At 51.1% G+C, this 118017-nt stretch overlaps 5 protein-coding genes, 1 long non-coding RNA gene and 2 pseudogenes across 11 annotated transcripts; 1 reads left to right on the top strand and 7 right to left on the bottom strand.

Annotated features, from left to right (window-relative positions):
- Positions 1-446: 446 nt before the first annotated feature.
- On the bottom strand, positions 447-64873 carry LOC112208996 (putative uncharacterized protein FLJ46235; annotated as a pseudogene).
- LOC134808329 (putative uncharacterized protein FLJ44672) lies at positions 11567-12982 on the bottom strand. The gene has a single exon (XM_063793181.1). The coding sequence runs from the start codon at positions 12552-12554 to the stop codon at positions 11703-11705; it is 852 nt and encodes a 283-aa protein (XP_063649251.1). The 5' UTR covers positions 12555-12982; the 3' UTR covers positions 11567-11702.
- LOC112207742 (putative uncharacterized protein FLJ44672) lies at positions 23081-24501 on the bottom strand. The gene has a single exon (XM_063793179.1). It carries the CDS (start codon positions 24066-24068, stop codon positions 23217-23219), a length of 852 nt encoding a protein of 283 aa, XP_063649249.1. The 5' UTR covers positions 24069-24501; the 3' UTR covers positions 23081-23216.
- LOC134808327 (putative uncharacterized protein FLJ44672) lies at positions 32123-33537 on the bottom strand. The gene has a single exon (XM_063793178.1). It carries the CDS (start codon positions 33108-33110, stop codon positions 32259-32261), a length of 852 nt encoding a protein of 283 aa, XP_063649248.1. The 5' UTR covers positions 33111-33537; the 3' UTR covers positions 32123-32258.
- LOC134808341 (protein capicua homolog) lies at positions 35673-55028 on the top strand (annotated as a pseudogene).
- Positions 43589-45002, bottom strand: LOC134808326 (putative uncharacterized protein FLJ44672). Its single transcript, XM_063793177.1, has one exon. It carries the CDS (start codon positions 44574-44576, stop codon positions 43725-43727), a length of 852 nt encoding a protein of 283 aa, XP_063649247.1. The 5' UTR covers positions 44577-45002; the 3' UTR covers positions 43589-43724.
- LOC134808325 (putative uncharacterized protein FLJ44672) lies at positions 55103-56356 on the bottom strand. Its single transcript, XM_063793176.1, has one exon. It carries the CDS (start codon positions 56088-56090, stop codon positions 55239-55241), a length of 852 nt encoding a protein of 283 aa, XP_063649246.1. The 5' UTR covers positions 56091-56356; the 3' UTR covers positions 55103-55238.
- Positions 64874-72866: 7993 nt separating the features above from the next.
- LOC129137018 (uncharacterized) lies at positions 72867-98928 on the bottom strand. 6 transcript variants are annotated; one of them, XR_010151058.1, is made up of 6 exons: positions 98708-98928; positions 97482-98184; positions 93197-93743; positions 83532-83727; positions 74946-75033; positions 72867-74286 (listed from the first exon to the last, which is right to left on the bottom strand). It is a non-coding gene; the product is annotated as an uncharacterized LOC129137018 (long non-coding RNA). The 6 variants fall into 6 exon arrangements; XR_010151059.1 differs by having other exon boundaries at positions 97482-97670; positions 98708-98832; XR_010151060.1 differs by having other exon boundaries at positions 97482-97567; positions 98708-98830.
- Between the last annotated feature and the right edge of the window lie 19089 nt (positions 98929-118017).

The following is a 118017-nucleotide window of genomic DNA, read 5'->3' as shown; positions in this document are numbered from 1 at the left end:
TCTCAGCGTGGGAGGGGCCGGTGTGAGGCAAGGGCTCACGCTGACCTCTCTCAGCGTGGGAGGGGCCGGTGTGAGGCAAGGGCTCACGCTGACCTCTCTCAGCGTGGGAGGGGCCGGTGTGAGGCAAGGGCTCACGCTGACCTCTCTCAGCGTGGGAGGGGCCGGTGTGAGGCAAGGGCTCACGCTGACCTCTCTCAGCGTGGGAGGGGCCGGTGTGAGGCATGGGGCTCACTCTGACTTCTCTCAGCGTGGGAGGGGCCGGTGTGAGGCAAGGGCTCACGCTGACCTCTCTCAGCGTGGGAGGGGCCGGTGTGAGGCAAGGGGCTAACGCTGACCTCTCTCAGCGTGGGAGGGGCCGGTGTGAGGCAAGGGCTCACTCTGACCTCTCTCAGCGTGGGAGGGGCCGGTGTGAGGCAAGGGCTCACTCTGACCTCTCTCAGCATGGGAGGGGCCGGTGTGAGGCAAGGGCTCACTCTGACCTCTCTCAGCGTGGGAGGGGCCGGTGTGAGGCAAGGGGCTCACGCTGACCTCTCTCAGCGTGGGAGGGGCCGGTGTGAGGCATGGGGCTCACTCTGACCTCTCTCAGCGTGGGAGGGGCCGGTGTGAGGCAAGGGCTCACGCTGACCTCTCTCAGCGTGGGAGGGGCCGGTGTGAGGCAGGGGCTCATGCCTCTGGGCAGGGTGCCAGAGGCATGGGCATCAACAGGCCACCGTGAGGGAGGAGCTGGGCCGCACGCGGGCTGCTGGGAGGCAGGCAGGGACTTGGCCCTGAGAGGCTGCCGTGGGGTCAAGAGCTGGGCCTGGAGAGGCCCCTGGGAGGCAAGAGCGGGGACCTGCATAGGCTGTTCTCCAACCATTGCTGGGCCCGTACAGGCCACCGGGCGGCAGGAATTAGGCCCAAAGAACTTGGCTGGAGAAAGTTCGGGGCCCACAAAGGCGGTTGGGAGCTGGGCAGGAGTTGAGCCAAAAGAGCTTGCTTACTTGCTGGGAGGCACGGCCGGGAGATGCCAACTTCAGGACAACTTGGGCCTGCAGAGGTCGCCGGGAGGCCCAAGCTTGGCGTGGAGGAGCCCACCGACCGGAGACCATTTGGGGCCTGCAGGTGCCATCGGAGGGCAGGAGCTCATCCTGGAGAGGCCACCGTGAGGCCTGACCTGGGCCTGGGGAGCTTGGCTTGAGGAAGCTGTGGGCTGTGGATATTGGATATATCCAATATCCGATGGAGCTGTGCCTGTGGAGGCTGTTGTGAGGCAGTAGCCTCATCTGCGGAGACTGCCGTGACGTAGGGTATGGGCCTAAATAGGCCATTGTGAGTCATGAGCTTGGTCTGTAGAGACTGACTGGAGAAAGTTCTGGGCCTGGAGAGGCTGCCGGGAGGTAGGAGCTGGGCCAAAAGATGTAAGCACACTTACATTTATTAGGGACTTTATTTCCATTATTACAATATATAATAATATATTTAACATTAATATATTTAACATATTAATATATATAATAAATATATATATATTTATTATATATCCAATATATAATAAAATAATTATAGAACTCACCATAATGTCGAATCAGTGGGCGTGTTAAGCTTGTTTTCCTGAAACTGGATGGTCCCACCTGAGCGTGATGGGAGAAAGTGACAGATCAATAGGTATTAGATTCTCATAAGGACAGCGCAACCTAGATCCCTCACATGCACGGTTCACAACAGGGTGCGTTCTCCTATGAGAATCTAATGCTGCTGCTCATCTGAGAAGGCGGAGCTCAGGCGGGAATGTGAGCAAAGGGGAGTGGCTGTAAATACAGACGAAGCTTCCCTCACTCCCTCACTCGACACCACTCACCTCCTGCTGTGTGGCTCCCTACGGCTCCATGGCTCAGGGGTTGGGGACCCCTGCTCAAGTGCATCCAAAGCGACCCTTCCCAAAACAGTCTTCACAGTGGTCAAGGGCAGCAACCACTTAGCTCCCAAGGCATGTGCCTCAGCTGGCATTTCATCACAATCAACAGTAAGAGGTAGCTTGAGTCACTGTGAGGTCACCTACTGGAAATCACCAGCATCCCATTTCCCACTGGCAAAGAGCTCAGCACTGCCCCCTGGGAAACCAAACCTATGCCCAAATCCCATCTGTGTGGGTTTACCTCCTGGGACCCTTCCTAACATATTAGTCAGAGTCCAATCAGGAAGCATAAACCACTCAAAAGTTTAAAGTGGTAAAATTTAATATGGAGAATTATTCATTATAACAGGTGAACAGCACAATGAGAGATTGGCTAGCACAAAGTAAAGAGAACTCTAGAGAATATGGGACTAGCCCAGGCCAGGCATGGTGGCTCATGCCTGAAATTCCAGCCATTTGAGAAGCTAATGCAGGAGGATTGCTTAAGGCCAGGAGCTAGAGACCGGTCTGGACAACACAGTGAGACCCTGTCCCTATCCAAAAGAAGAAAAAAGTTAGCTGGGAGTGGTGGTGCACACTTGTAGTCCCAGCTACTCGGAATGCTGAAGTTTGAGCCTGGGAGGTCAAGGCTGCAGCGAGGCATGATTATGCCGCTACAGTCCAGCCTGGTGACAGAGCAAGACCCTGTCTCAAAGAACAAAACAACAACAACCATTTACAGACAGAAAAGAAATAGAGCTAATAAGCTGAGGAAAGATGTTGAAATGTGACAAGTAGAGTAACATGAGGTCTTTTGTCTATTTAAAATAATCAAACAAAAAATGACTTACTAAATTATAATACCCTGTGCTGGCAAAGGTGCAGTGAAATGGGCACTTTCTTATACTATGAGGGGTGTTTAAATTGTGTATAAGCCTTCCCGGGTAAAGCCTGTCAATTTTTTAAAATAATGGAGACAGGGTCTCACCATACTGCCATACTGCCTCCTCCAACTCTTGGCCTCAAGCAATCCTCCTCTCTTAGCCTCCCAAAGTGCTAAGATTATAGCTGGGAGGCACCCAAAACCCTGTCGATTTACATCAAGGGTAATGAGAATGTCCATTCACCATGACTCACAGTAATCTTACTTCTGGGGAGACAATTCAATCCAAACAAAAGGTCATCTGTACACACACAGTAAAAATCTGGGAGTAACTGAAGACAGAGTTGCTAAGTGAAATAAGAAACAGTTCTAAGAAATTAAACTATGGTATCAGTAGGCACCTGGTAAAAGGTCAGTTGATGTTAGCTGCTACTTTTTTGTTGTTTTGAGACGGGGTCTCACTCTGTCACCCAGGCTGGAGTGCAGAGGCCTGATCATGACTCACTGCAGTCTCAGCCTCCCTGGGCTCAAGTGATCCTCCCACCTCAGCCTCCCAAGTAGCTGGGACTACAGGAACATGCCACCACACTAGGCTAATTCATGTGTTTTTCTGTAGGGATGGTGACTCCCCCTGCGTTTCCAAGGCCTATCGCAAACTCTTGGCCTCAAGCCATCCTCCTGCCTCAGCCTCCCAAAGTGTTGCGATTACCAGTGTGAGCCACCACACCTGGCCAGCTGCTACTTTTAGCAATATTATTATTATTCCACTCAATTAAAAATTATTATTTTCAAGGCTCTGCAACAGTATGTATCCTACAGCGTAATTGTAAAAACATATACAGTCGTCGTCCCTCAGTATACAGAATCAGTTCCAGCCCCCCATCTCTGCATATACCAAAATCCATGCTTACTCACGTTTCGCTGTCACCCCTCTGGAATCCACGTATACGAAAATTCCAAATATTAGTTGGGCATAGTGGCAAGCACCTGTAGTCTCAGCCACGTGGGAGGTTGAGGTAGGAGGATCGCTTCAGCCTGGAAGGTTGAGGCTGCAGTCAGCTGCGATAGCGCTGCTACACTCCAGCCTTGGACAACAGAGGGAGACCCTGTCTCAGAAAAAAAAAATAAATAAATAAAACAGGTTAGAAACTGTAATGAGGTCTGCTGGGCAAAATTCCATATAAGCAAAGTATAAATTAATAAAGCAAATCGTGATAAATTAGTACGATTGACTTTCTGGAGTTTCTGACAATAAAAGTAAGGAAAATGCAGAACACAAAGACAGAGAGTAAAAAGAGAAATTAGGAAAGCATTCTACATGTTGAATAGGAAGACACTGGCCATGTTCGTGCAGCGGCAGTATGTCGTGACATGACATACCTTGGAGAGAAGTTAACAGATGAGGAAGTTGATAAAAATCATCAGAGAAGCAAAATACTGGTAGCGACACTCAAGTAAACTACGAAATTTCCATAACTTATGTCAGCAAAGTGGGAATACTGTACAGTGCGTGTTGAAGTTCCTATACAACATTGTTTACCTGCCTTTTGTTTGTTTGTAAGGAATGTATATACTAAAAGTTCTTCTTGCTGTCAAAAGAATATGTGTGAATAAGTCATTTTAACTTATTCTTCTGTTTTTCTTTTATCTTCCTGCCATCATCCCACAGCCTTACTTTAGAAATTTCTTTTTTAGAAAATTGAACAAGTGCTCCTTGTGGTGGCAAATACCTCGAGGATGCGAGGCAGGGGTGGAAGGGTCACTTGAGGCCATTAGTTTGAAACCAGCCTGGCCAACAAAGTGAGACCCCATGTCTACAAAACAATTTAAAAATTACCCAAGTATCATCATGTATACCTACAGTCCCAGCTACCTCAACTTACGGAGAAAGTTCAGGGCCTGGAGAGAAGGCTGGGAGGCAGGAGCTGGGTCTAAAGAGGCCATTGTAACGATGGAGCTGTGCCTGTGGAGGCTGTTGTGAGGCAGTAGCCTCATCTGAGGAGACTGCCGTGATGTAGGGTATGGGCCTAAATAGGCCATTGTGAGTCATGAGCTTGGTCTGTAGAGACTGACTGGAGAAAGTTCTGGGCCTGGAGAGGCTGCCGGGAGGTAGGAGCTGGGCCAAAAGATGTAAGCACATTTACATTTATTAGGCACTTTATTTCCATTATTACACTGTAATATATAATAAAATAATTATAGAACTCACCATAATGTCAAATCAGTGGGCGTGTTAAGCTTGTTTTCCTGAAACTGGATGGTCCCACCTGAGCGTGATGGGAGAAAGTGACAGATCAATAGGTATTAGACTCTCATAAGGACAGCGCAACCTAGATCCCTCACATGCACGGTTCACAACAGGGTGCGTTCTCCTATGAGAATCTAATGCTGCTGCTCATCTGAGAAGGCGGAGCTCAGGCGGGAATGTGAGCAAAGGGGAGTGCCTGTAAATACAGACGAAGCTTCCCTCACTCCCTCACTCGACACCACTCACCTCCTGCTGTGTGGCTCCTTACGACTCCATGGCTCAGGGGTTGGGGACCCCTGCTCAAGTGCATCCAAAGCGACCCTTCCCAAAACAGTCTTCACAGTGGTCAAGGGCAGAAACCACTTAGCTCCCAAGGCATGTGCCTCAGCTGGCATTTTGTCACAATCAACAGTAAGTGGTAGCTTGAGTCACTGTGAGGTCACCTACTGGAAATCACCAGCATCCCATTTCCCACTGGCAAAGAGCTCAGCACTGCCCCCTGGGAAACCAAACCTATGCCCAAATCCCATCTGTGTGGGTTTACCTCCTGGGACCCTTCCTAACATATTAGTCAGAGTCCAATCAGGAAGCATAAACCACTCAAAAGTTTAAAGTGGTAAAATTTAATACAGAGAATTATTCATTATAACAGGTGAACAGCACAATGAGAGATTGGCTAGCACAAAGTAAAGAGAACTCTAGAGAATATGGGACTAGCCCAGGCCAGGCATGGTGGCTCATGCCTGAAATTCCAGCCATTTGAGAAGCTAATGCAGGAAGATTGCTTAAGGCCAGGAGCTAGAGACCGGTCTGGACAACACAGCGAGACCCTGTCTCTATCCAAAAAAAAAGAAAAAAGTTAGCTGGGAGTGGTGGTGCACACTTGTAGTCCCAGCTACTCGGAATGCTGAAGTTTGAGCCTGGGAGGTCAAGGCTGCAGCGAGGCATGATTATGCCGCTACAGTCCAGCCTGGTGACAGAGCAAGACCCTGTCTCAAAGAACAAAACAACAACAACAACCATTTACAGACAGAAAAGAGATAGAGCTAATAAGCTAAGGAAAGATGTTGAAATGTGACAAGTAAAGTAACATGAGGTCTTTTATCTATTTAAAATAATCAAACAAAAAATGACTTACTAAATTATAATACCCTGTGCTGGCAAAGGTGCAGTGAAATGGGCACTTTCTTATACTATGAGGGGTGTTTAAATTGTGTATAAGCCTTCCCGGGTAAAGCCTGTCAATTTTTTAAAATAGTGGAGACAGGGTCTCACCATACTGCCATACTGCCTCCTCCAACTCTTGGCCTCAAGCAATCCTCCTCTCTTGGCCTCCCAAAGTGCTAAGATTATAGCTGGGAGGCACTCAAAACCCTGTCAACTTACATCAAGGGTAATGAGAATGTCCATTCACCATGACTCACAGTAATCTTACTTCTGGGGAGACAATTCAATCTAAACAAAAGGTCATCTGGACACACACAGTAAAAATCTGGGAGTAACTGAAGACAGAGTTGCTAAGTGAAATAAGAAACAGTTCTAAGAAATTAAACTATGGTATCAATAGGCACCTGGTATAAAAGTTCAGTTGATGTTAGTGGCTACTTTTTTGTTGTTTTGAGACAGGGTCTCACTCTGTCACCCAGGCTGGAGTGCAGAGGCCTGATCATGACTCACTGCAGTCTCAGCCTCCCTGGGCTCAAGTGATCCTCCCACCTCAGCCTCCCAAGTAGCTGGGTCTACAGGAACATGCCACCACACTAGGCTAATTCATGTGTTTTTCTGTAGGGATGGTGACTCCCCCTGCGTTTCCAAGGCCTATCGCAAACTCTTGGCCTCAAGCCATCCTCCTGCCTCAGCCTCCCAAAGTGTTGCGATGACCAGTGTGAGCCACCACACCTGGCCAGCTGCTACTTTTAGCAATATTATTATTATTATTCCACTCAGTTAAAAATTATTATTTTCAAGGCTATGCAACAGAATGTATCCTACAGCGTAATTGTAAAAACATATACAGTCGTCGTCCCTCAGTATACAGAATTAGTTCCAGCACCCCATCTCTGCATATACCAAAATCCATGCTTACTCACGGTTCGCTGTCACCCCTCTGGAATCCACGTATATGAAAATTCCAAATATTAGTTGGGCATAGTGGCAAGCACCTGTAGTCTCAGCCACGTGGGAGGTTGAGGTAGGAGGATCGCTTCAGCCTGGAAGGTTGAGGCTGCAGTCAGCTGCAATAGCATTACTACACTCCAGCCTTGGACAACAGAGGGAGACCCTGTCTCAGAAAAAAAACAAAATAAAACAGGTTAGAAATGGTAATCTAACCCTAACCCTAACGTCTTAACCCTAACCTTAACCCTAACCCTAACCGTTCACTAACCCTAAACCTAACACAAAACCCTAACCCTAACCCCTAACTCCTAATCCCTACACTAACCCTAACCCCTAACCCCTAACACTAACACCAAACCCTAACCCTAACCCTACCCCTAACCCTACCCCTAACCCTACCCCTAACCCCTAACCCTAACCCTAACCCTAAACACTAACCCTAACCCTAACCAAAAACCCTAACCCTAACCCTAAACCGTAACCCCTAACCCTAACCCCTAACCCGAACCCAAACCACAACCCCAAGCAGAACCCAAACCCGAAGCCTAACCCTAAGCAATAACCCTAACCTTAACCCTAAACGCTAACACCTAACCCCTAACCCGAACCCTAACACTAACCCTAACTCTAACCAAAAACCCTAACCCTAACCCTAACCCTAACACCCTAACCCTAACACCCTAACCCTAACCCTAACCCTAACCCTAAAACCCTAACCCTAACCCTAACCCTAACCCTAACACTAACCCTAACCCTAACCCTAACCCTAACCCTAACCCTAACTCCTAACCCCTACACTAACCCTAACCCCTAACCCCTAACACAAACACCAAACCCTAACACCCTAACCCTACCCCTAACCCTACCCCTAACCCTACCCCTAACCCCTAACCCTAACCCTAACCCTAACACTAACCCTAACCCTAACCCTAACTCCTAACCCCTACACTAACCCTAACCCCTAACCCCTAACACTAACACCAAACCCTAACCCTAACACTACCCCTAACCCTACCCCTAACCCTACCCCTAACCCTAACCCTAAACCCTAACCCTAACCCTAACCAAAAACCCTAACCCTAACCCTAAACCGTAACCCCTAACCCTAACCCCTAACCCGAACCCAAACCACAACCCCAACCAGAACCCAAACCCGAAGCCTAACCCTAAGCAATAACCCTAACCTTAACCCTAAACGCTAACACCTAACCCCTAACCCGAACCCTAACCCTAACCCTAACTCTAACCAATAACCCTAACCCGAACCCTAACCCTAACACCCTAACCCTAACACCCTAACCCTAACCCTAACCCTAACCCTAAAACCCTAACCCTAACCCTAACCTTAAAACCCTAACCCTAACCCTAACCCTAACCCCTAACCCTAACCCTAACCCTAACCCTAACCCTAGTGAGCCGAGACCACACATTGCACTCCAGCCTGGGTGACAGAGCATGACTCTGTCTCAAAAAAAAAGAAAAGAAAAGGAAAAAAAGACAGAGAAAAGAAAGCCAACAAGACACCATTAGGCAAACCATTGTCAGTTTATGGGAGTTTGGGAAGGAAAGTAGAGAAAGGAGAAGAAAGTTTATTTAAAGAATGGCTGAAAACTGCCTAAATCATGGGAAAGATTTAGACATCTAAATCCATGAAGCTTAAAGATTCCTAAAGAGGTTCAAACCAAATAGATACTCACCAAGTCACAATATAATCAAATAGTCAAAAGTTAAAGAAACTTTGCAGGTCAGGACAGAATCGAATACTACATTCAAAGTGCTGAAAGAAAAAAACTGCCAGCAACTAATACTATGTCTGACAAAGCTGTCCTTCAGAAAGAAAAAACAAATAACGTGCTTCCTCGACAAACAAAGCTGAGGGCATTCAGGACCACTAGGTCTACCTTAAAAAAATACTTAACGGAGTTTTTCAAGTAAAAATGAATGAAGTTGGGAGCAGTGGCTCATGCCTGTAATCCCATTTTGGGAGGCTGAGGTGGGTGGATCACCTGAGGTCGGGAGGTCAAGACCAGCCTGGCCAACATGGCAAAACCCCACCTCCAGTAAAAATACAAAAAATTAGCCAGGTATGAAGGCCACTGAGATCGTGCCACTGCACTCCAGCCTGGGTGACAAGAGTCAAACTACATTTCAAAAACAAAAACCAAAACAAACAAAACAAAACTTGAGGGCTGGCCTTCTGCTCCTCTCCAACCCCCCCTTCTCTGGGCCCAAGCCACCTTGGCTAAGGAGGGGGCGAGTTGTGAGCCCCTGCCAGGAACCCCCTGCCCGGACCAAGTACTCGGCCCCCAGGCCTGCGTTCAGTGAGGCCTCCCGTGGCGTCAGCATGTTCGTGTGGAGGAATGTGGAAGGTCACTCTGTGGCCATGTTCCCCTGGTACTCCATCCCCTTCCTCACCCCTCCCTGCAGCCACACGAGGCCCAGCAACCTGCCAGTCACTCAGTGGCCTCCAACCAGAGAAAACAACCTGCCAAGTTGGCAGCTGTTGCTCATGAGCATCCACCAGGTGGGACAGGGAGTGTTGACCCTGGGCGGCCCCCTGGAGCCACCTGCCCTGAAAGCCCAGGGCCCGCAACCCCACACACTTTGGGGGTGGTGGAACCTGGTGAAAGCTCACCTCCCACCACGGAGGAGCCCTGGGCCCCTCAGGGGAGTCCCTGCTGGACAGTGAGACAGAGAATGACCATGATGATGCTTTCCTCTCCATCATGTCTCCTGACACCCAGTTGCCTCTACCACTCAGATGATGTCAGGCCCAGTCCCTCAGTGCCCTGCGCAAGGAACAGGACTCATCTTCTGAGAAGGATGGACGCAGCCCCAACAAATGGGACAAGGACCACATCCGGTGGCCCATGAGTGGCGGTCATGATCTTCAGCAAGCGGCACCAGGCCCTGGCAGGGCGCACCAGGGTCACTCCAACCAGGATATCCGGACCGTCAGCCAGATGCTGAGCGAGCGGTGGTACACCCTGGGGCCCAATGGGACGCAGAAATACCACGACCTGGCCTTCCAGGTGAAGGTGGCCCACTTGCAACAAGGACCGAAAGAAGTCCAGCTCAGAGGCCAAGCCCACAAGCCAGGGGCTAGCAGGAGTGTAACAAGGGCTCGTGGGAGCGGAGCATATCAGAGACGGGCACTGCCACTGCCCCTGGGGTGTCCTCTGAACTCCTGTCAGTTGCAACCTAAACACTCCAGAGCTCGGATACCAAGGAGCAGCTTCTGTGGGGCAGAACGGCTGCACACAGTCAGGGAACCTGGCTCAGCCTGGCCCAAGCCTTCTCCCACAGGGGGGTACACAGCCTGGACGGCAGGGAAATAGACCGTCAGGCACTACAGGAACTGACACAGGTGGTGTCTGGCACTGCATCATACTCTGGCCCAAAGCCTTCTACTCAGTATGGAGCTCCAGGCCACTTTGCAGCCCCTGGTGAGGGAGGTGACCAGTGGGCAGCCCTGCTGCTGCCCACTTGAGATGCTCATTCCCAGCAGATGGCCAGTGAGGACATGGCGAGTGACGAGGAGCACACGGTCATCCATGAGGAGGAGGGGGTGATGATGTCATGGCTGATGATGGCTTTAGCACCACTGACACTGATCTCAAGTTCAAGGAGTGGGTGACTGACTTGAGAGTGGGGACAACTCTGGGGAGGAGCCAGAGGGCAACAAGGGCTTTGGTGGGAAGGTACTTGCACCTGTCATTCCTTCCTCCTTTACTCCTGCCGCCCCTTGCTGGATCCTGAGCCCCCAGGGTCCCCCGATCCACCTGCAGCTTTTGGCAAAGTCTATGCTCCCACCCTGTCCTCCCCCTACACATACTCGGATGCTTCCTCCTCAACCTTGGCACCCACCTCCTTCTTACTGGGCCCAGGATCCTTCAAAGCCCAGGAGTATGGTCAAGGCAGCAGAGCGGGCCCCCTATGGCCCCTACCCCTGGGGATGGGGACCCACGGACGCCTTCCAAGGCGACCTGTTTCCTCCCAATGGATCCTGCCACCTTCTGGGGCAAGAGACCTGAAAGTGTGGGCAACCTGGAGCTACCAGGCTCCTCAGTCATCAGGGTCCCTCCCAACACTAAGGCTCTCCTAGGCAGGAGCTGGGCTGAGCCACCCGGGGGGCAGAGGGGGGCTGGACTCAGGTGAGTATGGGGGTGGGGGCTCCTGCACTTCGACACAGGCAGCGGGAGGGTTTTCTCCCCATTCCCTCTGCACTCCCACCTTGAGCTATACTTTTTAAGAAAGTGATTCACCCTGCCTTTGCCCCCTTCCCCAGAACAGAACACGTTGATCATGGGCGATATTTTTCATTGTGCCAAAAAGTTGCCATGACCGTCATTAAACCTGTTTAACACCAAATAATCAGTAAAATAAAATAAAAAATTCGGGCTTGGTGCAGAAACTCACCCCAAATAAATCACCTACCAAAATATTTACATAATGGTGGAAATATTCCAAAATTCAATATTTTGGGATTTATACACAAAAGATAAACAAATTAGAGGCCAAGAGGCTGCCGGAAGGGAAAAACGGGGCCTGGGAAGGCCGTTGTGAGGAATGAGCTGGGCCTAAAGAGGCCGCTGGCAGGCGGGAGCTGGGCCTGCCGAAGCGGCCGAGAGGCAGGAGCTTTGGACTCGGGAGGCCGCAATGAGGCAAGGGCTAGCTGGGCATGGAGAGTCCGCTGTGAGTCCGCTGTGAGTCCAGGCCCATGCAGGCCTTCGAGAGGCAGGAGGCCGGGCCTGCAAAGGCCCACTGGAGGTCAAGTTCTGGGCCTGAAGAGGCCACCAAAAGTCAAAAGCGGGGCCTGGGAAGGCCGCCAAGAGCCATGAGCTGGTCTGGGCTGAAAGAGGCCACTGGGAGGCAGGAGGAGCTGGGCCTGGAGAGGCTGACTCGAGGAAGTTTTGCACCTGGAGAGGCCGCCGAGAGGACGGAGCTGGGCCCGGGAAGGCCGACTTGCTGCTCTTCCAGGCCCAATTCCAGGCCGACTTGACGACGACTTGGGCCTGCAGAGGCCGCCGGGAGGCCGGAGCTGGGCCTGGAGAGGCCGACTTCAGGACGATTTGGGCCTGCAGAGGCCGCCGGGAGGCCCAAGCTGGGCCTAGAGGAGCCCACCGACCTTGCCATCGGAGGGCAGGAGCTGAGCCTGGAGAGGCCACCGTGAGGCCTGAGCTGGGCCTGGGGAGCTTGGCTTCGGGAAGTGGTGGGCCTACCAGGGCCGCTGGGAGCTGGGCAGGAGCTGAGTCCAAAGACGTTGTTGGGAGGCCAGAGTCAGGCCTGGAGACACAGCCGGGAGGAAGAGCTGGGCCCGGAGAGGACGCCGGGAGGCTGCAAGTGGCTCTGGAGAGGCCGATTTGAGGAGGCCCGGCCTCAGCCTCCCACATGGCGGCCTCTGCAGGCACAGCTGTTTCTCTTGGCTGCATCTCCCACCTCCCAGGAAACAAGCTTTTTTGGCTCAGTTCCCACCTGCGTTTGTAGACACCGAAGTTTCGGCAACCAAGCTCTTCAGACCCACATCCCGCCTCCCAGTACCTGAACAGTCCCAGCTCCGGCTGGAGAACAGAGTCTGTAGGCCCCGCTGTTGCCTCAGAGGGGTGTCTCCAGGCCCAGCTCTCGCCCCACCGCGACCTCCCAGGCCCAAGTCCCTGCCTGCCTCCCAGCAGCCCACGTGCGACCCTGCTCCTCCCTCACGGTGGCCTGTTGAGGCAGGGGCTCACGCTGACCTCTCTCAGCGTGGGAGGGGCCGGTGTGAGGCAAGGGCTCACACTGACCTCTCTCAGCGTGGGAGGGGCCGGTGTGAGGCAAGGGGCTCACGCTGACCTCTCTCAGCGTGGGAGGGGCCGGTGTGAGGCAAGGGCTCACGCTGACCTCTCTCAGCGTGGGAGGGGCCGGTGTGAGGCAAGGGGCTCACGCTGACCTCTCTCAGCGTGGGAGGGGCCGGTGTGAGGCAAGGGCTCACGCTGACCTCTCTCAGCGTGGGAGGGGCCGGTGTGAGGCAAGGGGCTCACGCTGACCTCTCTCAGCGTGGGAGGGGCCGGTGTGAGGCAAGGGCTCACGCTGACCTCTCTCAGCGTGGGAGGGGCCGGTGTGACACAAGGGGCTCAGGCTGACATCTGTCAGCGAGGGAGGGGCCGGTGTGAGGCAAGGGGCTCAGGCTGACCTCTGTCAGCGAGGGAGGGGACGGTGCGAGGCAAGGGGCTCACGCTGACCTCTCTCAGCGTGGGAGGGGCCGGTGTGAGGCAAGGGCTCACGCTGACCTCTCTCAGCGTGGGAGGGGCCGGTGTGAGGCATGGGGCTCACTCTGACCTCTCTCAGTGTGGGAGGGGCCGGTGTGAGGCAAGGGCTCACGCTGACCTCTCTCAGCGTGGGAGGGGGCGGTGTGAGGCATGGGGCTCACTCTGACCTCTCTCAGCGTGGGAGGGGCCGGTGTGAGGCAAGGGCTCACGCTGACCTCTCTCAGCGTGGGAGGGGCCGGTGTGAGGCAAGGGCTCACGCTGACCTCTCTCAGCGTGGGAGGGGCCGGTGTGACACAAGGGGCTCAGGCTGACCTCTGTCAGCGAGGGAGGGGCCGGTGTGAGGCAAGGGGCTCAGGCTGACCTCTGTCAGCGAGGGAGGGGACGGTGCGAGGCAAGGGGCTCACGCTGACCTCTCTCAGCGTGGGAGGGGCCGGTGTGAGGCAAGGGCTCACGCTGACCTCTCTCAGCGTGGGAGGGGCCGGTGTGAGGCATGGGGCTCACTCTGACCTCTCTCAGCGTGGGAGGGGCCGGTGTGAGGCAAGGGCTCACGCTGACCTCTCTCACTGTGGGAGGGGGCGGTGTGAGGCATGGGGCTCACTCTGACCTCTCTCAGCGTGGGAGGGGCCGGTGTGAGGCATGGGGCTCACTCTGAACTCTCTCACTGTGGGAGGGGCCGGTGTGAGGCAAGGGCTCACGCTGACCTCTCTCAGCGTGGGAGGGGCTGGTGTGAGGCATGGGGCTCACGCTGACCTCTCTCAGCGTGGGAGGGGCCGGTGTGAGGCAAGGGCTCACGCTGACCTCTCTCACCGTGGGAGGGGGCGGTGTGAGGCATGGGGCTCACTCTGACCTCTCTCAGCATGGGAGGGGCCGGTGTGAGGCATGGGGCTCACTCTGACCTCTCTCAGCGTGGGAGGGGCCGGTGTGAGGCAAGGGCTCACGCTGACCTCTCTCAGCGTGGGAGGGGCCGGTGTGAGGCAAGGGCTCACGCTGACCTCTCTCAGCGTGGGAGGGGCCGGTGTGAGGCAAGGGGCTCACGCTGACCTCTCTCAGCGTGGGAGGGGCCGGTGTGAGGCAAGGGCTCACGCTGACCTCTCTCAGCGTGGGAGGGGCCGGTGTGAGGCAAGGGCTCACGCTGACCTCTCTCAGCGTGGGAGGGGCCGGTGTGAGGCATGGGGCTCACTCTGACTTCTCTCAGCGTGGGAGGGGCCGGTGTGAGGCAAGGGCTCACGCTGACCTCTCTCAGCGTGGGAGGGGCCGGTGTGAGGCAAGGGGCTCACGCTGACCTCTCTCAGCGTGGGAGGGGCCGGTGTGAGGCAAGGGCTCAGGCTGACGTCTCTCAGCGTGGGAGGGGCCGGTGTGAGGCAAGGGGCTCACTCTGACCTCTCTCAGCATGGGAGGGGCCGGTGTGAGGCAAGGGCTCACGACCTCTCTCAGCGTGGGAGGGGCCGGTGTGAGGCAAGGGGCTAACGCTGACCTCTCTCAGCGTGGGAGGGGCCGGTGTGAGGCAAGGGCTCACGCTGACCTCTCTCAGCGTGGGAGGGGCTGGTGTGAGGCATGGGGCTCACTCTGACCTCTCTCAGCGTGGGAGGGGCCGGTGTGAGGCAAGGGCTCACGCTGACCTCTCTCACTGTGGGAGGGGGCGGTGTGAGGCATGGGGCTCACTCTGACCTCTCTCAGCGTGGGAGGGGCCGGTGTGAGGCATGGGGCTCACTCTGACCTCTCTCACTGTGGGAGGGGCCGGTGTGAGGCAAGGGCTCACGCTGACCTCTCTCAGCGTGGGAGGGGCTGGTGTGAGGCATGGGGCTCACGCTGACCTCTCTCAGCGTGGGAGGGGCCGGTGTGAGGCAAGGGCTCACGCTGACCTCTCTCACCGTGGGAGGGGGCGGTGTGAGGCATGGGGCTCACTCTGACCTCTCTCAGCATGGGAGGGGCCGGTGTGAGGCATGGGGCTCACTCTGACCTCTCTCAGCGTGGGAGGGGCCGGTGTGAGGCAAGGGCTCACGCTGACCTCTCTCAGCGTGGGAGGGGCCGGTGTGAGGCAAGGGCTCACGCTGACCTCTCTCAGCGTGGGAGGGGCCGGTGTGAGGCAAGGGGCTCACGCTGACCTCTCTCAGCGTGGGAGGGGCCGGTGTGAGGCAAGGGCTCACGCTGACCTCTCTCAGCGTGGGAGGGGCCGGTGTGAGGCAAGGGCTCACGCTGACCTCTCTCAGCGTGGGAGGGGCCGGTGTGAGGCATGGGGCTCACTCTGACCTCTCTCAGCGTGGGAGGGGCCGGTGTGAGGCAAGGGCTCACGCTGACCTCTCTCAGCGTGGGAGGGGCCGGTGTGAGGCAAGGGGCTCACGCTGACCTCTCTCAGCGTGGGAGGGGCCGGTGTGAGGCAAGGGCTCAGGCTGACGTCTCTCAGCGTGGGAGGGGCCGGTGTGAGGCAAGGGGCTCACTCTGACCTCTCTCAGCATGGGAGGGGCCGGTGTGAGGCAAGGGCTCACGACCTCTCTCAGCGTGGGAGGGGCCGGTGTGAGGCAAGGGGCTAACGCTGACCTCTCTCAGCGTGGGAGGGGCCGGTGTGAGGCAAGGGCTCACTCTGACCTCTCTCAGCGTGGGAGGGGCCGGTGTGAGGCAAGGGCTCACTCTGACCTCTCTCAGCGTGGGAGGGGCCGGTGTGAGGCAAGGGCTCACTCTGACCTCTCTCAGCATGGGAGGGGCCGGTGTGAGGCAAGGGCTCACTCTGACCTCTCTCAGCGTGGGAGGGGCCGGTGTGAGGCAAGGGGCTCACGCTGACCTCTCTCAGCGTGGGAGGGGCCGGTGTGAGGCATGGGGCTCACTCTGACCTCTCTCAGCGTGGGAGGGGCCGGTGTGAGGCAAGGGCTCACGCTGACCTCTCTCAGCGTGGGAGGGGCCGGTGTGAGGCAGGGGCTCATGCCTCTGGGCAGGGTGCCAGAGGCATGGGCATCAACAGGCCACCGTGAGGGAGGAGCTGGGCCGCACGCGGGCTGCTGGGAGGCAGGCAGGGACTTGGCCCTGAGAGGCTGCCGTGGGGTCAAGAGCTGGGCCTGGAGAGGCCCCTGGGAGGCAAGAGCGGGGACCTGCATAGGCTGTTCTCCAACCATTGCTGGGCCCGTACAGGCCACCGGGCGGCAGGAATTAGGCCCAAAGAACTTGGCTGGAGAAAGTTCGGGGCCCACAAAGGCGGTTGGGAGCTGGGCAGGAGTTGAGCCAAAAGAGCTTGCTTACTTGCTGGGAGGCACGGCCGGGAGATGCCAACTTCAGGACAACTTGGGCCTGCAGAGGTCGCCGGGAGGCCCAAGCTTGGCGTGGAGGAGCCCACCGACCGGAGACCATTTGGGGCCTGCAGGTGCCATCGGAGGGCAGGAGCTCATCCTGGAGAGGCCACCGTGAGGCCTGACCTGGGCCTGGGGAGCTTGGCTTGAGGAAGCTGTGGGCTGTGGATATTGGATATATCCAATATCCGATGGAGCTGTGCCTGTGGAGGCTGTTGTGAGGCAGTAGCCTCATCTGCGGAGACTGCCGTGACGTAGGGTATGGGCCTAAATAGGCCATTGTGAGTCATGAGCTTGGTCTGTAGAGACTGACTGGAGAAAGTTCTGGGCCTGGAGAGGCTGCCGGGAGGTAGGAGCTGGGCCAAAAGATGTAAGCACATTTACATTTATTAGGCACTTTATTTCCATTATTACACTGTAATATATAATAAAATAATTATAGAACTCACCATAATGTCAAATCAGTGGGCGTGTTAAGCTTGTTTTCCTGAAACTGGATGGTCCCACCTGAGCGTGATGGGAGAAAGTGACAGATCAATAGGTATTAGACTCTCATAAGGACAGCGCAACCTAGATCCCTCACATGCACGGTTCACAACAGGGTGCGTTCTCCTATGAGAATCTAATGCTGCTGCTCATCTGAGAAGGCGGAGCTCAGGCGGGAATGTGAGCAAAGGGGAGTGCCTGTAAATACAGACGAAGCTTCCCTCACTCCCTCACTCGACACCACTCACCTCCTGCTGTGTGGCTCCTTACGACTCCATGGCTCAGGGGTTGGGGACCCCTGCTCAAGTGCATCCAAAGCGACCCTTCCCAAAACAGTCTTCACAGTGGTCAAGGGCAGAAACCACTTAGCTCCCAAGGCATGTGCCTCAGCTGGCATTTTGTCACAATCAACAGTAAGTGGTAGCTTGAGTCACTGTGAGGTCACCTACTGGAAATCACCAGCATCCCATTTCCCACTGGCAAAGAGCTCAGCACTGCCCCCTGGGAAACCAAACCTATGCCCAAATCCCATCTGTGTGGGTTTACCTCCTGGGACCCTTCCTAACATATTAGTCAGAGTCCAATCAGGAAGCATAAACCACTCAAAAGTTTAAAGTGGTAAAATTTAATACAGAGAATTATTCATTATAACAGGTGAACAGCACAATGAGAGATTGGCTAGCACAAAGTAAAGAGAACTCTAGAGAATATGGGACTAGCCCAGGCCAGGCATGGTGGCTCATGCCTGAAATTCCAGCCATTTGAGAAGCTAATGCAGGAAGATTGCTTAAGGCCAGGAGCTAGAGACCGGTCTGGACAACACAGCGAGACCCTGTCTCTATCCAAAAAAAAAGAAAAAAGTTAGCTGGGAGTGGTGGTGCACACTTGTAGTCCCAGCTACTCGGAATGCTGAAGTTTGAGCCTGGGAGGTCAAGGCTGCAGCGAGGCATGATTATGCCGCTACAGTCCAGCCTGGTGACAGAGCAAGACCCTGTCTCAAAGAACAAAACAACAACAACAACCATTTACAGACAGAAAAGAGATAGAGCTAATAAGCTAAGGAAAGATGTTGAAATGTGACAAGTAAAGTAACATGAGGTCTTTTATCTATTTAAAATAATCAAACAAAAAATGACTTACTAAATTATAATACCCTGTGCTGGCAAAGGTGCAGTGAAATGGGCACTTTCTTATACTATGAGGGGTGTTTAAATTGTGTATAAGCCTTCCCGGGTAAAGCCTGTCAATTTTTTAAAATAGTGGAGACAGGGTCTCACCATACTGCCATACTGCCTCCTCCAACTCTTGGCCTCAAGCAATCCTCCTCTCTTGGCCTCCCAAAGTGCTAAGATTATAGCTGGGAGGCACTCAAAACCCTGTCAACTTACATCAAGGGTAATGAGAATGTCCATTCACCATGACTCACAGTAATCTTACTTCTGGGGAGACAATTCAATCTAAACAAAAGGTCATCTGGACACACACAGTAAAAATCTGGGAGTAACTGAAGACAGAGTTGCTAAGTGAAATAAGAAACAGTTCTAAGAAATTAAACTATGGTATCAATAGGCACCTGGTATAAAAGTTCAGTTGATGTTAGTGGCTACTTTTTTGTTGTTTTGAGACAGGGTCTCACTCTGTCACCCAGGCTGGAGTGCAGAGGCCTGATCATGACTCACTGCAGTCTCAGCCTCCCTGGGCTCAAGTGATCCTCCCACCTCAGCCTCCCAAGTAGCTGGGTCTACAGGAACATGCCACCACACTAGGCTAATTCATGTGTTTTTCTGTAGGGATGGTGACTCCCCCTGCGTTTCCAAGGCCTATCGCAAACTCTTGGCCTCAAGCCATCCTCCTGCCTCAGCCTCCCAAAGTGTTGCGATGACCAGTGTGAGCCACCACACCTGGCCAGCTGCTACTTTTAGCAATATTATTATTATTATTCCACTCAGTTAAAAATTATTATTTTCAAGGCTATGCAACAGAATGTATCCTACAGCGTAATTGTAAAAACATATACAGTCGTCGTCCCTCAGTATACAGAATTAGTTCCAGCACCCCATCTCTGCATATACCAAAATCCATGCTTACTCACGGTTCGCTGTCACCCCTCTGGAATCCACGTATATGAAAATTCCAAATATTAGTTGGGCATAGTGGCAAGCACCTGTAGTCTCAGCCACGTGGGAGGTTGAGGTAGGAGGATCGCTTCAGCCTGGAAGGTTGAGGCTGCAGTCAGCTGCAATAGCATTACTACACTCCAGCCTTGGACAACAGAGGGAGACCCTGTCTCAGAAAAAAAACAAAATAAAACAGGTTAGAAATGGTAATCTAACCCTAACCCTAACGTCTTAACCCTAACCTTAACCCTAACCCTAACCGTTCACTAACCCTAAACCTAACACAAAACCCTAACCCTAACCCCTAACTCCTAACCCCTACACTAACCCTAACCCCTAACCCCTAACACTAACACCAAACCCTAACCCTAACCCTACCCCTAACCCTACCCCTAACCCTACCCCTAACCCCTAACCCTAACCCTAACCCTAAACCCTAACCCTAACCCTAACCAAAAACCCTAACCCTAACCCTAAACCGTAACCCCTAACCCTAACCCCTAACCCGAACCCAAACCACAACCCCAACCAGAACCCAAACCCGAAGCCTAACCCTAAGCAATAACCCTAACCTTAACCCTAAACGCTAACACCTAACCCCTAACCCGAACCCTAACCCTAACCCTAACTCTAACCAATAACCCTAACCCGAACCCTAACCCTAACACCCTAACCCTAACACCCTAACCCTAACCCTAACCCTAACCCTAAAACCCTAACCCTAACCCTAACCTTAAAACCCTAACCCTAACCCTAACCCTAACCCCTCACCCTAACCCTAACCCTAACCCTAACCCTAGTGAGCCGAGACCACACATTGCACTCCAGCCTGGGTGACAGAGCATGACTCTGTCTCAAAAAAAAAGAAAAGAAAAGGAAAAAAAGACAGAGAAAAGAAAGCCAACAAGACACCATTAGGCAAACCATTGTCAGTTTATGGGAGTTTGGGAAGGAAAGTAGAGAAAGGAGAAGAAAGTTTATTTAAAGAATGGCTGAAAACTGCCTAAATCATGGGAAAGATTTAGACATCTAAATCCATGAAGCTTAAAGATTCCTAAAGAGGTTCAAACCAAATAGATACTCACCAAGTCACAATATAATCAAATAGTCAAAAGTTAAAGAAACTTTGCAGGTCAGGACAGAATCGAATACTACATTCAAAGTGCTGAAAGAAAAAAACTGCCAGCAACTAATACTATGTCTGACAAAGCTGTCCTTCAGAAAGAAAAAACAAATAACGTGCTTCCTCGACAAACAAAGCTGAGGGCATTCAGGACCACTAGGTCTACCTTAAAAAAATACTTAACGGAGTTTTTCAAGTAAAAATGAATGAAGTTGGGAGCAGTGGCTCATGCCTGTAATCCCATTTTGGGAGGCTGAGGTGGGTGGATCACCTGAGGTCGGGAGGTCAAGACCAGCCTGGCCAACATGGCAAAACCCCACCTCCAGTAAAAATACAAAAAATTAGCCAGGTATGAAGGCCACTGAGATCGTGCCACTGCACTCCAGCCTGGGTGACAAGAGTCAAACTACATTTCAAAAACAAAAACCAAAACAAACAAAACAAAACTTGAGGGCTGGCCTTCTGCTCCTCTCCAACCCCCCCTTCTCTGGGCCCAAGCCACCTTGGCTAAGGAGGGGGCGAGTTGTGAGCCCCTGCCAGGAACCCCCTGCCCGGACCAAGTACTCGGCCCCCAGGCCTGCGTTCAGTGAGGCCTCCCGTGGCGTCAGCATGTTCGTGTGGAGGAATGTGGAAGGTCACTCTGTGGCCATGTTCCCCTGGTACTCCATCCCCTTCCTCACCCCTCCCTGCAGCCACACGAGGCCCAGCAACCTGCCAGTCACTCAGTGGCCTCCAACCAGAGAAAACAACCTGCCAAGTTGGCAGCTGTTGCTCATGAGCATCCACCAGGTGGGACAGGGAGTGTTGACCCTGGGCGGCCCCCTGGAGCCACCTGCCCTGAAAGCCCAGGGCCCGCAACCCCACACACTTTGGGGGTGGTGGAACCTGGTGAAAGCTCACCTCCCACCACGGAGGAGCCCTGGGCCCCTCAGGGGAGTCCCTGCTGGACAGTGAGACAGAGAATGACCATGATGATGCTTTCCTCTCCATCATGTCTCCTGACACCCAGTTGCCTCTACCACTCAGATGATGTCAGGCCCAGTCCCTCAGTGCCCTGCGCAAGGAACAGGACTCATCTTCTGAGAAGGATGGACGCAGCCCCAACAAATGGGACAAGGACCACATCCGGTGGCCCATGAGTGGCGGTCATGATCTTCAGCAAGCGGCACCAGGCCCTGGCAGGGCGCACCAGGGTCACTCCAACCAGGATATCCGGACCGTCAGCCAGATGCTGAGCGAGCGGTGGTACACCCTGGGGCCCAATGAGACGCAGAAATACCACGACCTGGCCTTCCAGGTGAAGGTGGCCCACTTGCAACAAGGACCGAAAGAAGTCCAGCTCAGAGGCCAAGCCCACAAGCCAGGGGCTAGCAGGAGTGTAACAAGGGCTCGTGGGAGCGGAGCATATCAGAGACGGGCACTGCCACTGCCCCTGGGGTGTCCTCTGAACTCCTGTCAGTTGCAACCTAAACACTCCAGAGCTCGGATACCAAGGAGCAGCTTCTGTGGGGCAGAACGGCTGCACACAGTCAGGGAACCTGGCTCAGCCTGGCCCAAGCCTTCTCCCACAGGGGGGTACACAGCCTGGACGGCAGGGAAATAGACCGTCAGGCACTACAGGAACTGACACAGGTGGTGTCTGGCACTGCATCATACTCTGGCCCAAAGCCTTCTACTCAGTATGGAGCTCCAGGCCACTTTGCAGCCCCTGGTGAGGGAGGTGACCAGTGGGCAGCCCTGCTGCTGCCCACTTGAGATGCTCATTCCCAGCAGATGGCCAGTGAGGACATGGCGAGTGACGAGGAGCACACGGTCATCCATGAGGAGGAGGGGGTGATGATGTCATGGCTGATGATGGCTTTAGCACCACTGACACTGATCTCAAGTTCAAGGAGTGGGTGACTGACTTGAGAGTGGGGACAACTCTGGGGAGGAGCCAGAGGGCAACAAGGGCTTTGGTGGGAAGGTACTTGCACCTGTCATTCCTTCCTCCTTTACTCCTGCCGCCCCTTGCTGGATCCTGAGCCCCCAGGGTCCCCCGATCCACCTGCAGCTTTTGGCAAAGTCTATGCTCCCACCCTGTCCTCCCCCTACACATACTCGGATGCTTCCTCCTCAACCTTGGCACCCACCTCCTTCTTACTGGGCCCAGGATCCTTCAAAGCCCAGGAGTATGGTCAAGGCAGCAGAGCGGGCCCCCTATGGCCCCTACCCCTGGGGATGGGGACCCACGGACGCCTTCCAAGGCGACCTGTTTCCTCCCAATGGATCCTGCCACCTTCTGGGGCAAGAGACCTGAAAGTGTGGGCGACCTGGAGCTACCAGGCTCCTCAGTCATCAGGGTCCCTCCCAACACTAAGGCTCTCCTAGGCAGGAGCTGGGCTGAGCCACCCGGGGGGCAGAGGGGGGCTGGACTCAGGTGAGTATGGGGGTGGGGGCTCCTGCACTTCGACACAGGCAGCGGGAGGGTTTTCTCCCCATTCCCTCTGCACTCCCACCTTGAGCTATACTTTTTAAGAAAGTGATTCACCCTGCCTTTGCCCCCTTCCCCAGAACAGAACACGTTGATCATGGGCGATATTTTTCATTGTGCCAAAAAGTTGCCATGACCGTCATTAAACCTGTTTAACACCAAATAATCAGTAAAATAAAATAAAAAATTCGGGCTTGGTGCAGAAACTCACCCCAAATAAATCACCTACCAAAATATTTACATAATGGTGGAAATATTCCAAAATTCAATATTTTGGGATTTATACACAAAAGATAAACAAATTAGAGGCCAAGAGGCTGCCGGAAGGGAAAAACGGGGCCTGGGAAGGCCGTTGTGAGGAATGAGCTGGGCCTAAAGAGGCCGCTGGCAGGCGGGAGCTGGGCCTGCCGAAGCGGCCGAGAGGCAGGAGCTTTGGACTCGGGAGGCCGCAATGAGGCAAGGGCTAGCTGGGCATGGAGAGTCCGCTGTGAGTCCGCTGTGAGTCCAGGCCCATGCAGGCCTTCGAGAGGCAGGAGGCCGGGCCTGCAAAGGCCCACTGGAGGTCAAGTTCTGGGCCTGAAGAGGCCACCAAAAGTCAAAAGCGGGGCCTGGGAAGGCCGCCAAGAGCCATGAGCTGGTCTGGGCTGAAAGAGGCCACTGGGAGGCAGGAGGAGCTGGGCCTGGAGAGGCTGACTCGAGGAAGTTTTGCACCTGGAGAGGCCGCCGAGAGGACGGAGCTGGGCCCGGGAAGGCCGACTTGCTGCTCTTCCAGGCCCAATTCCAGGCCGACTTGACGACGACTTGGGCCTGCAGAGGCCGCCGGGAGGCCGGAGCTGGGCCTGGAGAGGCCGACTTCAGGACGATTTGGGCCTGCAGAGGCCGCCGGGAGGCCCAAGCTGGGCCTAGAGGAGCCCACCGACCTTGCCATCGGAGGGCAGGAGCTGAGCCTGGAGAGGCCACCGTGAGGCCTGAGCTGGGCCTGGGGAGCTTGGCTTCGGGAAGTGGTGGGCCTACCAGGGCCGCTGGGAGCTGGGCAGGAGCTGAGTCCAAAGACGTTGTTGGGAGGCCAGAGTCAGGCCTGGAGACACAGCCGGGAGGAAGAGCTGGGCCCGGAGAGGACGCCGGGAGGCTGCAAGTGGCTCTGGAGAGGCCGATTTGAGGAGGCCCGGCCTCAGCCTCCCACATGGCGGCCTCTGCAGGCACAGCTGTTTCTCTTGGCTGCATCTCCCACCTCCCAGGAAACAAGCTTTTTTGGCTCAGTTCCCACCTGCGTTTGTAGACACCGAAGTTTCGGCAACCAAGCTCTTCAGACCCACATCCCGCCTCCCAGTACCTGAACAGTCCCAGCTCCGGCTGGAGAACAGAGTCTGTAGGCCCCGCTGTTGCCTCAGAGGGGTGTCTCCAGGCCCAGCTCTCGCCCCACCGCGACCTCCCAGGCCCAAGTCCCTGCCTGCCTCCCAGCAGCCCACGTGCGACCCTGCTCCTCCCTCACGGTGGCCTGTTGAGGCAGGGGCTCACGCTGACCTCTCTCAGCGTGGGAGGGGCCGGTGTGAGGCAAGGGCTCACACTGACCTCTCTCAGCGTGGGAGGGGCCGGTGTGAGGCAAGGGGCTCACGCTGACCTCTCTCAGCGTGGGAGGGGCCGGTGTGAGGCAAGGGCTCACGCTGACCTCTCTCAGCGTGGGAGGGGCCGGTGTGAGGCAAGGGGCTCACGCTGACCTCTCTCAGCGTGGGAGGGGCCGGTGTGAGGCAAGGGCTCACGCTGACCTCTCTCAGCGTGGGAGGGGCCGGTGTGAGGCAAGGGGCTCACGCTGACCTCTCTCAGCGTGGGAGGGGCCGGTGTGAGGCAAGGGCTCACGCTGACCTCTCTCAGCGTGGGAGGGGCCGGTGTGAGGCAAGGGGCTCACGCTGACCTCTCTCAGCGTGGGAGGGGCCGGTGTGAGGCAAGGGCTCAGGCTGACGTCTCTCAGCGTGGGAGGGGCCGGTGTGAGGCAAGGGGCTCACTCTGACCTCTCTCAGCATGGGAGGGGCCGGTGTGAGGCAAGGGCTCACGACCTCTCTCAGCGTGGGAGGGGCCGGTGTGAGGCAAGGGGCTAACGCTGACCTCTCTCAGCGTGGGAGGGGCCGGTGTGAGGCAAGGGCTCACTCTGACCTCTCTCAGCGTGGGAGGGGCCGGTGTGAGGCAAGGGCTCACTCTGACCTCTCTCAGCGTGGGAGGGGCCGGTGTGAGGCAAGGGCTCACTCTGACCTCTCTCAGCGTGGGAGGGGCCGGTGTGAGGCAAGGGCTCACTCTGACCTCTCTCAGCGTGGGAGGGGCCGGTGTGAGGCAAGGGGCTCACGCTGACCTCTCTCAGCGTGGGAGGGGCCGGTGTGAGGCATGGGGCTCACTCTGACCTCTCTCAGCGTGGGAGGGGCCGGTGTGAGGCAAGGGCTCACGCTGACCTCTCTCAGCGTGGGAGGGGCCGGTGTGAGGCAGGGGCTCATGCCTCTGGGCAGGGTGCCAGAGGCATGGGCATCAACAGGCCACCGTGAGGGAGGAGCTGGGCCGCACGCGGGCTGCTGGGAGGCAGGCAGGGACTTGGCCCTGAGAGGCTGCCGTGGGGTCAAGAGCTGGGCCTGGAGAGGCCCCTGGGAGGCAAGAGCGGGGACCTGCATAGGCTGTTCTCCAACCATTGCTGGGCCCGTACAGGCCACCGGGCGGCAGGAATTAGGCCCAAAGAACTTGGCTGGAGAAAGTTCGGGGCCCACAAAGGCGGTTGGGAGCTGGGCAGGAGTTGAGCCAAAAGAGCTTGCTTACTTGCTGGGAGGCACGGCCGGGAGATGCCAACTTCAGGACAACTTGGGCCTGCAGAGGTCGCCGGGAGGCCCAAGCTTGGCGTGGAGGAGCCCACCGACCGGAGACCATTTGGGGCCTGCAGGTGCCATCGGAGGGCAGGAGCTCATCCTGGAGAGGCCACCGTGAGGCCTGACCTGGGCCTGGGGAGCTTGGCTTGAGGAAGCTGTGGGCTGTGGATATTGGATATATCCAATATCCGATGGAGCTGTGCCTGTGGAGGCTGTTGTGAGGCAGTAGCCTCATCTGCGGAGACTGCCGTGACGTAGGGTATGGGCCTAAATAGGCCATTGTGAGTCATGAGCTTGGTCTGTAGAGACTGACTGGAGAAAGTTCTGGGCCTGGAGAGGCTGCCGGGAGGTAGGAGCTGGGCCAAAAGATGTAAGCACATTTACATTTATTAGGCACTTTATTTCCATTATTACACTGTAATATATAATAAAATAATTATAGAACTCACCATAATGTCAAATCAGTGGGCGTGTTAAGCTTGTTTTCCTGAAACTGGATGGTCCCACCTGAGCGTGATGGGAGAAAGTGACAGATCAATAGGTATTAGACTCTCATAAGGACAGCGCAACCTAGATCCCTCACATGCACGGTTCACAACAGGGTGCGTTCTCCTATGAGAATCTAATGCTGCTGCTCATCTGAGAAGGCGGAGCTCAGGCGGGAATGTGAGCAAAGGGGAGTGCCTGTAAATACAGACGAAGCTTCCCTCACTCCCTCACTCGACACCACTCACCTCCTGCTGTGTGGCTCCTTACGACTCCATGGCTCAGGGGTTGGGGACCCCTGCTCAAGTGCATCCAAAGCGACCCTTCCCAAAACAGTCTTCACAGTGGTCAAGGGCAGAAACCACTTAGCTCCCAAGGCATGTGCCTCAGCTGGCATTTTGTCACAATCAACAGTAAGTGGTAGCTTGAGTCACTGTGAGGTCACCTACTGGAAATCACCAGCATCCCATTTCCCACTGGCAAAGAGCTCAGCACTGCCCCCTGGGAAACCAAACCTATGCCCAAATCCCATCTGTGTGGGTTTACCTCCTGGGACCCTTCCTAACATATTAGTCAGAGTCCAATCAGGAAGCATAAACCACTCAAAAGTTTAAAGTGGTAAAATTTAATACAGAGAATTATTCATTATAACAGGTGAACAGCACAATGAGAGATTGGCTAGCACAAAGTAAAGAGAACTCTAGAGAATATGGGACTAGCCCAGGCCAGGCATGGTGGCTCATGCCTGAAATTCCAGCCATTTGAGAAGCTAATGCAGGAAGATTGCTTAAGGCCAGGAGCTAGAGACCGGTCTGGACAACACAGCGAGACCCTGTCTCTATCCAAAAAAAAAGAAAAAAGTTAGCTGGGAGTGGTGGTGCACACTTGTAGTCCCAGCTACTCGGAATGCTGAAGTTTGAGCCTGGGAGGTCAAGGCTGCAGCGAGGCATGATTATGCCGCTACAGTCCAGCCTGGTGACAGAGCAAGACCCTGTCTCAAAGAACAAAACAACAACAACAACCATTTACAGACAGAAAAGAGATAGAGCTAATAAGCTAAGGAAAGATGTTGAAATGTGACAAGTAAAGTAACATGAGGTCTTTTATCTATTTAAAATAATCAAACAAAAAATGACTTACTAAATTATAATACCCTGTGCTGGCAAAGGTGCAGTGAAATGGGCACTTTCTTATACTATGAGGGGTGTTTAAATTGTGTATAAGCCTTCCCGGGTAAAGCCTGTCAATTTTTTAAAATAGTGGAGACAGGGTCTCACCATACTGCCATACTGCCTCCTCCAACTCTTGGCCTCAAGCAATCCTCCTCTCTTGGCCTCCCAAAGTGCTAAGATTATAGCTGGGAGGCACTCAAAACCCTGTCAACTTACATCAAGGGTAATGAGAATGTCCATTCACCATGACTCACAGTAATCTTACTTCTGGGGAGACAATTCAATCTAAACAAAAGGTCATCTGGACACACACAGTAAAAATCTGGGAGTAACTGAAGACAGAGTTGCTAAGTGAAATAAGAAACAGTTCTAAGAAATTAAACTATGGTATCAATAGGCACCTGGTATAAAAGTTCAGTTGATGTTAGTGGCTACTTTTTTGTTGTTTTGAGACAGGGTCTCACTCTGTCACCCAGGCTGGAGTGCAGAGGCCTGATCATGACTCACTGCAGTCTCAGCCTCCCTGGGCTCAAGTGATCCTCCCACCTCAGCCTCCCAAGTAGCTGGGTCTACAGGAACATGCCACCACACTAGGCTAATTCATGTGTTTTTCTGTAGGGATGGTGACTCCCCCTGCGTTTCCAAGGCCTATCGCAAACTCTTGGCCTCAAGCCATCCTCCTGCCTCAGCCTCCCAAAGTGTTGCGATGACCAGTGTGAGCCACCACACCTGGCCAGCTGCTACTTTTAGCAATATTATTATTATTATTCCACTCAGTTAAAAATTATTATTTTCAAGGCTATGCAACAGAATGTATCCTACAGCGTAATTGTAAAAACATATACAGTCGTCGTCCCTCAGTATACAGAATTAGTTCCAGCACCCCATCTCTGCATATACCAAAATCCATGCTTACTCACGGTTCGCTGTCACCCCTCTGGAATCCACGTATATGAAAATTCCAAATATTAGTTGGGCATAGTGGCAAGCACCTGTAGTCTCAGCCACGTGGGAGGTTGAGGTAGGAGGATCGCTTCAGCCTGGAAGGTTGAGGCTGCAGTCAGCTGCAATAGCATTACTACACTCCAGCCTTGGACAACAGAGGGAGACCCTGTCTCAGAAAAAAAACAAAATAAAACAGGTTAGAAATGGTAATCTAACCCTAACCCTAACGTCTTAACCCTAACCTTAACCCTAACCCTAACCGTTCACTAACCCTAAACCTAACACAAAACCCTAACCCTAACCCCTAACTCCTAACCCCTACACTAACCCTAACCCCTAACCCCTAACACTAACACCAAACCCTAACCCTAACCCTACCCCTAACCCTACCCCTAACCCTACCCCTAACCCCTAACCCTAACCCTAACCCTAAACCCTAACCCTAACCCTAACCAAAAACCCTAACCCTAACCCTAAACCGTAACCCCTAACCCTAACCCCTAACCCGAACCCAAACCACAACCCCAACCAGAACCCAAACCCGAAGCCTAACCCTAAGCAATAACCCTAACCTTAACCCTAAACGCTAACACCTAACCCCTAACCCGAACCCTAACCCTAACCCTAACTCTAACCAATAACCCTAACCCGAACCCTAACCCTAACACCCTAACCCTAACACCCTAACCCTAACCCTAACCCTAACCCTAAAACCCTAACCCTAACCCTAACCTTAAAACCCTAACCCTAACCCTAACCCTAACCCCTCACCCTAACCCTAACCCTAACCCTAACCCTAGTGAGCCGAGACCACACATTGCACTCCAGCCTGGGTGACAGAGCATGACTCTGTCTCAAAAAAAAAGAAAAGAAAAGGAAAAAAAGACAGAGAAAAGAAAGCCAACAAGACACCATTAGGCAAACCATTGTCAGTTTATGGGAGTTTGGGAAGGAAAGTAGAGAAAGGAGAAGAAAGTTTATTTAAAGAATGGCTGAAAACTGCCTAAATCATGGGAAAGATTTAGACATCTAAATCCATGAAGCTTAAAGATTCCTAAAGAGGTTCAAACCAAATAGATACTCACCAAGTCACAATATAATCAAATAGTCAAAAGTTAAAGAAACTTTGCAGGTCAGGACAGAATCGAATACTACATTCAAAGTGCTGAAAGAAAAAAACTGCCAGCAACTAATACTATGTCTGACAAAGCTGTCCTTCAGAAAGAAAAAACAAATAACGTGCTTCCTCGACAAACAAAGCTGAGGGCATTCAGGACCACTAGGTCTACCTTAAAAAAATACTTAACGGAGTTTTTCAAGTAAAAATGAATGAAGTTGGGAGCAGTGGCTCATGCCTGTAATCCCATTTTGGGAGGCTGAGGTGGGTGGATCACCTGAGGTCGGGAGGTCAAGACCAGCCTGGCCAACATGGCAAAACCCCACCTCCAGTAAAAATACAAAAAATTAGCCAGGTATGAAGGCCACTGAGATCGTGCCACTGCACTCCAGCCTGGGTGACAAGAGTCAAACTACATTTCAAAAACAAAAACCAAAACAAACAAAACAAAACTTGAGGGCTGGCCTTCTGCTCCTCTCCAACCCCCCCTTCTCTGGGCCCAAGCCACCTTGGCTAAGGAGGGGGCGAGTTGTGAGCCCCTGCCAGGAACCCCCTGCCCGGACCAAGTACTCGGCCCCCAGGCCTGCGTTCAGTGAGGCCTCCCGTGGCGTCAGCATGTTCGTGTGGAGGAATGTGGAAGGTCACTCTGTGGCCATGTTCCCCTGGTACTCCATCCCCTTCCTCACCCCTCCCTGCAGCCACACGAGGCCCAGCAACCTGCCAGTCACTCAGTGGCCTCCAACCAGAGAAAACAACCTGCCAAGTTGGCAGCTGTTGCTCATGAGCATCCACCAGGTGGGACAGGGAGTGTTGACCCTGGGCGGCCCCCTGGAGCCACCTGCCCTGAAAGCCCAGGGCCCGCAACCCCACACACTTTGGGGGTGGTGGAACCTGGTGAAAGCTCACCTCCCACCACGGAGGAGCCCTGGGCCCCTCAGGGGAGTCCCTGCTGGACAGTGAGACAGAGAATGACCATGATGATGCTTTCCTCTCCATCATGTCTCCTGACACCCAGTTGCCTCTACCACTCAGATGATGTCAGGCCCAGTCCCTCAGTGCCCTGCGCAAGGAACAGGACTCATCTTCTGAGAAGGATGGACGCAGCCCCAACAAATGGGACAAGGACCACATCCGGTGGCCCATGAGTGGCGGTCATGATCTTCAGCAAGCGGCACCAGGCCCTGGCAGGGCGCACCAGGGTCACTCCAACCAGGATATCCGGACCGTCAGCCAGATGCTGAGCGAGCGGTGGTACACCCTGGGGCCCAATGAGACGCAGAAATACCACGACCTGGCCTTCCAGGTGAAGGTGGCCCACTTGCAACAAGGACCGAAAGAAGTCCAGCTCAGAGGCCAAGCCCACAAGCCAGGGGCTAGCAGGAGTGTAACAAGGGCTCGTGGGAGCGGAGCATATCAGAGACGGGCACTGCCACTGCCCCTGGGGTGTCCTCTGAACTCCTGTCAGTTGCAACCTAAACACTCCAGAGCTCGGATACCAAGGAGCAGCTTCTGTGGGGCAGAACGGCTGCACACAGTCAGGGAACCTGGCTCAGCCTGGCCCAAGCCTTCTCCCACAGGGGGGTACACAGCCTGGACGGCAGGGAAATAGACCGTCAGGCACTACAGGAACTGACACAGGTGGTGTCTGGCACTGCATCATACTCTGGCCCAAAGCCTTCTACTCAGTATGGAGCTCCAGGCCACTTTGCAGCCCCTGGTGAGGGAGGTGACCAGTGGGCAGCCCTGCTGCTGCCCACTTGAGATGCTCATTCCCAGCAGATGGCCAGTGAGGACATGGCGAGTGACGAGGAGCACACGGTCATCCATGAGGAGGAGGGGGTGATGATGTCATGGCTGATGATGGCTTTAGCACCACTGACACTGATCTCAAGTTCAAGGAGTGGGTGACTGACTTGAGAGTGGGGACAACTCTGGGGAGGAGCCAGAGGGCAACAAGGGCTTTGGTGGGAAGGTACTTGCACCTGTCATTCCTTCCTCCTTTACTCCTGCCGCCCCTTGCTGGATCCTGAGCCCCCAGGGTCCCCCGATCCACCTGCAGCTTTTGGCAAAGTCTATGCTCCCACCCTGTCCTCCCCCTACACATACTCGGATGCTTCCTCCTCAACCTTGGCACCCACCTCCTTCTTACTGGGCCCAGGATCCTTCAAAGCCCAGGAGTATGGTCAAGGCAGCAGAGCGGGCCCCCTATGGCCCCTACCCCTGGGGATGGGGACCCACGGACGCCTTCCAAGGCGACCTGTTTCCTCCCAATGGATCCTGCCACCTTCTGGGGCAAGAGACCTGAAAGTGTGGGCGACCTGGAGCTACCAGGCTCCTCAGTCATCAGGGTCCCTCCCAACACTAAGGCTCTCCTAGGCAGGAGCTGGGCTGAGCCACCCGGGGGGCAGAGGGGGGCTGGACTCAGGTGAGTATGGGGGTGGGGGCTCCTGCACTTCGACACAGGCAGCGGGAGGGTTTTCTCCCCATTCCCTCTGCACTCCCACCTTGAGCTATACTTTTTAAGAAAGTGATTCACCCTGCCTTTGCCCCCTTCCCCAGAACAGAACACGTTGATCATGGGCGATATTTTTCATTGTGCCAAAAAGTTGCCATGACCGTCATTAAACCTGTTTAACACCAAATAATCAGTAAAATAAAATAAAAAATTCGGGCTTGGTGCAGAAACTCACCCCAAATAAATCACCTACCAAAATATTTACATAATGGTGGAAATATTCCAAAATTCAATATTTTGGGATTTATACACAAAAGATAAACAAATTAGAGGCCAAGAGGCTGCCGGAAGGGAAAAACGGGGCCTGGGAAGGCCGTTGTGAGGAATGAGCTGGGCCTAAAGAGGCCGCTGGCAGGCGGGAGCTGGGCCTGCCGAAGCGGCCGAGAGGCAGGAGCTTTGGACTCGGGAGGCCGCAATGAGGCAAGGGCTAGCTGGGCATGGAGAGTCCGCTGTGAGTCCGCTGTGAGTCCAGGCCCATGCAGGCCTTCGAGAGGCAGGAGGCCGGGCCTGCAAAGGCCCACTGGAGGTCAAGTTCTGGGCCTGAAGAGGCCACCAAAAGTCAAAAGCGGGGCCTGGGAAGGCCGCCAAGAGCCATGAGCTGGTCTGGGCTGAAAGAGGCCACTGGGAGGCAGGAGGAGCTGGGCCTGGAGAGGCTGACTCGAGGAAGTTTTGCACCTGGAGAGGCCGCCGAGAGGACGGAGCTGGGCCCGGGAAGGCCGACTTGCTGCTCTTCCAGGCCCAATTCCAGGCCGACTTGACGACGACTTGGGCCTGCAGAGGCCGCCGGGAGGCCGGAGCTGGGCCTGGAGAGGCCGACTTCAGGACGATTTGGGCCTGCAGAGGCCGCCGGGAGGCCCAAGCTGGGCCTAGAGGAGCCCACCGACCTTGCCATCGGAGGGCAGGAGCTGAGCCTGGAGAGGCCACCGTGAGGCCTGAGCTGGGCCTGGGGAGCTTGGCTTCGGGAAGTGGTGGGCCTACCAGGGCCGCTGGGAGCTGGGCAGGAGCTGAGTCCAAAGACGTTGTTGGGAGGCCAGAGTCAGGCCTGGAGACACAGCCGGGAGGAAGAGCTGGGCCCGGAGAGGACGCCGGGAGGCTGCAAGTGGCTCTGGAGAGGCCGATTTGAGGAGGCCCGGCCTCAGCCTCCCACATGGCGGCCTCTGCAGGCACAGCTGTTTCTCTTGGCTGCATCTCCCACCTCCCAGGAAACAAGCTTTTTTGGCTCAGTTCCCACCTGCGTTTGTAGACACCGAAGTTTCGGCAACCAAGCTCTTCAGACCCACATCCCGCCTCCCAGTACCTGAACAGTCCCAGCTCCGGCTGGAGAACAGAGTCTGTAGGCCCCGCTGTTGCCTCAGAGGGGTGTCTCCAGGCCCAGCTCTCGCCCCACCGCGACCTCCCAGGCCCAAGTCCCTGCCTGCCTCCCAGCAGCCCACGTGCGACCCTGCTCCTCCCTCACGGTGGCCTGTTGAGGCAGGGGCTCACGCTGACCTCTCTCAGCGTGGGAGGGGCCGGTGTGAGGCAAGGGCTCACACTGACCTCTCTCAGCGTGGGAGGGGCCGGTGTGAGGCAAGGGGCTCACGCTGACCTCTCTCAGCGTGGGAGGGGCCGGTGTGAGGCAAGGGCTCACGCTGACCTCTCTCAGCGTGGGAGGGGCCGGTGTGAGGCAAGGGGCTCACGCTGACCTCTCTCAGCGTGGGAGGGGCCGGTGTGAGGCAAGGGCTCACGCTGACCTCTCTCAGCGTGGGAGGGGCCGGTGTGAGGCAAGGGGCTCACGCTGACCTCTCTCAGCGTGGGAGGGGCCGGTGTGAGGCAAGGGCTCACGCTGACCTCTCTCAGCGTGGGAGGGGCCGGTGTGACACAAGGGGCTCAGGCTGACATCTGTCAGCGAGGGAGGGGCCGGTGTGAGGCAAGGGGCTCAGGCTGACCTCTGTCAGCGAGGGAGGGGACGGTGCGAGGCAAGGGGCTCACGCTGACCTCTCTCAGCGTGGGAGGGGCCGGTGTGAGGCAAGGGCTCACGCTGACCTCTCTCAGCGTGGGAGGGGCCGGTGTGAGGCATGGGGCTCACTCTGACCTCTCTCAGTGTGGGAGGGGCCGGTGTGAGGCAAGGGCTCACGCTGACCTCTCTCAGCGTGGGAGGGGGCGGTGTGAGGCATGGGGCTCACTCTGACCTCTCTCAGCGTGGGAGGGGCCGGTGTGAGGCAAGGGCTCACGCTGACCTCTCTCAGCGTGGGAGGGGCCGGTGTGAGGCAAGGGCTCACGCTGACCTCTCTCAGCGTGGGAGGGGCCGGTGTGACACAAGGGGCTCAGGCTGACCTCTGTCAGCGAGGGAGGGGCCGGTGTGAGGCAAGGGGCTCAGGCTGACCTCTGTCAGCGAGGGAGGGGACGGTGCGAGGCAAGGGGCTCACGCTGACCTCTCTCAGCGTGGGAGGGGCCGGTGTGAGGCAAGGGCTCACGCTGACCTCTCTCAGCGTGGGAGGGGCCGGTGTGAGGCATGGGGCTCACTCTGACCTCTCTCAGCGTGGGAGGGGCCGGTGTGAGGCAAGGGCTCACTCTGACCTCTCTCACTGTGGGAGGGGGCGGTGTGAGGCATGGGGCTCACTCTGACCTCTCTCAGCGTGGGAGGGGCCGGTGTGAGGCATGGGGCTCACTCTGAACTCTCTCACTGTGGGAGGGGCCGGTGTGAGGCAAGGGCTCACGCTGACCTCTCTCAGCGTGGGAGGGGCTGGTGTGAGGCATGGGGCTCACGCTGACCTCTCTCAGCGTGGGAGGGGCCGGTGTGAGGCAAGGGCTCACGCTGACCTCTCTCACCGTGGGAGGGGGCGGTGTGAGGCATGGGGCTCACTCTGACCTCTCTCAGCATGGGAGGGGCCGGTGTGAGGCATGGGGCTCACTCTGACCTCTCTCAGCGTGGGAGGGGCCGGTGTGAGGCAAGGGCTCACGCTGACCTCTCTCAGCGTGGGAGGGGCCGGTGTGAGGCAAGGGCTCACGCTGACCTCTCTCAGCGTGGGAGGGGCCGGTGTGAGGCAAGGGGCTCACGCTGACCTCTCTCAGCGTGGGAGGGGCCGGTGTGAGGCAAGGGCTCACGCTGACCTCTCTCAGCGTGGGAGGGGCCGGTGTGAGGCATGGGGCTCACTCTGACTTCTCTCAGCGTGGGAGGGGCCGGTGTGAGGCAAGGGCTCACGCTGACCTCTCTCAGCGTGGGAGGGGCCGGTGTGAGGCAAGGGGCTCACGCTGACCTCTCTCAGCGTGGGAGGGGCCGGTGTGAGGCAAGGGCTCAGGCTGACGTCTCTCAGCGTGGGAGGGGCCGGTGTGAGGCAAGGGGCTCACTCTGACCTCTCTCAGCATGGGAGGGGCCGGTGTGAGGCAAGGGCTCACGACCTCTCTCAGCGTGGGAGGGGCCGGTGTGAGGCAAGGGGCTAACGCTGACCTCTCTCAGCGTGGGAGGGGCCGGTGTGAGGCAAGGGCTCACGCTGACCTCTCTCAGCGTGGGAGGGGCTGGTGTGAGGCATGGGGCTCACTCTGACCTCTCTCAGCGTGGGAGGGGCCGGTGTGAGGCAAGGGCTCACGCTGACCTCTCTCACTGTGGGAGGGGGCGGTGTGAGGCATGGGGCTCACTCTGACCTCTCTCAGCGTGGGAGGGGCCGGTGTGAGGCATGGGGCTCACTCTGACCTCTCTCACTGTGGGAGGGGCCGGTGTGAGGCAAGGGCTCACGCTGACCTCTCTCAGCGTGGGAGGGGCTGGTGTGAGGCATGGGGCTCACGCTGACCTCTCTCAGCGTGGGAGGGGCCGGTGTGAGGCAAGGGCTCACGCTGACCTCTCTCACCGTGGGAGGGGGCGGTGTGAGGCATGGGGCTCACTCTGACCTCTCTCAGCATGGGAGGGGCCGGTGTGAGGCATGGGGCTCACTCTGACCTCTCTCAGCGTGGGAGGGGCCGGTGTGAGGCAAGGGCTCACGCTGACCTCTCTCAGCGTGGGAGGGGCCGGTGTGAGGCAAGGGCTCACGCTGACCTCTCTCAGCGTGGGAGGGGCCGGTGTGAGGCAAGGGGCTCACGCTGACCTCTCTCAGCGTGGGAGGGGCCGGTGTGAGGCAAGGGCTCACGCTGACCTCTCTCAGCGTGGGAGGGGCCGGTGTGAGGCAAGGGCTCACGCTGACCTCTCTCAGCGTGGGAGGGGCCGGTGTGAGGCATGGGGCTCACTCTGACCTCTCTCAGCGTGGGAGGGGCCGGTGTGAGGCAAGGGCTCACGCTGACCTCTCTCAGCGTGGGAGGGGCCGGTGTGAGGCAAGGGGCTCACGCTGACCTCTCTCAGCGTGGGAGGGGCCGGTGTGAGGCAAGGGCTCAGGCTGACGTCTCTCAGCGTGGGAGGGGCCGGTGTGAGGCAAGGGGCTCACTCTGACCTCTCTCAGCATGGGAGGGGCCGGTGTGAGGCAAGGGCTCACGACCTCTCTCAGCGTGGGAGGGGCCGGTGTGAGGCAAGGGGCTAACGCTGACCTCTCTCAGCGTGGGAGGGGCCGGTGTGAGGCAAGGGCTCACTCTGACCTCTCTCAGCGTGGGAGGGGCCGGTGTGAGGCAAGGGCTCACTCTGACCTCTCTCAGCGTGGGAGGGGCCGGTGTGAGGCAAGGGCTCACTCTGACCTCTCTCAGCGTGGGAGGGGCCGGTGTGAGGCAAGGGCTCACTCTGACCTCTCTCAGCGTGGGAGGGGCCGGTGTGAGGCAAGGGGCTCACGCTGACCTCTCTCAGCGTGGGAGGGGCCGGTGTGAGGCATGGGGCTCACTCTGACCTCTCTCAGCGTGGGAGGGGCCGGTGTGAGGCAAGGGCTCACGCTGACCTCTCTCAGCGTGGGAGGGGCCGGTGTGAGGCAGGGGCTCATGCCTCTGGGCAGGGTGCCAGAGGCATGGGCATCAACAGGCCACCGTGAGGGAGGAGCTGGGCCGCACGCGGGCTGCTGGGAGGCAGGCAGGGACTTGGCCCTGAGAGGCTGCCGTGGGGTCAAGAGCTGGGCCTGGAGAGGCCCCTGGGAGGCAAGAGCGGGGACCTGCATAGGCTGTTCTCCAACCATTGCTGGGCCCGTACAGGCCACCGGGCGGCAGGAATTAGGCCCAAAGAACTTGGCTGGAGAAAATTCGGGGCCCACAAAGGCGGTTGGGAGCTGGGCAGGAGTTGAGCCAAAAGAGCTTGCTTACTTGCTGGGAGGCACGGCCGGGAGATGCCAACTTCAGGACAACTTGGGCCTGCAGAGGTCGCCGGGAGGCCCAAGCTTGGCGTGGAGGAGCCCACCGACCGGAGACCATTTGGGGCCTGCAGGTGCCATCGGAGGGCAGGAGCTCATCCTGGAGAGGCCACCGTGAGGCCTGACCTGGGCCTGGGGAGCTTGGCTTGAGGAAGCTGTGGGCTGTGGATATTGGATATATCCAATATCCGATGGAGCTGTGCCTGTGGAGGCTGTTGTGAGGCAGTAGCCTCATCTGCGGAGACTGCCGTGACGTAGGGTATGGGCCTAAATAGGCCATTGTGAGTCATGAGCTTGGTCTGTAGAGACTGACTGGAGAAAGTTCTGGGCCTGGAGAGGCTGCCGGGAGGTAGGAGCTGGGCCAAAAGATGTAAGCACATTTACATTTATTAGGCACTTTATTTCCATTATTACACTGTAATATATAATAAAATAATTATAGAACTCACCATAATGTCAAATCAGTGGGCGTGTTAAGCTTGTTTTCCTGAAACTGGATGGTCCCACCTGAGCGTGATGGGAGAAAGTGACAGATCAATAGGTATTAGACTCTCATAAGGACAGCGCAACCTAGATCCCTCACATGCACGGTTCACAACAGGGTGCGTTCTCCTATGAGAATCTAATGCTGCTGCTCATCTGAGAAGGCGGAGCTCAGGCGGGAATGTGAGCAAAGGGGAGTGCCTGTAAATACAGACGAAGCTTCCCTCACTCCCTCACTCGACACCACTCACCTCCTGCTGTGTGGCTCCTTACGACTCCATGGCTCAGGGGTTGGGGACCCCTGCTCAAGTGCATCCAAAGCGACCCTTCCCAAAACAGTCTTCACAGTGGTCAAGGGCAGAAACCACTTAGCTCCCAAGGCATGTGCCTCAGCTGGCATTTTGTCACAATCAACAGTAAGTGGTAGCTTGAGTCACTGTGAGGTCACCTACTGGAAATCACCAGCATCCCATTTCCCACTGGCAAAGAGCTCAGCACTGCCCCCTGGGAAACCAAACCTATGCCCAAATCCCATCTGTGTGGGTTTACCTCCTGGGACCCTTCCTAACATATTAGTCAGAGTCCAATCAGGAAGCATAAACCACTCAAAAGTTTAAAGTGGTAAAATTTAATACAGAGAATTATTCATTATAACAGGTGAACAGCACAATGAGAGATTGGCTAGCACAAAGTAAAGAGAACTCTAGAGAATATGGGACTAGCCCAGGCCAGGCATGGTGGCTCATGCCTGAAATTCCAGCCATTTGAGAAGCTAATGCAGGAAGATTGCTTAAGGCCAGGAGCTAGAGACCGGTCTGGACAACACAGCGAGACCCTGTCTCTATCCAAAAAAAAAGAAAAAAGTTAGCTGGGAGTGGTGGTGCACACTTGTAGTCCCAGCTACTCGGAATGCTGAAGTTTGAGCCTGGGAGGTCAAGGCTGCAGCGAGGCATGATTATGCCGCTACAGTCCAGCCTGGTGACAGAGCAAGACCCTGTCTCAAAGAACAAAACAACAACAACAACCATTTACAGACAGAAAAGAGATAGAGCTAATAAGCTAAGGAAAGATGTTGAAATGTGACAAGTAAAGTAACATGAGGTCTTTTATCTATTTAAAATAATCAAACAAAAAATGACTTACTAAATTATAATACCCTGTGCTGGCAAAGGTGCAGTGAAATGGGCACTTTCTTATACTATGAGGGGTGTTTAAATTGTGTATAAGCCTTCCCGGGTAAAGCCTGTCAATTTTTTAAAATAGTGGAGACAGGGTCTCACCATACTGCCATACTGCCTCCTCCAACTCTTGGCCTCAAGCAATCCTCCTCTCTTGGCCTCCCAAAGTGCTAAGATTATAGCTGGGAGGCACTCAAAACCCTGTCAACTTACATCAAGGGTAATGAGAATGTCCATTCACCATGACTCACAGTAATCTTACTTCTGGGGAGACAATTCAATCTAAACAAAAGGTCATCTGGACACACACAGTAAAAATCTGGGAGTAACTGAAGACAGAGTTGCTAAGTGAAATAAGAAACAGTTCTAAGAAATTAAACTATGGTATCAATAGGCACCTGGTATAAAAGTTCAGTTGATGTTAGTGGCTACTTTTTTGTTGTTTTGAGACAGGGTCTCACTCTGTCACCCAGGCTGGAGTGCAGAGGCCTGATCATGACTCACTGCAGTCTCAGCCTCCCTGGGCTCAAGTGATCCTCCCACCTCAGCCTCCCAAGTAGCTGGGTCTACAGGAACATGCCACCACACTAGGCTAATTCATGTGTTTTTCTGTAGGGATGGTGACTCCCCCTGCGTTTCCAAGGCCTATCGCAAACTCTTGGCCTCAAGCCATCCTCCTGCCTCAGCCTCCCAAAGTGTTGCGATGACCAGTGTGAGCCACCACACCTGGCCAGCTGCTACTTTTAGCAATATTATTATTATTATTCCACTCAGTTAAAAATTATTATTTTCAAGGCTATGCAACAGAATGTATCCTACAGCGTAATTGTAAAAACATATACAGTCGTCGTCCCTCAGTATACAGAATTAGTTCCAGCACCCCATCTCTGCATATACCAAAATCCATGCTTACTCACGGTTCGCTGTCACCCCTCTGGAATCCACGTATATGAAAATTCCAAATATTAGTTGGGCATAGTGGCAAGCACCTGTAGTCTCAGCCACGTGGGAGGTTGAGGTAGGAGGATCGCTTCAGCCTGGAAGGTTGAGGCTGCAGTCAGCTGCAATAGCATTACTACACTCCAGCCTTGGACAACAGAGGGAGACCCTGTCTCAGAAAAAAAACAAAATAAAACAGGTTAGAAATGGTAATCTAACCCTAACCCTAACGTCTTAACCCTAACCTTAACCCTAACCCTAACCGTTCACTAACCCTAAACCTAACACAAAACCCTAACCCTAACCCCTAACTCCTAACCCCTACACTAACCCTAACCCCTAACCCCTAACACTAACACCAAACCCTAACCCTAACCCTACCCCTAACCCTACCCCTAACCCTACCCCTAACCCCTAACCCTAACCCTAACCCTAAACACTAACCCTAACCCTAACCAAAAACCCTAACCCTAACCCTAAACCGTAACCCCTAACCCTAACCCCTAACCCGAACCCAAACCACAACCCCAACCAGAACCCAAACCCGAAGCCTAACCCTAAGCAATAACCCTAACCTTAACCCTAAACGCTAACACCTAACCCCTAACCCGAACCCTAACCCTAACCCTAACTCTAACCAATAACCCTAACCCGAACCCTAACCCTAACACCCTAACCCTAACACCCTAACCCTAACCCTAACCCTAACCCTAAAACCCTAACCCTAACCCTAACCTTAAAACCCTAACCCTAACCCTAACCCTAACCCCTCACCCTAACCCTAACCCTAACCCTAACCCTAGTGAGCCGAGACCACACATTGCACTCCAGCCTGGGTGACAGAGCATGACTCTGTCTCAAAAAAAAAGAAAAGAAAAGGAAAAAAAGACAGAGAAAAGAAAGCCAACAAGACACCATTAGGCAAACCATTGTCAGTTTATGGGAGTTTGGGAAGGAAAGTAGAGAAAGGAGAAGAAAGTTTATTTAAAGAATGGCTGAAAACTGCCTAAATCATGGGAAAGATTTAGACATCTAAATCCATGAAGCTTAAAGATTCCTAAAGAGGTTCAAACCAAATAGATACTCACCAACTCACAATATAATCAAATAGTCAAAAGTTAAAGAAACTTTGCAGGTCAGGACAGAATCGAATACTACATTCAAAGTGCTGAAAGAAAAAAACTGCCAGCAACTAATACTATGTCTGACAAAGCTGTCCTTCAGAAAGAAAAAACAAATAACGTGCTTCCTCGACAAACAAAGCTGAGGGCATTCAGGACCACTAGGTCTACCTTAAAAAAATACTTAACGGAGTTTTTCAAGTAAAAATGAATGAAGTTGGGAGCAGTGGCTCATGCCTGTAATCCCATTTTGGGAGGCTGAGGTGGGTGGATCACCTGAGGTCGGGAGGTCAAGACCAGCCTGGCCAACATGGCAAAACCCCACCTCCAGTAAAAATACAAAAAATTAGCCAGGTATGAAGGCCACTGAGATCGTGCCACTGCACTCCAGCCTGGGTGACAAGAGTCAAACTACATTTCAAAAACAAAAACCAAAACAAACAAAACAAAACTTGAGGGCTGGCCTTCTGCTCCTCTCCAACCCCCCCTTCTCTGGGCCCAAGCCACCTTGGCTAAGGAGGGGGCGAGTTGTGAGCCCCTGCCAGGAACCCCCTGCCCGGACCAAGTACTCGGCCCCCAGGCCTGCGTTCAGTGAGGCCTCCCGTGGCGTCAGCATGTTCGTGTGGAGGAATGTGGAAGGTCACTCTGTGGCCATGTTCCCCTGGTACTCCATCCCCTTCCTCACCCCTCCCTGCAGCCACACGAGGCCCAGCAACCTGCCAGTCACTCAGTGGCCTCCAACCAGAGAAAACAACCTGCCAAGTTGGCAGCTGTTGCTCATGAGCATCCACCAGGTGGGACAGGGAGTGTTGACCCTGGGCGGCCCCCTGGAGCCACCTGCCCTGAAAGCCCAGGGCCCGCAACCCCACACACTTTGGGGGTGGTGGAACCTGGTGAAAGCTCACCTCCCACCACGGAGGAGCCCTGGGCCCCTCAGGGGAGTCCCTGCTGGACAGTGAGACAGAGAATGACCATGATGATGCTTTCCTCTCCATCATGTCTCCTGACACCCAGTTGCCTCTACCACTCAGATGATGTCAGGCCCAGTCCCTCAGTGCCCTGCGCAAGGAACAGGACTCATCTTCTGAGAAGGATGGACGCAGCCCCAACAAATGGGACAAGGACCACATCCGGTGGCCCATGAGTGGCGGTCATGATCTTCAGCAAGCGGCACCAGGCCCTGGCAGGGCGCACCAGGGTCACTCCAACCAGGATATCCGGACCGTCAGCCAGATGCTGAGCGAGCGGTGGTACACCCTGGGGCCCAATGAGACGCAGAAATACCACGACCTGGCCTTCCAGGTGAAGGTGGCCCACTTGCAACAAGGACCGAAAGAAGTCCAGCTCAGAGGCCAAGCCCACAAGCCAGGGGCTAGCAGGAGTGTAACAAGGGCTCGTGGGAGCGGAGCATATCAGAGACGGGCACTGCCACTGCCCCTGGGGTGTCCTCTGAACTCCTGTCAGTTGCAACCTAAACACTCCAGAGCTCGGATACCAAGGAGCAGCTTCTGTGGGGCAGAACGGCTGCACACAGTCAGGGAACCTGGCTCAGCCTGGCCCAAGCCTTCTCCCACAGGGGGGTACACAGCCTGGACGGCAGGGAAATAGACCGTCAGGCACTACAGGAACTGACACAGGTGGTGTCTGGCACTGCATCATACTCTGGCCCAAAGCCTTCTACTCAGTATGGAGCTCCAGGCCACTTTGCAGCCCCTGGTGAGGGAGGTGACCAGTGGGCAGCCCTGCTGCTGCCCACTTGAGATGCTCATTCCCAGCAGATGGCCAGTGAGGACATGGCGAGTGACGAGGAGCACACGGTCATCCATGAGGAGGAGGGGGTGATGATGTCATGGCTGATGATGGCTTTAGCACCACTGACACTGATCTCAAGTTCAAGGAGTGGGTGACTGACTTGAGAGTGGGGACAACTCTGGGGAGGAGCCAGAGGGCAACAAGGGCTTTGGTGGGAAGGTACTTGCACCTGTCATTCCTTCCTCCTTTACTCCTGCCGCCCCTTGCTGGATCCTGAGCCCCCAGGGTCCCCCGATCCACCTGCAGCTTTTGGCAAAGTCTATGCTCCCACCCTGTCCTCCCCCTACACATACTCGGATGCTTCCTCCTCAACCTTGGCACCCACCTCCTTCTTACTGGGCCCAGGATCCTTCAAAGCCCAGGAGTATGGTCAAGGCAGCAGAGCGGGCCCCCTATGGCCCCTACCCCTGGGGATGGGGACCCACGGACGCCTTCCAAGGCGACCTGTTTCCTCCCAATGGATCCTGCCACCTTCTGGGGCAAGAGACCTGAAAGTGTGGGCGACCTGGAGCTACCAGGCTCCTCAGTCATCAGGGTCCCTCCCAACACTAAGGCTCTCCTAGGCAGGAGCTGGGCTGAGCCACCCGGGGGGCAGAGGGGGGCTGGACTCAGGTGAGTATGGGGGTGGGGGCTCCTGCACTTCGACACAGGCAGCGGGAGGGTTTTCTCCCCATTCCCTCTGCACTCCCACCTTGAGCTATACTTTTTAAGAAAGTGATTCACCCTGCCTTTGCCCCCTTCCCCAGAACAGAACACGTTGATCATGGGCGATATTTTTCATTGTGCCAAAAAGTTGCCATGACCGTCATTAAACCTGTTTAACACCAAATAATCAGTAAAATAAAATAAAAAATTCGGGCTTGGTGCAGAAACTCACCCCAAATAAATCACCTACCAAAATATTTACATAATGGTGGAAATATTCCAAAATTCAATATTTTGGGATTTATACACAAAAGATAAACAAATTAGAGGCCAAGAGGCTGCCGGAAGGGAAAAACGGGGCCTGGGAAGGCCGTTGTGAGGAATGAGCTGGGCCTAAAGAGGCCGCTGGCAGGCGGGAGCTGGGCCTGCCGAAGCGGCCGAGAGGCAGGAGCTTTGGACTCGGGAGGCCGCAATGAGGCAAGGGCTAGCTGGGCATGGAGAGTCCGCTGTGAGTCCGCTGTGAGTCCAGGCCCATGCAGGCCTTCGAGAGGCAGGAGGCCGGGCCTGCAAAGGCCCACTGGAGGTCAAGTTCTGGGCCTGAAGAGGCCACCAAAAGTCAAAAGCGGGGCCTGGGAAGGCCGCCAAGAGCCATGAGCTGGTCTGGGCTGAAAGAGGCCACTGGGAGGCAGGAGGAGCTGGGCCTGGAGAGGCTGACTCGAGGAAGTTTTGCACCTGGAGAGGCCGCCGAGAGGACGGAGCTGGGCCCGGGAAGGCCGACTTGCTGCTCTTCCAGGCCCAATTCCAGGCCGACTTGACGACGACTTGGGCCTGCAGAGGCCGCCGGGAGGCCGGAGCTGGGCCTGGAGAGGCCGACTTCAGGACGATTTGGGCCTGCAGAGGCCGCCGGGAGGCCCAAGCTGGGCCTAGAGGAGCCCACCGACCTTGCCATCGGAGGGCAGGAGCTGAGCCTGGAGAGGCCACCGTGAGGCCTGAGCTGGGCCTGGGGAGCTTGGCTTCGGGAAGTGGTGGGCCTACCAGGGCCGCTGGGAGCTGGGCAGGAGCTGAGTCCAAAGACGTTGTTGGGAGGCCAGAGTCAGGCCTGGAGACACAGCCGGGAGGAAGAGCTGGGCCCGGAGAGGACGCCGGGAGGCTGCAAGTGGCTCTGGAGAGGCCGATTTGAGGAGGCCCGGCCTCAGCCTCCCACATGGCGGCCTCTGCAGGCACAGCTGTTTCTCTTGGCTGCATCTCCCACCTCCCAGGAAACAAGCTTTTTTGGCTCAGTTCCCACCTGCGTTTGTAGACACCGAAGTTTCGGCAACCAAGCTCTTCAGACCCACATCCCGCCTCCCAGTACCTGAACAGTCCCAGCTCCGGCTGGAGAACAGAGTCTGTAGGCCCCGCTGTTGCCTCAGAGGGGTGTCTCCAGGCCCAGCTCTCGCCCCACCGCGACCTCCCAGGCCCAAGTCCCTGCCTGCCTCCCAGCAGCCCACGTGCGACCCTGCTCCTCCCTCACGGTGGCCTGTTGAGGCAGGGGCTCACGCTGACCTCTCTCAGCGTGGGAGGGGCCGGTGTGAGGCAAGGGCTCACACTGACCTCTCTCAGCGTGGGAGGGGCCGGTGTGAGGCAAGGGGCTCACGCTGACCTCTCTCAGCGTGGGAGGGGCCGGTGTGAGGCAAGGGCTCACGCTGACCTCTCTCAGCGTGGGAGGGGCCGGTGTGAGGCAAGGGGCTCACGCTGACCTCTCTCAGCGTGGGAGGGGCCGGTGTGAGGCAAGGGCTCACGCTGACCTCTCTCAGCGTGGGAGGGGCCGGTGTGAGGCAAGGGGCTCACGCTGACCTCTCTCAGCGTGGGAGGGGCCGGTGTGAGGCAAGGGCTCACGCTGACCTCTCTCAGCGTGGGAGGGGCCGGTGTGACACAAGGGGCTCAGGCTGACATCTGTCAGCGAGGGAGGGGCCGGTGTGAGGCAAGGGGCTCAGGCTGACCTCTGTCAGCGAGGGAGGGGACGGTGCGAGGCAAGGGGCTCACGCTGACCTCTCTCAGCGTGGGAGGGGCCGGTGTGAGGCAAGGGCTCACGCTGACCTCTCTCAGCGTGGGAGGGGCCGGTGTGAGGCATGGGGCTCACTCTGACCTCTCTCAGTGTGGGAGGGGCCGGTGTGAGGCAAGGGCTCACGCTGACCTCTCTCAGCGTGGGAGGGGGCGGTGTGAGGCATGGGGCTCACTCTGACCTCTCTCAGCGTGGGAGGGGCCGGTGTGAGGCAAGGGCTCACGCTGACCTCTCTCAGCGTGGGAGGGGCCGGTGTGAGGCAAGGGCTCACGCTGACCTCTCTCAGCGTGGGAGGGGCCGGTGTGACACAAGGGGCTCAGGCTGACCTCTGTCAGCGAGGGAGGGGCCGGTGTGAGGCAAGGGGCTCAGGCTGACCTCTGTCAGCGAGGGAGGGGACGGTGCGAGGCAAGGGGCTCACGCTGACCTCTCTCAGCGTGGGAGGGGCCGGTGTGAGGCAAGGGCTCACGCTGACCTCTCTCAGCGTGGGAGGGGCCGGTGTGAGGCATGGGGCTCACTCTGACCTCTCTCAGCGTGGGAGGGGCCGGTGTGAGGCAAGGGCTCACGCTGACCTCTCTCACTGTGGGAGGGGGCGGTGTGAGGCATGGGGCTCACTCTGACCTCTCTCAGCGTGGGAGGGGCCGGTGTGAGGCATGGGGCTCACTCTGAACTCTCTCACTGTGGGAGGGGCCGGTGTGAGGCAAGGGCTCACGCTGACCTCTCTCAGCGTGGGAGGGGCTGGTGTGAGGCATGGGGCTCACGCTGACCTCTCTCAGCGTGGGAGGGGCCGGTGTGAGGCAAGGGCTCACGCTGACCTCTCTCACCGTGGGAGGGGGCGGTGTGAGGCATGGGGCTCACTCTGACCTCTCTCAGCATGGGAGGGGCCGGTGTGAGGCATGGGGCTCACTCTGACCTCTCTCAGCGTGGGAGGGGCCGGTGTGAGGCAAGGGCTCACGCTGACCTCTCTCAGCGTGGGAGGGGCCGGTGTGAGGCAAGGGCTCACGCTGACCTCTCTCAGCGTGGGAGGGGCCGGTGTGAGGCAAGGGGCTCACGCTGACCTCTCTCAGCGTGGGAGGGGCCGGTGTGAGGCAAGGGCTCACGCTGACCTCTCTCAGCGTGGGAGGGGCCGGTGTGAGGCAAGGGCTCACGCTGACCTCTCTCAGCGTGGGAGGGGCCGGTGTGAGGCATGGGGCTCACTCTGACTTCTCTCAGCGTGGGAGGGGCCGGTGTGAGGCAAGGGCTCACGCTGACCTCTCTCAGCGTGGGAGGGGCCGGTGTGAGGCAAGGGGCTCACGCTGACCTCTCTCAGCGTGGGAGGGGCCGGTGTGAGGCAAGGGCTCAGGCTGACGTCTCTCAGCGTGGGAGGGGCCGGTGTGAGGCAAGGGGCTCACTCTGACCTCTCTCAGCATGGGAGGGGCCGGTGTGAGGCAAGGGCTCACGACCTCTCTCAGCGTGGGAGGGGCCGGTGTGAGGCAAGGGGCTAACGCTGACCTCTCTCAGCGTGGGAGGGGCCGGTGTGAGGCAAGGGCTCACGCTGACCTCTCTCAGCGTGGGAGGGGCTGGTGTGAGGCATGGGGCTCACTCTGACCTCTCTCAGCGTGGGAGGGGCCGGTGTGAGGCAAGGGCTCACGCTGACCTCTCTCACTGTGGGAGGGGGCGGTGTGAGGCATGGGGCTCACTCTGACCTCTCTCAGCGTGGGAGGGGCCGGTGTGAGGCATGGGGCTCACTCTGACCTCTCTCACTGTGGGAGGGGCCGGTGTGAGGCAAGGGCTCACGCTGACCTCTCTCAGCGTGGGAGGGGCTGGTGTGAGGCATGGGGCTCACGCTGACCTCTCTCAGCGTGGGAGGGGCCGGTGTGAGGCAAGGGCTCACGCTGACCTCTCTCACCGTGGGAGGGGGCGGTGTGAGGCATGGGGCTCACTCTGACCTCTCTCAGCATGGGAGGGGCCGGTGTGAGGCATGGGGCTCACTCTGACCTCTCTCAGCGTGGGAGGGGCCGGTGTGAGGCAAGGGCTCACGCTGACCTCTCTCAGCGTGGGAGGGGCCGGTGTGAGGCAAGGGCTCACGCTGACCTCTCTCAGCGTGGGAGGGGCCGGTGTGAGGCAAGGGGCTCACGCTGACCTCTCTCAGCGTGGGAGGGGCCGGTGTGAGGCAAGGGCTCACGCTGACCTCTCTCAGCGTGGGAGGGGCCGGTGTGAGGCAAGGGCTCACGCTGACCTCTCTCAGCGTGGGAGGGGCCGGTGTGAGGCATGGGGCTCACTCTGACCTCTCTCAGCGTGGGAGGGGCCGGTGTGAGGCAAGGGCTCACGCTGACCTCTCTCAGCGTGGGAGGGGCCGGTGTGAGGCAAGGGGCTCACGCTGACCTCTCTCAGCGTGGGAGGGGCCGGTGTGAGGCAAGGGCTCAGGCTGACGTCTCTCAGCGTGGGAGGGGCCGGTGTGAGGCAAGGGGCTCACTCTGACCTCTCTCAGCATGGGAGGGGCCGGTGTGAGGCAAGGGCTCACGACCTCTCTCAGCGTGGGAGGGGCCGGTGTGAGGCAAGGGGCTAACGCTGACCTCTCTCAGCGTGGGAGGGGCCGGTGTGAGGCAAGGGCTCACTCTGACCTCTCTCAGCGTGGGAGGGGCCGGTGTGAGGCAAGGGCTCACTCTGACCTCTCTCAGCGTGGGAGGGGCCGGTGTGAGGCAAGGGCTCACTCTGACCTCTCTCAGCATGGGAGGGGCCGGTGTGAGGCAAGGGCTCACTCTGACCTCTCTCAGCGTGGGAGGGGCCGGTGTGAGGCAAGGGGCTCACGCTGACCTCTCTCAGCGTGGGAGGGGCCGGTGTGAGGCATGGGGCTCACTCTGACCTCTCTCAGCGTGGGAGGGGCCGGTGTGAGGCAAGGGCTCACGCTGACCTCTCTCAGCGTGGGAGGGGCCGGTGTGAGGCAGGGGCTCATGCCTCTGGGCAGGGTGCCAGAGGCATGGGCATCAACAGGCCACCGTGAGGGAGGAGCTGGGCCGCACGCGGGCTGCTGGGAGGCAGGCAGGGACTTGGCCCTGAGAGGCTGCCGTGGGGTCAAGAGCTGGGCCTGGAGAGGCCCCTGGGAGGCAAGAGCGGGGACCTGCATAGGCTGTTCTCCAACCATTGCTGGGCCCGTACAGGCCACCGGGCGGCAGGAATTAGGCCCAAAGAACTTGGCTGGAGAAAGTTCGGGGCCCACAAAGGCGGTTGGGAGCTGGGCAGGAGTTGAGCCAAAAGAGCTTGCTTACTTGCTGGGAGGCACGGCCGGGAGATGCCAACTTCAGGACAACTTGGGCCTGCAGAGGTCGCCGGGAGGCCCAAGCTTGGCGTGGAGGAGCCCACCGACCGGAGACCATTTGGGGCCTGCAGGTGCCATCGGAGGGCAGGAGCTCATCCTGGAGAGGCCACCGTGAGGCCTGACCTGGGCCTGGGGAGCTTGGCTTGAGGAAGCTGTGGGCTGTGGATATTGGATATATCCAATATCCGATGGAGCTGTGCCTGTGGAGGCTGTTGTGAGGCAGTAGCCTCATCTGCGGAGACTGCCGTGACGTAGGGTATGGGCCTAAATAGGCCATTGTGAGTCATGAGCTTGGTCTGTAGAGACTGACTGGAGAAAGTTCTGGGCCTGGAGAGGCTGCCGGGAGGTAGGAGCTGGGCCAAAAGATGTAAGCACATTTACATTTATTAGGCACTTTATTTCCATTATTACACTGTAATATATAATAAAATAATTATAGAACTCACCATAATGTCAAATCAGTGGGCGTGTTAAGCTTGTTTTCCTGAAACTGGATGGTCCCACCTGAGCGTGATGGGAGAAAGTGACAGATCAATAGGTATTAGACTCTCATAAGGACAGCGCAACCTAGATCCCTCACATGCACGGTTCACAACAGGGTGCGTTCTCCTATGAGAATCTAATGCTGCTGCTCATCTGAGAAGGCGGAGCTCAGGCGGGAATGTGAGCAAAGGGGAGTGCCTGTAAATACAGACGAAGCTTCCCTCACTCCCTCACTCGACACCACTCACCTCCTGCTGTGTGGCTCCTTACGACTCCATGGCTCAGGGGTTGGGGACCCCTGCTCAAGTGCATCCAAAGCGACCCTTCCCAAAACAGTCTTCACAGTGGTCAAGGGCAGAAACCACTTAGCTCCCAAGGCATGTGCCTCAGCTGGCATTTTGTCACAATCAACAGTAAGTGGTAGCTTGAGTCACTGTGAGGTCACCTACTGGAAATCACCAGCATCCCATTTCCCACTGGCAAAGAGCTCAGCACTGCCCCCTGGGAAACCAAACCTATGCCCAAATCCCATCTGTGTGGGTTTACCTCCTGGGACCCTTCCTAACATATTAGTCAGAGTCCAATCAGGAAGCATAAACCACTCAAAAGTTTAAAGTGGTAAAATTTAATACAGAGAATTATTCATTATAACAGGTGAACAGCACAATGAGAGATTGGCTAGCACAAAGTAAAGAGAACTCTAGAGAATATGGGACTAGCCCAGGCCAGGCATGGTGGCTCATGCCTGAAATTCCAGCCATTTGAGAAGCTAATGCAGGAAGATTGCTTAAGGCCAGGAGCTAGAGACCGGTCTGGACAACACAGCGAGACCCTGTCTCTATCCAAAAAAAAAGAAAAAAGTTAGCTGGGAGTGGTGGTGCACACTTGTAGTCCCAGCTACTCGGAATGCTGAAGTTTGAGCCTGGGAGGTCAAGGCTGCAGCGAGGCATGATTATGCCGCTACAGTCCAGCCTGGTGACAGAGCAAGACCCTGTCTCAAAGAACAAAACAACAACAACAACCATTTACAGACAGAAAAGAGATAGAGCTAATAAGCTAAGGAAAGATGTTGAAATGTGACAAGTAAAGTAACATGAGGTCTTTTATCTATTTAAAATAATCAAACAAAAAATGACTTACTAAATTATAATACCCTGTGCTGGCAAAGGTGCAGTGAAATGGGCACTTTCTTATACTATGAGGGGTGTTTAAATTGTGTATAAGCCTTCCCGGGTAAAGCCTGTCAATTTTTTAAAATAGTGGAGACAGGGTCTCACCATACTGCCATACTGCCTCCTCCAACTCTTGGCCTCAAGCAATCCTCCTCTCTTGGCCTCCCAAAGTGCTAAGATTATAGCTGGGAGGCACTCAAAACCCTGTCAACTTACATCAAGGGTAATGAGAATGTCCATTCACCATGACTCACAGTAATCTTACTTCTGGGGAGACAATTCAATCTAAACAAAAGGTCATCTGGACACACACAGTAAAAATCTGGGAGTAACTGAAGACAGAGTTGCTAAGTGAAATAAGAAACAGTTCTAAGAAATTAAACTATGGTATCAATAGGCACCTGGTATAAAAGTTCAGTTGATGTTAGTGGCTACTTTTTTGTTGTTTTGAGACAGGGTCTCACTCTGTCACCCAGGCTGGAGTGCAGAGGCCTGATCATGACTCACTGCAGTCTCAGCCTCCCTGGGCTCAAGTGATCCTCCCACCTCAGCCTCCCAAGTAGCTGGGTCTACAGGAACATGCCACCACACTAGGCTAATTCATGTGTTTTTCTGTAGGGATGGTGACTCCCCCTGCGTTTCCAAGGCCTATCGCAAACTCTTGGCCTCAAGCCATCCTCCTGCCTCAGCCTCCCAAAGTGTTGCGATGACCAGTGTGAGCCACCACACCTGGCCAGCTGCTACTTTTAGCAATATTATTATTATTATTCCACTCAGTTAAAAATTATTATTTTCAAGGCTATGCAACAGAATGTATCCTACAGCGTAATTGTAAAAACATATACAGTCGTCGTCCCTCAGTATACAGAATTAGTTCCAGCACCCCATCTCTGCATATACCAAAATCCATGCTTACTCACGGTTCGCTGTCACCCCTCTGGAATCCACGTATATGAAAATTCCAAATATTAGTTGGGCATAGTGGCAAGCACCTGTAGTCTCAGCCACGTGGGAGGTTGAGGTAGGAGGATCGCTTCAGCCTGGAAGGTTGAGGCTGCAGTCAGCTGCAATAGCATTACTACACTCCAGCCTTGGACAACAGAGGGAGACCCTGTCTCAGAAAAAAAACAAAATAAAACAGGTTAGAAATGGTAATCTAACCCTAACCCTAACGTCTTAACCCTAACCTTAACCCTAACCCTAACCGTTCACTAACCCTAAACCTAACACAAAACCCTAACCCTAACCCCTAACTCCTAACCCCTACACTAACCCTAACCCCTAACCCCTAACACTAACACCAAACCCTAACCCTAACCCTACCCCTAACCCTACCCCTAACCCTACCCCTAACCCCTAACCCTAACCCTAACCCTAAACACTAACCCTAACCCTAACCAAAAACCCTAACCCTAACCCTAAACCGTAACCCCTAACCCTAACCCCTAACCCGAACCCAAACCACAACCCCAACCAGAACCCAAACCCGAAGCCTAACCCTAAGCAATAACCCTAACCTTAACCCTAAACGCTAACACCTAACCCCTAACCCGAACCCTAACCCTAACCCTAACTCTAACCAATAACCCTAACCCGAACCCTAACCCTAACACCCTAACCCTAACACCCTAACCCTAACCCTAACCCTAACCCTAAAACCCTAACCCTAACCCTAACCTTAAAACCCTAACCCTAACCCTAACCCTAACCCCTCACCCTAACCCTAACCCTAACCCTAACCCTAGTGAGCCGAGACCACACATTGCACTCCAGCCTGGGTGACAGAGCATGACTCTGTCTCAAAAAAAAAGAAAAGAAAAGGAAAAAAAGACAGAGAAAAGAAAGCCAACAAGACACCATTAGGCAAACCATTGTCAGTTTATGGGAGTTTGGGAAGGAAAGTAGAGAAAGGAGAAGAAAGTTTATTTAAAGAATGGCTGAAAACTGCCTAAATCATGGGAAAGATTTAGACATCTAAATCCATGAAGCTTAAAGATTCCTAAAGAGGTTCAAACCAAATAGATACTCACCAAGTCACAATATAATCAAATAGTCAAAAGTTAAAGAAACTTTGCAGGTCAGGACAGAATCGAATACTACATTCAAAGTGCTGAAAGAAAAAAACTGCCAGCAACTAATACTATGTCTGACAAAGCTGTCCTTCAGAAAGAAAAAACAAATAACGTGCTTCCTCGACAAACAAAGCTGAGGGCATTCAGGACCACTAGGTCTACCTTAAAAAAATACTTAACGGAGTTTTTCAAGTAAAAATGAATGAAGTTGGGAGCAGTGGCTCATGCCTGTAATCCCATTTTGGGAGGCTGAGGTGGGTGGATCACCTGAGGTCGGGAGGTCAAGACCAGCCTGGCCAACATGGCAAAACCCCACCTCCAGTAAAAATACAAAAAATTAGCCAGGTATGAAGGCCACTGAGATCGTGCCACTGCACTCCAGCCTGGGTGACAAGAGTCAAACTACATTTCAAAAACAAAAACCAAAACAAACAAAACAAAACTTGAGGGCTGGCCTTCTGCTCCTCTCCAACCCCCCCTTCTCTGGGCCCAAGCCACCTTGGCTAAGGAGGGGGCGAGTTGTGAGCCCCTGCCAGGAACCCCCTGCCCGGACCAAGTACTCGGCCCCCAGGCCTGCGTTCAGTGAGGCCTCCCGTGGCGTCAGCATGTTCGTGTGGAGGAATGTGGAAGGTCACTCTGTGGCCATGTTCCCCTGGTACTCCATCCCCTTCCTCACCCCTCCCTGCAGCCACACGAGGCCCAGCAACCTGCCAGTCACTCAGTGGCCTCCAACCAGAGAAAACAACCTGCCAAGTTGGCAGCTGTTGCTCATGAGCATCCACCAGGTGGGACAGGGAGTGTTGACCCTGGGCGGCCCCCTGGAGCCACCTGCCCTGAAAGCCCAGGGCCCGCAACCCCACACACTTTGGGGGTGGTGGAACCTGGTGAAAGCTCACCTCCCACCACGGAGGAGCCCTGGGCCCCTCAGGGGAGTCCCTGCTGGACAGTGAGACAGAGAATGACCATGATGATGCTTTCCTCTCCATCATGTCTCCTGACACCCAGTTGCCTCTACCACTCAGATGATGTCAGGCCCAGTCCCTCAGTGCCCTGCGCAAGGAACAGGACTCATCTTCTGAGAAGGATGGACGCAGCCCCAACAAATGGGACAAGGACCACATCCGGTGGCCCATGAGTGGCGGTCATGATCTTCAGCAAGCGGCACCAGGCCCTGGCAGGGCGCACCAGGGTCACTCCAACCAGGATATCCGGACCGTCAGCCAGATGCTGAGCGAGCGGTGGTACACCCTGGGGCCCAATGAGACGCAGAAATACCACGACCTGGCCTTCCAGGTGAAGGTGGCCCACTTGCAACAAGGACCGAAAGAAGTCCAGCTCAGAGGCCAAGCCCACAAGCCAGGGGCTAGCAGGAGTGTAACAAGGGCTCGTGGGAGCGGAGCATATCAGAGACGGGCACTGCCACTGCCCCTGGGGTGTCCTCTGAACTCCTGTCAGTTGCAACCTAAACACTCCAGAGCTCGGATACCAAGGAGCAGCTTCTGTGGGGCAGAACGGCTGCACACAGTCAGGGAACCTGGCTCAGCCTGGCCCAAGCCTTCTCCCACAGGGGGGTACACAGCCTGGACGGCAGGGAAATAGACCGTCAGGCACTACAGGAACTGACACAGGTGGTGTCTGGCACTGCATCATACTCTGGCCCAAAGCCTTCTACTCAGTATGGAGCTCCAGGCCACTTTGCAGCCCCTGGTGAGGGAGGTGACCAGTGGGCAGCCCTGCTGCTGCCCACTTGAGATGCTCATTCCCAGCAGATGGCCAGTGAGGACATGGCGAGTGACGAGGAGCACACGGTCATCCATGAGGAGGAGGGGGTGATGATGTCATGGCTGATGATGGCTTTAGCACCACTGACACTGATCTCAAGTTCAAGGAGTGGGTGACTGACTTGAGAGTGGGGACAACTCTGGGGAGGAGCCAGAGGGCAACAAGGGCTTTGGTGGGAAGGTACTTGCACCTGTCATTCCTTCCTCCTTTACTCCTGCCACCCCTTGCTGGATCCTGAGCCCCCAGGGTCCCCCGATCCACCTGCAGCTTTTGGCAAAGTCTATGCTCCCACCCTGTCCTCCCCCTACACATACTCGGATGCTTCCTCCTCAACCTTGGCACCCACCTCCTTCTTACTGGGCCCAGGATCCTTCAAAGCCCAGGAGTATGGTCAAGGCAGCAGAGCGGGCCCCCTATGGCCCCTACCCCTGGGGATGGGGACCCACGGACGCCTTCCAAGGCGACCTGTTTCCTCCCAATGGATCCTGCCACCTTCTGGGGCAAGAGACCTGAAAGTGTGGGCGACCTGGAGCTACCAGGCTCCTCAGTCATCAGGGTCCCTCCCAACACTAAGGCTCTCCTAGGCAGGAGCTGGGCTGAGCCACCCGGGGGGCAGAGGGGGGCTGGACTCAGGTGAGTATGGGGGTGGGGGCTCCTGCACTTCGACACAGGCAGCGGGAGGGTTTTCTCCCCATTCCCTCTGCACTCCCACCTTGAGCTATACTTTTTAAGAAAGTGATTCACCCTGCCTTTGCCCCCTTCCCCAGAACAGAACACGTTGATCATGGGCGATATTTTTCATTGTGCCAAAAAGTTGCCATGACCGTCATTAAACCTGTTTAACACCAAATAATCAGTAAAATAAAATAAAAAATTCGGGCTTGGTGCAGAAACTCACCCCAAATAAATCACCTACCAAAATATTTACATAATGGTGGAAATATTCCAAAATTCAATATTTTGGGATTTATACACAAAAGATAAACAAATTAGAGGCCAAGAGGCTGCCGGAAGGGAAAAACGGGGCCTGGGAAGGCCGTTGTGAGGAATGAGCTGGGCCTAAAGAGGCCGCTGGCAGGCGGGAGCTGGGCCTGCCGAAGCGGCCGAGAGGCAGGAGCTTTGGACTCGGGAGGCCGCAATGAGGCAAGGGCTAGCTGGGCATGGAGAGTCCGCTGTGAGTCCGCTGTGAGTCCAGGCCCATGCAGGCCTTCGAGAGGCAGGAGGCCGGGCCTGCAAAGGCCCACTGGAGGTCAAGTTCTGGGCCTGAAGAGGCCACCAAAAGTCAAAAGCGGGGCCTGGGAAGGCCGCCAAGAGCCATGAGCTGGTCTGGGCTGAAAGAGGCCACTGGGAGGCAGGAGGAGCTGGGCCTGGAGAGGCTGACTCGAGGAAGTTTTGCACCTGGAGAGGCCGCCGAGAGGACGGAGCTGGGCCCGGGAAGGCCGACTTGCTGCTCTTCCAGGCCCAATTCCAGGCCGACTTGACGACGACTTGGGCCTGCAGAGGCCGCCGGGAGGCCGGAGCTGGGCCTGGAGAGGCCGACTTCAGGACGATTTGGGCCTGCAGAGGCCGCCGGGAGGCCCAAGCTGGGCCTAGAGGAGCCCACCGACCTTGCCATCGGAGGGCAGGAGCTGAGCCTGGAGAGGCCACCGTGAGGCCTGAGCTGGGCCTGGGGAGCTTGGCTTCGGGAAGTGGTGGGCCTACCAGGGCCGCTGGGAGCTGGGCAGGAGCTGAGTCCAAAGACGTTGTTGGGAGGCCAGAGTCAGGCCTGGAGACACAGCCGGGAGGAAGAGCTGGGCCCGGAGAGGACGCCGGGAGGCTGCAAGTGGCTCTGGAGAGGCCGATTTGAGGAGGCCCGGCCTCAGCCTCCCACATGGCGGCCTCTGCAGGCACAGCTGTTTCTCTTGGCTGCATCTCCCACCTCCCAGGAAACAAGCTTTTTTGGCTCAGTTCCCACCTGCGTTTGTAGACACCGAAGTTTCGGCAACCAAGCTCTTCAGACCCACATCCCGCCTCCCAGTACCTGAACAGTCCCAGCTCCGGCTGGAGAACAGAGTCTGTAGGCCCCGCTGTTGCCTCAGAGGGGTGTCTCCAGGCCCAGCTCTCGCCCCACCGCGACCTCCCAGGCCCAAGTCCCTGCCTGCCTCCCAGCAGCCCACGTGCGACCCTGCTCCTCCCTCACGGTGGCCTGTTGAGGCAGGGGCTCACACTGACCTCTCTCAGCATGGGAGGGGCCGGTGTGAGGCAAGGGCTCACACTGACCTCTCTCAGCGTGGGAGGGGCCGGTGTGAGGCAAGGGGCTCACGCTGACCTCTCTCAGCGTGGGAGGGGCCGGTGTGAGGCAAGGGCTCACGCTGACCTCTCTCAGCGTGGGAGGGGCCGGTGTGAGGCAAGGGGCTCACGCTGACCTCTCTCAGCGTGGGAGGGGCCGGTGTGAGGCAAGGGCTCACGCTGACCTCTCTCAGCGTGGGAGGGGCCGGTGTGAGGCAAGGGGCTCACGCTGACCTCTCTCAGCGTGGGAGGGGCCGGTGTGAGGCAAGCGCTCACGCTGACCTCTCTCAGCGTGGGAGGGGCCGGTGTGAGGCAAGGGGCTCACGCTGACCTCTCTCAGCGTGGGAGGGGCCGGTGTGAGGCAAGGGCTCACGCTGACCTCTCTCAGCGTGGGAGGGGCCGGTGTGAGGCAAGGGCTCACGCTGACCTCTCTCAGCGTGGGAGGGGCCGGTGTGACACAAGGGGCTCAGGCTGACCTCTGTCAGCGAGGGAGGGGCCGGTGTGAGGCAAGGGGCTCAGGCTGACCTCTGTCAGCGAGGGAGGGGACGGTGCGAGGCAAGGGGCTCACGCTGACCTCTCTCAGCGTGGGAGGGGCCGGTGTGAGGCAAGGGCTCACGCTGACCTCTCTCAGCGTGGGAGGGGCCGGTGTGAGGCATGGGGCTCACTCTGACCTCTCTCAGCGTGGGAGGGGCCGGTGTGAGGCAAGGGCTCACGCTGACCTCTCTCACTGTGGGAGGGGGCGGTGTGAGGCATGGGGCTCACTCTGACCTCTCTCAGCGTGGGAGGGGCCGGTGTGAGGCATGGGGCTCACTCTGACCTCTCTCACTGTGGGAGGGGCCGGTGTGAGGCAAGGGCTCACGCTGACCTCTCTCAGCGTGGGAGGGGCTGGTGTGAGGCATGGGGCTCACTCTGACCTCTCTCAGCGTGGGAGGGGCTGGTGTGAGGCATGGGGCTCACTCTGACCTCTCTCAGCGTGGGAGGGGCCGGTGTGAGGCAAGGGCTCACGCTGACCTCTCTCACCGTGGGAGGGGGCGGTGTGAGGCATGGGGCTCACTCTGACCTCTCTCAGCATGGGAGGGGCCGGTGTGAGGCATGGGGCTCACTCTGACCTCTCTCAGCGTGGGAGGGGCCGGTGTGAGGCAAGGGCTCACGCTGACCTCTCTCAGCGTGGGAGGGGCCGGTGTGAGGCAAGGGCTCACGCTGACCTCTCTCAGCGTGGGAGGGGCCGGTGTGAGGCAAGGGGCTCACGCTGACCTCTCTCAGCGTGGGAGGGGCCGGTGTGAGGCAAGGGCTCACGCTGACCTCTCTCAGCGTGGGAGGGGCCGGTGTGAGGCAAGGGCTCACGCTGACCTCTCTCAGCGTGGGAGGGGCCGGTGTGAGGCATGGGGCTCACTCTGACTTCTCTCAGCGTGGGAGGGGCCGGTGTGAGGCAAGGGCTCACGCTGACCTCTCTCAGCGTGGGAGGGGCCGGTGTGAGGCAAGGGGCTCACGCTGACCTCTCTCAGCGTGGGAGGGGCCGGTGTGAGGCAAGGGCTCAGGCTGACGTCTCTCAGCGTGGGAGGGGCCGGTGTGAGGCAAGGGGCTCACTCTGACCTCTCTCAGCATGGGAGGGGCCGGTGTGAGGCAAGGGCTCACGACCTCTCTCAGCGTGGGAGGGGCCGGTGTGAGGCAAGGGGCTAACGCTGACCTCTCTCAGCGTGGGAGGGGCCGGTGTGAGGCAAGGGCTCACTCTGACCTCTCTCAGCGTGGGAGGGGCCGGTGTGAGGCAAGGGCTCACTCTGACCTCTCTCAGCATGGGAGGGGCCGGTGTGAGGCAAGGGCTCACTCTGACCTCTCTCAGCGTGGGAGGGGCCGGTGTGAGGCAAGGGGCTCACGCTGACCTCTCTCAGCGTGGGAGGGGCCGGTGTGAGGCATGGGGCGCACTCTGACCTCTCTCAGCGTGGGAGGGGCCGGTGTGAGGCAAGGGCTCACGCTGACCTCTCTCAGCGTGGGAGGGGCCGGTGTGAGGCAGGGGCTCATGCCTCTGGGCAGGGTGCCAGAGGCATGGGCATCAACAGGCCACCGTGAGGGAGGAGCTGGGCCGCACGCGGGCTGCTGGGAGGCAGGCAGGGACTTGGCCCTGAGAGGCTGCCGTGGGGTCAAGAGCTGGGCCTGGAGAGGCCCCTGGGAGGCAAGAGCGGGGACCTGCATAGGCTGTTCTCCAACCATTGCTGGGCCCGTACAGGCCACCGGGCGGCAGGAATTAGGCCCAAAGAACTTGGCTGGAGAAAGTTCGGGGCCCACAAAGGCGGTTGGGAGCTGGGCAGGAGTTGAGCCAAAAGAGCTTGCTTACTTGCTGGGAGGCACGGCCGGGAGATGCCAACTTCAGGACAACTTGGGCCTGCAGAGGTCGCCGGGAGGCCCAAGCTTGGCGTGGAGGAGTCCACCGACCGGAGACCATTTGGGGCCTGCAGGTGCCATCGGAGGGCAGGAGCTCATCCTGGAGAGGCCACCGTGAGGCCTGACCTGGGCCTGGGGAGCTTGGCTTGAGGAAGCTGTGGGCTGTGGATATTGGATATATCCAATATCCGATGGAGCTGTGCCTGTGGAGGCTGTTGTGAGGCAGTAGCCTCATCTGCGGAGACTGCCGTGACGTAGGGTATGGGCCTAAATAGGCCATTGTGAGTCATGAGCTTGGTCTGTAGAGACTGACTGGAGAAAGTTCTGGGCCTGGAGAGGCTGCCGGGAGGTAGGAGCTGGGCCAAAAGATGTAAGCACACTTACATTTATTAGGGACTTTATTTCCATTATTACAATATATAATAATATATTTAACATTAATATATTTAACATATTAATATATATAATAAATATATATATATTTATTATATATCCAATATATAATAAAATAATTATAGAACTCACCATAATGTCGAATCAGTGGGCGTGTTAAGCTTGTTTTCCTGAAACTGGATGGTCCCACCTGAGCGTGATGGGAGAAAGTGACAGATCAATAGGTATTAGATTCTCATAAGGACAGCGCAACCTAGATCCCTCACATGCACGGTTCACAACAGGGTGCGTTCTCCTATGAGAATCTAATGCTGCTGCTCATCTGAGAAGGCGGAGCTCAGGCGGGAATGTGAGCAAAGGGGAGTGGCTGTAAATACAGACGAAGCTTCCCTCACTCCCTCACTCGACACCACTCACCTCCTGCTGTGTGGCTCCCTACGGCTCCATGGCTCAGGGGTTGGGGACCCCTGCTCAAGTGCATCCAAAGCGACCCTTCCCAAAACAGTCTTCACAGTGGTCAAGGGCAGCAACCACTTAGCTCCCAAGGCATGTGCCTCAGCTGGCATTTCATCACAATCAACAGTAAGAGGTAGCTTGAGTCACTGTGAGGTCACCTACTGGAAATCACCAGCATCCCATTTCCCACTGGCAAAGAGCTCAGCACTGCCCCCTGGGAAACCAAACCTATGCCCAAATCCCATCTGTGTGGGTTTACCTCCTGGGACCCTTCCTAACATATTAGTCAGAGTCCAATCAGGAAGCATAAACCACTCAAAAGTTTAAAGTGGTAAAATTTAATATGGAGAATTATTCATTATAACAGGTGAACAGCACAATGAGAGATTGGCTAGCACAAAGTAAAGAGAACTCTAGAGAATATGGGACTAGCCCAGGCCAGGCATGGTGGCTCATGCCTGAAATTCCAGCCATTTGAGAAGCTAATGCAGGAGGATTGCTTAAGGCCAGGAGCTAGAGACCGGTCTGGACAACACAGTGAGACCCTGTCCCTATCCAAAAGAAGAAAAAAGTTAGCTGGGAGTGGTGGTGCACACTTGTAGTCCCAGCTACTCGGAATGCTGAAGTTTGAGCCTGGGAGGTCAAGGCTGCAGCGAGGCATGATTATGCCGCTACAGTCCAGCCTGGTGACAGAGCAAGACCCTGTCTCAAAGAACAAAACAACAACAACCATTTACAGACAGAAAAGAAATAGAGCTAATAAGCTGAGGAAAGATGTTGAAATGTGACAAGTAGAGTAACATGAGGTCTTTTGTCTATTTAAAATAATCAAACAAAAAATGACTTACTAAATTATAATACCCTGTGCTGGCAAAGGTGCAGTGAAATGGGCACTTTCTTATACTATGAGGGGTGTTTAAATTGTGTATAAGCCTTCCCGGGTAAAGCCTGTCAATTTTTTAAAATAATGGAGACAGGGTCTCACCATACTGCCATACTGCCTCCTCCAACTCTTGGCCTCAAGCAATCCTCCTCTCTTAGCCTCCCAAAGTGCTAAGATTATAGCTGGGAGGCACCCAAAACCCTGTCGATTTACATCAAGGGTAATGAGAATGTCCATTCACCATGACTCACAGTAATCTTACTTCTGGGGAGACAATTCAATCCAAACAAAAGGTCATCTGTACACACACAGTAAAAATCTGGGAGTAACTGAAGACAGAGTTGCTAAGTGAAATAAGAAACAGTTCTAAGAAATTAAACTATGGTATCAGTAGGCACCTGGTAAAAGGTCAGTTGATGTTAGCTGCTACTTTTTTGTTGTTTTGAGACGGGGTCTCACTCTGTCACCCAGGCTGGAGTGCAGAGGCCTGATCATGACTCACTGCAGTCTCAGCCTCCCTGGGCTCAAGTGATCCTCCCACCTCAGCCTCCCAAGTAGCTGGGACTACAGGAACATGCCACCACACTAGGCTAATTCATGTGTTTTTCTGTAGGGATGGTGACTCCCCCTGCGTTTCCAAGGCCTATCGCAAACTCTTGGCCTCAAGCCATCCTCCTGCCTCAGCCTCCCAAAGTGTTGCGATTACCAGTGTGAGCCACCACACCTGGCCAGCTGCTACTTTTAGCAATATTATTATTATTCCACTCAATTAAAAATTATTATTTTCAAGGCTATGCAACAGTATGTATCCTACAGCGTAATTGTAAAAACATATACAGTCGTCGTCCCTCAGTATACAGAATCAGTTCCAGCCCCCCATCTCTGCATATACCAAAATCCATGCTTACTCACGTTTCGCTGTCACCCCTCTGGAATCCACGTATACGAAAATTCCAAATATTAGTTGGGCATAGTGGCAAGCACCTGTAGTCTCAGCCACGTGGGAGGTTGAGGTAGGAGGATCGCTTCAGCCTGGAAGGTTGAGGCTGCAGTCAGCTGCGATAGCGCTGCTACACTCCAGCCTTGGACAACAGAGGGAGACCCTGTCTCAGAAAAAAAAAATAAATAAATAAAACAGGTTAGAAACTGTAATGAGGTCTGCTGGGCAAAATTCCATATAAGCAAAGTATAAATTAATAAAGCAAATCGTGATAAATTAGTACGATTGACTTTCTGGAGTTTCTGACAATAAAAGTAAGGAAAATGCAGAACACAAAGACAGAGAGTAAAAAGAGAAATTAGGAAAGCATTCTACATGTTGAATAGGAAGACACTGGCCATGTTCGTGCAGCGGCAGTATGTCGTGACATGACATACCTTGGAGAGAAGTTAACAGATGAGGAAGTTGATAAAAATCATCAGAGAAGCAAAATACTGGTAGCGACACTCAAGTAAACTACGAAATTTCCATAACTTATGTCAGCAAAGTGGGAATACTGTACAGTGCGTGTTGAAGTTCCTATACAACATTGTTTACCTGCCTTTTGTTTGTTTGTAAGGAATGTATATACTAAAAGTTCTTCTTGCTGTCAAAAGAATATGTGTGAATAAGTCATTTTAACTTATTCTTCTGTTTTTCTTTTATCTTCCTGCCATCATCCCACAGCCTTACTTTAGAAATTTCTTTTTTAGAAAATTGAACAAGTGCTCCTTGTGGTGGCAAATACCTCGAGGATGGGAGGCAGGGGTGGAAGGGTCACTTGAGGCCATTAGTTTGAAACCAGCCTGGCCAACAAAGTGAGACCCCATGTCTACAAAACAATTTAAAAATTACCCAAGTATCATCATGTATACCTACAGTCCCAGCTACCTCAACTTACGGAGAAAGTTCAGGGCCTGGAGAGAAGGCTGGGAGGCAGGAGCTGGGTCTAAAGAGGCCATTGTAACGATGGAGCTGTGCCTGTGGAGGCTGTTGTCAGGCAGTAGCCTCATCTGAGGAGACTGCCGTGATGTAGGGTATGGGCCTAAATAGGCCATTGTGAGTCATGAGCTTGGTCTGTAGAGACTGACTGGAGAAAGTTCTGGGCCTGGAGAGGCTGCCGGGAGGTAGGAGCTGGGCCAAAAGATGTAAGCACATTTACATTTATTAGGCACTTTATTTCCATTATTACACTGTAATATATAATAAAATAATTATAGAACTCACCATAATGTCAAATCAGTGGGCGTGTTAAGCTTGTTTTCCTGAAACTGGATGGTCCCACCTGAGCGTGATGGGAGAAAGTGACAGATCAATAGGTATTAGACTCTCATAAGGACAGCGCAACCTAGATCCCTCACATGCACGGTTCACAACAGGGTGCGTTCTCCTATGAGAATCTAATGCTGCTGCTCATCTGAGAAGGCGGAGCTCAGGCGGGAATGTGAGCAAAGGGGAGTGGCTGTAAATACAGACGAAGCTTCCCTCACTCCCTCACTCGACACCACTCACCTCCTGCTGTGTGGCTCCTTACGACTCCATGGCTCAGGGGTTGGGGACCCCTGCTCAAGTGCATCCAAAGCGACCCTTCCCAAAACAGTCTTCACAGTGGTCAAGGGCAGAAACCACTTAGCTCCCAAGGCATGTGCCTCAGCTGGCATTTTGTCACAATCAACAGTAAGTGGTAGCTTGAGTCACTGTGAGGTCACCTACTGGAAATCACCAGCATCCCATTTCCCACTGGCAAAGAGCTCAGCACTGCCCCCTGGGAAACCAAACCTATGCCCAAATCCCATCTGTGTGGGTTTACCTCCTGGGACCCTTCCTAACATATTAGTCAGAGTCCAATCAGGAAGCATAAACCACTCAAAAGTTTAAAGTGGTAAAATTTAATACAGAGAATTATTCATTATAACAGGTGAACAGCACAATGAGAGATTGGCTAGCACAAAGTAAAGAGAACTCTAGAGAATATGGGACTAGCCCAGGCCAGGCATGGTGGCTCATGCCTGAAATTCCAGCCATTTGAGAAGCTAATGCAGGAAGATTGCTTAAGGCCAGGAGCTAGAGACCGGTCTGGACAACACAGCGAGACCCTGTCTCTATCCAAAAAAAAAGAAAAAAGTTAGCTGGGAGTGGTGGTGCACACTTGTAGTCCCAGCTACTCGGAATGCTGAAGTTTGAGCCTGGGAGGTCAAGGCTGCAGCGAGGCATGATTATGCCGCTACAGTCCAGCCTGGTGACAGAGCAAGACCCTGTCTCAAAGAACAAAACAACAACAACAACCATTTACAGACAGAAAAGAGATAGAGCTAATAAGCTAAGGAAAGATGTTGAAATGTGACAAGTAAAGTAACATGAGGTCTTTTATCTATTTAAAATAATCAAACAAAAAATGACTTACTAAATTATAATACCCTGTGCTGGCAAAGGTGCAGTGAAATGGGCACTTTCTTATACTATGAGGGGTGTTTAAATTGTGTATAAGCCTTCCCGGGTAAAGCCTGTCAATTTTTTAAAATAGTGGAGACAGGGTCTCACCATACTGCCATACTGCCTCCTCCAACTCTTGGCCTCAAGCAATCCTCCTCTCTTGGCCTCCCAAAGTGCTAAGATTATAGCTGGGAGGCACTCAAAACCCTGTCAACTTACATCAAGGGTAATGAGAATGTCCATTCACCATGACTCACAGTAATCTTACTTCTGGGGAGACAATTCAATCTAAACAAAAGGTCATCTGGACACACACAGTAAAAATCTGGGAGTAACTGAAGACAGAGTTGCTAAGTGAAATAAGAAACAGTTCTAAGAAATTAAACTATGGTATCAATAGGCACCTGGTATAAAAGTTCAGTTGATGTTAGTGGCTACTTTTTTGTTGTTTTGAGACAGGGTCTCACTCTGTCACCCAGGCTGGAGTGCAGAGGCCTGATCATGACTCACTGCAGTCTCAGCCTCCCTGGGCTCAAGTGATCCTCCCACCTCAGCCTCCCAAGTAGCTGGGTCTACAGGAACATGCCACCACACTAGGCTAATTCATGTGTTTTTCTGTAGGGATGGTGACTCCCCCTGCGTTTCCAAGGCCTATCGCAAACTCTTGGCCTCAAGCCATCCTCCTGCCTCAGCCTCCCAAAGTGTTGCGATGACCAGTGTGAGCCACCACACCTGGCCAGCTGCTACTTTTAGCAATATTATTATTATTATTCCACTCAGTTAAAAATTATTATTTTCAAGGCTATGCAACAGAATGTATCCTACAGCGTAATTGTAAAAACATATACAGTCGTCGTCCCTCAGTATACAGAATTAGTTCCAGCACCCCATCTCTGCATATACCAAAATCCATGCTTACTCACGGTTCGCTGTCACCCCTCTGGAATCCACGTATACGAAAACTGAAAATATTAGTTGGGCATAGTGGCAAGCACCTGTAGTCTCAGCCACGTGGGAGGTTGAGGTAGGAGGATCGCTTCAGCCTGGAAGGTTGAGGCTGCAGTCAGCTGCGATAACACTACTACACTCCAGCCTTGGACAACAGAGGGAGACCCTGTCTCAGAAAAAAAACAAAATAAAACAGGTTAGAAATTGTAATCTAACCCTAACCCTAACGCCTTAACCCTAACCTTAACCCTAACCCTTCCCTAACCCTAAACCTAACACAAAACCCTAACCCTAACCCCTAACTCCTAAACCCTACACTAACCCTAACCCCTAACCCCTAACGCTAACACCAAACCCTAACCCTAACCCTTAACCCTAACCCAACCCCAACCCGAACCCTAACCAAAAACCCTAACCCTAACCCTAAACCGTAACCCCTAACCCTAACCCCTAACCCGAACCCAAACCCCAACCCCAACCAGAACCCAAACCCGAAGCCTTAACCCTAACCAATAACCCTAACCTTAACCCTAAACCCTAACCCCTAACCCGAACCCTAACCCTAACTCTAACCAATAACCCTAACCCGAACCCTAACCCTAACACCCTAACCCTAACCCTAAACCTAAAACCCTAACCCTAACCCTGACCTTAAAACCCTAACCCTAACCCTAAAACCCTAACCCCAACCCCAACCCTACCCCTAACCCTACCCCTAACCCCTAGCCCTAGCCCTAACCCTAACCCCAACCCCAACCCCTAACCCCAACCCCAACCCTAACCTAACCCGAACCCTAACCCTAACCCTAACCATATTACTCATGTAATTTTGGGTGTCATGTGTGCATTAGGAATGCTACATTTGTGTTCCGACGCTGCAGTTGGAACCAGCAATGCAGCCCCCCGCCTTGGGAGAATCTCGGTGCGCAGGATTGAGAGAGGCTTTTGATTTCCCGTTTTCCACACTGAACCGTTCTAACTGGTCTCTGACCTTGATTATTCAGGGCTGCGACCGTGAAAGATTTTATTCGTCGTCCATGCGGCCCCAAGTTGTCCCAAAGCCAGGCAGTGCCACCAACATCTCTGCTGAGAATGCTGCTCCGCCTTTACGGTGCCCCCCAGGTCTCTGCTGAGCAGAACACAGCTCCACCCTCGCAGTGCCCTCCGCCCACCCGCGTCTGACCTGAGAAGAACTCTGCTCCGCCTTCGCAGTACCCCCGAAGTCTGTGCAGAGGAGAACGCAGCTCCGCCCTCGCGATGCTCTCCGGGTCTGTGCTGAGGAGAACGCAAATGCGCCCTCGCAAAGACACGGCGCGCCGGCGCAGTCTCAGAGAGGCGTGGCGCGCCGGCGCAGTCGCAGAGAGGGGCGGCGCGGCGGGCCCGGGCAGGCGCAGAGAGGGGCGGCGCGGCGGGCCCGGGCAGGCGCAGAGAGGGGCGGCGCGGCGGGCCCGGGCAGGCGCAGAGAGGGGCGGCGCGGCGGGCCGGCGCAGGCGCAGAGAGGGGCGGCGCGGCGGGCCGGCGCAGGCGCAGAGAGGGGCGGCGCGGCGGGCGCGCGCAGGCGCAGAGAGGGGCGGCGCGGCGGGCCCGCGCAGGCGCAGAGAGGGGCGGCGCGGTGCTGTTGGGGAAACGCGGCGCAGGGCATAGAGGCACGCCGGCGCGTCCCCGGAGGGGAGAGGTCGCTGGACGAGCGGGAGTGAGGCGCGGCGCAGGCGCAGAGACGCACGTCGCTGAGCTGACGGTGGCAGGGCGTGTTGCAGGCGCACAGTCGCACGCCGCCGGGCGGGGAGCGCGGGGGTGGCGCGGAGCAGGCGCAGAGACACGTCCCCGGTGGCGCGGCGCAGAGACGGGTGGAACCTGAGTAATCTGAACAGCCCGGTTCGGGCCCCCCCCTGCTTGCACCCGGGCACTACAGGACCCGCTTGCCCACGGTGCTGTGCCATTGCGCCCCCTGCTGGCGACTAGGGCAACTGCAGGACCCTCTTGCTTGCAGTGTAGTGGCGGTACGCCGCCTGCTGGCAGCTAGGGACATTGCAGGGCCCTCTTGCTCACATTGTAGTGGCAGCACACCCGCCTGCTGGCAGCTGGGGACACTGCCGGGCCCTCTTCCTTGCAGTGTAGTCAGGGCACGCCCTCTTCTGACCGCTGGGGGCACTACAGGATCCTCTTGCTCACAGTGTAGTGGCAGCACGCCCCCTGCTGGCAACCAGGGCACTGCACGGTCCTCTTGCTCATGGTGTGGTGCCCCTACGCCACCTCCTGGCAGCTGAGGACACTGCAGGGCCCTCTTGCTCACAGTGTAGTCGTCGTTCGCCCCCTGCTGGCAGCCAGTGACACTGCCAGGCCCTCTTGCTGGCAGTGTCGTGGCTGCAAGCCACCTGCAGGCAGATGGGGACTAGGCAGGGCCCTCTTGCTCCCGGTATGATGGCTGGCGTCCCCTACTGGCCGCCTCCTGCACCACTTAAAGTCAGAGCGCCAGTTATTAATCCCCATCAGTTCTGTAAATTAAAACTGAAAAGGAGTTATTACTGGGAAGAGCTGATGTCCCAGTTATTAACTTGGAAGAAAGATTTTTCACCAAGAGGCAGTGCAAAGATGGAAGACAACTTCATTCAAAAGAAATACAGTGTAAAGAGCTTATTGTAGAAAAATAGGGAGGAGTGGGCTGATAGTGCATGAAAACAGCCTAAGAGTCCTGTGCGGGGAATTTTATTTTGGACTTCACATTCCTGCCTCTGTCTCAAGTCTCCGCCTGTTTTCTTTGGTTCTCCTGCTACTGCCTTAGGTCCCCAACTTGCCCCACTTAGGCTTGTGGGACCTCCTTACTGTTGATTGAGGTACATGTGTGGTGATCAATCCGAATCCACTCTGGCACCAGCCTCCTTCCCGCCATCCCAGGCAGGCTGACAGTGGTCACGTTTGTATCTACTGCACCTTCCTCTTTTGAATGTCTTTCTCTGCCCTAATCTGTACTTATGGTGCCAGGTTTCTCTTAAGAATGTCCCCTTTGTCCTTCTTATCAGCATGTAGCTAGCAATATTCTGACATTTTTATTGCAGAGTGAATGATGATTGGGGCATCTTAAGAGAAGTTCTAGGGTGTTTCTGCGTAGGTACCTCTTCTCCCTCCTAACCACAATTGACAAGTGCCCATCCACTCTAGCACTAGAGATGCTACTAATATGTGCATTTTTGGGGGTCCCTCCAGGTGAGCCTTCACAGACTTTCCCTTTTCCAGGAGCTCCCCCTCCTGTTCATGTCTAGCTAGCTATCTACTCTAACAGAGCCCACTATCCTGTGTCTTTCCCAAAAATAGTGAGAGAATGATTAATTGGAAACCATAAGAAATGATATGCATGTAGGTGAAAACTTTACAACTTACACAAATAATCACTCAAAATCATCCTTACACTAAAAATGCAAAACTATACAATTTCTAGAAGAAACTACAGAAGAAAAGCTATGTGCCTTTGCGTCTGGTAATGAATTTTAACAAATGACACACAAGGTTGATATACACAGAAGAAATGACAATGTGGATTTCTTAATATTTACAGTTTATACTCTGGAAGAGACCTTGTTAAGAGAACCAAAAGACAAGCCACATATGGAAGAAAATATTTGCAAAATACAGATCTGAGAATTTGTATTCAAAATATATTAAAAATTGTTAAAACTAAACAATAAGTTAAACAGCCCAATTAAAAATGCACACAGATCTGAACAGACACCTCAACAAAGAAGATCTACAGATGGCAAGTACACTTACAAAAAGATGCTCAACATACTAGAGACCTGAAAACCATAAAAAGCACAGCTGGTCTATATATAAGACCAAATATAAGACCAAATATAAGACCAAAATATGCCACCCCAAAATATAATGGTAGGAAACCAGAATATGCAACCCCAAAATATGTCCCTTTGGCTTAAGAATTATTCCAAGCTAATTATTTTGGGGAAAAAAATGCTAACAAAGGAAGTTGTGAAAACACAGTAGAAATTACTTGTGTAAGGAAAATTTACATCTATAAAGGAAATAACCATTTAATAACCTTTGTAATAACCTTTGTAATAAACCATTGTAATAACCTTACAATCCAAAAATAACATTCCTAAGTATTTTGACAACTACTTTGATGTTATTTCCAATCAAAACCTATCATGAAACCCCGTCTCTACCAAAAATACAAAAATTAGATGGGCATGACGGCATCTGCCTGTAGTCCCAGGTAATCAGGAGGCTGAGGAGGGAGGATCGTTTGCACCCAGGAGGTAGAGGTTGCCATGAATACTTATGCCGAAGTGGCATATTTTGGGCTGACATAGTCTGATCCCCTTTGGCTACTATCAACATTTGTCTGCAGGTTTTTGAGCTACCTCTCTTGACACCAAGAAGAGAACGATAACTAAATCACTAAAGAGTCTTATCAATGGAGAATGCATGGACTTAAGTCTGTATAACGAACCTTACCCTTGTCTAATGTGCTTTTGCTAGTTAACTCCCCACTAATGCACCTCAAATCTTCTTTCTTTAAGTTGAAGACAGTATTTATGCTTGAACTGAAAGCCACCTGTTGGAGATTTACTCATTTTTCCCTGAGTATCTCCCATGTAACCATAAGGTATACATGTTTTTAAACTTTTCTGTTTTTCTCATTTTAATCTGTCAGTTTTTACAGAGCATCCCATCTAAGAATTCCGAAAACAAAAAATTATTTTTCCTCCCCTATTACAAATTGGGCATTTTTTCCAAAGCTAAACAAGTCTCACCTTACAATCCAAAAATAACATTCCTAAGTATTTTGACAACTACTTTGATGTTATTTCCAATCAAAAGCTACCACGAAACCCCGTCTCTAACAAAAATACAAAAATTAGATGGGCATGACGGCATCTGCCTGTAGTCCCAGGTAATCAGGAGGCTGAGGAGGGAGGATCGTTTGCACCCAGGAGGTAGAGGTTGCCATGAGCTGAGATTGCACCTTTGCACTGCAGCCTGGATGACAGAGCCAGACCCTGTCTCAAAAAAAATTTTTTTAAAGGAAAACTATAGCCATTATAGCTTATCAGATTCTAGTCTTGTTTCTTGTTTCTGGGCTATTTTTACCCCTTTGTAAACTGGATCCTGCCATCTGATGAATTTTGTCCCACAATGATACTTGGGGAACAAGAAGCCAAGTATTGTCTCTCCTACTAATGTATCTATTGTCAGTTAATTTGAAGGTCTCCAACCCTGGAACAAAGTTAGAAGAGGAAGGTTCTGCTCCCCAAAATGCATAACCAAATTGTGGTACATTCATGTAATGGAATACTATTTAGCCATAGAAAGGAACAAGCTATCAACTGACACAAAGACATGAGTGAATCTTGCATGCACATTGCTAAATGGAAGAAGACAGTCTGAGGAGGATACACACAATGTGATCTCATTTAATGAGACACTGGAGAAGGCAAACTATACAGATGGGAAGCCATTGGCTCCATGGGGTGGGGGTTTGAAGCATTCCATATGATACTTTAATAGTGGGATATCTGCCACAATGCATTTGTCGAAATATGCAGAATTTTACAGCCAAATGGTTAAAGCAAACTCTATTCAAATTAAATAGAATTACTCAGGATGTGGAGTATCCCAGGACAGAATACATCATGTGAAAAAGAATTTATGCTACAAATTACTATGGTTTGGATGTGGTTTGTCCCCGCAAAAACTCATGTTGAAATTTGACTCCCACTGTGTCAGTGTGGGGTGGTGGGGCCTAGTGGATGGTGTTTGGGTCGTGGGGACGGATCCCTCATGAATACATTAATGTCCTCCATGGGGGTGAGTGAGTTCTGTTCTCACAGGAATAGATAATTCCTGCAGGAGTAGGTAATTAAAAAGAGTCTGGCTTCCTTGGCTTCCCTCTTGCTTTCACTTCTGCTATGTGATCTCTGGGGCACCCCTTGCTCCCCTTCCACTTTTCCACCATGAGGTGAAAAAGACTGAGGCTCCGCCAGATGCAACTGCCTAATCTCAGACATTCCAGCCACCAGTATTGTGAACCAAATGAACCTTTTTTACTTATAAATTACGCAGCCTCAGGTATTCTGTTACAGAACCACGAAATGGACTAAGACACAAATGTAGGTAAAAACTCACTGAAGGTGTAGGGAAAATGGTGTTGACCTAAGTCACTTTGAAAAGGAACAGAATCTGTAGGCTGAAGGCACATGAACTATACTTCATCATTGGATTCCACTTTATAAAGTTCTTTCCAACAAAAGCAATTGTGAACAATTGTAAAACCACAGTGTCTGTATCTGGAATAAAACAATGACTTACATAAGTCACAGATGGTGGGAACCAGGTTTCTCACTGTTGAAGTGGGAGATTACAAATTAGCAAGGCAAGAAGGCTAGAATGATTCATGTGATAGTAGATCAGAGGTGGAGACATCAACGTAAACTTATGTTTAGTTTAATATAGATACACACAGTTCTACATAGAAAACTTTATAATTAGGTGTGTATAGGTAGGTTAGACACACACATATACTTCCTAGCATTGCCAATGAGGGACAAGATACAATGTGCTCATTCAGCAGCCAGATGTAAGTTTTCCTACCATTCTGAAAGGAATCAGGCTCTTTGAAGAAATGTCTGATACTAGAACTGGGACAGTAAATATAGGAGCCAGGATAATCTGGAAGTATCAGAAAGTAAGTAAGTACTAAAAAATTTAAAATATATCAAAGAAAAATAAGAGCCAATAAAAACAGCTACTGATGGCCAACACAGGAATGAATTGTGCAACATAATACTGTAGTGTTGAATAATAACTAAAGCTTAAAGTCATTATCTAGGTGTCTGTATTTGTATACCTAGGTGAATAAGCAAATGGAGTTGCATAGAAATCTCCTTTGCAAAAGAATTCCAAATAATTGATGTAGACACTCAGCCACCAAGAAGGTGGAGCCAACTCCTCACTCCATAACTGTGGGCTCTGCATAGTGACTTGCTCCAAAAGAACACATGGACCCTAAACCCAAACCCGAACCCGAACCCTAACCTGAACCCGAACCCCTAACCCCTAACCCTAACCCTACCCTAACCCAACCCTAACCCAACCCTAACCGTGACCCTAACCCTAGCCCTAGCCCTAGCCCTAATCCCTAAGCCCTAAGCCCTAAGCCTAACCCCAACCCCAACCCCAACCCTAACCCTAACCCTTCCTCAGCCTCTCAACCTGCTTGGGTTACAGGTATGAGCCCCGGTGCCTGGCCAAACATTCCATTTTATATGCATATGCTAGGAATGAATAATCTCTAAACCAATAGCAATATTATACTTAGGAATAAATGGAATGAAATGACAAGACTTAGATGAGGGAAATTATAAGACATTACTTAAGGAAATTAAACTCCCAATAAATGTAAAAACTTATCTTATTTGTGGATTTGTAGACCACATTGTTAAGTTTCCCAAAGTACACGAAGCAATCCGTGGATTCAATGTTATTCCTACAAAAATCCCAAAGGCCTTGGGACAGAAGTGGATAAGCTGATCCTGATCACATCCCAATTTCAAATTTTATTACAAAGGAACAGTAATAAAAACAGTGGGATCCTTGCACAGGAATAAACAGAAAGATCAACTGAATTGAATTGGGAGTCCAGACAGAAAACAATACCTCTATGCTCAACTGATTTTAGACAAGGTCCATTACCAGTAAATTGGGGAAAGAATCCTGTCCTCAACAAGTGATGTAAGGCAACTTGCTATCCACATAAAGGGAAATGAAATTGTATCCTTACCTCATACCACATAAAAAATTAACCTACAATGGCTCAAAGACAAAAATAGGTGAAAACTAAAAACTCTGGAAGAAAACATACAGTTAAGCATTCATGACCTTACATGTAGCAATAGTTTCTTACATCTGACACCAAAAGCACAGACCACAAAAGGAAAAATAAATCAATTTATTTCCTCAAAATTTACAACTTTTACGTCTCAGAAGACATGAAGAAAAAAGTTGAAAGACAAAATGTTATAATAGGAAAAACAACTGTCTTATAGTATACTCTCAACACTCAACACAGAACACTTCTGTTACCAGATACATCGGTTTTTTCCCCACACAGACCAAATCTTGGGTACCAGCTGGGTGTCCTACAGTGCAACCCAATTGTGACAGTAAATGGAGAAAGCATCAGACCCCACAGGCTAAGGACTCAGTCCTAGGAATACACGTCATGCCCCTTGTTGCTTGCAAATTTAAATGACAAACACAAGGATGGTAAAAAGAAAGTGACTTTATGCCAGAGCTTAGCTGAAGGGAACATACAGGCTCTTGCCTTAAGGGAAGCACTTCCACTTTCTGGGCAGAAAGCAGGGCTTTCGGACTTGCCAGAATGGCACGCAGGGGATGAGGTGAGGAGGTGCAGGGTCTATGGGACATGCTCTGATGTTTTCTCCATTAGGTGATCTTGCTAGCACCACCATGGGCAGAGCCAGGTTGTAAATTGACTGTTGTCTGCTGCCAATCTCCTGGTGGGGGAGAGATATGGAAGTGCCAGTTTGTTTCAAGGTTTGGTCCCTGGAACTTTTAAGTTATCACACAGTTGGAAAAGTTTGCAGTATAGGAAGTGTCTGGTGGAGAGACAGTAAAGCTTATAATTGCATTCCTAAAGAGCTAAGTGCAGGAACAGCAAAATGGTAAAACTAATTCATTTCTTCTGTAAGAAAATATGGGTACTCCGTTACAAGACTGTAACCACTTAAGGTGCCAACCACAAACAGTAGGTTCCCAGGTTACCTTCTGTCTGACTTTGCTACAGATTGGAGGCTCCCACAACACCCTTATTGGGTTCAGCAATTTGCTACATCACATTGCACAACCCATGAACGCAGTGTACTTACTATTCCTGACTTATTACCAAGGATCTTTTAAACGCTACAAATGAAAAGCCAGACGAAGAGATGCACAAGGTGAGGTATGTGGAAGAATGCAGGCCTCCCATGCCCTCACCAGACATGATTCTCCCAGTATCTCCTGTGTTGGGAGAGCAACACAGATGCTCTCCCAACCCTGTCCTTTATTACACAGGCAAATTGGTTACGTCTGTGGCCATAGGTGATCAACTCAACCATCAGCACCTCTCCCCTTCACAGAGACGGGACGGGGGAAGAAATTTCAAATCCTCTAATGACAAGGTTGCTTCCCTTGGCAGCCAGCCCCACTGAGGCTATCCAGGGGCCCCCAGCCATCAATCATTTCATTAGCATACGAAAGACACATTACTTCGTACATTCCCGAGGCTTAGCGCTCTGTTTCAGGACACTGCAGCAGAGACCACACATTAACTCTTATTACGTTCCAACAACCTATAAAATGGAAGAAAATGTCGGCACATTAGATACTTCATTAGTGTCTGTTATCCAGAATGTATAAAGAACTTTTACAACTCCACAGCAAAGACAACCCAATCTAAAAATTGACAAAAGACTTTAATACACACTTCACCAACAAGCACATGAAAAGATGCTTAACATCATTACCATAATTAAAACCATAAAGAGATAACCCTTAACTCACACAAGAATAGTTATACTAAAAAATAACAAGTGTTGACAAAGATGTGCAGAAACTTGAACTCTTAAACACTGCTTGTGACAATATGTGACAATATGTGACAAAATGGTGCAGCCTACGTGTAAAATAATTTGATGTTTCTTCATAAAGTTACAAATAGATTTACCATATGACTCAATGATTCCATTCCTAGGTATATACCCCAAAGACCTGAAAACAGCTGTTCAAACAAAAACCTGTGTGCCCTTTAAATGTGTCAAGGTCATAAATATGCAGGAAAGTCTGGGGAACAGTTCCAGGAAAAGAAAACTGGATCCGAATGAAAAAAAAAAAAAAAAAACACATTATACTCCCAAGTGTGGCACGAGGTAAAAGTGAAGTGAGTTTGTGGAACGAATTATCATGTAGGAACAATACTGATTTCCTGATCTAGGGGTTATGTGGTAGTTACCTGGGAGAGTGTCCATGCTTTCAGTGCAATAGACCGGAGTATTTTGTGCGACACTGCAAATCTGGTACGGCAATAACTGTTGGGGAATCTAAGGGAAGAAACAAGTTGTATTTTGTACTACTACTGGAAGTTGCTTAGAAATATGACATTATTGGAAAGTAAGTTACTTTTTAAAACAACCATGTCAATACCATGCCAGCAAAGCAGACACATCATCAAAATCCATTACAGAGGCTATAGTTCAGCCAAAGCTGTAAAACCCTTAAAAAAGTCTCAATGTCAACAGGGTCCACTTACTAGATATTATTACATTTATTAGTATTAGAGGCCATTGTGTCAATATATTAGTGTTACGGCATGGTATGGACATTTAGATTAGTGTTAGGGAATGGTGTGGATATTGTATTGGTGTTGGGGAATGGTGCAGATATTACATTAGTGTTAGGGCATGGTGTGGATATTATTACATTAGTATTAGAAGCGATGGTGTGGATTAGATGAGTATTAGGGCATGGTGTGGATATTATTACATTAGTATTAGAAGGGATGGTGTGGATTAGATGAGTGGTAGGTCATGATGTGGATATTATTACATTAGTATTGGAAGCGATGGTGTGGACTAGATCAGTGATAGGGCATGATGTGGATATTACTACATTAGTACTGGAAGTGATGGTGTGGATTAGATCAGTGATAGGGCATGGTGTGGATATTATTACATTAGTACTAGAAGCGATGGTGTGCATTAGATCAGTGATAGGGCATGGTGTGGATATTATTACATTAGTATTAGAAGGGATGGTGTGGATTAGATGAGTGGTAGGGCATGGTGTGGATATTATTACATTACTATTGGAAGTGATGGTGTGGATTAGATCAGTGACAGGGCATGGTGTGGATAATATTACATTAGTATTGGAAGCGATGGTGTGGACTAGATCAGTGATAGGGCATGATGTGGATATTACTACATTAGTATTGGAAGTGATGGTGTGGATTAGATCAGTGATAGGGCATGGTGTGGATATTATTACATTAGTATTAGAAGCGATGGTGTGGATTAGATCAGTGATAGGGCATGGTGTGTATATTATTACATTAGTATTAGAAGGGATGGTGTGGATTAGATGAGTGGTAGGGCATGGTGTGGATATTATTACATTAGTATTGGAAGTGATGGTGTGGATTAGATCAGTGATAGGGCATGGTGTGGATATTACTACATTAGTATTGGAAGCGATGGTGTGGACTAGATCAGTGATAGGGCATGAGGTGGATATTACTACATTAGTATTGGAAGCGATGGTGTGGATTAGATCAGTGATAGGGCATGGTGTGGATATTATTCCATTAGTATTAGAAGCGGTGGTGTGGACTAAATCAGTGATAGGGCATGCTGTGGATATTATTACATTAGTATTGGAAGTGATGGTGTGGATTAGATGAGTGTTAGGGCATGGTGCGGATATTATTACATTAGTATTGGAAGTGATGGTGTGGACTAGATCAGTGATAGGGCATGATGTGGATATTACTACATTAGTATTGGAAGCGATGGTGTGGATTAGATCAGTAATAGGGCATGGTGTGGATATTATTACATTAGTATTAGAAGGGATGGTGTGGATTAGATGAGTGTTAGGGCATGGTGTGGATATTATTACATTAGTATTGGAAGTGATGGTGTGGATTAGATCACTGATAGGGCATGGTGTGGATAGTATTACATTAGTATTAGAAGCGATGGTGTGGACTAGATCAGTGATAGGGCATGATGTGGATATTACTACATTAGTACTGGAAGCGATGGTGTGGACTAGATCAGCGATAGGGCATGATGTGGATATTATTACATTAGTATTGGAAGCGATGGTGTGGACTAGATCAGTGATACGGCACGGTGTGGATATTATTACATTAGTATTGGAAGCGATGGTGTGGACTAGACCAGTGATAGGGCATGGTGTAGATATTATTACATTAGTATTAGAAGCGATGGTGTGGATTAGATCAGTGATAGGGCATGCTGTGGATATTATTACATTAGTATTACAAGTGATGGTGTGGACTAGATCAGTGATAGGGCATGCTGTGGATATTATTACATTAGTATTGGAAGCGATGGTGTGGATTAGATGGGTGTTAGGGCATGGTGTGGATATTATTACATTAGTATTGGAAGCGATGGTGTGGATTAGATCAGTGTTAGGGCATGGTGTGGATATTATTACGTTAGTATTAGAAGCGATGGTGTGGATTAGATGAGTGTTATGGCATGCTGTGGATATTATTACATTAGTATTAGAAACGATGGTTTGGACTAGATCAGTGATAGGGCGTGGTGTGGATATTATTACTTTAGTATTAGAAGCAATGGTGGGGACTAGATCAGTGATAGGGCACGGTGTGGATATTACTACATTAGTATTGGAAGCGATGGTGTGGACTAGATCAGTGATAGGGCATGATGTGGATATTATTACATTAGTATTGGAAGCGATGGTGTGGACTAGATCAGTGATAGGGCATGATGTGGATATTATTACATTAGTATTGGAAGCGATGGTGTGGATTAGATGAGTGTTAGGGCATGGTGTGGATATTATTACATTAGTATTGGAAGCGATGGTGTTGATTAGATCAGTGATAGCGCAAGGTGTGGATATTATTACATTAGTATTGGAAGTGATGGTGTGGATTAGATCAGTGATAGGGCATGGTGTGGATATTATTACATTAGTATTAGAAGCGATGGTGTGCATTTGATCAGTGATAGGTCATGGTGTGGATATTATTACATTAGTAATAGAAGGGATGGTGTGGATTAGATGAGTGTTAGGGCATGGTGTGGATATTACTACATTAGTATTAGAAGCGATGGTGTGGATTAGATCAGTGTTAGGGCATGGTGTGGATATTATTACATTAGTATTAGAAGCGATGGTGTGGATTAGATGAGTGTTAGGGCATCGTGTGGATATTATTACATTAGTATTGGAAGCGATGGTGTGGATTAGATGAGCGTTAGGGCATGGTGTGGATATTATTACATTAGTATTAGAAGTGATGGTGTGCATTAAATCAGTGATAGGGCATGATGTGGATATTATTACGTTAGTATTAGAAGTGATGGTGTGCATTAGATCAGTGATAGGGCATGGTGTGGATATTATTACATTAGTATTAGAAGGGATGGTGTGGATTAGATGAGTGGTAGGGCATGGTGTGGATATTATTACATTACTATTGGAAGTGATGGTGTGGATTAGATCAGTGATAGGGCATGGTGTGGATATGATTACATTAGTATTGGAAGCGACGGTGTGGACTAGACCAGTGATAGGGCATGGTGTAGATATTATTACATTAGTATTAGAAGCGATGGTGTAGACTAGATCAGTGATAGGGCATGGTGTGGATATTATTACATTAGTATTAGAAGGGATGGTGTGGATTAGATGAGTGGTAGGGCATGGTGTGGATATTATTACATTACTGTTGGAAGTGATGGTGTGGATTAGATCAGTGACAGGGCATGGTGTGGATAATATTACATTAGTATTGGAAGCGATGGTGTGGACTAGATCAGTGATAGGGCATGATGTGGATATTACTACATTAGTATTGGAAGTGATGGTGTGGATTAGATCAGTGATAGGGCATGGTGTGGATATTATTACATTAGTATTAGAAGCGATGGTGTGGATTAGATCAGTGATAGGGCATGGTGTGTATATTATTACATTAGTATTAGAAGAGATGGTGTGGATTAGATGAGTGGTAGGGCATGGTGTGGATATTATTACATTAGTATTGGAAGTGATGGTGTGGATTAGATCAGTGATAGGCCATGGTGTGGATATTACTACATTAGTATTGGAAGCGATGGTGTGGACTAGATCAGTGATAGGGCATGAGGTGGATATTACTACATTAGTATTGGAAGCGATGGTGTGGATTAGATCAGTGATAGGGCATGGTGTGGATATTATTCCATTAGTATTAGAAGCGGTGGTGTGGACTAAATCAGTGATAGAGCATGCTGTGGATATTATTACATTAGTATTGGAAGTGATGGTGTGGATTAGATGAGTGTTAGGGCATGGTGTGGATATTATTACATTAGTATTGGAAGTGATGGTGTGGACTAGATCAGTGATAGGGCATGATGTGGATATTACTACATTAGTATTGGAAGCGATGGTGTGGATTAGATCAGTAATAGGGCATGGTGTGGATATTATTACATTAGTATTAGAAGGGATGGTGTGGATTAGATGAGTGTTAGGGCATGGTGTGGATATTATTACATTAGTATTGGAAGTGATGGTGTGGATTAGATCACTGATAGGGCATGGTGTGGATAGTATTACATTAGTATTAGAAGCGATGGTGTGGACTAGATCAGCGATAGGGCATGATGTGGATATTACTACATTAGTACTGGAAGCGATGGTGTGGACTAGATCAGCGATAGAGCATGATGTGGATATTATTACATTAGTATTGGAAGCGATGGTGTGGACTAGATCAGTGATACCGCATGGTGTGGATATTATTACATTAGTATTGGAAGCGATGGTGTGGACTAGACCAGTGATAGGGCATGGTGTAGATATTATTACATTAGTATTAGAAGCGATGGTGTGGATTAGATCAGTGATAGGGCATGCTGTGGATATTATTACATTAGTATGACAAGTGATGGTGTGGACTAGATCAGTGATAGGGCATGCTGTGGATATTATTACATTAGTATTGGAAGCGATGGTGTGGATTAGATGGGTGTTAGGGCATGGTGTGGATATTATTACATTAGTATTGGAAGCGATGGTGTGGATTAGATCAGTGTTAGGGCATGGTGTGGATATTATTACGTTAGTATTAGAAGCGATGGTGTGGATTAGATGAGTGTTATGGCATGCTGTGGATATTATTACATTAGTATTAGAAACGATGGTTTGGACTAGATCAGTGATAGGGCGTGGTGTGGATATTATTACTTTAGTATTAGAAGCAATGGTGGGGACTAGATCAGTGATAGGGCACGGTGTGGATATTACTACATTAGTATTGGAAGCGATGGTGTGGACTAGATCAGTGATAGGGCATGATGTGGATATTATTACATTAGTATTGGAAGCGATGGTGTGGACTAGATCAGTGATAGGGCATGGCGTGGATATTATTACATTAGTATTGGAAGCGATGGTGTGGATTAGATGAGTGTTAGGGCATGGTGTGGATATTATTACATTAGTATTGGAAGCGATGGTGTTGATTAGATCAGTGATAGCGCAAGGTGTGGATATTATTACATTAGTATTGGAAGTGATGGTGTGGATTAGATCAGTGATAGGGCATGGTGTGGATATTATTACATTAGTATTAGAAGCGATGGTGTGCATTAGATCAGTGATAGGTCATGGTGTGGATATTATTACATTAGTAATAGAAGGGATGGTGTGGATTAGATGAGTGTTAGGGCATGGTGTGGATATTACTACATTAGTATTAGAAGCGATGGTGTGGATTAGATCAGTGTTAGGGCATGGTGTGGATATTATTACATTAGTATTAGAAGCGATGGTGTGGATTAGATGAGTGTTAGGGCATCGTGTGGATATTATTACATTAGTATTGGAAGCGATGGTGTGGATTAGATGAGCGTTAGGGCATGGTGTGGATATTATTACATTAGTATTAGAAGTGATGGTGTGCATTAAATCAGTGATAGGGCATGATGTGGATATTATTACGTTAGTATTAGAAGTGATGGTGTGCATTAGATCAGTGATAGGGCATGGTGTGGATATTATTACATTAGTATTAGAAGGGATGGTGTGGATTAGATGAGTGGTAGGGCATGGTGTGGATATTATTACATTACTATTGGAAGTGATGGTGTGGATTAGATCAGTGATAGGGCATGGTGTGGATATGATTACATTAGTATTGGAAGCGATGGTGTGGACTAGACCAGTGATAGGGCATGGTGTAGATATTATTACATTAGTATTAGAAGCGATGGTGTAGACTAGATCAGTGATAGGGCATGCTGTGGATATTATTACATTAGTATTACAAGCGATGGTGTGGACTAGATCAGTGATAGGGCATGCTGTGTATATTATTACATTAGTATTGGAAGCGATGGTGTGGACTAGATCAGTGATAGGGCATGATGTGGATATTATTACATTAGTATTGGAAGCGATGGTGTGGATTAGATCAGTGTTAGGGCATGGTGTGGATATTATTACGTTAGTATTAGAAGCGATGGTGTGGATTAGATGAGTGTTATTGCATGCTGTGGATATTATTACATTAGTATTAGAAACGATGGTTTGGACTAGATCAGTGATAGGGCATGGTGTGGATATTATTACTTTAGTATTAGAAGCAATGGTGGGGACTAGATCAGTGATAGGGCATGGTGTGGATATTACTACATTAGTATTGGAAGCGATGGTGTGGACTAGATCAGTGATAGGGCATGATGTGAATATTACTACATTAGTATTGGAAGCGATGGTGTGGACTAGATCAGTGATAGGGCATGGCGTGGATATTATTACATTAGTATTGGAAGTGATGGTGTGGATTAGATGAGTGTTAGGGCATGGTGTGGATATTATTACATTAGTATTGGAAGCGATGGTGTTGATTAGATCAGTGATAGCGCAAGGTGTGGATATTATTTCATTAGTATTGGAAGTGATGGTGTGGATTAGATCAGTGATAGGGCATGGTGTGGATAGTATTACATTAGTATTAGAAGCGATGGTGTGCATTAGATCAGTGATAGGTCATGGTGTGGATATTATTACATTAGTAATAGAAGGGATGGTGTGGATTAGATGAGTGTTAGGGCATGGTGTGGATATTACTACATCAGTATTAGAAGCGATGGTGTGGATTAGATCAGTGTTAGGGCATGGTGTGGATATTATTACATTAGTATTAGAAGCGATGGTGTGGATTAGATGAGTGTTAGGGCATCGTGTGGATATTATTACATTAGTATTGGAAGCGATGGTGTGGATTAGATGAGCGTTAGGGCATGGTGTGGATATTATTACATTAGTATTAGAAGTGATAGTGTGCATTAGATCAGTGATAGGGCATGATGTGGATATTATTACGTTAGTATTAGAAGCGATGGTGTGCATTAGATCAGTGATAGGGCATGGTGTGGATATTATTACATTAGTATTAGAAGGGATGGTGTGGATTAGATGAGTGGTAGGGCATGGTGTGGATATTATTACATTACTATTGGAAGTGATGGTGTGGATTAGATCAGTGATAGGGCATGGTGTGGATATGATTACATTAGTATTGGAAGCGATGGTGTGGACTAGATCAGTGATAGGGCATGATGTGGATATTATTACATTAGTATTGGAAGCGATGGTGTGGATTAGATGAGTGTTAGGGCATGGTGTGGATATTATTACATTAGTATTGGAAGCGATGGTGTTGATTACATCAGTGATAGGGCATGGTGTGGATATTATTACATTAGTATTGGAAGCGATGGTGTGGATTACATCAGTGTTAGGGCATGGTGTGGATATTATTACGTTAGTATTAGAAGCGATGATGTGGATTAGATGAGTGTTAGGGCATGGTGTGGATATTATTACATTAGTATTGGAAGCGATGGTGTTGATTAGATCAGTGATAGCGCAAGGTGTGGATATTATTACATTAGTATTGGAAGTGATGGTGTGGATTAGATCAGTGATAGGGCATGGTGTGGATATTATTACATTAGTATTAGAAGCGATGGTGTGCATTAGATCAGTGATAGGTCATGGTGTGGATATTATTACATTAGTATTAGAAGGGATGGTGTGGATTAGATGAGTGGTAGGGCATGGTGTGGATATTACTATATTAGTATTAGAAGCGATGGTGTGGATTAGATCAGTGTTAGGGCATGGTGTGCATATTATTACATTAGTATTAGAAGCGATGGTGTGCATGAGATCAGTGATAGGGCATGGTGTGGATATTATTACATTAGTATTGGAAGCGATGGTGTGGACTAGATGATTGGTAGGGCATGATGTGGATATTACTACATTAGTATTGGAAGCGATGGTGTGGATTAGATCAGTGATAGGGCATGGTGTGGATATTATTACGTTAGTATTGGAAGCGATGGTGTGGATTAGATCAGTGATAGGGCATGGTGTGGATATTATTACATTAGTATTGGAAGCGATGGTGTGCACTAGATCAGTGATAGGGCATGGTGTGGATATTATTACATTAGTATTGGAAGCGATGATGTGGATTACATCAGTGTTAGGGCATGGTGCGAATATTATATGGGTGTTAGGGCACGGTGTCGATATCATAGTAATGTAGAGCACAGTGTGATTATTATATTAGAGGCCACTGTAAGAATATATATTAGCAGCCACTGTGTCTTGGACGTTGACCATGATACTAGGGTATACTCCAAACAGTGAGATTTGGGGGTTTTATTTTTCTAGATTAATTTCTTCCTCTGCTAAGTACTCTAAAGACTCACTCCTTGGCACTCAGGGCCGTGGACAGGAGCTTTTTACTCACCAATGAAGAACACCAAATTAACATGACCCTCGTGCTGCCCTGAGGAAGTTGAAGCTCCTCGCTGCTTCTGGCACCTCAGCGGGAAGTTGGTTGGGGCGGGATCGCGCGCCCTCTGGTGGAGCCATGGTTCAGCACAGACGCTCTTGCTCACAGTTTCTCGGCGCATGTGCGCCCCCTCCTGGCTGTCCTGAAATACCTATAAAATTCAATATTCAGTTTATTCAGTGTCATAATTTTGGAAATTCAAACCGAAATAAAGGCCACTATATCCATACCTTTCCCATAAATGGTGATGGAAGAATTATTTGGAAGCCATATAGAATGAAGTGACTCTATACACAAATTAAAACACAAAAACCTACTCAAAATAGTCCAGAGACTACAACTTGAAATGCAAAACTATAAATAATCTAAAAGAAAACCTAAGAGACATTGGATTTGGTGTTGAGTTTTAACACACAGCATCAAGTGCCAATTCGTGAAAATACTGAGAACAGACTTTATAAAACTAAATTTTCTACTATGAAAAACCCTATTCAGAGAACAAAAAGACAAGACACACTGTGAGAAGATATTTACAAAATACAAACGTGATTTTAAAAACTGTATTGAAAATACACAAACAACTCTTCAAACGAACACTAAGAAAACTAAAAACCCAAATAAAACTGGGTAAATATCTGAACAGACATCCAGCCAAATAAAATACATAGATAGCAGGCCAGGTGTGGTGGCTCATGCCTATAACCCCAGCACTTTGGGAGGCTGAGGCGGGTGAGTCACCTGAGGTCAGGAATTTTAGATCAGCCTGGCCAACACAGTGATACCCTCTCTCTACTAAAAATACAAAAAAATTAGCCAGGCATGGTGGTGGGTGCCTGTAATCCCAGCTACTTGGGAGGCTGATGCAAGAGAATTGCTTGATCATCGGAGGTGGAGGTTGCAGTGAGCCAAGATCACGCCACTGCACTCCAGCCTGAGTGACAGAACGAGACTCTATCTCAATAAAAGAAAAAAGAAAAAAAAAGAAAATATACAGATAGCACATAATCACACAAAAGGATGCTCAATATATCTCATTAGGAGACTGGAAATTAAAATAATGCTGAGATATCACTGCACACCTAGTACAACTGTGGGACTCTTAAAAAAGCTCAACAGTAACAATTGGAGGTTGAAGAACAATAGGTACGGCCATTCATTACTGGCAGAATGCATGAATGGGTACAGCCACTTTGGGAAACAGTTTGACAGTTTTTCCCAAAGATAAACAAGTCTTACCTTACAATCCAACAAATGCACCCCTAAATTGTGTATGTTTAGACAGCTGCTTTGAAAAATTATGTTCAAACAAAAACTAGCATGTAATTATATACGAGCCACTCTACTCATCATGGCCAAAACTTGAAGTAATCAGAACATTCTTCAATAGCTGAATGCATAATCAATTTGAAGTACAACCATGCAATGGAATGCCATTCACCAACAGAAAGGAATGAACTGTCAATCCATGAAAAGAAATGAATGAATCTTGCATCTATGTTGCTAAGTAAAGGGTGGCAGTATGAAGATGCTATACATTATATGACTCCATTCATATGACATTCTGGAAAAAGCACAACCAAAGAGATGATAGTCAGATCAGTGACTGTCTGGGGTGGGGATTTGAAGTATTCTGTATGCTACTTCAGTAGTGGATATCTGACAGTATGCATTTGATAAAACCCACAGAATTTTAATGCACAAAGAACAAATCACAATCTACACAAATTAAATTATTTAGGATGTGGAAGTATCTAAGGACAAAATACAGAGTGCAACCAAGAATCTAACTGTATTACCAATGTATGTTGCAAGTGGTGGGCCAAAGGTGCTGAGCTGGAAATGAGTAGAATCCATAGACTAAAAACAAAATGTACTATATACATGAACAGTGGACTCTATTTTATAAAGTTATTTCCCATAGGGATAATAGTTAATTTTGAAACCACTATATCTGTAAAAAGAAAAATAACCATGATTTTCCTCTATACTATCAACATTCCACTTTTAACAGCAAATTGTGGGGGGGTGGGGTGGGTGTTTCCCACACCAACCAATTTTCCAACTCTCTGGAAAACAATTGGGTGTCCTGTAATTCAACTGTGACACTGATTACCTGGAGTTAGTATACACCCTACAGGTTAAGGGCTTAGTAACACCAGACTGTCCACAACCTCAGATGCCAATCACAAGTAATGAATCCCCAGTTTACCCAAACTTCTATATGACTTGGCTAGAAACTAGGCATTCCTACACCCCCTCTTCAGGTTTGACAATTTGCTATGATGGCTTATGGAACTAGGAAATACTTACTTATGTTTACCAGTTATTATGGTCTCAATGTGTGTACACCCCCACCCCAAATTCCTATTTTGAAATGTAATCCCCAAAGGGATGGTATTCAGAGGTAACCGAGAGGTGATCGGATCATGAGGGTGCTGTCCTCATGAATGAAACCAGTGCCCTTATAAAAGCGTCTAGGAGCCCGTTTCCCCATTCTGCCATGTCACGACATGCTAGAAGGCACTATCTATGATAGATGAGCCCTCACTAGACATCAAATCTGTCAGCCTTGATCTGGAACTTTCCAAATTCCATATTTTAGGAATTTTTATGGAAGCTTCATCATGTAGACATGACAGATTATTAACTCAATTTCCAGTCCCTTCACACCCTCAAAGGATTGCATGTTAAGCTAAAAGTTACAACCTTCTTATCATGGCTTGGTCTTCCTGGTGACCATCCCCATCCTGAAACCATCCAGGAACCCACAGAGTGTCCTTATTAGAACAGAAGCCATTCCTATTATCCAGGAGATTCCAAGAGATTTAGGAACTCTGCGTCAGGAACCAGGGCCAAAGACCAAATATTAGAACACAAGATGCTCCTACTGTTCAGGAAATTGTAATAGTTTTAGGAGCTCTGTACCAGGAACTGCAGACACAGACCAAACATATATTTCTTATTAAGTCCCAACCTGGAATCTTGATCAAGAATGAATTCCTTGTTCCCAATGGTACAAGGGATGAAATAAATGGCAGATAGATAGTAGGAGCCAGGTTCCTCACTATTACAGTGAGAAGTTACAGATAAAAAATAGGGAAGCCTAGAATGATCTCTGTCATAATGAGTCAGAATATATATATACAACATAAGTATAAACTCACATTTAGCTTAACATATACACAGATGGTTCCACATAGAAACCTTTATAATTAAGTGGGTACATATAAGTTAGAAGACACACATATATTTCTTTGCACTGTCAGCTGTAAGTGTCATGATGCAATGACCACATTTAGTGTCCAGATGTAAGTTTTTCATACCATTCTCTAACAAAAGAAATCAGGGCTATTAGAAGAAATAGCTGAAACTAGGACTGGGACAGAAAATATATGAGCCAGGGTACTTTTGAAGTAACAGAAATACATTATAAAAAAAACATGAAATTATGTAAAAGGAGCCAGTGGAAAGAGCTACCAATGGCCACAGGTATGAACAAAGAGCAACAAAATACTGTAGAATTAGATAACAACCAAAAGATTAAAGTAACTATCTGTGGATCCATACTGGTATAAATAAATGATTAAACAGATATGCAAATGGGCTGAATAGAAATCTCTTATACAGAAGAATTCCAAATACCTGATATAGACACTCAGCCATCAAGGAGGTGGGGCTAACTCCCCACTCCTTAAGTATGAGCTCTGCATGATGACTTCCTCCAAAAGCATACATACAATATAGACATGGGAAAAAAGTAACTTCACAGTGAAAAACCTGAAAACACTGCCTCAACCACGTGATAAAAGTTAACATTAATGGTGATAACACATCTTGAGAGCATGAAGTGACTAGACTAGCACTTGCAAACCAAAAATAAAATTCAAAGATCTTTCCCACAACCACCTCTCCACCAGGGGACACCAAAGTTAACCTGGAAGACTGGTTCAGGCTATGATGGGAAAGAGGTGGTCAGACATGCCTCAGTATGCCCTCCTCCCTTTTGGAATTCAGGAAAAGCCAATCAGCATTTAACATCAACACGACCTTAAATCTGATAAGAAACATTTACAATCTATTCTCTCTGAAGCCTGCTACCTGGAAGCTTCATCTCCATGATAAAACCTTGGTCTCCATAACCCCTTATCATAACCCAGACACTCCTTTCTATTGATAGTAAGTCTTTCAACAAACTGCCAATCAGAAAAATTTTAAATGTACCTATAACCTGGAAGCCCCACCCCACCCTAATCCTTTGGGTTGTCCCACCTTTCTGGACCAAACCAATATATATCTTAAATACACTTGATTGATGTCTCCTATCTCCCTAAAATGTATAGAACCAACCTGCACCCCAACGACCTTGGGCACATGTTCTCAGGGTCTCCTGAGGGCTGTGTCATGGGCCATGGTCACTCATATTTGGCTCAGAATACATCTCTTCAAATATTTTACAGTCTTTGACTCTTTTTGCGGACACACTACACATCTGCTCTGCTTCCCCCAAACCCCTAAACCCAGGCTGATTATGAGAAAAACCCCAAGTAAACCACAATGGAGGACATTCTACACAATACCTGACCAATCCTCCTAACACTGTTCCAGGTCCTCAGAAGTAAAGTCTGAGAGACTGCCACAGCCAAGAAGAGCCTGACATGATGACTAAATGTCCTATGGGATCCTAGATAGGATCCTGGGAGAGAAAAAGGCAGAACTAAGGGAAACCAAATAAGATGTGAGCTTATTTAATAATATAGTAATATCCAGTCATTAACTATGACAAGAAATGATATAAGATGTTGGTCAGGAGTGGTGGCTCATGCCTGTAATCCCAGCACTTTGGGAGGCTGAGGCGGGCGGATCACCTAAGATCAGGAGTTCAAGACCAGCCTGGCCAATGTGGTGAAACCTCATCTCTACTAAAAATACAAAAATTAGCCGAGCGTGATGGCAGGCGCCTGTAATACCAGCTACTCAGGAGGCTGAGGCATGAGAATTGCTTGAACCTGGGAGGCGGAGGTTGCAGTGAGCCGAGATCACGCCACTGCAGTCCAGCCTGGTTGAGACTCTGTCTGAAAAAAAAAAAAAAAAAGATGTTAAACCTATCTGATACATGTTGATATGTTAAAAAGAGGGGAAACTAGGTTGCGTCTACATGGGAAATCTGCATTTTCTTCCCAATTTCTGTATGAATCTAAAACTAATTTAAAATAAAACCTCTATTTAAAAATTGTAATTTTTTCAGATATCTGCTAAATTATTTCTACTAAAAATTAGTAATTGGCAGTAACTACTCCTACTTTTAAAAATAAGAGCATTCATGATACTGCAAAGTAAATTATACAGACTAATACATACTTTCAAAGAAATGCCCCTTTTACATGTTTTATGTTAAGATAACATATATGTGTAAACATGGTCGTATCATTTTTCTTATGGTGTAGTTCACTCTCTAAGAAAGCTGGTCATCTTAGAACCAGGGAAAAAAATTCACATTTTGGAGACTATTTCAATTTACGGCTGGATGTTTTCAAAGTATGACTTTGTGAAAAAAAAAAAAAGTTCAAATTGATTCCTTGTGACTGGATCACTTATTCTAATGAATGCTTGCCTTTATTTTGTTTCCCAGCATTTCTTTCAGCTACAATACAACAGAAGCAAATATTTGCCACTGGAAAAAATATTCAAAGACACTCTTAGGTTAATCTATAGCTGATGACAGTCAGTCTAGTCTACATAGCAAGCAGCTTCAAGATATGATTATTTAGCTAAGCGGGAAATGGGACGTGACTGCTGCCTCATTCCCACGTCTCTCTGGACCTGATAATTTAGAGGAAGCTCACATTTGCAAGATAAAAATTTTCTTTTCCTTCTCAGTATTAAATATGCTGTCACAATAGAAGAAAGCTTTACTGACTTCTTAAATGATGTGTTGAGACCGGAAACCTAAAATGATAGTTACTGAGAATAGTGCTAATGCCCTAAGTTTTTAGTCACACCCTCACCTAGGTAGGAACCTAACCAAAAGGGGAGAACTTTTGAACAAATTACGGGAGGTCATTGTTTTGGTCACAACTCCTGCATTAGGCCACACTGAGCAGGCAAAACCAGAATGGAGACACTCACGCTGAATGACACACAACGAAGCTGAAACTTTAAGGAAGTAGATAGATCCCAAAAGAGCTCCCTTTTTCCCTGAAGAGACTCCAGTCTACCTGAGTCAGCATAAAGAAGTCCCCTCTGCTTTAATTCTTACCAAAACAAGTAACTTGAAGTAATCTGATATTAACAAATCAGTTGTTATTTTCTATTGCTCTATTTCCGCCTTACACAACACAGTGTTCTGCTATTGCCCAGAGGGCACTGAGACCAAATAAAACTTGAAAATGCCACACTGAAAGCAAATAAGTCCTAATAACTCAACTTACAACGATAACAAAGAGCGACACCAATGCCCAAAGTTTTGATCAATATCTCAAAATTGAGAGGCTGACCAAAAGGGAGGAATTCTTACATCAAACAACATTTGGGCTTTAGAAGCCTCCCAAGGAGTCCTTGTAAAGAGTCGCGGCCGGGCACCGTGGCTCACGCCTGTAATCCCGGCACTTTGGGAGGCCGAGACGGGTGGCTCATGAGGTCAGGAAATCGAGACCATCATGGCTTACAAGGTGAAACCCAGTCTCTACTAAAAAAAAAAAAAATACAAAAAAATTAGCGGGACTTGGTGGCGGCAGCCTGCAGTCCCAGCTACTCGGGAGGCCGGGACAGGAGAATGGCATGAACCCGGGAGGCGGAGCTTGCTGTGAGCTGAGATCGCGCCACTGCACTCCAGCCTGGGCGACAGAGCGAGACTCCGCCTAAAAAAAAAAAAAAAGAAGAAGAAGAAGAAGAAGAAGAAGAAGAAGAAGAAGAATCGCAACCTAATTTACTATAGAAACAAACTGAAAACCTGACTTGGGAATGTATCATTGTAACAAATAGCGGCGGTTCAGCCAATCACATCAGCCGAGTGTCAGTCAATGGCCGGCAGCCAGCTGTTCAAAACAAGTTCCAAGAAGGCAAATCCGGGCTGTAACCAGGTCTGTAACCAATCCAGCCACCTCTATACCTCACTTCTGTTTTCTGTATGTCACTTTTTTTCTCTGGCTATAAATTTAACCTGCACATATTGTGTGGCAGATCATTCTGAACCATTTTTGGTCTGGACTGCTGCCTGATTCTAGAACCACACAAAAAAAAGCCAATTAAGATCTGCAAACCCACATTTGTTGTAATTTTGTATTTTAACAGTTGTGCCCTACAAAAGACATTAAGCTGAAATTAATCAAAAATCATTTACGGTCATGATTAGGTCATAAAAAATTGTCAAACATAACAATTCTTCAAAAAAAGCTAAAAAGTATTTTTTAAAAATATTGTTGATGGAAAAAAGAGTGCAAAAGTAGATAGGAAAATTATGTACAAAACTAAAAACAGAGGAGAAATTAAAAGTCAAATAATTGCATCAAACTGGAAACCTAGAAAAAATGGGTGATTTCCTAGTAAAAATACACATTAACAAAATGGGCACTGAAATAAGGCAACTATGAATATACCAATTAGCATAGAAAAGCTAAGAAAGGTCCTTAAAGATCTCCCAGTGGAAAAAGGCCCCAGGACCATCTGGGTCCATAGCTTAGTGTAAGCTGACTTAACTAAATGGTGATTTTACACTCATGCATTGCATACATACGATGGTGGTCCCATGAGATAAAAATGGAGCTGAAAAATTCCTTCCTAGCCATCTTGTCATAAGCTCATGGCTCAAAGCATTACCTTTTCTCTGTTTTGATACCATGAAAGGAAAATAAATCTCAGGACCCCCAAATCACTAAGCCAAGGGAAAAGTCAAGCTGGGAGCTATGTCAGGCAAACCTGCCCTCATTCTATTCCTAACTAAGATAGCTACAAAGATAAAAAGCTACATACCTCACTCACAATTTGCCCACAAAGAATTTCCTTTTGGACAAAGGACAGACAGCACTCAAAGTCATCCCTCACCTGAGACAGATGCATATCTGATTGCTTCCTCTGCCCTATTATTTATGTAAAAATGCAGATTCATTGAGCCAGACTAAATTGTGTATTCAGTGGAAGGCTGATCAAGGATTCAAAAGAATGCAACCTTTTGTCTCCAACCTACTTCTGACCTGGAAGCACCCCCACTTCCTGCTTCCAGTTGTCCCGCCTTACTGGGCCAAATGACTGTATATCTTACACGTCTCATCTATCCCTAAAATGTACAAAAGCAAGCTCTACCCTGGCCACCTTGGACACATGTCGTCAGGACCTCCTGAGGCTGTGTCAAGGGTGTGTCCTTAATCTTGGCAAAATAAGCTTTCTAAATTGACTAAGACCTGTCTCAGATATTCTGGGATCACAATCTACAATCACCATGGTGTTATAGTTGACTGCAGCATTCAGTACAGAGACATGCTGTACAGGTTCGTAGCCTGGGAGCAATAGGCTATACTATGTAACTTAGGTGTGGAGTGGGCTACACCATTTAAGTTTTATAAGGACACTCTACAGTGTTCACACAAAGATGAAATCACCTAAGGATAGATTTCTCAGAAAGTATAACATCGTTACGAGATGCCTGAGTGTACTTTAAATGGTCAAAGCCTAGGAGAAAAAAAGAAACTTAACTCTTGTTATGGGTTAATAACAAAGCTTAAGAGAGTTAACATAGTTCATCTAATCGAAGATGCCAATGATTAAAAAACATTATTTTATGCACCATCACAAATAGGTTGCCAATTAAACCGACTTTCTGAATAACACACAAATGTGAATTTACTTCTATTAATGCCAGGAAAGTAAAATGAAAAATAAATTATGGTTTTGACATGTTAAAGCAAATAAGGCGGGGGTTAGCCTGAGGCCTTCCCTAAGCAAACAGAAACCGAACTTGGAGGCATTTGAACTGACTTAAAAAAATTAACAAACCAACCACAGTCAATGCCAAAAAGCTCAGCAGCCAGTTGGCTGTATGACTAGGGACGCTGAGGGAACCATTCCCACAACAGGCGGTCGCCTAGCTGGAGCCACTGAGGAGCCTCACTTAGGGGCCACCCTAAGAGCTCAAAGCCCCAAGCCGATTTCCGTTCTGGTGCTTCCTGCGTGATTCATGAACCATTCCTTCGCTGAAATAAACTCCGCTTAAATTTATTTTACCTAAAATCCTTTTAACAGACAAAGTCCAGTATTTACACTTAAAATACGGTTGTGAAAACTCACATCTACATCTGCTCTTCAATATTTTTCAAGTACTTTAACACTCTAAGAAACACGAGCCACTGGAGCGCAAATAAAAGCAAGTCGTGGGGTGCGCGTCTCCCTGGGGCTCTCCATGTTGCCCTCAGGGTGTCTCCCTTCTCTGTCCCGGATCCACCCCAAACAAACCCAAATTGGTCAAAAATTTAAAAATGAAACAACTCAGGTATGCTGTAATAATGAATAACAAAGCCACTTAATGATGGGCCACTTTGTAAAATAAAATAAATACAACTTGAGAAAGTGGAGCGCGAGGCAGCGCGGCCTCCTCAACACTGAGCCGGGACAGAAAGCTTTTTCCTCACCTTTCCTCGGGCAGCCTCGGGGACCATGAAGCCACAGCTTCCCCAGTCGTTCCTGAGGAGCTGAGGAGAAGGAGGCTGGGTCGTCCCTGGCCACGGTCCCCAGGTGTTCCTATAGAGCCAGCGGCGTCTCCCGAGTGGGTCCTGAGGAGGAGGAGGCTGGGTCCTCTCAGGTGTCCCTGTAGGGATGGAGGCGTCTCCTGCGTAGGTCCTGAGGAGGCGGCTCGGCTCCGCCCCCTGGAGCCGCAGGGCGTCTGTGCCGGAACCCGGGCGCCTCTTGAGGTTCTGTGAGGCGGCATCGCGCCCCCTGACGGCCGTCGCAGGCGGTGCAGGATGCTCAGGTGCTCGCGGTCAAGCTGTGGCCTCGCCCCTCCGGTGAATCTCCGAAGTTCACTGTTCTGACAATTACACACCATGACTTTTGAAAAACCAGCTGAGGCCGGGCGCGGTGGCTCACGCCTGTAATCCCAGCACTTTGGGAGGTCGAGGCGGGCGGATCGCGAGGTCAGCAGATCGAGACCATCCTGGCTAACACGGTGAAACCCCGTCTCTACAAAAAAACAAAAAAAAAAACAAAAAAAAATTAGCCGGGAGTGGTGGCGGGCCCCTATAGTTCCAGCTACTCGGGAGGCTGAGGCAGGAGAATCGCTTGAACCCGGGAGGGGGAGGTTTCAGGGAGCCTCCTCTAAACAGAAAAGACCGACCCCCAGTCAGTGTTTTATTTTCCCTGATGACCGCAGGCCATGAACTTATGGAACAATAACGTAATTAGGCTCTTGGACCCAGGGAAGTAGCTCCATGCCACCTGCCCTCATTTGCTGAGCATTTTGGTTTCTCGGATCTGCTGCTCAGTTTCCAGTCTCTTCCTCCCTGCCAATGCTGCCAGCGTGCCTCTTCTGCAAGCAGCAACCGCCTTCCACCTTCCATTCTCTACTCTTTAGCCGTCATCTGGCTGGACTTTTCAGAACGGACTGCAAAGGAGAATAAACTGGCTGAGTCTGAGGGTGCACTCACGTGCAAAGTTGCAAGCTTTAATGTACCCATCTTGGCAGATTTTGGCTCCTTAGAGTTCTTTCTCATTTGGGGATCTCATGTGCCCTCTGATGAGGTGGGCTCACTGACTGTCTGCGCCGGTGGCATCTGGCAGCACCTTGTCACGTGCACCTAGGTAAGAACCTGGCTGCACCTGATGCTTAGCCAAACGGGGAGCCCACAGTTCTGTGTATCAGGTGATGTTTAATCTCTGGAGGTTAATGAACGTGAGGGAGCGATACTGTCTGGGACTGTCCACATATTGCGTCTGAGTCACTGAAGGAAAAGAATGTGGGGTCTGTTTGCTGGAACTGGACACCTCCATAATCACATGCTCCATGAAATGCAGGCAGGAGATCTCGCTTTCTACCTCTGGGATGGGAGTGTGCAGTTTCAGAATGAGACTAGCCCACACAACTGACTCTTTATTTGGGAAAGAGAAATGAAATCAGATGTAGCAATTTAATATACACTAAGATGATATCTTAATCACAAACACTCTTCTGGTTTTTAGAAATGTGAATGTTATTTACACTAGGTTAAAAAACCTGAATATCCAACAGCATGACACCGACTAAAGAAATACTGGCGCACTCTGGAACCTTGCACACCACTTATTGGCATGGGAACAATGGGAACACGCCTATACAAAGATGTGCATGGAAATTAGAAGAATGCAACACTGTAGAACAGATGTGACTAGGTGCATGATCAAGAGCACACAAGACCAAGCCTGCCTCTGCACACACAAGACCGCGCCTGAGTCTGCACCACGTGACGGGACCATTGTGGAGCAAGCCTGGGAGATTCTGATGTAGGCAGCAGAGGCGTCACTTAGGGACCAGACTTCCGTGGGAAACCACCATCTCCTTCCAACCCAGATGCACTTCATGGGAAACGCGAGCAGATGAAGTTCATGTAGGAGACGAAAGAACTCGCTCCCCAAGCTCATAGGCCTTTGTCCTCCACCCATGGACCGAAGCATCTTGTTAGATGATGGCCGCCCGCAGCCAGGGCCGGCGGAGAACCTGCCATGGAGCAGAGGTCCGTAAAGAACTGCTGACTGTCACTGTCCCTACTTGGGGGCCACTGGGGGATCTGATGCATCTCACTACCCTTTGTAAAGGAATTATTGAAAATGTCAGCCCTCTAACAAGGCATAGGTTGATTAGTTACAGGATTTAACATTTCTATTTTAAAAGGCAACATTGAAGAATGTCTTTACAAAGGCTGTACAAAGCCTGCCATATTCTTTGTCACACAGATTGACTCATGTGCAATGCAGCCATTTAATGAAACACTGGCATTTACCAGATGTAAACTTATTAGCAGACGACAACTAGAAATAATGTGCTGGATGTGCCCGTTTATTTATATGAATATAACCATCTCTCTAGATGCATCGAAAGATACACAACATGAGATCCACTTTATTTCTACAAGTTTATGATCAGGTGGTCAGGACAGGGAAAGAAGAGGAAAAAACTTTAAATCATGGACCTTTATTCTTAGACACCTTTATCCTACATACACAAGGGACATGCATGGTTGAAATAATGGAAACAAGGTGGATAAAAGTGAAAGTAACTTAAACTGCTTTACCCAGGAATGCCCAATTCAGGTGCTGCAGAGAAGAGCATGAGAACCGGGTGTCTTCGGGACAGGCGTGCCTCTAGGAGCAGAGTGGCCGTTCATCAGCAGGGAGGAGCAAGGCCTGGGTCGGGGGACACTGGGGCTGCTGTCCCAGAGGCTGGCAGCGTAGCCCTGAACCCCCAAGGCTTCACTGAGTCTCCCCTCAACCACCTAAACCAGAATAAACTGATGTAGCAGGACTCCTCAAACACTGTGCAGGGTCTCCATGTCCTCGATGGCCCCTGATGAGCCACAGTACCCTCAGGTCCTGGTGAAGGAGCTGGTGCTGCCTCCTGCCTTTCCCCACGTGGGGTCCTGCAGCTCATCCCACACAGCCTCAGATTCCCTCTACAGAACCTGCCCACAGATGTCTTCCGAGACCGGCAATACTGGGAGGCCTGTGGCCCAGACCCAGGAGGAACCAGCTGAGAGGCTCCGTGGAGGTATCGCTGATGGTGTAAACAGAATGAAAATGCCCACTTCTGTTCTGCTCCCTGAGAACAACTGTCAAGCCAGCATGAGTTTCCAGTCGGAACTTTTCCTTTTCTCCCCATGTTTGTCGCTGTTTTAATGGACATTGCCTGGCTATTAAATCCCCCGATGAACTCACTTTGAAAATTATCTATTGCACTGGGCACCCTTTCAGGAATCACTGAGTGTTAATTTTCTCAGTCTGAGTGATAATTTATGAGTCAAATAAGGACAGATCTGAAGCCAGAGGCTGCTCCTGTTGGAAAATCCCTGAGGATGATGTTCCGGGGAAGCCTCCAGCCTTGGGAGTCCCGTGGAACTGAGCCAGCCCAGGTCATGAAGGGAGCTGGTGCCAGACACTGACTGGGGACCTGCTGGCCTCTGGGCAGACCGCTCTGTCCCTGCACCTGGCCTGCCAAGTATCCCTGTGCAGTCATACCAAGTCCTGTGCTCAGAAGGGCCCCAGAGTAGTTTAAAGTTCTGCTGCCGCCCCTGGAAGCTCATGATTTTGAACAACAACAACAAAAAAAAACCCACGTTTTCCACTCGGCCCCACACATTATGTGGCCTGCGCAGCTGTCAGGCTGTGGCCACAGTGCTGGCATCTCTCACACAATGAAGGCTGCTGGAGTCCTGGCTGACTTGTTTTGACTCTTTTGTGAGGCCCACACCTAAGCTAAACACTCACGTGCCCCCACGCTGACTCCCCACACTCTAAAGCATGAATCTGCCCCTTCAGCTGGGAGAGGGTCCTCGTGTCATCTGGGTTTTTGGAGAGAAGGTCAAAGGAGCCTGGGTTCTAGTTCTTCAGTAATCAAGAGTAAGGGTCTTACCTGTTCACAGGTCCGCGTGGCTGCTTTACAGAAAGCAGGAAGTGGCCACTTCAGCCACATGGCTGCATTTCCAGCTCAGTCCAGGCAGAGCTGCACCCTGCCTTGCACCTCTGCAGATTCTGAGGGGAGTCCTTAACTGAGCCAGGGCGAGTCCTGGGGGCACTCTGCCCCTGTGGACACTGCCCCTGGGCAGGCCATGAATCTCCTCTGCTCCCACACTCTAGAGTTCAACAGGTCTCAGGGGCTCTGCCTGAGGACTGCCCTTCAACCAGGTATTCGTAATTTCCCCAAGACCCAGGCTTGCTGAGTCACTCAGTTACCTGAATGCCTTTTTCACAAAGGGATGACTGTGCTGCTCCGTCTTCCTTCTTTTTTGTTTGCGAGGCCACAGGGAAATCTGGATCCTCTGGTGAAAAAGCAAATCCAGTTTCTGCTGCTGCTGCTGCTGCTGCTGCCGGTTCTTGTAAATGTCCTCACTTGGTTTCTGGGCAGCAACTTCCTTGACTTGCCTGGGGAGCGGATCTGAGCTGCATTTACCAGGCCATGCCCAGGGGAAGTGATCAGTGTGGGACCGTGAAGCTGGATTTCCCCAGGAGCTCCCTCCAAGCTTCTGGGATAATGATAAGACTCGGGATGAACCAAGGATCTTGAACCATGGGACAATGTGAAGTCTAGACCCAGTGGAGGAAGAGAAAGGCTACGGGAAGGGCAGGCTTCACGTTACTGAGCATCCGCTACCTGCCACACACTTTCACGTGGCCTTATTCTGTGTGTTTCTCACAGCACCCTTGAGAAATAGAGACTACGATCACATCTTTTACATAAAAGAAAACCACCATCCAGGGAGGCGAAGTCCCTTGCTCACAGACTGTCATGTGGGAAGCTCTCTGGATGCAATGATGTCCTCCAGTTGCAGTACCAGGCAAGCTGTCCCAGAGTTCATGGAGCGGAAAGGCTCGAGAAGCAACTGAGGATGCTCGAATCACAGGTTTATAAAATCCATTCGTAAAACACAGCAAGAAGCTGAGGGAAGGAGATGGGAGGGCCGTATGACCTGATTCCTGTGCTGTCAACAATCACCGGTTCTCTTCTTTCTCTGCTAGTCAACCTCACCCCCTCAGGTGTGACCACGAGGACCAGACCTGGGCAAGAGTGCTCACAGCTGAAGGGCTTATGACACACACCGGCTCAACGGGACAGACATGGGACAAGTGTGCCTGATCATGGTGGAGTTGCCAAGAAGCAGCTGTCGCACTGTCATGGGTTCTACGTGTTTCTTGGGCAGAGGACGCATGGGACCAGAATGGGCACCAGGAATGGTGGTGAACGAAGGCCCCATGGTTCTGCATGTTTAGGTGTCTCTTGTATAAAGGCACATTGTGAATTGAACATTTAGTGCCCAGGAGCCTCATGCATATTAAGTATCTCTTGGCCCTTGTGTCTCTTCCTTCCCACATGTGACATACCTGTTCTCTGTAACTATCTATTCTGAACGTATCTAAAAACCATGTCTTGCCTGTGTTATACAAACCACATGCATACTCACGTTCTCTGATGTAGCTGAATGTTTCCTAAGGCCAGGGCACATTTCAGGGTCACATAGAGTGGAGAGAGGGACCAAAATAGCCTTGCTCTGTTTGACTCCCAGCCGAGATGTCTGCTGGGCAGCACTGCCTCTGTAGGCTCTAATAGGGGAAGGGAGTTCAGGGGAACCTCTGGGGCTGGGCAGGCTACCAGAGGGTGTGGATATTTGGGTGGACCCTGACGGATGACTTGGGTTTCCTTGGGAGGAAGTGTCAGGAAGGGCATCTGGGGCTGAGAGCACTGTGTGAGCAACAGAAGGAAGGAAACTGTGGCTGGCTGGGAAGGGATGGTATGGGGGACAGGGTGAGACTTCTGGCCCTGGGTGCTCAGATGAAGACCTGGGGTTGCCTAGTGGCTGGAAACACACACCAGCTGTGGCAACTTGACCTCTGGGATGTGAGTGTGCAGGCAGCTGCTGAGAACGGCTGTGGGTATGGAGATGTGGCTACAGGGAATGGGCAATGGATTCATCTGGGAATTCTGCAGGCAGTGGCCCATAGAGGAAACAGCCTGGAAATGAGACTGCAGATACGTGCTAAAGAGGCTGGAGGAACAGTGACCCCAGTACAAGTTTATGGATTTTATCCACAATCTAAAGAAATGGAGGCCAAATGGCTTTTGAAACTCTAAAATACATGCAGAGGAAGAGTAATGCTTCATGGGAGAGCCAGACTCTTACTGGCAGTGACGCTGCACCGTAGAGCTCCGTTCCTCCTGCCCATGTCTGTGGTTGGGGCTGGGGTAGTGCGTAAACATGACGCTGATGAGGCCCAAGCATTGTTGGAAAAGAATTCAGCAGCTGCCACAAGAATCTTGAATCCGTGGGTGAAGACCTTGACTTTCTCTGGGACCAATATGGTCAAGAACAAAGTAAAATCATGACAACAAACATTGTTCAGTTTTCCAAATATAAGCTATTTTAAATACTCTACATTTACCCTCAAAGACTGACATAACTTAGAATAACTTTTATAACAGCAAGGATGAGAACTAAAACTTAAATTGTAAATACAATTTTATTTATAAAAACAAAGTTAGCTTCAAATATTTTATGAACTAGTAGAATTTTAACCTTTTGTCACATTTCCCAACAAAGTAAATAATTCTTTTTTTCACTTCTAGTCTGTCAGAACAAAAGTCTTAGCTGAAATGGCCAGAAACTCTGAGGCACACTCCGGAGGCTGCTTCCGGGGCACCTCGGCACGGCCGCTTTTCCATCCCGGCCCTCACTTGATGCGGTCCAGCAGGGTTGACATTGTTTGACATGCTTGTTCCCAGTGCGGTAAAGAAATAGCACTTGAATGTAAATTTAATTTCCTCAGCAAGGCCATTTTTATTTTTTTTAATTTCTGCAGAAAGGGTACACTCGCCAGCAGTTTTGCCACAAGAGTATACCGAGCAAAGGAGACAGGGTCATTTATAACCTGATGCATCCACCCTACTGCTGTGTCCAGTTTCCAGTGGCTGGAACGGGACCTCACATTCTGTATTTGTCCCGATTGGCTAGCAACTTAGAACTTTTTTAGAGAGGAAAAGGCAGAGGAGAACAAAGGAAGGAGGAAGTAACTTGTGGAATGCTGAAAAAAGTAAAAACACCTTCACATAAGGAAGAGGAACAGGCAATGACCTAAAGCTTGCTTGGACTAGCATAAGCATGCCAGGGCAAATATTTAGGCTAAATTGTGGGAGCTAAGAACATAAAGTACATTGATTTCTTTATTAGGGCTAGCAGATATTTAAGAATGTTAGCACAGGTCTTTGAATAAATTTTGCTTCTAAGAGAAGTTACTATTTATTTCTAATGAGATGGGAAGGAAAGTCTTTGAAGAGGAAACTCTACTTTTTACAGAAGTAGGAACTTAGACTTACAGTTTGCACATTGACAAACTTGTTTTCCTTCCGTACACGAGGGGTTTATGATCCTCTGTTGCAACTGATTTGTCTTATGTAATTTCAAGAGTTACTCGTCAACCTACTTAGTATTCTGGACTTTTTGGGAAATGGCAATTTGCCTTCCTATTTAGTGGGAGGGATACTGAGACTGCACTTTTTCTTACTCCAAGAAGTGCACAGTGTCATTGCAATGTCAACATCAGGGAGATCTCAGCCAGTGTGAAATAATTAGATCGTCCACTCAAAATTCTTAGTTACACCTTTTTAATATTTTCTTCACACTTCTTAAAAGCAGCTTAACAAGAATTGCATTAGTCAGGGTTTTCCAGAGAAACAGAAAAGAGAGGAGATGTCCAGAATTGTCTCGTGTGATTACAGAGGCTAGAATCCAAGGAAGAGTGGCTTGAGTCCAGGGGCAGAATTCCCTCTTCCCCTGGGAGGTCAGTATTTCTTCCTTTAAGGCCTTCAACTGATTGGATGAGACCCACCCACATTATGGAGCATAATCTGCTTTACTAAAAGTATACTGGCTTAAATGCTAATTTCATCTGAAAAATACCACAGAATAATGTTGACCAAGTACTGGGAGAGGCCTTTTCCTTCATCTTTTGGTAAATTGCAATCCCTGGGTATATTCACATTTGAAACTCAAATGTGGGCATTGGCTACTGCAGGCCTTTCCCGGCTCAATGGAGTGCAGACAGGGGAGGCACAGGAGTGACTCCACTGTGTGAAGAGAAGACTGATGAGGGCCCATGTGGCACCTCAGGTAGGGTCTGCACTGTCTGGACTATGGTCAGGCCCCTGCCTGAGCCAGCCCTGCTCTCCAGTGTCCCCAAGGAATCCCTGAAACTAGCATCTCATGGAGGAGATAGATGATGCAGGAGGTCCCCTGTGCCCAGAACAAATGGTACAACAAGGCCCCTCTGTTCCCCAAACTGGTCTCAGCAAACTTTCCCCACAGCTTGGATCTGGGCAGGTCACAGGGCCCAAACCTCATGACCAGCAGTGCTGGACCAGGGGGCTAGAAGGGCAGGTGGAGCTCTCTGATGACATTGTGGAGAGGAGGGCTGCCAGGCAAGGGGTGTCCAGTATACTGTCCTGAGAGCCTCTCCAGGGACAGATGCCCTTAGGGGCAGAGAAAAAGGCAACCGGGGAGACCAGAGGAGTCTGATGCAGATAAGGAGGGGCTCTGTCCACTGATGTTTCTCCACAATGAGCTCTCCCGAGGACAAGCAGCCTGCTTTATAGGCGAACCTCATTGCACAGTGAGAAGACGAAGACTTCGGAACTCAGTTCCCTAGAACCTCTTCTCTCCCTGCATAGTCCGGCCCTATTGGTCCCTTCTGGTCTTGAAGGTCTTTAATGGAAACAAACCGCAAGGCCAAGGCCAGACCTGCCTGCCCTTCATGCCCATCTCTACACAGCAGTTGAGTGTGGACTCTGCCTCCCCTGTCCCCCGAAAAGTGAGTCCCCACCAGCCCCTCCAGGGACACAGTGCCAGCTCTGCAGCCCTCCCATCCGGATCTCTGTCCATTCTTCTGCAGGCAGGATGGGCACTGTGTGGCTGGAGGAAGGCTCCTGATCCACTGCTTTGGGGGAATCTCTGATTTAGCACTCCACAGAGAACCCAACAGAGATCCAAAGCTGAGTACTGATTCAGAGAAAGAACATTTCTGCTAAGCTTAGGGCCTCAGGGAGGACAGATAATTATCTAAAGTTGACAGAACAATCAATTTTCTGGGTCTGAAGTTTACAAACAAAATCCCTCTCCTTTGAAGGCAGATTAGCCATGGAAACACCTTCTACATTGCCTGCCTAAATGGTTTGTCTCTGCAAACAATCTCTCTATTCTTTAAAACAGAATTAGGATAATTTGCATAATTGTTTCTTGTCTCAGAGAAATCTTACCGGGAGGCTGTCTCCAGATAACCAGCAGCCTGGGCTCCAGGCTGGGTTGTTTCCCCACACCAAACCCACAGGCAGCCTTGCGGTAAGGCTCCAGGCTCTAGAGCCAAAGGCTCTAGGTCAGAGGCTCCACCTGGGGCTCCTGCGCCCTCCCTGCCAGGGCGGCAGTGGGAGCCACATCCCTGAAAGCCTCTGGCTTAGGGACCTCAGAATTCCCACCTCTGATAAGGTAATGAAATGAGCCAAAGTTGGTAAAAACCTGTGAACAAACTGGCCTACAGTGGCTAAAACCAGAGGGAGAAAAATAATGTGATAAACCCCCAAAACCAGCCATCCTGGGAAGTTTCAAGGGGCTGCTGCGCTCCTGACTCCTCCCCCGCCTCCTGGAGCTGCCCAGGTGAGCAGACAGAGTTTTGAGAGCTGGTACTGAGACTCTGTGCCTGGAGACAGACACTGGGCAGGAACCCTCAACTTTCCTGTCCGTTTTATGCAGTGAGTCAGAAACAGATGCTGGGGAGCAGCCAGCAAGCAGAGGGCTGCCTGTCTCAGAGGCAGGAGCATCCATCTCAGAGGATGCCAGGTGGGGAGATCCTGGACTGTGCCACCCCCAGGGAGGGCACAGGCACAGCAAGACTCTCAGCAGGAGCTCGGGGGTGGAGTAGAGACCAGGGATTCCATAAGACTCCCCACTGCTCCCCATTCCCTAAGGCGCAGCAAAACGTCTCCGCTTCTATGAGGACAGTCCAGACGTCCCCAGCTTCCCCTAGAGCAGACAGAAGGCCTGAAGCCCTGGGAAACCCACGTGCCCACTGGAAGTGGGGAGTAAAAAGACAGAAGGGACCTGTCTGGAAACAAAACCAGTCAAGAACCAGACTCACCACTGCTTCAGAAAATATGGGGAAATGTGAGCGTGAATTTCATAAAGCACAGTCAGCAAGCCACGAGGAGGGCCAGCGTCTGATGGACAGGGAGACTGCAGACCCCAGGAAGCAGCAGGAGAACAAGGATTCCCTCTATGATTTCCCACGGCTGATGCTCCCGACCTGGTTTCCCTTCACAGGTGCTCCTCCTGTGTTCCACACTGGATACTATCCTGCCAATCCACGCCCCTTGCTGGCCTTCAGTGAGGTGGAACTCACCACACTCTGGCCTCTTTCTCCACTTCTCTTGCTACTGTCCATTTGCAAAGATCTCAGATGGCTGCACCATGTGTTCTGACCAGAGAAAGACTGCAACCACCTTTGCAAAGCTTATGACAGCGAGGGAGGTCACGCATGACTGACTCCACCTTACCTCTAGCCTCACAGGCGGGCTGTCCTGCTCATGCTTGGGCACAGGCTAAACTAATCCAGGGAGAAATTTAGTTATAGAACAATACTAGTCCCTCTCTAAAACTAAAGCCCTCCTTCCTTGAGGACCAAAAACGAATGAAAGGCCACGTGATTAGGATTTCGGGAGGAGCCTGAACTCTGCTAAAATGTAGACATAGTTTCCGTAATTCCTTATTGTTCAGAAGTCATATGGCTAGAAGTCACACAATTTGTGCCTTCTCCAATTGCTTCTGTAGATAACAACACTATTGTAGAGCCTGAGTTTGGTTTTTTCAGCTGTTTTCCAGATTTTTGCATTCTGCCAACTGACTGACCCTACCCAGACTCATGGCTCATGACTCAACTGGTCCTATGCACTCCTACCTCCCCATCCAGAGGCAGACTCAGTGAGAGGATCATTTTCTACACCCTATGATTGCATCCCTAACCAATCAACCGCACCCACTCCCTGGTCCTCTGCCCACAAACAATCCTTGAAAAACCCAAACCTCCCATTCTTCTGGGAGACTGATTTGAGTAGCAGCTCCTTCTCCCACGTGGCTAGCTGCATCAATTAAACTGTTTCTTTAGTGCAGTACCACAGTCTCGGTGAATTGGTTTTGTCTGTACAGTGGGTGGGAAGAACCCATCGGGCAACTGCAAGACAGTTCAGCGTGCTTGCTCATCGTACTGGAAATAAAACCTATTTGTAGGGTCAAACGGGCAAAGTTGGCCCATGTTATTCCCTTTTGGGGAGTTATCTGTTGGGTGTTTCTAGCCTGCTGCAAGCTAGGATAAAGCAGAGGTCCTCGTGCCTCTCCTCCAGGACCCCATACAAATACCTTGTCCTCCATGAAGAACCCGGGACCTGCAGCCCTCCTCTCCTGTGACCTTCCCAGTCACTGTGCTCCATGGCCAAGGTGTTGCCTCCTACTGAACGATTCTGAGATGCCTGAACACCATGTGGTTAATCCCACAGGAAAGTTTCACCGTTGGAATCCAGGCCCTGGCAGGAACTCAGAAGGGGGCCTTTGTCAGCTGCCCTCATCTCCCTTTGGTGAGAGAGCACATTAAAGGCCGAGAGTCCATCCATGAGAGCAGCGCCGGGCGACACACGTAACTGCTAAATGAATGAGTGAACAATGAACAAACTCTGGAGGGAGAGTCCTTCGGGGTTGGCCCGGTCTCCGAATTTCCCTGTGCTGTGAGTGCTGGCCCCCAAGAGGGTTGTGCTGGGCCTTCTCGGACCTCCTCAGGCTCAGCAGCGCCGGATCATGACATCACCACTCATTCCCAGCTCTTCCTTGGATAGTCTCTCAAATGATTAGTGCCAACAATCCTTGACTCCAGCTCTGTTTCTTGTGTAATTCAAAATAAGCACAAACCTTAAAGTATATCTGATTATTGTCCCCATTTTAACAGGAGGAAACAAGCACAGATAGGTTTAGTTACCTGTCCAGGAGCACACAGTGAGCATTGGCAGAGCCAACGTATTTTTCCCCAGTCTGACTCCAGAGCTGGGCCTCTACCCAGGGTGCCACACGCGGTGCAATGCGGTGGGGACAAGGGTCTCTTGTGCAATGTGAGGATGGCTGGGGTGAGCCAGGCCCAACACACAGGCCACGTGGAGAGGCCCAATGCGAGGCCACAAGCTGGGGCATCTCCAAGGAAGATCAGCCCCAGACTCCATCCCTGTGCCTCCTGGTCTTCCAAGCCCTCCCCAGACACTCAAGGCATGGGAAGGCTGTGACTGACCATGGCAGGCTGGGTGCTGGGGGCCCAGGGCAGAGGTGGGGGCTGTACCTCCACACAGCCCCCATAGGCAGTGGCCTTGGAGATCTCTCCCTTAGCAGCGGCAGGGCTGTGTCCCTCCCTACACACCCACACTTCTCTCTGGGCACACAGTGACTGGGCAGGCAGAGGGTCTCTTCCTCTTGCTGGCCACTCCTGGTATTTCCCCAGTGCCACTCTCCAAGCCTCTCTGCCTGGGTTTCAGAAGGGAGGATGGTGTTACCGCAGTCTGGAGGCCCCTGTGCCAAGGTCTTTCAGGACCCATAGGATCATCTTGGAGAAGAATCGTCTGTGCACACACAGCCACATGGAGGCCAGATGACCCCGGGTTCAAGAGATGCCTCTAGGGATGCGTCAATCTCCAACGATTTCCCAGTCGTTTCAGAGCCAGGATGAGAATCCAAATGCTTGTTTACTGCAGTGAGCTTTCAGTTTAGTTTCTTATTAAATATAACTATGCATAATAGGCAACCCCATTCCCACACCAAAGCTGCAAGCATATTGCAAGTACCAGTTTATCTGTTGGGTAGGCAGAGGCGTTTAGCAGCATCATTTCAGAAGCGGAAGGAGAGTTTCCCCACACTATCCTGCAGGAAGCTTGGCAGAAGCCCAGATGCACATCCTGGATGCTGCCCAGCATCATGGCAGGAAAACGGGTTCAGAGCCACAGGCTGAGGCCTGGGGGACTCCACAGACAACTAGGACAGTTCTGACATTTGCTTCCCTCTTGACCACCTGCTTTGCCTGCTTTGCAAGGATGGACAGAGAACAGCACTAACATGCATGAAAATGAACCACACCCTGTGGTGGTGTCCCACTTAGCTGGTGGGGTCTACGGTGAGAGAATTGGCATGTATGTGTCCTCGACCAGCAGCTGTCCTCAGGATGGACACTGAGGTCAGGTCCAGAGCAACTAATTGATGTCAGATCTGTGAGTTGCCTCTGATCAGCCAATCTGAGTAGCATGTTTATTAGAACATTTTTGCATTTGGGGGAACCAGAAGTGAGCTGATCTGCATATAGGCCAGCCTTTCTGCATAGGGCACAGCGTATGTGCAGGCAGGCTAGCTTATGTACACACAGCCCACTATGTGCGACGTGGAACAGTCACTCTGCAAATAGAGCAGCTGTCCCCACATGGGCTACTACTTAGACCAAGCTTCTCCAACCTGCAGTCTGCGGGCTGCGTGAAGCCAGACACAGCTTCCAATGGGACCCAACACAAAATCGTAACATTTCTTAAAACTATGAGAATTTCTTCACGATTTTTTTAGCTCATCATCAGCTATCATTAGTGTTAATGTATTTTATGTGTGGCTAAAGACACTTCTTCTTCCAATGTGGCTCAGGGAAGCCACAAGATTGGACACCCCTGATCTAGATGCAAGATGCTATTTTGGAAGATGGTGTTAGTGGTAATTATTTCAATCCCTGGCAGGGGGGCCCTGAACAAGCTACTCCTCTCAGAGTTCCTGCAGTCTTTGTGGGGGTGGCACCTTCAGCTTGTTCTGTGCCCATCAGCGTTATCAGCCCAGTGCTTGGGCACCTGGAAGGCATCTCCTGTTCATTCCAGGCTGCCAGGGTGACAGAGCCTTGTGTTTTGCGATGTACCGATGGTTTATTTTAATTAGGTATGATAAGATGACAAACATGGAGACAGCTGTCTTGAAAGGAGAGTTTATTACTTAAGGTTCCCAAGAGGAGGGGGCATGGCATACCAGGCAAGGCCATGCGGGAAAGCACCAGCTCAGCCAGGAGGCAGCAGGAGTGAGGGGTGAGCAGGCCCAGAGCCTTTATCGTGGGAAGGAGCTGGGGAGGTGTGGTGATCAGCTGAGCAGGCCTAGGGCTGGGCGTTTCAGCAATTTTGGAGGGCTCTGGGCTGCAGGTGTGGCCTCTAGTTGTCTGGTTCCTGGCCCTGGGTGATTTTGGGTAGGGAAATACTGGCCTGGGAGTGCAGGAGCCCATATAGGAGGTGGTTGGAGCCAAGGGCTTGGATTGGGCGGTTTGCACATGAAAGGCACACTCACCAGGGAGTCCCTAGGAATTAGCTACCCCTGGGAGAGGCAGTTCCTTCTCTGGTCAGTGAGGCCCCAGGATGTCAGAGCATCATAAAATACAGAAATTAAAAAAATATGATTAATACAACTTGGAGGAAGCATATGGGGTTTTGGGGATGCCGTTCAGACCTCACACTGGTCCAAGCCTTCTGCCTTCCTGGGACTTCTCCACCTCTCCACGCGGTGACAATGGGCAACAGAGACTGGGCCATGCGGCACGCTTCTTCCCCCGCACCCCTGACCCCACCAGAAAACACCATTTGCCGTGTGATCTCTGGGCAGTGGAGGTCGTACTGTGGGAGGGGCAGCTCTGTTCTTGAGCTCCTTCTACCGGGAGCCCTCAGGCTCAGAGCCCACGTCCCTCCCACCTCCCATCTCCATACCTTCTCCTGTCATTATTTAAATGAGAGTATTATGCAAATGTAATGCAAAAATCGAGTTCAATAAATCTGTTCTTACCCACACAGGGGCAGCTAATTTATGGAGCTCAGACTCAGTCTAGGTTGCTTCTTCGGGTAATGCTGTTTTTGGAACCCCAGACAAAGTAACAGCAACTCCAAGATTTTCACAGAAGCTTCCTTTGATGACTCCAAGCTCCCCCAGACCTGGTGGAAACGCAGACTCCTTGGCTAACGCTGCCATGGGAGTAGAACCCACCAGAAGCCCCCTACACTCCACATGGGGAGAGCTGGGACCCATGCCCTACTGGCTAGAAAGTGGTCCATCCTGAGAGACCTGAGTCAACAAGGATGCCGGGGCTGAGCCGGGCCCTGACGGGCACCCGGGACCTCATGGGGGAGCATCTGAGCAGGGCTGGGATGAATGAGGAGACACCAGCGAAGAGGATGTTGAGAACAATTCCTGGGGAGAAAATTGTGGTCTCATTACCTCATTCGAAGTGGCCTGATCTCGAGGAAGCAGGGAGCAGAGAAACATAATCGGAACATCTCTGGGCATCAGGTTTTCGTACTGACCGTGAAGCACCAAGCGGAAGCAAGCCTCGCGCTGGGAGGACAAGGCTCTCGGCGTTTCCTTGTGGATTTATTTGCTCAGCATGAGTGCCCTGTCAAGCCACCCAAGGGACAGAGCTTCTGGCTCAGGGTCCACGGTTGGCTCAGCACAGGCAGCCTCTGGAGATGAGAGGGAACCAGTGGATACCCTTCTATCCCTGCTGGCCACGAGGAGTGGCAGTGTCCCAGGTGGAGGTACTTAATAAAGAGGTTGCTGATTTTATTTTTCTCTAAATTATTTTTTGAGGAGCTTTTGCATAAGCCCAGGCCCTGGGTTCACACCATCACTGGGGCAGAAGCCTCGTCCCTGCCTTGTCTGATGGGGTCTTTACACCTTCCTCGGTCACTGATGCCGGGTGCTGTTGTTCCTGCTCAGCCAATGTCTGGACTGAGTCCGGAGCCTCATTCTGTGGGCAGTGGCTCTGTCTCCAGGTGGGGCACATGGAGGCCAAGTCCCAGGGCAGGGCCCACGGTGGGCCTGGTCTTACGGGTGGTGAGTCAGCTGGGCCGGCTAAGAGAGAAGAAAATGTGCGGAACCAGGAGCAAGACAGGTGGAGGATGGGCAGGAGACAGGGTGGCCTCCTCAGGTGGAGAGATCTTGAGGGCCATTTCTCACGCCACCTCCCTCCACAAATCTGCCCACGGCTCTCGATAGCCACGCTCTCCAGCACCTGCCCTTTCAAACTCCAGGGCAAGCTCCAGATGTCACCACACTGACCATCTAAAGGGAGCTTGGTTAGCAGTGAATACGTACCCGTGACCCTGTGGGCTCAGGAGACCCCCATGGGGCTTTCCTGCTCCCTTGGGTAGGGGAGGCTCATGCCTGTGGGTCGGCACCAGTCTGCTTCCCATGTCCCTCCTCACCTCCCAGGCCCCTGGCCCCGGACAGGATAGGTAGAGGCATTTCCTCTTTTCTGCCTTGACTCACTTCACAGAGAGGGGCCTCCCCCACGTGCCTGGCCCCACTGCCAACCCACCATGTGCCGGCCTTGGAGTATGGGGGAATGTGCTTTGCTGCCATTTCTGAACCTGAGGGAGCTTATCTTTCTTCTGAGAGCCCTGTTCTAGGTAGGCAAGCTCCTGCATACTTTACTGCCATTTGTTCAAGTTCCAGTTATGGAAGGGACCCTTAGTGAAAAGAGCTTGGTGCTGAGGTGTAATTCTCTGAGCACACTGGGCCTGAGAGCAGCCTTGCAATGACCGGATTTTCTGGCTCGATGAGGCTGTCCCCAAGTCCTTTCCACTGGTCTTGGAAGGGAAGAGTCTGTGTCTCGGCGACAGAGGGTGTCTTTGTGGATAAATGAGGCCTCTTTGTGCATGGCCTGCCCAACAGAGGCCACAGGCCAGAGACATGCTGACCTTGGACACCTTCCATCTCTGGGGTCAGGGCTGGGACCAGAGGAGATGCCGAGGCCAAGACTAAAGCCCCCCTAAGGTCTTCTGGGCAACTCCCCGTTCAGGGCTAAAAGTCTCCCTGTGATCCCTCCCAGAGGGTTCTGCTTGCACCCCCAGGGCCAGGCACAGCCCCCACACTCTCCTCCTCCCCACACCAGTTCCTCTGCCACCCTCATGGGGCCCAACCACTCTCTGCAGCTTGGGGAGTCCAAAGCACCCCCTTCCCTGAGGGACAGGAGGGGCCCCTGAGCCAGGGCCCTCTAACAGCCATCCCGGGGCCTGGGGTCTGTGGAGGGGTCACGTCCTTGCTCTTTCCTTTCTGCGTTCCCACTTCTACGAGGAAAGGGGTGGAGACTCTTTCCAGCTCTCCAGGTCTACCTCCACACAGCCTTGGAGGGGCGTCCTGGGGGTAGATTACGAATAGGATGGGGCGCTGCTGTCTTTGTGGAAGCCCAGGCCTCCTCCTCGAAGACCCTATGATCCCGTGTCTGACTTGTAGGTGTCCGTGTCCCCTTCCCCACCAGGCTGTGTACTCCTCGAGGGTAGGGGTCCCCCCTCCAGCTCCTTTCTGGGACCCAGAGCTCACTTCAGGGCTCAGCACAAAGTAGATGGCCTGAGATAAGCAGACAAGTAGATGGCACCGCTGCCAGGCCCACGGGGATCACAGGGCTGCCCACGTGCTCCACGAAACACACAGGCACTGACGTGATGGCAGGGCACCACCAGGGTCTTGCAGGAGGGGACTCAGAGTGCTGAACTACCCCATGCATGCAGTCGTGAGGAAAGAGCTGGGCCTGCTCAGCTTGTCCTACATGTGCAGAGAACACAGTGATCAGAGCTCCTGGCAGTGCCCACCTGTGGTCAGCCTGGAAGAAGGGGGGCCTTGTCCTCGATGACAGTGGTTCATGTGCACTGCTGTTTCTGGAGTCAGCAGAAACAAATCCATTCTTTAAGTAACGAACAGAGGCGCCTCTGCTACTTGACACAGAGCAATGTTAGGTGTTGGGTAGTCAGGGGCCAGGACCTGGGTCTGGGGACTGCGGTGCCCAGTCTAAGACAGAGGCCAGGCTGGCCATATCAGTGAGCAGCAGAAGGCCCCCCAGAAAGCTGTCTCTAGTCCAGTGGCGAGGAGCCCCCACAGGTAGGAACCACCAAGCGCAGTGACCGCGTGCTCTGCTCTCCAGCCCGTGTCAGATCCGAGGGGCACTTTGCAAACTCTCCGAGGCCAGGAGGCCATGCATCCTCTTTACCTCCTGCCCTGGCCATGACTTCCATCATCCCCGATCTGACCCTCACCACTATCAGGCACCCTGAAAGGGAGCGCGTTCGTGGATGGTAAATGCTAGCCCCATGGGCAGGGGCTTCATGGCCTGTGCCATGTGACCCTCCCTGACACAGCTGCCTGGACCTCAGCCAGGATTTTGGACTCGGGGAGCAGGTCATCAGTCACACCCTTGGCAGGACCTGTCCTGGGAGCCCTCTGTGTGTGCGGAGCTGCCTCATTCCCCTGTGAACACAGTAGGGCATCATGGGGTATGACGGCGAGCACTGGGGCTACCCTGGGGCCTGGGCTCAGTCCTGAGGTCAGGCCCAACCTAAGCTGGGCAGCCTGGTGTCAGCTGCAAGAACCCTCTTCACCTTCCTCATTCCTACGTGACTTTCCGACGTAGGCCATCGGGTGGGATGGGGTAAAAAAACACAGGCCCCATTCTACCCCTCTGCTGATCCGCACATGGACATGTGTACACCCAGGCCTCCCTGCTCACAACCATGGCCAGGAAGGCAGGCTCCAGCCAGGGCTCTGAGATGCCAGGAGGGTGTAGAGAAGACAGGTGGCCCTCTGCCCCTGCAGTCAGGCAGCACCTGCCCATCCCGAATGCTGCAGCCAGCTGGTTACGGTGTCTGTTACTCAGCTAGTGCGTTTGCCAGTGCTCTTCAGTGTCACCATCGTGGCAGCCTCTGTCATTGAGAACGGTTTAACACAGGAGAAAGAAGTTGCAGGGCCCTGCCCCGGTAGAGGTCTGTCTTCCCTGCCAGCTTTACCCAGCGCGGCCGTGGGAACTGCAGGAACCAGGCTCCCAGGAGGATGCAGACCGACTGACCACTGCTACCCGGGGAAGAGCCACTTTCCAGCATTTCCTTCCTCCTCCTGCAGCCCTCTCTTACCTTCCTGGGGAAGGGAAGGGATGCTGATGTGCTGAGATGGGGTTTTCTGCCTGTTAGAATTGCTGGGGAAAACAACTTACTGTTTTAGCAAGGAAACAACAGCCTTGTTGTGCAAGTAACACAACAAGTAACACATCTGTCTCGTGCAGATGTGGTGCCTGCCTCACCCCATTCTCTGCCAGGACCCTGCAGGTTCGGATGCGCATCAGGGACTGTGGCTCCCACCTTCCCTGCTCCTAACTCTTCTGTCCTCCCAGGCACGCCCCACCTCCAGCCCTGGGCTCACCCCAACCATCACTTCAGGCAGGAGAGTCCCCATTTGTGGCTACTAGTTCATTCATTCATTTAGAAGGGCCCCGGCCATCAGCCACCCTCAGAGCGGAGTGCAGCTCCACCACTTCGGCCAGGTGACCCTAGTCATGTTCATGAATCTCCCAGCCTCTGATCCCACCTCTCTCAGTGGGGCAACAGCACCCGGTGCGCAGGGTGGCGGCCCAGGGTGGCCGTGGAGTGAGTCACTGGGGAGGGCTCCTGGGTCCTGGGCATCTGAACTGGCTGCACTCGGAAACCCCAGTGCAAATGGGGCAGAGCAACAGTGCGTCTGTGGCAATGGTCCTGGGAGCAACGGTACGTCTGTGGCAACGGTCCTGGGCCCACAGCACAGTCCCAGGCATTCACTGAGTTCTCAATTAAATCAAAACCCCCTTCCACAGAAAGCCCCTCTCCACACTCAGAGGAGGCGGAGAGGCTGGAAGTGTCTCTTAATGAACTGTTTACTGCGAAATGCCTTTCACCTTCCAAGCTGCAGTCTTAGAATTAAACCTGGCATTTGAATGCAATCATGAAGAGAGGGGAGCTCCTCTGTCAGCCAGCAGGACACGATGAAAATCCAATTAAGTTGTGCATGTTAATTCCCCTGCCTGCCTGGGCTCATTGCTGGATGAGGGAGTGGGAGCACGCAGTTTTCCATAGTTTATCTGCACAGCCCAGAGGCAGGTGTTTTACCCGCTGACAATAAAACCCAACAGAGCTGTGACCAAGTGGGTGAAAATAGCAAGTCATTAAAAACGAGCATCTTGAATGCCCATCTTTCAATAACGTAGACGGAAAGTGCTGGAATGAAGGGATTAGGGAATTAATTGTATTGAGGATCCTCTCACTAGCAGACCCCAGGGCAGGAAAAGTGTCTGGCCACCTGCCAGGACCATACAATGGGATTATGTGGGCCCCAAGAGAAGGAACCTGGCTGGACAGCCCTGTTGGTTCAGCAAGGAACCAGCCCAGATTTTTGGAACCTGAAAGCACTGAGGTCTTAAATCATGAAACTGAGCTTGAAAGAAAGGCACAAAAATGAGAAAATAAAAGAGAAAGAAAGAAAAGAGAAGGGAAGAAAGCCAGGGCCCTCGTAAGGTTCTTGGTCTTCCGGGGAGAACAGGAAAATCCACCTCGGTTCATTTCTTGGAACTCGATGAGAAAACAGAGGTACTGTCTTCACTTGAATTAATTTTTACATTTAAAATCTGATAGTAAGAAGGAAAGGGTACGTTAGAACTGCAAGAAAATATATGCAGTAACTACAGATTTTATCATCCAGTAACCTGGGACTCTGAGGGCAGGACATGCCTAGGATAGCAGGGTACGAGCACCCTGCAGAGCGGGCTGCCTCCTGAAGGGCCACCCACACCAGGCACGGCGGGGGTGGTCAGGATCCTGTGCCCTCACTCCTTCTCATTCCCTGGGAACTGGCAGGACCATCGCTGCTCTGGGCCGGTGCTGGCCTGGCTCCTCACGAACGCAACACTGCCAGCTCTGTGCCCCTCAGACTGCTGGAAGCATCCTGTAGATCAGAGGATTCTGATCCCTGCCTCCAGGGATGGGGTGTCCACGGCACGTCTCCAGGTATGAACACACACAATTTGGCATGAACACATGCGTTTGGCACTCTCTGGGACTAGACTGGGCAGATTAACAAGGTACCTTTAAACAGGGGTGCCCGACCCCAAGTGTGGACAGGTACTGGTCCGTGGCCTGTCAGGAACTGGGCCGCACAGCCTCCCGTTGGATCAGCGGCGGCATTCGATTCTCATAGGAGCATGAACCCTGTCGTGAGCTGTGCGTGTGAGAGGGATCCAGGTTGCGTGCTCCTTATGAGAATCTAACTAATGCCTGAGGATATGAGGTGGAACAGTTTCATCCCAAAACCATCCCCCCAACCCCACCCTCATCCCACAGTCTGTGGAAAAATTGTCTCCCATGAAACTGGTACCAAAATGGTTGGGGACGGCTGCCTTAAAACACAAGGTTGATTTATAGTAAAGGAGCAACAGGCACTGAAATTCACACCCAGGAGAGGAGCCGTGCGAGCTAAAGGAACACAGTCCGTTCCCGTCCTGCAGGAAGCAATCAGCGCTTCTCAAACATGACTCAGTTCTCACCTAGTCCAGCGGCTATTTCTCCTCCCACTTTCCTGCAGGAACACCGCTGCTAGGCCCTAGGTTTCTGACAGCTCAGCCACTTAAAAGTAGGAAATCCAGCTGCCTAGGACCCATCTTGGTCTGTCCTTCTCTCAGTGTGACCTGGAGGTTCCTTCGCCTTGTTATGTGAATGTTACGATCTCACACCCAGAATGCAGCAAACATGAAAACCTGTCGTTATGAATGTGGATTCCTCCACAGAATAGATGCCTAAATCATGGTATACGGTCTAATTAAATGGAATATTAAAATGAATGAGCTAGAATTTATAAATCAATATAGATAATCTAAGAACAAATTAAATACAGGGACACCAGCAAGATGGAGAACTAGGAAGCCCCAAGGAGTCCTCGTTCCCCCACCAAGACACTGGTTAGCAATAATCTATGGACAGAACAGCCGGTGTGAGAACCCCAGAATCCAATTAGGAGGTTGCAGCACCCCCTGTGAGTGCAAAGCCCAGAAGGGCCACATCTGAGCAGATAAGAAAAAAAGTCACAGCATTTTGTGCCCTCGTGCCTACTGCTCCCTGGCATGATAGGAACCCTCAATGCCCTCAATGCTTGGCTGCTCTATAGAGAGGGAGAGTGAAGAGTGGAACATGCATCCAATATTCTCGCTTTTCAGGGGGCTGCCCATGGGACTGGTATCTGCCTCACCTGACTCAGAGCACTGAGGGGAACTTGCGGAGCTTGAATGTCAGGTGAGGGGCTGCTGAGAGCAAAGACAAGCACCTTCGCTCAGCACAAAGGATCCTGCGGAGCCACAGACACCAGAGGACAGAGGCCTCCTGAAAAACACGGGCAAAACTCTAACTGGGAAACTACTTACGCAAGCCCAAAGAAGATGCATCCCCAGAAAAGGCTGAGAAGTTCCAGAATCTCTACCTGGGCTGATTAGTGAAAGTACAAAGCAAGTTAACAAAGACTGCGGGAAGCACAATGTATTTGAAATGCCCAAATATCAATACAAGGTCACAAGGCATACAAAGAAACAGGAAACCAAGGCCCAGTCAAAGGAACAAAATATATCTCAGGAAATGACCGTAAAGACACAGAGATGAATTAACTGATCATTCAAGGTAACCATCTTAAAGATGCCCAGTGAGCTAAACAAGAACAGAGACAACTGAACGAATTCAGAATACGACTTATGAACAAAAATGAGATATCAACAGAGATAGAAATTATAAAAACCGAACAAAACAGAAATTCGGAAACTGAAGAATAACTGAATTTTAAAATCAATAGAGGAGTTCAACAGCAGAGTTGATCACGGAGAAAGAACCATCAAATTTGAAGAAAAATTATCTGAAATTATTGAGTGAGAGGAGGGAAAAAAAGCATAAAGAAAGTAATGAGAGCCTGTGAGACTTACGGGAAACCATCAGGCAGAACAATGGAGGTTTTTTACCCCAGAGACGCTGTGGGTTTGATCCCAGGCCACTGCCATAATGTGAATACCACAGTAAGGTGAGTCACAAAATATTTTGGTTTCCCGGCGCATATAAAAGTAATGATTATACTATACTGTAGCCTGTTAATTGTGCAATAGCATTATGTATAAAAAAGTATATACCTTAATGAAAATACTTTCTTTGGCTAAAAATGCTAATGATCATCTGAGCCTTCAACAAGTCATAATTTTTTCATGATGGGGGCTCTTACCTCAGTGTTGATGTCTGCTAACTGATCAGCGTGGCAGTTGCTGAAGACTGGGGTAACCGTGACAATTTCTTAAGACAACAATGAATTTTGCTCTTCAAGGGACTCTTTCTTTCACAAAAGACTTATCTGCGGTATGTGATGTCGTTTCACAGCATTTCACCCACAGTAGAACCTCTTTCAAATTTGGAGCCAGTCCTCTCAAACCCTGCTGCTGCTTTATGTAATATTCTGAATACCTTGCTGTCACTTCAAGAATGTTTGTCTCTACCAGTAGATTCCATCTCAAAAAACAACCTTCTTTGCTCATTCGTAAGGAGAAACTCCTCATTCATTAAAGTTTTACCCTGAGATTGCAGCAATTCAGCCACATCGTCAGGCTCCTCTTCTCATTCCAGTTGTCTCACCGTTTCCACCATCTGCAGTTCCTGCCTCCATTAAAGTCTTGAACCGCTCAGAGTCACCTGTGAGGGTTGGGATTAAATCCCTGCAGACTCCTGTTCATGTTGATATTTTGCCTCCTCCCATGAAACAGGAACGTTCTTAATGGCATGTAGAGTGGTGAACTACTTCCAGAAGGCATTCCATTCGCTTTGTTCGGATCCAGGAGAGCAATCACTATCTACGGCAGCTATAGCCTTAAGAAATGTATTTCTTTCTTTTTTTTTTTGAGACGGAGTCTTGCTCTGCCGCCCAGGCTGCAGTGCAGTGGAGCAATCTCCACTCACTGCAAGCTCTGCCTCCCGGGTTCACGCCATTCTCCTGCCTCGGCCTCCCGAGTAGCTGGGACTACAGGCACCCGCCATCACGCCCAGCTAATTTTTTGTATTTTTAGTAGAGATGGGGTTTCACCGTGTGAGCCAGGATGGTCTCGATCTCCTGACCTCGTGATCCGCCCGACTCGGCCTCCCAAAGTGCTGGGATTACAGGCGTGAGCCACTGTGCCCAGCCAGAAATGTACTTCTTAAATAATAAAACTGAAAGTAAAAATTACTCCTTGATCTATGGGCTGCAAATGGATAGTGTGTTAGCAGGCATGAAAACAATATTAATTTAGTACATCTTCATCAGAGCTCTTCGGTGACCAGCTGCATTATAAATAACCAGTAATATTTTGAAAGACATTTTTTTCCTGTGCATAGTTCTCAACAGGGGGCTTAAAATATTCAGTAAACCGTGCTATAACGAATGTGCTGTCATCAAAGCTTTATGTGCCATTTATAGAGTGCAAACAGAGTAGATGTGGCATAACTCTTAAGGGCCTTAGAATGTTCAATATGGTAAATAAGCATTGGCTTTGACTTAAAATCACCAACTGCATTAGTAATTAACAAGACAGTCAGTCTGTCCTTTGCAGAATTGATGCCAGGTATTAACGTCTCCTCTTCAGCTCTAAAAGTTCGAGATGGCATCTTATTTCAATAGAATGCCGTTTCATCTACATTGCAAATCTGTTGTTTAGTGTAGCCGCCTTCATCAAGCAGCTCAGCTAGATCTTTCGGAGAACTTGCTGAAGCCTCTACATTAGCATTTGCTGCTTCACCTTGTGCTTTTATGTTATGGAAATGGCTTCTTTTCTTAAGCATCATGAACAGCTAACTTCA

This window comes from Pan troglodytes, chromosome 15 (genome assembly GCF_028858775.2).
Source record: "Pan troglodytes isolate AG18354 chromosome 15, NHGRI_mPanTro3-v2.0_pri, whole genome shotgun sequence".
Taxonomy (NCBI): domain Eukaryota; kingdom Metazoa; phylum Chordata; class Mammalia; order Primates; family Hominidae; genus Pan; species Pan troglodytes.
The sequence above is the reverse complement of the archived record's forward strand: the minus strand, read 5'-3'. Positions and strand labels throughout refer to the sequence as shown.

Coding starts and splice junctions, on each gene's coding strand:
- LOC134808329 (XM_063793181.1), bottom strand. CDS start 12,554: ATGCAGCCAAGAGAAACAGCTGTGCCTGCAGAGGCCGCCATGTGGGAG.
- LOC112207742 (XM_063793179.1), bottom strand. CDS start 24,068: ATGCAGCCAAGAGAAACAGCTGTGCCTGCAGAGGCCGCCATGTGGGAG.
- LOC134808327 (XM_063793178.1), bottom strand. CDS start 33,110: ATGCAGCCAAGAGAAACAGCTGTGCCTGCAGAGGCCGCCATGTGGGAG.
- LOC134808326 (XM_063793177.1), bottom strand. CDS start 44,576: ATGCAGCCAAGAGAAACAGCTGTGCCTGCAGAGGCCGCCATGTGGGAG.
- LOC134808325 (XM_063793176.1), bottom strand. CDS start 56,090: ATGCAGCCAAGAGAAACAGCTGTGCCTGCAGAGGCCGCCATGTGGGAG.